Raw genomic sequence first — 125,709 nt, forward strand, 5'->3', positions numbered from 1 at the left:
TACTGTCGCAGATGTTTTTATTTGTTGAGAAAAATAAAAATGTATGTAAGATAGGCTGGAAAAGGAAGTGAAACACAAGGAGAACTAAAGAGTGAAAGAAAGAGAAAGTAGGAAAGAGAGAGCTATAAACAGAGGAAGAAAGAGTTAGAGAGAGAAGCAAAGAAAGAACGAAAGAGAGTGATAAACAGGGGAGAAATAGTAACAGATAAAGAGGTAGAGAAGGAGATCGAAAGAGAGAGAGTAATAGTGCAACAATGATAGATAGAGCGATAAACAGGGGAAGAAAGAGTAATATAGAGAGAAACGGAGAGAATCAGAGGAAAAACGAAAGAGATACAGTAAGAGAGAGAGAAAAGAAAAGATAAACAAGGAACGAAAGAATCAGAGAGAGAGAAAGAGGAGAAAAGCAGAGACACAACGAAAGAGATAGAGCAAGAGTGAAAGGAAGAAAGAAAGAGAGCGATAAACATTGGAGAAAAGTGAGAAAGGGGTGTAGAAGCAGAGGACAGAGAGAGAGAGAAATTAGGAGGTAAAGAAACGGATGAAGAAACAAGGAAGACAGGAAAAGAAGATTCAGAGAGAGAGAGGGGGGGGGGAAGAAACGGAAGGAATTCTAGAAGCCATGACTACCGAAAGGAAGCAGAGTTCTCCTGAAAATATTTCCTCCACCCCCAACAAAATTCTGTGGCAACGCCCCTGTTGGAATTTAGACGGAATGAACTTTGTCGGATCAAGACGAGACGGAGTGCGACTACGAGTAAACACCAAGCTGAGCAATTTGCATCGTTTATTATATTTCAAAAATTCATGTATTTAATATTCGTAACGTTTTTAAATGTATGGTGGTTATTATAGGTTTGCACCAGAAATCTACTAGTTTTTATAGTTTTAAATTTAGTGGGAGCTAACGCAGGAGGACGCTATCCCTTCAGTTGAGAAAATTTCCATAAAGCATCCCCAGGTAGAATAATTTGCATGGACATACCCCCGCCCACTAGCGCACCCAAGATTTTTTTTTTCCTGAGAGAGTTGGAATTATAAAAGTGGATATTACAAACCTACGCTCTGTTGGGGACTGGATACCCTGTAAAATATTTTGTAATTGTGATTTTAACCTTCCTTGTTAGACAAATATACGTAGTAATCGGGGATCATTTTAAAGAGGGCTGGAATTTACCACTCTAGTTTTTACCGAGTTTTTTTGCTGATTTCATTTGAAAATTATGATTTTCTAAATTTTTTGGAGGGGCTGTAGCCCCATCACATCCTCCTCCTGGGTACGCTAGTGCCATCACCTCCATTGATCCCTCCCAGTATCATCCGCACATATCTCCAAACTCAACCAAACATCCCCCAAAACCTAGGAATATTCATATCAAGCACTGCTACTTGATACGTAGGATACATTCTTCTCTTCATATTATATGGCCCTGTATGAAAGAAATAAAATATTAATTATACGGTTAATTTTTAGGTATAAATCTATCCATCGTATTTAGCGTCCATGAAAATGTAGGAAACGACACATTGCATACCACGACGGCAGTTAAAAAATATTTAAAAAATCTATCCTCCATTTTGAATCTTACGGTATATTATTGAAATCTCCTTAAATGACATTATATTATGACATAGATCTTCACAGATGGCACCAGTTCAACAGAGTTTGAATTTTCTTGCATAAAAATTATGTAAATAAGTTTATTTGTAAAAATCTGTCGACAAAATTACGGGTTGAACAGTTTATAGCTCTGGATCATGGCGTGGAATTTTATTTATCCTCCTTCTAGAATCAAGTTCAAAACATAAGTTATTTTTTGTAAGATGATATGTTTTCGCTACAAGGTACCCTTTTCCATTAAACACAATGGAAACAAAATGATCGTGACAAAAACATTCAATTGATTCAAAATTTCTCAAACACTATTACACTTGTTGATTGATTTAGTTTATTTTACATCGCGTTTTGTGCCTCTTGGCTAATTTGCAAAAATTGGGATGAGTGATGAAATGATGAATGGACATTCAAACAACCAAGCCCGAACGGGATTGGAACCCGGGACCCTTGGCGTCGCAGCGCCATGTGCTAACCACTAAGTCATAGGGTCCGGCTACTCTTGTTAATTGTGACGATGAAAAATCAATGGAGATGAATGGTGATACGATAAAATGGAAGGAACAATCACGAACACATATGGACAACACAACACAAACCCACAGAGGATAATACTGACTGTGAGTCAAGACGCCAAAATCTAGTTAATCTGCAAAATGCAGTCCAGGGTGTACCACGTGGGTGGAACTGGGGTGTACATTTGGGTGTTTACAAATGCTCACTCTTTACACCCCTGGAGACGATATAGACACACTCAGAATACGAGTGGTGTAGGTCCGGTAGATATATTTGGTTTCAAGTCAACTGGTTCAGTGGTTCTGCAAAGTGCTGACATCTAGAGCCAAACAGTTCAACTATGTACTTATTTGTACTCAAGGTTATTATAATTATATATTTATTAGTCCATTGAAACAATATCATTATGACGAACACGTTCGAAACCTATTTAGCATTTAATTTTTAGACCCGACCAGAAACTTTACTTCTCGCACACCTCTACATGGACGGTCACGCGAACAACAAAGTATGAAGTTAAGAGTCAATCATTATCAAATGGATAGTAATGATGCCTTCCTTATTTAAAGGTATCCGTTTATCATCGATTGGTTGTTAATCAAGGTCAAGATAAAACATATTTCAATGCTATGTGCATAACAAGTTCTTATCTTTTTTTTTAAATGTCGTATGGAAGGAGAATAGCTGCGTCGTGTGTGCAATTTCGTCGTAAGTAGGTAAATCTGATTTTCATATTCTCGAAACCCTGAATGGATACAAAGATAATGTTTTATAGCATACTATCGGTGAATTTCCTTCCACAAAAACGAATATAAAACTCCATTGGTTATGAAATTTGAATTTCGTTATCGTTCTTCATTTTCATATAGGCCTACTTACATGTCGTTGATACTGCTGGATTAGTCTTTCCCGAAACACTGAAAGGTATCCAAAATCCATTGTACTTCACACAGTCGTCAGATCTCGTGCATGTGATAATTTTTAATGAGTTTCAAAGCTTTACCATTAACGAACACTCATTAATTAACGCGAACAGTGTAACCCTGCCGTCACTGCAATTAAAAACTAGTGGTATAATCACAGGTATAATCGTAATGCTCAAAAGATGGCACTATGGTCAAAGTTGTGGTCCAGCCAAAGAATATAGAACATTCACAAGAGTGGCAAAGCAGTGTCCGCCTGAAATGAATTGAACATCCCAGTCAAAGCATAATAAAAGTGCATGTAAATTGCTGCGGAAATCCTCGCCAATAAAAAAACAAGTGTACTAAGTACAAGGAGGACTAAGTGAGATGAGTGTCCGTAACGGCAAAAATAATGGTAAGCAAATTGTCCACCGCTATTTTCATTACTTCTTTATTCTACATCCTGTGTTGTTTTAAGGAATGAAACGAGCCGCATTCGGCGAGCCAGACAACTGCAAGATGTATCTGAGAGGAAACACGCGACTACCAACTTCCAGCTTAAGATCATCTTAGCAGAATCCTCGCACGACAAAAAAGTCACGCGCGGTCTGTGGATGAAACTAGTCAATGCAACAACTAGCATACAAGCTACAAAGGGGAAAATTACGGAGAAAAAATATATTTAGGAAAGATTTATTTTGTTTATTTACATTTTACTTTGGATTACCGCTAAGCAGTTTTTCCCATATCTATGTATGTACTGTACATACACTTACATTTTTTAGAACATTATTATTAAAAGATACTATCAACAATTTTTTTTACTAAATAGTTAAGCCACATTTCCTAAAAAAAGATAACAATATATATCCAACTGTAAGGTTAGGTTCACAAATCAAAGATTCCAAACACTGAGGAAAAGGAATTTCACAGTTTATAAGAGTTTTATAGAATGTCTCTCTTTCTTGTGTGTATCTATTACACTCAAATATGATATGGTGTATATCTTCCTTGTTGCCACATGTACAGTTTGGGTTTTGTACAATCCGGATCTTTTGTAAATGACTTTTAGTAGTTGTATGTCCTGACCTAATACGATTTAGTAATACTATCACATTCCGTGAACCTTGAACTTTTGTAAACCAAGGCCTCATTCTATTGAAATTAGCTATCCTCTGATAAAAGCTGCCTGCATTTTGAAATTCACCTTTGCACCATTCCTTCCAGTTTTCCTTCAACTTTTTCTTCACCCTCGGTAGAAGGTCTGTGTACCAGGTTTTCAGCTCCAGTACAAGTTGAATTACCCTAGCTTGTTTTGCATACAAATCTGCCATATCATTTCCTAAATTTTGACAATGTGCTTTAACCCAGGTTAAATGAATTATCTTTCCCCTGCTCCTTAAATTTTGTAAAGTTTTTACACAGTTTATAATGTATTTAAATAAAAAATCATAATTGGACTGAATTGAATATAATACACTTTTGGAATCCGTTAATATTAATATATTTTTTTCTTCCAATTTATATGTATAAATTAGTGCTTGCATAAGCTTCAGCTGTAAAAATGGAAAAATCTTCCGGTAAATGTATAATAATTGATTCCTTCTTCTGTACATCATAAACAGCACATCCTACATTTTGACTACTTTTTGAACCGTCTGTATATATAAAGTAATAATCTTTCCATCTTTCCATGTAATCATATTTTGTATATTGTTCAGGAAAATAAATATTTCTATATTCACAAACGGGAAATCTAGAGTATATATGGGTTTACTCCTTACTTTCAATAATTTTTGATGATCCTCATAGCACTCACTCATTATATAATTGCACCCATCCTATATCTTCGCAGTTATTAATTTTGCCTGTATCATATAATTAAACCAAGTCGAATAGAATGTCGTTAAACGGATGATTAACTTCTGACATTGTTTTTAACAGATATGTAATAAACATTTCTCTTTTCCTATAACTTAAGTTCCATTCGCATGCTTCCATGTATACAGCAACATTGGGAGTACTCGTCATCAGTCCTAGACACTTTCGAAGAACTTTCCTCTGCATTACTTCCAAAGGTCGAAATACACGTTCCGAAACTGTATTAAAGACAGTAGTGCATATTGGCCGTTTCAAAGTCATACTTGGTACGAGTGTTTTTGTAGCCTCTTTTTTATCAATTGAAAATCAGTTTTTGACATATTTTGACAAATTTTTGTCGATGTTTTAGCGTTTAGCGATGTTTTTGTAAAATTTCCTATTTTTTTTTTTTCCCACTCATACTTGGTACGAGCACACACAAGCATAGGTTCTATTTATACTTTTTTTTACGTATAGATGTACATGATGAATCCGCAAACAGATTTTTCCTAAGTCTTACCGTTTCCAAGATAACCCCACTTCCGGTCGCTATTTTGGATTTCCGATCATAGCTTCTATTCATACTTTTTCTCATGTATAGGTGTACCTGATGAATCACCAAACAGATTTTTTCTAAGTCTTACCGTTTCCAAGATAACCCCACTTCCGGTCGCCATTTTGGATTTCCGAACATAGGTTCTATTCATATTTTACTTACATATAAGCGTACATGACGAATCCGCAAACAGATTTTTTCTAAGTCTTACCGTTTCAAAGATAACCCCACTTCCGGTCGCCATTTTGGATTTCCGAGCATAGGTTTTATTCATATTTTACTTACATATAGGCGTACATGACGAATCCGCAAACAGATTTTTCCTAAGTCTCACCGTTTCCAAGATAACTAGTAGTGCAGTTTAGAGAGTTCACGGACCGAAAATGGGGCTCGGTGGGGCTCGGTGGGGCTCGCCAAACCTCAAAAACTCATTTTCTCTCCACGTTCCGCGCCTTATTTATTGCGCTGACGATGTTTCACAGCGTAGAAAACAGCACCAAAACATCAAAAACTCACTTTGATTATTTGGAGCTCACCAAAACCTCAAAAACTTATTTTTATTAATTGAGGTTCACCAAACCTCAAAAACTCTCATTTTCTCTCTATGTTCAGCGCTTTTATTTATTGCGCTGACACAGCGTGATGAGTAAATAATGCAGTCTCTTATTCTTGAAGGATGAACGCACCTTATCGTAATTTTCCAAGTCCCGGTCAAATGTTTATATATCGTGACCTTTGTAAACCTCTCGGAACGATGTGATCTCTCTGCCACACACACACACACACCTCTCATTATTTCTGTATTGTGACGTGTTTATTTTGGTATGGGAGGATAGAGGATACCGAGACTCGATCGACACACTAAACCCAACCTCTCTACGGGTACTCTACGTCACCAAAAAAAGGTTAAAGGTTCCAAATAACAATAGTTAAGAGTTTCGCCAATCTAGTAAAGTGGATTGGTTGAAATCTCCAAGGCGTATTTTTGCATTTTTTTTAAATATGAACACGTTAAAACTGAACTGTCTTGGATTTTTGAGTTTTGTATTCGCCCCTGAGAAAATTCTATATAAAATAACATACCTGAAAATTATATTCGCAGTAGATTGATTTTTTTTGAGTTTTGTAATCACCTCAAGAAATTCTATATAAAATAACATACCTGAAAATTGTATTTACAGTAGATTGAATTCTTGAGTTTTTGTATTCGCACACAAGAAATTATATATAAATAACATACCCGAAATTCTATTTACAGTAGATTGAATTTTTGAGTTTTGTAATCACTCCAAGAAATTCTATATAAAATAACATACCTGAAAATTGTATCGCTAGACACTTTTTGATTTCTGTGATTTTTTGGAGAAAGCATAATGGCATCCACCACCAGTTTCAATCGAAAAAATGATAAAACTGAATGTGTTACTTGCGAAAAATTAATATCTAAAACTAATATTAGCAAGCACAGGGCAAGATGTAGCGAAACAGGCTCGAGAATTAATCGTTTGTTACCTTCTAAGTCTTGTGCTCGATGTGGAAAGATGATCAGCATTGCAAATTTAAGTAAACACCTCAAAATTTGCAAACCATCGATCGAACAAGGAACATTGAAAAGGAAAATCGATAATCCAGAAACGGAAGCTTCCACTTCCAAACAAGTTAAATTATCGGATGAACGCAAACCGATTAGATCTGCATTCAACGACCAACTCCAGGATTTCTCTTTTACTTCGGAACCAGGCCGTGACATCCTTAGTTTCTTGCATGAAACGAAAACATCTGTACTAAATATTCTAAAACATAAACTTGAAAATAATTCCATAAAAGTATACGTTGTTCTGTTTTCTGAATACGAGAAAGTTGATGGCACAACGAGTATTTTTTATCATCGTACAAAAAACCAGACACTTTATTTTGCTGACGTCGAAAATTTGGACAACTTTTATTATAAAGTTTCCAAAGAGCTGGTTAAGAAACACGACGATTTCGAGGCTAAAGGGTCGGGATGGGCTCTGTGTGGAAGTCCTCACACGTTAACCGTTTACGTGAACCGATTCTCGCCTCTTCGCGTATCCAGCTATGTTCCTCTTCCACCGAACATTCAACACAAGAGGGCTGTGTTAAATATACAGAACAGCGATAACAAGTGTTTCCTTTGGTGTATATTGGCTGCACTGCATTCTGTTTATTGGTCAAATAATCCAGAACGGGTTTCTCATTACAAGCAATACGAGTCCGAGTTTGAAAGTGTAATGTCTGGCATCGAATACCCGGTGACATTGTCGGATATAACAAAGTTCGAAAATCGTGCCGGAAAACGCATCGCTATTAATGTATATTCCTTCACGTCAGATAAATATCTCGTGCATCCCGTCAGGATAAGCGATATCGACGATGACGATGCTCGTGTGATTAATCTTCTTCTTATTTCAAACGAGGATGTTCATCACTACACGCTAATTTGTTCAATGTCTCGATTACTAGGAAGCCAAACAACCAAGCATGAACATTGCATCGAAGTTTGCCCGAGATGCCTAACCACGTTCGACGATCGAAAACAACTCAATTATCGAAATTACACCGGACGTCAAATTGCTATCGAGAAACTTGCCGAACATAAAATTTATTGCGGCAACAACAGACCGGCTAGAATGTTGATGCCCGAAACGAACGAAGTCGAAGAATTCAAAATGCACAAAGCATTGTTGGAACATCCGGCCATCATTGTTGCTGATTTCGAGGCGTTCCTCAAACCACTCTCCTACTGCGAACCGGATCCTGAAATTTCCTCCACAACGCCGTACCAGCTTCATCAACCAAACAGTTTCGGCTATGTTGTTGTGCGACGTGATAAAATAAATGAAGCATATATATACCGCGGGCCAAATGTAATCGAACACTTCCTGGAAAAAATGGTGGAGGAGGTTGAGGTAATTGGTAGCGTACTGCTTACATCAAAACCGATGGCACCTTTAACTGAAAATGAACTTCAAGATTACAATTCCACTGAGGTGTGTCCGGTATGTGATCAAAGTTTCACTGATGAGAACAAAAAAATATTCCACCACGATCATTTCAGCGGAAACTACATAGGTGGAATTTGCAATACGTGCAATCTTAAAATCCAGAAACCTAAATTCATCCCCATATTCTTTCACAACGGAAGCGGATATGATTTTCACCACCTGGTGAGACATCTTGGCTACGATCCGAAACGTATAGGTGTCTTGGCCGAGAATGAAGAACGCTACATTAGTCTCAGCAAGCAAGTGTCGATTCCGGGAACGAAAAATACAATCGAGATGCGCTTCCTGGATTCGTATAGATTTCTCTCTGCAAGTCTGGATGCTTTAGCGAACAAACTCACCGACGATCAATTCAAAATAACTAGAGCTAGTTTTCCCAACGTAGACATAGAACTCGTTAGACGTAAAGGGATTTATCCTTACGAATACGTCAGTGATGATTCTAAATTTAACGACGACGTTCTCCCACCTCCAAGGGAATTTTACAGCAGACTCAGAGAGAAAGGAATCACGGACGAAGAATACCAACACGCGCAACTCATGTGGGAGAAATTAGAATGTAGGACACTCGGAGACTACCACGATGCCTACTTAAAATTAGACGTCACGATACTCGCGGATGTTTTTCAGGCGTTCAGGAAAACGGCAACGAATATTTACAAATTAGATCCAGCGTATTTCTACAGTCTACCGGGATTAGCGTGGTCGGCAATGTTATTCCAGACAAAGGTCAAGCTGGAACTGATATCGGATGTTGACATGTTGCTATTTATCGAAAGAGGGATACGAGGTGGAATGGTGCAATGCGTACAGAGACATGCAAAAGCTAATAACGTACACATGAAAGAAGATTACGATTCAAATCGAGCATCGAATTACATCTTCTACGGCGACGTTAATAATCTCTACGGACATGCCATGGTTCAAAAACTTCCTTACGGGGGATTCGAATGGTTAGATCCCACTTCGATAGACATTATTCATTTCGACGATAGCGAGTGTGGTTTCTTCGCAGAGGTAGATCTCCAATTCTCCGACCACCTGCACGACACGTTTTCGGATTTGCCTCCGACTCCCGAAATCAAATGTCCACCCGACTCGGTTCAAGACAAGCTTTTGTTAACATTGGACCCTAAACAGAGATACGTCGTCCACTACAAGAATCTCCGGTTTTTGATTGGGAAGGGTGTTCAGATAGTAAATGTTAGAAGAATACTAAAGTTTAAACATTCTACGTGGTTAAGACCTTACATAGAAACTAACACGCAACATAGAACAGCTGCCACTTCCGATTTAGACAAGGACTTCTTTAAATTAATGAACAATGCGGTGTACGGAAAGACCATGGAGAATGTTAGAAAGCACGTAGACGTGAAATTAATTTCCGATAAGAATAAATGTCGGAAGTGGATAGCCGATCCTAGATTCAAGTCGAGAAAAATTTACAACGAGAATTTGGCACTTTTCAATCTAGATATAAAATTGATGAAATTCAGAAAACCAATTTACGTTGGCGCAACGGTTCTCGACTTGTCGAAACTTTACATGTTCGAATTTCATTACGACGTGATGAAACCCTTCTACAATGATAAGATATCACTTTTGTACACGGACACCGACAGCTTCATTTACAGCATACAAACACCTAACCTATACGAAGACATAAAAAATCCTTCCATGCTTGAGTATTTCGATACTTCTGCGTATCCTCAACCCAACAGATTTGGGATTCCATCTCGTAACAAAAAAGTCCTAGGTAAACTGAAAGATGAATGTAACGGTGATATTATTGTCGAGTTCGCGGGTTTGCGTTCGAAGATGTATGCCATGAGAACAGAGAGTAGCGTCACGAAGAAAGCAAAAGGTGTGGGCAAGAATACGGTGGAGAACAAACTCACCTTCCACGATTACATCGATTGCCTTTACTCACAATCGACGATACTAAGTATAGAACAAAGAATCCAAAGTGTAGACCACGTGATTACAACAAACGAAGTTAGGAAAGTAGCATTAGATCCGCACGACGATAAAAGATGTATTTTGTCTTGTGGAATCCACACGTTGCCTTGGGGGCACTATCGTTTTGAAATTAGTAAAAATTGTAGGCAATGCAAATGAAAAAAAAAATAAACTTAAATAACTATAACTAAAATAAAAAAAACTTTGACTGTCTCAAATTATCACATACACAATAAAGAACTAGCAAGGACAATGAATCTCTTTGGTTTCCGAAAGCAAACAATGGAGACTGTACACCGTAAGGTAGATCATGAATTTCTACCTTCCATGTTAACTAAACTCAACGACCTGTTGATCAATCAATTTTCGGAACGCTCCTCTTCTTGCTGGAACAGTGACGATTTCGGATTCGCGACGATCGACGTGACGAGGAAACCCAACGACGGAAAATACAGAAACAAAATCAACGACTTTCAAAACGTTGCAACGTTGTGAGTCGGAGGCAAATCCGAAAACGTGTCGTGCAGGTGGTCGGAGAATTGGAGATCTACCTCTGCGAAGAAACCACACTCGCTATCGTCGAAATGAATAATGTCTATCGAAGTGGGATCTAACCATTCGAATCCCCCGTAAGGAAGTTTTTGAACCATGGCATGTCCGTAGAGATTATTAACGTCGCCGTAGAAGATGTAATTCGATGCTCGATTTGAATCGTAATCTTCTTTCATGTGTACGTTATTAGCTTTTGCATGTCTCTGTACGCATTGCACCATTCCACCTCGTATCTCTCTTTCGATAAATAGCAACATGTCAACATCCGATATCAGTTCCAGCTTGACCTTTGTCTGGAATAACATTGCCGACCACGCTAATCCCGGTAGACTGTAGAAATACGCTGGATCTAATTTGTAAATATTCGTTGCCGTTTTCCTGAACGCCTGAAAAACATCCGCGAGTATCGTGACGTCTAATTTTAAGTAGGCATCGTGGTAGTCTCCGAGTGTCCTACATTCTAATTTCTCCCACATGAGTTGCGCGTGTTGGTATTCTTCGTCCGTGATTCCTTTCTCTCTGAGTCTGCTGTAAAATTCCCTTGGAGGTGGGAGAACGTCGTCGTTAAATTTAGAATCATCACTGACGTATTCGTAAGGATAAATCCCTTTACGTCTAACGAGTTCTATGTCTACGTTGGGAAAACTAGCTCTAGTTATTTTGAATTGATCGTCGGTGAGTTTGTTCGCTAAAGCATCCAGACTTGCAGAGAGAAATCTATACGAATCCAGGAAGCGCATCTCGATTGTATTTTTCGTTCCCGGAATCGACACTTGCTTGCTGAGACTAATGTAGCGTTCTTCATTCTCGGCCAAGACACCTATACGTTTCGGATCGTAGCCAAGATGTCTCACCAGGTGGTGAAAATCATATCCGCTTCCGTTGTGAAAGAATATGGGGATGAATTTAGGTTTCTGGATTTTAAGATTGCACGTATTGCAAATTCCACCTATGTAGTTTCCGCTGAAATGATCGTGGTGGAATATTTTTTTGTTCTCATCAGTGAAACTTTGATCACATACCGGACACACCTCAGTGGAATTGTAATCTTGAAGTTCATTTTCAGTTAAAGGTGCCATCGGTTTTGATGTAAGCAGTACGCTACCAATTACCTCAACCTCCTCCACCATTTTTTCCAGGAAGTGTTCGATTACATTTGGCCCGCGGTATATATATGCTTCATTTATTTTATCACGTCGCACAACAACATAGCCGAAACTGTTTGGTTGATGAAGCTGGTACGGCGTTGTGGAGGAAATTTCAGGATCCGGTTCGCAGTAGGAGAGTGGTTTGAGGAACGCCTCGAAATCAGCAACAATGATGGCCGGATGTTCCAACAATGCTTTGTGCATTTTGAATTCTTCGACTTCGTTCGTTTCGGGCATCAACATTCTAGCCGGTCTGTTGTTGCCGCAATAAATTTTATGTTCGGCAAGTTTCTCGATAGCAATTTGACGTCCGGTGTAATTTCGATAATTGAGTTGTTTTCGATCGTCGAACGTGGTTAGGCATCTCGGGCAAACTTCGATGCAATGTTCATGCTTGGTTGTTTGGCTTCCTAGTAATCGAGACATTGAACAAATTAGCGTGTAGTGATGAACATCCTCGTTTGAAATAAGAAGAAGATTAATCACACGAGCATCGTCATCGTCGATATCGCTTATCCTGACGGGATGCACGAGATATTTATCTGACGTGAAGGAATATACATTAATAGCGATGCGTTTTCCGGCACGATTTTCGAACTTTGTTATATCCGACAATGTCACCGGGTATTCGATGCCAGACATTACACTTTCAAACTCGGACTCGTATTGCTTGTAATGAGAAACCCGTTCTGGATTATTTGACCAATAAACAGAATGCAGTGCAGCCAATATACACCAAAGGAAACACTTGTTATCGCTGTTCTGTATATTTAACACAGCCCTCTTGTGTTGAATGTTCGGTGGAAGAGGAACATAGCTGGATGCGCGAAGAGGCGAGAATCGGTTCACGTAAACGGTTAACGTGTGAGGACTTCCACACAGAGCCCATCCCGACCCTTTAGCCTCGAAATCGTCGTGTTTCTTAACCAGCTCTTTGGAAACTTTATAATAAAAGTTGTCCAAATTTTCGACGTCAGCAAAATAAAGTGTCTGGTTTTTTGTACGATGATAAAAAATACTCGTTGTGCCATCAACTTTCTCGTATTCAGAAAACAGAACAACGTATACTTTTATGGAATTATTTTCAAGTTTATTTTTTAGAATATTTAGTACAGATGTTTTCGTTTCATGCAAGAAACTAAGGATGTCACGGCCTGGTTCCGAAGTAAAAGAGAAATCCTGGAGTTGGTCGTTGAATGCAGATCTAATCGGTTTGCGTTCATCCGATAATTTAACTTGTTTGGAAGTGGAAGCTTCCGTTTCTGGATTATCGATTTTCCTTTTCAATGTTCCTTGTTCGATCGATGGTTTGCAAATTTTGAGGTGTTTACTTAAATTTGCAATGCTGATCATCTTTCCACATCGAGCACAAGACTTAGAAGGTAACAAACGATTAATTCTCGAGCCTGTTTCGCTACATCTTGCCCTGTGCTTGCTAATATTAGTTTTAGATATTAATTTTTCGCAAGTAACACATTCAGTTTTATCATTTTTTCGATTGAAACTGGTGGTGGATGCCATTATGCTTTCTCCAAAAAATCACAGAAATCAAAAAGTGTCTAGCGATACAATTTTCAGGTATGTTATTTTATATAGAATTTCTTGGAGTGATTACAAAACTCAAAAATTCAATCTACTGTAAATAGAATTTCGGGTATGTTATTTATATATAATTTCTTGTGTGCGAATACAAAAACTCAAGAATTCAATCTACTGTAAATACAATTTTCAGGTATGTTATTTTATATAGAATTTCTTGAGGTGATTACAAAACTCAAAAAAAATCAATCTACTGCGAATATAATTTTCAGGTATGTTATTTTATATAGAATTTTCTCAGGGGCGAATACAAAACTCAAAAATCCAAGACAGTTCAGTTTTAACGTGTTCATATTTAAAAAAAATGCAAAAATACGCCTTGGAGATTTCAACCAATCCACTTTACTAGATTGGCGAAACTCTTAACTATTGTTATTTGGAACCTTTAACCTTTTTTTGGTGACGTAGAGTACCCGTAGAGAGGTTGGGTTTAGTGTGTCGATCGAGTCTCGGTATCCTCTATCCTCCCATACCAAAATAAACACGTCACAATACAGAAATAATGAGAGGTGTGTGTGTGTGTGTGGCAGAGAGATCACATCGTTCCGAGAGGTTTACAAAGGTCACGATATATAAACATTTGACCGGGACTTGGAAAATTACGATAAGGTGCGTTCATCCTTCAAGAATAAGAGACTGCATTATTTACTCATCACGCTGTGTCAGCGCAATAAATAAAAGCGCTGAACATAGAGAGAAAATGAGAGTTTTTGAGGTTTGGTGAACCTCAATTAATAAAAATAAGTTTTTGAGGTTTTGGTGAGCTCCAAATAATCAAAGTGAGTTTTTGATGTTTTGGTGCTGTTTTCTACGCTGTGAAACATCGTCAGCGCAATAAATAAGGCGCGGAACGTGGAGAGAAAATGAGTTTTTGAGGTTTGGCGAGCCCCACCGAGCCCCACCGAGCCCCATTTTCGGTCCGTGAACTCTCTAAACTGCACTACTAGTTATCTTGGAAACGGTGAGACTTAGGAAAAATCTGTTTGCGGATTCGTCATGTACGCCTATATGTAAGTAAAATATGAATAAAACCTATGCTCGGAAATCCAAAATGGCGACCGGAAGTGGGGTTATCTTTGAAACGGTAAGACTTAGAAAAAATCTGTTTGCGGATTCGTCATGTACGCTTATATGTAAGTAAAATATGAATAGAACCTATGTTCGGAAATCCAAAATGGCGACCGGAAGTGGGGTTATCTTGGAAACGGTAAGACTTAGAAAAAATCTGTTTGGTGATTCATCAGGTACACCTATACATGAGAAAAAGTATGAATAGAAGCTATGATCGGAAATCCAAAATAGCGACCGGAAGTGGGGTTATCTTGGAAACGGTAAGACTTAGGAAAAATCTGTTTGCGGATTCATCATGTACATCTATACGTAAAAAAAGTATAAATAGAACCTATGCTTGTGTGTGCTCGTACCAAGTATGAGTGGGAAAAAAAAAATAGGAAATTTTACAAAAACATCGCTAAACGCTAAAACATCGACAAAAATTTGTCAAAATATGTCAAAAACTGATTTTCAATTGATAAAAAAGAGGCTACAAAAACACTCGTACCAAGTATGACTTTGAAACGGCCAATATGCACTACTAAAGACTATAATCCCGTATTCTATTGTTGGTTTGTAATAGTTTTTTGTAAAAATTCATCATGGTACTAGGATGACTTCCCCATTTTGTTGTAGCCATAGAACGAAATATATTGTAAATTACTTCTGCCTTTTTCACTAATATTTTTACATGAGGTTTCCATGTTAATTTACTATCAAATATAACTCTTAAATATTTTACTGAATTTTCTATGGGAATGTGTAACTTTTTTGTGTATTGATTCACATTTATCGGAGCTCCTTTTTTACTAAATATAATCAGCTTTGATTTTTCTGACGATATATTCATAGACCTATTCTCAAGAAATTTCTTTGTCTCTATTATTTTCGCTTCCATGTTGGTGACTCCTTTATCTACTTGCTTGACACTCTCATATATACATAAATCATCTGCATATTGTATAAATCCAAATGGCTCAGGACATATTCTTTGAACATCCATTAAATATATATTAAAAAGTAAAGGACTTAAAGGGCTTCACTGTGGAAGTCCCCTTGTTATCCATCTAGGACCCTCAACTTTATTGTGAAAGTAAAAATATAAACAACGATTTTTTAATAGATTCCAAATTATTTTTAGATGATTATAAGGTATTTTCAGATTTTGTAGAATGTTTAATAATTTATTTATATTTACATTATCATATGCCCCTTTAATATCTAAAAAAGCAGCAATAAGACTACTTTTCCTTTTCATTGTATCATAAATTTTTGATGATACGTAACATTGCCAAGGCATGTGTACGCCCCATACCCTTCCTAAATCCTACTTGAAGCCTTGAAAATAATCCCTGTCCCTCTATATGCCAACTTATTCTTTTTAGAATTAATTTTTCAAAAAATTTTCCCAGTACTGAAGACAAAGCTATCGGTCTATAAGATTCTCATTTATGTGTACTTTTGCCAGGTTTCAATATTGGTAAAATCATTTGAGTGTACCACGATTGCGGTACATTTTCTGAATTCATTATATAATTGTAGATGTTACAAAGATATATTATACCACATTCCGGTAAATTTTGAATCATCGAGTATGTTATTCCATCTTTTCCTGGAGTTGTGTTCTTGGCTCTAATTATTATGTCTCTTATTTCATCGATCATAATGTTGGTGTATAATCCTTGTGAATGTCTATCTTGAGGACTGAAAGAGAAAATTTCATCAGGGGCATCTGCAGGTTCGTGTTTATTATTACATGTTACCTTCATAATAAATTCATCTTTCCAGGTTTCTTTGAGTGGTATTAATCGAGGAGTATGTGGTTTGCGGATTGATTTAAATTTATCCCACACGGTACTGACACTCTCTTTGTTATTTATGTCTTCACAATACTTTGCCCACGATTGTCTTTTTGCACTGATATAACATTTCTTGGCCTGAGCTATTGCTTTGTTATAATTAATCCAAGTTTCCTGATTTGCTATTGATTTATAAACTTTAGTAGCTTCAATTCTCTGTATTTTAAAATTTTGGCAATCTTTATTCCACCAGTGTACTATTGGATACTTTTTTACAACTTCCTCTTTTGCCCTTGTACATGATCTGTCCATAACAATGCTAACAGAATCTACAAAATAATCATATGTACTCTTATCAATATTATTTAAATCTGAATTTTTAAATAAGATTGTAAGTAATTTAGAATATTTATTCCAATCAGCTTCGTTAACTTTCCATTTTCTGAGCGGAATAGTGAAAGATCTCACTGAATTAGTATCAGTATAAAAGAAACATGGATAATGGTCACTGGTTCTTTGATCACTGTCTGTTTCCCACTGAAATTGACCACATATATCATCTGACATTAACGTTAAATCTATAGCTGTTGGCCGAGTACCTAATCTTCCTATATACGTAGCAGACCCGTCATTAATTACAGTAAAGTTGTACAAATCTACTAACAGTTTCCCCAACTTATCTTCATCCTGATCTCCCCATATTGTGTGATGGCAATTGAAATCCCCTGCTATAATAAAAGGCTTTTCTATGCATTGAAACATTTTCGATAATGTATTTGTCGTTAATTTCTGTGACTCTGCACCTGTAGGAATATATATAGATATAATACTAACTTTTTGATTCATAAAAGCAATTTTAATTCCTACGACTTCAATTTTGTATGTGTCGTATATAGACAATGTATGATCAAAAGATATAGGTTCAAATGGAATGCTTTCATGAATCATAATTGCAACTCCTTTACTATCATCTTTAATCTTTTCATAAATTATGTGATAATGATTTACTTTAAAATAATTTATGTTTGATGGGTTCACAGAGATTTCCGATAAACGTAAAAGTTCAGGTCTATATTCATCTATTAATTTCACCAGATTTTGCTTTCTTGCTTTCAGTGATCTTACATTCCAGTGTACCCCCACGAATGTTTTCCATTATTTTTTTCCACACCCTAAGGTGTCTCTCCAAAAATTTCCAAATCCTCAATAATTTTTTGCACCTGGCCATTTATTTGTGAGCATTCTGTTAGTATTTCTTTTATGCTTAATAAGTCAGAATTTTTAGTTAATGTCGCCATAAGTTTCGCCATTAATTGTAACAAATTATACATAAGATCCTTCTGAGATGTTATGTGAGGAAAGTACACAATTTTTTTCTGTTCTTCATTGTTGTAGATTCCGATGTTCACCTCCTGCATGCTTCTATTTGTACTATCCACATCTTCCTCATTATTCCTTGTCTTAATTACAGTTAATTAGGTGGCCGCGGTGGCTCAGTCGGTAACGCGTCTGACTACCATGCTAAAGGTCCCGGGTTCGATCCCCGGCCGGTTCAAATCCGGGAACTTTTCTAACGATGGAAGCGGCCCCGGCGCCTACCCAGCGTCGAATAACATGGGTACCTGGGGGAAACCCTGGGGAGTAAAGGCGGTCAGGGGCGTGATGCTGATCACATCACCCCCACTCATGACCGGATCAAGAAAGTGTGGGGCGTTACCCCCACACCCCCTATACGCCTTCATGGCGTGGTGCTAAGCACAGGGGAACACTTTACTTTTTTTTTACTTTACTTAATTACAGTTCCTGTAGACTTTCCATTTAATTGTTTTTGATTACTTTGTAATTTCTTTAGAGAACCTTTACTTGATTCTCCTTGAGAATTTCCATTATAATTCTTTGTTTGTGAATAGGAATTTAGTCTGAAATTTTTTCCAAATTTATTTTCAAATTTGGAATAGTCTCTATGATCTTCTGGAGGAACTCTTTTCCATGAAACATTTTCCCAGTATGTATCTGATTTTCTTTCACCCCAATCACTTAAGGCTTCAAATCTATTTTGTATTGTTATGCTATTTCCTACAACACCAGTCTTTCTTGTGTTAATTTCACTTACTTGACTTTTGTTTATATGGTTTTTTATTTGATCAGCATATGAGTTGCCTTGAACAACATAATTGCTTGGAACATTACCTGTTATTACTTTCTCTCTTGCTTCTTGCCGGGATAAATTATGATATGCCATAACTCTCATGATTTCTCTTTCCATTTCCCATTTTACACATGACTTATCAGTAGCAACATGTTCTCCTCCGCAATTTAAACACTTCGGAGTTTCATTACAATTTTCATGTTCCTCTCTTCCACATCTAGCACACTTAGCTTTATCCTTGCATATGGCTGCTGAATGTGCGAATCTGTAACATTTCTTACATTGCATCACATTTCTAACTTTAGGAGTAACATCGAAAATGTGACTAACCACTCTAATCTGTTTAGGCATTTCTTGAGATCTAAACGTGATTGGTATTAGCTTAGTAGGAACAAAATAATATGAACCATCATATTTTTGAATTCTCTTTTTCATTCTTTCCACTGATATTACTGTCGGGTCTTCAATACTTTCCTTAATTTCCTCCTCTTCAAATTCAGTGGGCACACCATATATCAATCCTTCCTTCATCAATAAGGATTCTGGGATGAACACATCAATATTATTTTCTTTATGAAAATGCATATTTTTCATGAAATTGTTAGCTTCATTCCTGGTGTAAAAATAAATCTTTGCTCTATATAAACCACTTGGTTGGATATATCTGACCCTTATATCTTTCTTTCGCAATTCATTTCCTATTTTCATAGAGTTAAATTTCTTTTCTGCACCTTATGTACTAGTCATTATTACCAAATATGGCCCATTATGTGTATCGTAATACATTTTACACTTGTCTACATTAATTTCTCTTCGACCTTCTCCAAACGTGTTTACTTTATCTCTATTATCTAACCTGTCCACCCTTACCGCTTTTGCTGGAACTTGATCATCTTCAGAAGATCTGACTCTTTTAGCTTGTTTTCTAGATGTTTCTTCTATAATGTTATCTTCTATAACAATTTCATTGTCTTCTATCAAGTTCGTTATAATTTCTACTTGATTATTAAGTTCCATATAACCTATGGCATCCGCCATGACGTTAACAAGAACTGCCTTACGCAAATCACATTAATGAGTATATTTCCTTTTACTAGAGTTTTAACTTCAACTTAAATAAGTATATGGGTTTAACTCAATTCCAGTCACAAAATTCTCTCTTTATAAACAGAACTCACTGAATTAACAACTATTAATATTACCACAATATTACACAAACAGCTCAGTTTCCATCAACCACAGGCTATCCTTCATTTAGGAAAGAATGAAAAAAGTAGCTACTATTCTCGGAAAGGGGGTAAATATGGTATATCATCTTTAGTCATACGATTAATTGTATTTAAGTAATTAAAATCAATTTTGAGTTTATTTTCATATTCAGCTTCATAATATTCCGAGTTCTATCAAAATATTCGTTCTAAAAAGAAAAAAATGTTACCACATTAGTGCCCGGTTCGCTCAACCATCTTTAAAACGTTCTTAACGAGTTGATAGTTAACGCATCACTAAAATCTTAGCAGCCTGTTAAACTTTTAATGTTCGCTCAAGCGATTTTATAGGCCCGTTAACTAACGACATGTTAGAGACGTTTTGCTTTGATGCCTTACTATTCTCATACTTTGATACGAGAAATGCAACGTTTTCATTGGCTGCACCGTGGACAGTAGACTGTGCGTAAGCGGATTTGGGCTTTTTGTATGAAATCCCAGGAACAAAAATAAATAAAGTAATGTGTAACACAAATATATGTTTAAGAAATGAATGTTAGTTAGGTATTTACGTCCGCACACCGAAAATATTATGTATTAGGATTAACAGTTACATTGTAACTTCGTAAGTTAGATTTAAATGCCTACCGACTGCCAATACAAGATCATAAATATATAAATAAAAATTACTGTTATAGGTTAGGGTAATCTGTTTGAAGTTTTATAAATTTAATTATATTAAAATGGCATTGCAAAAGAGGCCTAAAGGTGGAAATGAACGTGTGTTTGCTATAATAATTTTCCTCAACAAAAGAGAACATTTCACGAAATGTACACCATGCATAACTTAACTTACTATGCCATGGCAATTAAATAATATGTAAATATTGCAAGTCACTTCTATTGGCATTTGCAAACAAGAAATCTACTGTTTCCAAATAATCACTGACAAAAAATGAAGGCACGTAAAATGTTTAACCAGTATGATTACCGTTCATGCATATGTACAAGGGAGGTTTCTGAATCGTTGTGTTTTTGTCTCGTACAAATATTTTTCAAAGAAAAAATATATATAATACAATACGATATTTAATATTTGATTTATCATAAATGGTAAAAAGGACAAGTACACTGTTAGACAGTATCCTCACCACTTGTACGAACGTACCGTGCAAAGAATAATTTCCGAATGCGTGGTAGTGTGTTTTACAAATATGCATACTTTTACAATGTCCATGCACGAAACTACATTACCAGAAACAGCTTAGGATTAAGCTTTTTTCTTAATGAAACGTACATGTGTACTACGGTATTTTACATTATGTTTGGTTATTCATTATGTGATGAAATTGTAGTAATTCAGAAAATGTACCTTGTACATGGAACGGTTGATTAATATGATATTTTATTTGACATTTGATTTATCGTAACTGGTAAAAAAAAACAAGTGCACTGTTAGACAGTACCATTACCACTTGTATTGTACGTATGTACAAGGAAAAATTTCCGAATGGATGGTAGTGTGTTTTTCAAACAAATATGGATACTCTTACAATTTCCATGCACGAAACGACAACACCTTTGACCTGCTTAGGACCTGAAGCTTTTTTCCTTAATGAAACATATATGTGTAGTACGGTTCTTTACAATATGTTTGGTTATTCATTATGTGATGAAATTGTAGTCATTCAGAAAATGTACCTTGTACATGGAACGGTTGATTAATATGATATTTTACATTTAATTTATCATAACTGGTAAAAAATATAACGAGTGCACTCAGACAATATCATTACCACTCGTACGTATGTACAAGGAATAATTTCCGAATGGATGGTAGTGTGTTTTATGTCAAAATGTCACAATGTCGATGCACGAAACTATATACCTGAAACTGCTTAGGATCTCAAGCTTTTTTTCTTAATGAAACAACATATGTAAGCTATATTACGCGATGTGATGGTAGTCGTTCGTAAATGTACCTTGTACATGTAACGGTTGATTTTTTTTCTATTTTTAAGTGCTCTTTCAGTTTGTTATGAATACGATTTAATTTCCATTTGCACCGTTATATGTCAGCCCATTTTCAATATACTGCATAATAATTGTTTTGATTATGTGATTATATTAAGACTCACGTTATATTAAACAACATGTTTTATTATACAGTACTTACGTACAGCTACGAGCTAAATAAGTAAATAGGTTAGGCAGGGTTTCTTTATTTCTGTACTTGGTTAGGTTAGGCAGGTCAGGTTTGGTGCTTTTAGGGCCGGTTGCACCATCTCCGCTTAACGTCTTATCCCCCACTTAACACCATTTTGCGGTTGTTCAATGTCCGCCTAACGTTACCTAGCACTTAAAGTCCCGTGTAACGTAAGTGGCGGTCGGAGTTCCGCCTAACGCGTTAAGTGCCAGGTAAACATGGAAAAGCAGTACACTGTGCAGCCAACAGATACGTGCAGCACCTAGTATAATCTGTGTTTACACTTTTATAGTTGATAAAATGGCAAAGTCTCGATCAGCTGTTGCAAATTGCGAAAGTTTGCTCCATGTTTTGCATTACCAAATAACAGAAAAAAAAGGCGGATTTGTTAATTATCCCAGGAACGGCAATAAATAAAGCAACGTTTGTAAATATATGTGTAGAAATGAATATTAGATGGTCATTTTCGTGTGTGTTCCGAAAATGTTGTATATTGATATTAGCATTAGCAGTTTCACTGTAATTTCGTATGAAGGATTTGAGTGCATGCGGGTACAGAAAATAAAGTAATGCGTTTGATGCTTGCAAAATTGTATTAAAATGCCGTTCCAAATAAATGAATGTGTGTTTGCTGTAACAATTTTTTTCAACCAAACGCAATACACGAAATGTACACCATGCATCAGTTGCTTTTTCGCAATCCTGGTAATTTGTAATCTTTAAGATTAAAACACGTGTAATATTATTAGAGTCACTTCCGTCGCCATTGGTGTGAATGTAACATTGCAAATAAACAAGTAATGTGTTGTTTCCGAATAACAACTGGCAAAGAATGCACGTATAATATTTAGCAGTAGCTACTCTTACCGTCCAGTTCATACATATGTACGTACAAGGAACAATTTCCGAATGGTGGTGTGTTTTTTACAAACACCTTGCAAGAAACTACATACCTAGTAGTACATAAGACGTAATACCAATCTTTTAAGAAACGTATACATTGTATATGTGTGATTTTGTATGTTAACTTCCAAAATTGGCAAAAAAAAGTTTACTGTTAACAAGCATCCTTACGATGTTGACATGCATGTACAAGGAACAATTTCCTACTGATTTTGTACCTAACCTAACCTACCCTACCCTAATATTCATGGGAGAGCATAAGACGTAAATGCCAAAGTTTTTTTTCGGTATTTACTACTTAGAGGAAACGTTTTATGCGAAGTGACATATTTTTAATTACATAGTGCGAGATTTTGTACTTTAACTTTAAAACTGGCAAAGAATAATAATAATAGAGACAGGTACAGCAGTATCTTTACGGCGTTGATACGTATATACAAGGAACAATTTCCGAATGGTGTTACGTTTCGTAGATACAAAGAAAATGCACCATTGTAATAAACCTTGCACGAATCTACATGCCTGAAGATGCATAAAACGTGCACTCAAGTTTTTTCTGTTTTTTTTTTAATTTTCATATGCAATACACATGATCTTGTATTTGATTTTTCAAAATAACTGGCCTAAAAAGACGAGCGGCTAGGGGCAGCATTAGCACCTTGGGAAATACATGCTAACAACACCAAACCTGGCCTGCCTAACCTATCCACGTAGGCATATAATAACATAAATAAGCATGTAAATAGGTTTGGCAAATTATAATTTGTTTATTTAAGCTATTATATACATACGTGGATAGGTTAGGCAGGCCATGTTTGGTGTTGTTAGCATGTATTACCCAAGGTGCTAATACTGTCCCTATCCGCTCGTCTAAAAAGGACCACATCTTGTACGTATGTACAATGTATATTTTCCTGGTGAATATTACTGTTTTTTTGTAAAGAAATATATACGTTCTTGCATTGCACTAGCATATAAAGCTGCATTATACATAAAGAAGAAACCTATAAGATGGTCAACGTTGATAATACTAATACTCGCTATTCGCTAAAGAAGGGGTTACGGATTGATAAATTATTAACAGAAACGAATGATAAATTAGTAATAGCAGAATAGAAGATTGCTCTTCTCATTCCGTATATTTACACAAACTCAGATATGTCAGCCTTGCACTAAAAATTGAATAAATGTAACTAGCATTTGTTACGACTTCGTAAAATTTTGGTCACTGTTCAGTAGTGTTTAATATTTTTAAAAAAGTGACCGTATGTCTTACTGAAAGATAAGACGAGGAATATTCTTTTTTGCATTATGTTAATTGGAGTACGTGAAAAAAAAATTGAAAATTTTGTAAGCTTCCCACTACTTCGAAAGATTACGGGTTATATTGTATCATATAACATACATTTGATATTATATGAGAGACGACACATGCATTACCTACTTCTATCAGCTGTTTCATTTTATTGCAATAAATATTTAGTTTTTTAAAACATATTTCAGTTGAAAAAGCATGCATTTGGAATTGACAAGCAGATATTAGCACGTCATAAACAAACAAAACACAATCGAAAACACAACTTTCTCCAGTTTCTGTTGCCAGGTCGTACGGCAAGCAGGAGAAAGTTCCACCTTACAAGGCCGAGGATAAAAATGCTTGGTGCAACCCACCGCCGCCTAAATCTCCCGCCTGTCGTTATCCAGCACTTTGTAAAGTGGCAGATTAAGTGGCGATGGTGCAACCGGCCCTTAGCATCTCCAGTTTGCTACAGCTGTCCCTAGCCGCTTGTGATTCAGAATATAGAATGATGAACATTTGTGTCAAGCATTCTCGTCACTGCAAAATCATTTTTTTCCATTATGTTAATTGGAGTAGGTGGATAATAATTTGAAAAGTTCGAAAGAACAATTCCCTACTACTTTGAAAGATTGCAAGTTACGTTGTGTAATGTCACAAATTTATTTTGCACTAAAGGAGAGTACAGGACGTGTATTATCTATTTCTAGGACAGTTGCTTCATTTTAATTTTATCTCTTACGTTTTCTGACATTTTTCAGTTTAAAAAACAACATAAAATTTGAATGGTAGTTATAAGCAGACATAAGCATAAACACAATAAACCACGACTTTCTCCAGTTTCTATGTGATCCACTGGAAAACGGCGTGGACGACGACACCGAATATTTTGGTGAATAACTTCACCTTATACAAATTGAAATATGCAAAAGGAGGTTACATTATTTTAAAAAGTCATGCGATATTTTGTGTTTATGGTTACAGTGCATTAAAGGTGGAAGCCCAATATGCATTTTAAAAACACCACGTTCGTATAATTAACTATAAGCATATATTTTTGGCTCGACAGGCAAAATTAATAAAATTTGAATAATGTGTGATGATCACGATGCCATTATTGACAAAACTTTAAAAAGTATATTGATACAATATTTCTCATTTAACTTACATGTGATTTCTGATTTGCAGTACGAATTTATAATATGAAATACGAAATGGGAAAATTATTTTTGCTGTAGAAAGACATGGTATGGAAATAATGTGTTCAAATCGGCTTGGGATAACATTTCAACACAACAGCTGGCATACGCAATTTCTCCATCTTATTTCCGACACAACACAACGCGCTGTTAAGCACTTTAATGAAGCAAAAGAGTGCCTTTAGATTTAACGACGACATTAGAGGTCTGTTAGCCTTAACGAAGGTTGGAGAAATGCCTCAATGTGCTAATGTAGCGTTAACTTGATTTAACGCTTCTTTAAAATTTAACGCGCGTTGAGCGAACCGGGCATAGGTCTCATTATGGATATATACTTAGTATTAATTAAAGTAGGTTGTATTGTTCAAATCGTGTGTCGAAGTCACGCTCTTCGTTCTTTGAAGCAGACGAGATATTCAGTGAACGTGGTCGTCATATAAAACAATGAATTTTTCTCACTTCAAACTAATATTTCAACATTTTCAAAGATCATTTATTTATCTTGAATACAAATAATGTTGTCAGACATTGTATAACCACTTGAAGTCGTCTGGTCCTCCGAACGGGGCTTATGTTGGTTTTAAGCAGGCATTGTTCTCTGCTAATTGATGTCTTTATTTCAATTCATTGTCATCACACTGTGTAATTCAGACCGAATGAAAATGGTGGTGAACAATTCGCCTACTGTTTCTTTCGCCTTTGGGGTACCACCAGTGATGTGCGTCTACGCGTAAACAACGATTTTCTACATTCTAAGTGTAGACTATGTAAACTATGTAATCTACGTAATCAACGTAGACAACATGGCGCTCGGCGTTCTCCGTACAAGTAGTGTTGCCCACGAGACGAGACTTTGACCTGTCTCGTCTCGTGGAAATGCTGTCTCGTCTCGAAAATATTCGTTTGTCTCATGACACATGGTCAATCTCGTCTCGTCTCGAATTTTTAAAAGCCTGTCCCGTCTCGTCCCGTGGGCAACACTACGTGCAAGGCACGCGCATAGTTCTAGAAGCAGCAACAAGCATCAGCAGGTGGAAATAGAAAGCGTGAAGTATTCCACTGTCCAGAAATAGTGTTGTAAGTATTTATTTACGTTCAAACAATTCATTAGGTAATAACTGAACTGCAAAATAAACTTGCCGCGACATACCCAAAAAATGCGATGTCCGTAGAATGACAAGATTTGTTTTCTTTCTATTTCCACCATTTCACACGTGAAAAAATCTGTTTTAAAGACACATGCACTTTCCTAAACAATAATAAGACAAAAATATATTTTTAGTCTTCCCTTTCGTCAGTGTAAAAAAATAATGTCAGTTTTCACTATGGCTGTCATTTGTTTTTCTTCCGGTAGTCCCTTTTCCCCTCGTTTGTGAAAATTCGATAACTTTGATTACGTCGGATGGTCTTAAGTTGGTTATAGGCCCAGATTATAGACATGTTTGACGGAAAAAAAAATACTTTATTTCAAAGACCAATGGGATTTCTTTCTTCCCTGTTGTTTGCTTTGTCTACGGTAGACTATGTTTACTATAAGCCAATGTAATCTTCGTGTAGATTACGCGTAGACAGCGCATGTAGACGTAAACCTAGTTTACGGCACATCACTTGGGTACCACTTGGGATCCTTCCGAATAGGACACTGCCTCCTTAGGTCCGGCGGCGTTACCAGAGAGAGTGTGTGAGTGGCTGGTAATATCACGTAATGTATACGATATGCGTTCACCACTCACATAAATCCGCGAAAATATGAATCAACTCCATCAGGCACGTATCCAGGAATTCCTTTCGGGGGGGGCTCAACACCATTTTTTAAAGGGTATAGTAAGAACCTCAGAATTGCATAATTTAGACCAGTGGTGGCAATTGGGTTCCAAAACGGAAGGGGGGGGGGTGGAGGGCGTTGAAGGAAAGTTTACTTTCTCTTGGTAGACAAGGCTTAACATTAAGAGGCCATAATGTTGAGGCAAAAAAATGGGGAGTAAATCGTCGCCACTGTAAGGCTGTCATTTTAATCAGAACGTGAAATCGGAACATTTTTTACCACTGACTCCTCTGTTTCCATTTATTAACATTGTGTGCCGGAACCATCTCAGTATGTGTGTTTGTCCATTTCTTCTCATCAGGCATAAAAACATCTATGGTGTCTTTGAGTGTTTTTACGAAGCTGTTACACATGCACGGGATGGACAATCCACTCGACAACGCGAGATTCAAATTGTGGGCTGCGAACTAGACGCAGACAGCTCTCGAATATGTCTCTCTGATTCGAGCCTGAATACCACTAACGTGTCTTGTCCTTCTATGTTTACAGCTCTTACAAAAGCCGAAACCCACCAAATTGTTCAGATTCAGGCCTTAGCACTCACAAGTGTTCAAAAATGCCTGTCACAGCTTCCGCTGTCTTGTCATACATCTGCACGAAACAAAGGAAATCTTCTTGAATACGACTGGATCACGAAACAATTAATGCACAGTGAAGACCCTTCCGTTCCCAACACATCTAATATTTTGTCTCCCAGTATGATCAAATGCTTACTCATTTATCTCCAGTGACGTGCCCAAGGGAGGGTCGGTGAGGTCATAACCCCATTTGACCCAGTATTCCTTATTTTTTTTTAAACATAAAAGAAGAACGTCAAAGACAGGAAAATATGACAAAATCAGGACTGACCACCAAAAATACTAGGTATGCGTAACCCCTCTCCCTTCCGAAAATCCTGGGCACGCCACTCTTTATCTCGCCACATTTTTAAAAATCAACTCACCAGAAGTTTTTATCATTCCGTATTGGAGATTAAAGTAAGATGCGTTCTTCCTGCAGGTTTGGATATGATCCTTTAGGGTGCTGTCGTCTGCCTGCCTTCACACCTAACCTTAACAAGACCCTAATTTTCCATCCTTGTGACTTGGATTTTCAAGACTTAGGAAGGTTTCAGACCGAAGGACATGCGATACATGTCGATTGGAATGGGCCAATCAACAGCAACGTTTCACACCGTAGCGACACCAAAGGCCGCACAAACCTAATTTTGACTTGTGAAATCCTCAGGCGACACGGTGTGAAATCTCCCTTAGTAGGCCACTGTCATTGTCACCTCGATGTATAGATCGACCACAAGGATAAACACCTTGGGACGAGAAGTCCCCATGCAGCTTTCCCTTCTTCCCTCCACCTCGGGCCATAAGGAAGCATGATCCACTCTCCCCCTCCCCTCCTCGCGGGGGTACGGTGCACAGGAGTCGCGGGTCTGCGCAAGTTGTTTTGCTCGTGGTTCCACTATAGTAGCTCTTGTTGACCACAGAAGAAAAAAATTCCCCTCAACCGGTGGGAATAGTCCTCAGTTTTCTTCTCTCTCCTATATTTTCTGTGCTTGTTCACTATACAGGCAACACCTTATGATTTGATATACACAGGATATGTACTATGTAGACATTTTAACGAAAAATCGGTTGAAGTCAAGGATGGCTAGGTGGCTCAGTTGGTAGAGCCCTGATTCGGGTTCTGGTAGAGCCTGCAATTTCCGCCTAAAATGTCTACATATGCAACATGTTCTTGCTTTCTCTTCTCGACATTCATAAACATTTCGGATGTCTCTTTATGGTAGTTAAGTGTTTGAATGTGTTTCGAATCCAGTAAGCTTAAACAAAGTATTTTTATATACTATGAAATTCTCGGACTGCATATACGAAATTTAGTTCTGGCAAAACTAAATCATCACTCAAAACTTTGATTTTCAGTTGATCTATGCAGCTTATTTCTTTTTTAATAAACCACTCCAATATCTGGTACTGCTGAAATATTCACGAGAGAGAAAGAGAGAGAGAGAGAGAGAGAGGGGGGGGGGTCCTTGATCTCTTCGGCCCTTGACCAGAACTAGCACTACACTAAGGCCCCGGAAGTTCTGCTGTTGTCAATGTCTTAATTTTCGAATCACTATATAAAGCAACCAGAGGACGCTTACTGATCAGTAATTGACTGTATGAATTGTCACACTTACCTCTGAAATCTCATTAACCGATTCTTTGTACAGATCAACCGAAAAATCGAATCCGCGTATTTATATCCTCATTATATTCTAGAACGTTCCGCAGATAAAACGATTCGTTAATATTGCCAGTAGTTGACTCCTTCTCTCATTCAAGAACGTACCCTCTGCCGCCTTCCAGAGATTAGAAATTACAACAAATCGCCCTACGTGTGGCGCAGCTTCCAAATGATGATAAGTCTCTACATAGTGTGCTGCGACAACACCGAAAGCGCAAGAAAAGCTTACGTGCAATATTATCAACAACAGGGTTATAGAACATTCTCAGTCTTGTCTCGATAATTGTCTATCTCCTTAAATCATCGTCACATTATTCCAAAAGCCAAAAATCTAATTTTATCTAGTGTAAAATAAAAAAATACCCCACCTTGGATACGTGCTATTAACAATAATAGGGTTATAGAACACTCTCCGTCTTGTCTCGATAATTATTTCTCTCAGATTTATAAATTTATTATCTTCACATTATTCAAGACGCCAAAAATCTAATTTTATCTAGTATAAATTGAAAAATTTCCTGAGAGGGGGTGGGCTCGAGCCACCTCATCCCCACCTTCGATACGTGCTATTAACAATAACAGGGGTATAAAACATTCTCCGTCTTGCCTCGATAATTATTTCTCTCCTTAAATTATTGTCACATTATTTTATTTCACACCACAATAAACAAAAAAACCTCATTTTATCTAGTGTAAACCTAAAACTTTCGGGGGGGGCTCGAGCCCCCTAAGCCCCCCCTCTGGATACGTGCCTGAACTCCATTACTTCAATCTTCAATATGTCGCTTGTAATGAACATCTTCATTACAATCACGGTGTGTAAAATATAAAATATAACTTCTCTAATTCACAATTTATATTCTGTGTTATGCTTTCGTAAATTATAATCTGTGGTTAATTACGCGGGATTATTCAGCAAACCGAATTGTGTACGATTTTTCTTTCGAATTGTAAATGATGGGTGATATATGTGAGGATGCACGACAACGAGTTAACGCCAGTTTCCTCCAGCATTGTTCTGGAAAATCTGTCTGTATTTTGGGGACTGTTTCTAAGGTTAATCCCAATGGAACTTCTTTCGAAATTACGTCTTCAGACAATCAGAGCGTTATTGTCAACCTGCAAGAACCACTAGGTGAACCCTTATCTGGGGTTGTTGAAGTTCATGGAGTTGCCCAAGGGAAATCTGTGATGTGCCAGAAGTACTTGATATTCACACCGGATTATGCTGAAAATTTTGATCTAGCATTGTACAATGAAGCTGTAACTTTATTGAACACTGTTCCTAACCCTTGGAAAGTTATTTGAGATCCTACTAGAACTGCCCAACTTAGCCTAGACTGTTTCTCTGTATTCTAGGGAAAGAAAAGCTTGTGGATCCAGAAAAACTTTCAAATGGTGCAGGATTGTGCGATGCATTTGGTCAGATTAATGTGTCCGTTTATACATCATATAAAGGTATAGATCGTGTCCATGAAGTCTGTTAATGGTGTTGAACGAAGGTTTTTTGCTTTTTTTCTGTGTGAAAGTAAGTGGTTCTACCGAATCAAGATACATATAGATGTAGAGTGTTTTGTATCACATCAGTGCCTGCAAATGAAATGTAATGGTCATTATGTTCTCTTTTGAGTTGCCATTTAAGATTGTCAAGCGAAACAAAAATAATTAACTATCTGAATTTATTGTCTGTTAATACAAAGAAAAATTATGCAGCCCTGAAATAAATGTCTTAATTAGAATTGTTGCATGTTTTATGGTAAAAAAAAAAGTTACTACTATACAGTATCTACTTTTCTTCTGACATTTTTCATGACATATTTCTTACTGGAATGATGAAACTAGCATTTGAGCTATTTTCACCAGGTTTGTAACTGTGCATCCATGTTCTTTAGTTGTTGGCATGTATCCAGCTTATGTGGTGTGCATTTAATTTTGTGCTTTGGACAAATACTTTTTTCCTGCATACCATGGAGTTGGAAAATACTGCAAGGTATTCCAACATGGACTTCTGCTGCTAGTATGTCACTTGACGTAAATATGAATAGGTATTACATTCCAAAATGCATTCGAGTTCATGTTAGGCAGGTCAAGTTTAGTTTAGTGCTGTTAACATGTGATTTCTGGTATTCTCACCACCTGGTGAAAGTAGTCACGGCCATTTCGGGGCTTGTGATCGATCATGCCCCCTCGAAAATTTCACCTTTTGTCTTCCCAATATGCAGATTTTGATGTTTTAAGGGACCTGAAAGTGATTTTAACATGCGGAAACCACAAATAAGCAAGATATTTATCCTCGAAATGTGACCACAGCACGTCCAATTCTTCGCATTTTTGTCATACACGCATGAAATGAACGGCGGATATCGAAGACAATGCGTAATTACCATCACCATGAGAAAAAAGTGTAATTTTTTCTAAAATAACGTCTGCTCCACTTGACATATTTCTTGTTCTCGGCAATGTACACACAGGTTCTGTTGAAGAAATCATAAATTTGAAATTTCGTAGAACAACGTGACAACATTTGGTACCACACTTTCCACTCGCTACTTTCACTTCAACAATATTTATACTAAGAGAACCAAGCCTAACAGGCCTAAACTAACAACGTAGGCATTCCTCGTGCGTGACTTCATAAATCATACCTTGTAAAATCGCTAATTATTCACTTACAACGCATATCCACGTGCTAAGAACAACAAGAAATGGGTAACAGTAGTATAAGCCGGAGACGGATTTCTTAAAATTTACAGGAGAAAAGACGAGAAAGTACTTACGGAATTGCGTTCTTGAGGACTTTCTGAAACCGGGGAAATTGTTTTTTAGAATCGTGCAACGTATTTTGCCTGTGAATAAGGTATTTTTTGTCAATCATGCATCTCCGTTGTACGATAGCTCGTGCCGCCATTACCGTCTACTACGTGAATCAAATGTTCCGTGCATTCGGTTATGTAACCCCCTCACAGTGTAGCAACCACGCGGAAGTTTGACAAGATGACGTGTGAGCAGTTTTTTTTTTTTCCAATGTAAGGTAAGACTCTAGTTTACGTCCTTTTCCTAAGGAATACGTGTCATATATCGTTGGAAAGCTTATTTTATAAGGAATTCAACAACGTAAATCCCAAAGCGAGCAAAAATTTCCTGAAGGAGTAAATCGAGAAAAACCGATGTTGTCCGGATATGCGCAATTGAACGTAATGGGGAATTATTTAGATGATGAAGCACATATTTAGGGGTGAAATGAGTGCTAATGGAACCTAACCTAACCTCGTAGGCATACCTCGACCCCGTGAATGGATAGTGGGGCTATCGTGAACAGAAAGTGTAAAAAGAAAAATGTACTTACCCGAAGAGAAGCCGGGTGCTGCACCACGATCGCGCACCGCGAACGCAAAGAAGCAATCACCATGCAGATAAGGACGTAAAGTAGAGTCTAGCCTCATTTTTCGCTTAAAAACCTTTTGTGAATAGTTTGTGCGGCATTTATCGGTTCATAAGTTTGAAAACACTGCACATCAGCTGACGATACTGCATATCAGCTGACGATAGACAACGTGAGTCAAAATTTGCCCGCCGAATTAGCAACGACCAATAAATGATTATAATGTTAAAAATAACGCTTTTTTAATGGGAAAAAAAAGTGATCCCCAGCTTGAAAAATCTTCCGCTATGCATATGAGGTAAGTAGCAATGATTTTTATTTGAAAACAAACGAGTTTAATGTGTCTCCGGCTTATACTACTGTTACCAAGAAATGTTCATATGAATAACAATCTTTCCAATCCACTAAAAAAATTCAAATTTCTCACGGGGGTACGGAGGGTCACCATCACCACCATTTCTTTATGTAGCATGAAGTTTTGCAAAAAAAAAAAAAATCCACTGCAACTGAACAAGCTTTCTCGCATCGTTTTTCGAACAAAATTTTAACTATGCTTGCCTAACCTAACCTTGCTGGAAATGGTTCTTGGGGCTATTTGTCAATGGTTTGTGGGGCTACCCGTGACGTGATTAAGAGGCCAAATTTAGTTAGTATACCAAATATTAACGTAATTAGAGACATTCTCTATATTCTTCTTTCATACTGCATTTTCCGTTGACAAGCGGCTGTAAGTATTGTAGACTATAGATCGTTTCAGTTCTTATGGCACACGTTCTACAAGCTGGCAAGGGAAGTGGGGAGTGGGGAAGCGACCAATGCAGCAACCTGTAGAACAAGGTGCACATATTATTTATTCCCTCCACGTTGTGTCTCGGCAGCACTGCTGTTGTCTAGTTGGTCTGCAGCGTATTACCCACTCCCACTTCCCTTGACAGCTTGTAGAGCACCCACCATAAGAAATGAAAAGCCTATAGTGAGAATTAATGTAGAAGAAAATTGGAACCATAGTAGAATGCATTTAGGGACTTTATTTTAATCCTAAAAGAACCAAACCTGGCCTACATAACTACGAAAACATACATTGAACCAAGTCTTAAGTAATCGCTAAAACTCCACAGTATGTGTTAACAGAAGTAAATCGAAATTGAACCATGTTAAAATTGCATTCGTATCATGATAAAAATTCAATAAAACAAAAGGAACTTGGGCCAAAATTATTGCCAAAGATAGGAAATGAAAAAGAACTAGTTTATTTTTGCACTCTACTAAAAATATTATTTTAAATGAAAGCACAATATTTACCATTCATATACAAAAAGGGACACATTAAATTTTGCATGAAACAAAGTAAAAAATGCAAGAAATTTAATGTATCCCTTTTTATATACAAGGTGTACAACTTTGCTTCCGCCGTTTTCCGACAGGTGGCAACAACAGGAAGTAGCGGTCGAAAGAAGCAGATCGCAGACGTCACGCAGTTAGCTTGGACCTCTGTCAAGATAACCCCATTCAAACATTAGTCGAGTGGTGTGTGCATCGTGAAGTTGTTCGCGATTGAAAATGTCAGTGTACGAGCCAAATTCTCGCCATTTGCGGGAGGTTCTACTTTTTTGTTTCAATATGAAGAAAACTGCCTGCGGCTGAGGCTCATCGAATGCTCTCCACTACGTATGGTGAGGACGCTATAAGTGAGAGAACCTGTCGTGAGTGGTTTCAACGCTTCAAGAACGTTGACTTTAATGTCGAAGACCGGCATAGTGGTGGAAGACAGAAAGTTTTCGAAGATGCAGAATTGGAGACATTGCTGAGTGAAGACTCGCGTCAAACTCAAGAAGAATTGGCACGATCATTGAGAGTGACACAGCAAGCCATTTCAAAACGTCTGAAAGTGATTTTGCAGCATGACAACGCACGACCCCACGTTGCCAAAGTGGTGAAAACGTACTTGGAAACATTAAGATGGGACGTCCTACCCCACCCGCCTTATTCTCCAGACATCGCTCCCTCTGATTTTCACCTGTTTAGATCAATGGCTCATGAACTGGCTGACCAACACTTCCGATCTTATGAAGAAGTCAAAAAGTGGATCGATTCGTGGATCGCCTCCAAAGATGAACAATTTTTTAGACGCAGCATTCGTACGCTGCCCGAAAGATGGGAGAATGTAGTGGCCAGCGATGGACAATACTGTGAATAATGCCTGGGTAAGCAATGTTTTTCATTACAGCATCATATTTTTGGGGAAAAACGGTGGAAGCAAAGTTGTACACCTTGTATGAATGGTGTATATTCTGCAAATATTGCAAATATTTGAAAGTGTAGTAGATAAAACAATCTTACATTTCCAAATTTCATCCTTATAGAATCTATATTGAAAATATACTTGTCTTAAAATTTGAGAATATGTTAGAAGCCCTCTAGTGCTGATTATTCACGTTGTTAATTCCAGAATAAAAATATGTTTTTAGGATGCTCGTGTACTCATGTCAATAGTCTTTTTAACCTGCCTGTGAAGTGGCCATTGTCAAACTTTCACTTCCACTGGTAAATTTGTGGTAACTGTTCCGAATGCTTAATGATTTTTTTTTCAATGATTCATGGAAAGATTAAGTATCACAGAATTGTAGAAATCATTGTTACAGTAAAAGTGAACCTTGTTGAAAGTAATTACCACTGGAGTTCTGAACAGAGTGCAATATATCGTGGGGGGGACTTAAAAAGTTTTGGTAAAACTGTCAAAGCCGGGAATCTGATTTCTTCAAATTTACAGGAGAAAGTACTTACGGAATTGAGTTTCTGTGTAATTTCAGAAGGTCGTAGAAGTGTTTTCTCGCATTTTTCAATGTATTTGGCTGCTAATTCATGTATTTTTCCTATAATAATGTCCGTCCGATGCACGAAAGCTGTTGCTTGCATTTCCATCCATGTACTTGAACCAGTTGTTGCGAACATCTGGTGATGTAATCCCTGGTAAGTGTTTCCAAACACACAGTTTTTCACTATATTGCCCAACCTAAAGCAAACTAACCTAATCTTACCATGATGGTGCATTGGTCTATCGTGAATGGTTTTTGGGGCTATGTGGGAATGGTTTTCAGGGCTATGCGGGAATTTTCTGTTAAGAAGGTTGAAACACTGCTTTGCCATTTGAAACACAGCGCTAGTCGAGATTTGCCCGCTATTTTTCGTGTTCAGGAAGCGAGAAAAGAACGAGCAATAATTACTCTATATGTCGACAATAGATACTACTTTCGTTAAAAAAAAAAACGAAATCCCTTGTTAAACAATCTTTCGCAATGCAGAATAAGTAAGTACGAATGTCAACAATTACAGAATAAACGAGTTACAGCCGATTCCCGGCTTTGACAGTTTTACCAAAGTTTCTTATGCACGTATTCGTGGTTCCCATCAGCGAGGCATTCACCATTCATAGAAGAAAGAAGTAGTATCGCAGAATAGTGGAAGTAAATTTGAAGCTTTCCGAAAATAATTAGCACTGTTTGGAGTTCCTAAAAGTTATATTTATCGTTGAAAAGAAGATGTAAAACGTACCTTACAAAAACATCATCCCTTCCCACCAATAAGGCATTCTACAGACTATTGCTGGCATGTGCCTCGAAGGGGTATTGAGCTTTAAACCAGAACCAACATGATATGTTGAAAGTATTTAGGGAAATTATTGTAATGCTAACAGACCTAAACCTGGCAAGCCTAGCTTAACTATGAAAGCATTTAGGGACTTTATTTGAATTTTATTAGTCCTAATGCAAAACCTGACATGTCTAATGTAACTACGGAACCCCTTCACACCACACACGTGACTTAGGTGGCAGCAGCATTCTGTAACCAAGGCGACAGTAAACAAATGGCTAGTGGCAAGAAAAGTATCATAGGAGAATATGGAAGGAAAAAAGTTCTACATCAAACATGCAGTAAGTAATATCTAAAACTTCAAAGTATGTGCTAACAGACATAAATAGCAATCGAACCATGATGAAATATTAGTTAGACATTCGGAACTTGAGCCAAATATTATTGATGTGGTATGCATGTGTAAGGATGTTGTGTGTTTTTACTTGTTGGAGAATTTCTATAGGCAAGTTTCACATATATAGCATGCAGTGATGCCATGTTCATGACCAGACTTGTAAACAAAGAGTAGGAAACATGTATTAAATTTTAAATTTGCAGAACTTAGTTTTGGTGTAAATTACACATTTGTTTCAGTCGTGTGTAAAAACAATGTCGTGCTGTCTGGAAATAGCAACACCACTACTTCATATGTACAAACACTTAGGGCAATCGATAGAAACGGGTGAAAAGATGAATTTATGTGGTGTTGATCTATCCCTTAAAAAGTAAGCATTAGTCCAAAGGATGGCATGCCAGATATGTACAATTTTCTTGTCCATTCCACTTGCTAATGCTTTTATTTTTTTATTCCTATGACTACTATTCTTAAAATACTGTAATATATATATCACATTCATTATAATAAGTACATTTGTTTCAATTCTTTGCCTTATGAAATAAGAGTTATTAGCTCTTCCACATATAAAAGTGGCATAGTGGTAATGTCATCTTGTAATCAAGGGATCCCAGGTTCGATATCCGGTAGAGGCACAAGACACATTGGTTCGGATCCCATTTTAAACTGTAGGTTTACTCCAGTGGATTTAAAACAATTCAGGGATGTAAGGGGTGATTTTCCACGTAGTACACCCAACTGTCAACCTCACTTCCACGTTAGTACACCCTGGACTGCGTTTTGCAGACGAACGACGATCTGGCGACTGGCACACTGGCCAGTATAATTTTGTGTGTGTTGTCCTCTTTTTTGTCCTTGTGTGTGCTGAGTGCCCCTTTACAGCCTCAGCTTTTAACGAAAGTCAGAACATTTTAAGATTTTACTTATGCAACGTTAGAGTTGTTCTTTGTAAAGATAAGGGGCTGGACCCCATATAATGTGACGGGTGCAAAATAGCCTAAGTGCTGACGCACCCAAAATTTTAAAATCAAATCAAATTAAAACAATTCAATATAAAAAATGGAATCCTTTGAACACGTTAATGTGACCCACTTCCACTCAAATGTACAAAGAAATACATGATAATTGTAGTTACCTGATACAAAATGCCCCCCTGTTTTTTTGTTTTTTTTTCCCCGTCGTAGTCGTTGTCAACGTAGCCATCCTTGCCACCGCAAGCATCTTCTTGTCATCAATTCTTGAATCCTGGTGTATCCAGTTTTGATAATTGTTGTTATGCAAAGAAGCATTTATTCATTTTCAGATAATTAAATGACAAGCAGGAGTTTCCTATTGGAGTAACCGATCATTGCACAGTGAACCATTGCGTTTAAATCTCCCCGTACTCCACTGTTAGGTCATGTTTGTTTACAAAGCAGGCTCACAATTATGGCAGCTCCATCCCATAATATGCATTTTGATGTCGGTGAAACACACCTACAGTTTTTTTTCTTTTCCAGAAGGCAAGGCACCACTGGTCTTCACTTGTGCATGCATGAAGCGGAGCCTCCATCTTTAATATGACAAAATGGCATTTTGAAGCTCACTTGCAGCATTGGGATAAAATGGTTGATACCTTTCGTAAATTTAAGCTGTATACAGTCTGCCTCTTTTTTCATCGAAATTTTAAGATTTTAATTTGCCACGGCACTTCTTTTGTGGGAATAGTAACCCAGACAATGAGTAGGTGTTCCTATAAGTATCATTGTATTCTGTGTGATTCTTTGAGAGTACTGGAACCAGGGTTGGCACGATCAAAATGTGGGATTTTTTTTTCAGAAAATGTTTTAAATTATTGCTTTAAATGCTTGTGATGTTCTACAATTATGTAATTTGTTTGGAAAACTTGTAAAGAAAAGGCTTAGCAGAGCTTATAATACTAAAAATAATGAATGTAGTACAAGCCAGTGGGTTTTTTCAGGCTATTTTTCTCAAATCATGCTAGAAATGTACTTTTAACAAATAAAAATATTATATATCCAAGAAACAAAAAAGAAAGTCAGCAATTTTTAGATAAATCGTTTGCATTGGTTGATGCAGCATACTTGAACAAAGCTTATACATTTGAAATGTGGGAGCACTTTGGTTATCAGTCACTTCCTTATGTGGGGGAAACCATAGTCATAGTTTCAACTATGATGATCAATTGATACAAGAAATTTTTGCATGTTTAAGCATTATAAGGAAAAATTGAGTACATTTTATTAAAATGTCATTAATTGTGACATAATTAAATCGGAACACACTTTAAATGATTTTTCTCATTTCTCATCCTAATGGGTTGCTTGCCTATACAGTAAAATGTTATTTATGTCTGGGTAGGAGCTCTATACCCACATAAGTCATACATCTTCATAATTACCACAATGCCAGTTTTTTGCATGACACTTACAGGAGTATTATGTACTTGCACTACAATTTGACAATAAAATTATCAAAATATGGTGCATGATTTAGGAGGAACTTGAGTTAGGGTGGATGGGCAGGGGGGGATAAATCATCTATTTAGTGGCCATGATAACTGCTGTAAATTTAGAATCACTTAGATAAAATTATATCTGCAGCTAAAAACTTGAGCAAAATTAGACAATTAATGTCAAGATGGTGGAATCTAGAATACATTTTCAGAGTATAAGGACGTAAACTGAGTCATTTAGGGTGAATTCACACCGAAGACACATGTTGCTTGGAAGCGAATCCTCAGTAATCAATGCAACCTTTCGAACCAAAAAGACACGGCAAGATGCACGTGCCGAATGTTGCTTACGTGTGTCTCGGACTGTGCTGTGTTCTCAATACCGTGCATTGTGTCGCTTGTTTGTTGTTTGCGTATGCACAGTGAATAGTTCACTCCGAGCTACATTTAGACTCTAGAAGAGAGCCCAACCGGAGGCCTTACAACGTGTTTGAAGCTCAAATTTGTTGATATAATAATGTATCCATATGTATAATGTTTTAAGATTTAAACACAATGTTCTTTTCGTTTTATCAAGTTTTTTGATGCGGTTATCTGCTGTAATTTGCCTTCAACTTCGTGTAAAGAGGCCGTGTTTCGCCAATTACGATGTGACTGCTTTTATTTGAAAAAGCCAGCATATGGAGGCATTTTAGTCCAAAATAGATCAGTCAACATGGTAAAGTACTCTAGTATTGTTCTCAACTGCTCGGCTGCGACCCAATATCGTGCCCTCGCATCAACTATACTGAGCTGCGAAACGTTGTGCTGAAAGTGGTTGACAACTATCGAAATCCCAATATCATATTTTTTAATTCAGGTACTCACGTTTCCACGAAGCTGTTTTAATGAAATCATATTTGAGTTGTGAGTTTTTGTTAAGTCCATTTTAGGCGCAAATATACTTATCAGGACTCGACCTACAGTTTAAAGTGGGACCCACACAACTATGTGCCTCCATCAGCTATCGAACCCGGCGAGGTAACCACTTCATCTTCCATATTGTTTATATTTGTCAACAATCCTTCAAACGTAATCAAACTATTATTATTTTTTATGATTATGCTTGAACGTATCAATATTTAATTTCATAGGTACATGTTAATTCATGCATAAAATCTTAAATACTGTAAAGATTTACGAGCAAAATTCTTGGGCTAAGGGTATTGACCTTAAAAAAAATACCGGAACATGGTTTCACGAAGGTTGAGAACCATTTCTCTCTAGTGCTTAGGTATTCACTTTATTCAGGCTGGAAAATCTAGCGTATACAGTTTGAGGTCAGTGCATATTATTTCTCAGTCTTCTCATGCACAACATGCCTCTCCCGAGTTTCTATAACTTGCACAAATTTTACAATGCGATATAGATGTAACAATGTCTCTTCTTACGTTTTTTTTGGGTAACTAATAAACTGATTAATGCAATTATATTGGTACTATCATGCAAACTGAGTAAAGAAACACCGTGTCACTTGCGGCGTGTTGCGTGCATCTTGTCTCTTCGGTGTGAAACTCTAGTGTCGCTTCTGTGTGAATTCTCCCTTAGAGATTTCATTGTCTGCAATTTTGCAGTAAAGCTTTTAAAATAATATTTCACAGCGTAGGAGAGGAGTGGTGGTAAAATCACAAATGTTATATTTATGATAACTGCCATAAATGCAAAGCTACTTAGTTGGAATTTTTATACTTGCAAGATAACTTGAAGGATTGGTCTCACATTGTATTTGAGAAAAATTGGTCATCGCGTTTAAAGATAGTAGACAACAGACCAGTTTAACATGTGTTGCGAGAACTTTAAATTATGCTTTTATTTTACTAGGTTATATTTTCATAGATTAAGACAGATGTGTCTCAGCAATGTTACAGCATCACTTGAGTTTTAAAAGTTTTTAATAAAAACTGTAATATACTGTGTGCTCTTAAGCTATAGTTTGACAAATGTTTTGAAATATAGTACATGTTGGGGGAGCATTTGGGACAAAATTGAAGGTCACCAATGTTTTGACCATGGAAATTGCCATTTTCATAGCAGCCAGATATTTAGGAGGATGTATTTTAACGTATTCCATTTGGACGAAATCAACCATTTAAATATGGCAAACTTACAATTTGACATGGTTAATAAACGGAAGAGGTATTTATGCTTGTAACATCCACAAAAATAATGGAAAAAATCAACAGTGATAAACTGTGAACAAATTGTATTGAAGCAGATTCAAAACATTATGTTGCATAGCATTTTTGGATAATTTAATGGTCTATGGCATATGAAATAAATGAGTTTGTAGCTGTAGCATAATTTGTTTCATAAACTGAAGTTCAGAATGAAATATTCACTAATAGTATTTACAAAGATTTCCTGCATTCGTAAAAAACATACTTTAACATGCTTAAATTTCAGTATCATGCAGGGGGAAGAAAGTAACAAACCTACTTGATAAAATTAGAAGTCTCACTGTAAAAAAAGTTGTTGTTTTTCTTCTGGGAAGAATGGTTCCGGCACTATTGAAGTTGATTTGGTAGGTTACTGTGTTGCTTGTTAATGTGTTCATCATAACAACTACTCAAAATTGTATTATGTTCATAAACTATGATGCATCCAACTATACACACATAAATATGCACTTCTCTTGTATGTTTCATTGACTGATTGATTGGGTTTATTTTATTTCTCTTTTCTGCCACATTTGGCTAATCGCGAAGATTAGAGTGAGTGATGATATGACGAAATTGATGAAGGTACATACAAGGTAACCAAAAAAGTTCTTGCCATTCTAGAGCAGTGATAAACAAAGAGCAATACAGTGGACGGTACGTACCTTTAGGTTTCGAAGTAATCTCCATCAGCATTCAACACCTTTTGCCAACGTTCCTGCAGCTGCACAATACCCTGGTGATAAAACTTGGCGGGCTTGGATGCAAAGAAGTCTGTGAGTGCGTTTCGCAGGTCTCCCTCATTTGCGAAGGATCTCCCATGGAGGTGGTTGTGGAGGGAATGAAACAGGTGGTAATCTGTTGGTGCAAGGTTCGGTGAATATGGTAGATGGCACAGTGTCTCCCAGCCAAGTTGCTGAAGGGTCTCCCGAGTCCTCTGTGCCACATGTGGCTTATCATTGTCGTGCAGGAACAGCACACCCTTGTGATTCACCAATGCCGGCTCCTTCTGCCGCAATGCACGGTGCACCCTTTGCAACTGCTGAGAGTAGAGTTCAGCAGTGATGGTCTGACCAGGTGGAAGCTCGTAATGCACCACTTGCCGACAATTCCACCATACAGAGAGCATAACCTTTCGTGGGTGCAGAGGTGGTCTTGAGGAGTGAGGAACAGGGTCACGTGGCGACAACCAATGTCTGGTACGCTTGGGAGTGTCATAGAGGACCCACTTTTCGTCACCAGTGAGCAAGCGATCAAATATGGGTGTGTTCAGGTGCCGAGTGAGCAAGGACAAACAGGCTGTCACTCGTTGTTCCTTCTTGTCTGTGGACAATGTGTGGGGTACCCACTTGCTTAACTTGTATGACTTCCCTATCCCATGCAGGTGCAGTCTGACTGTGTCAGTGGAAACATGGAACCTTTCTGCAAGTTCATCACACGTTAGACCACTGTCCTCCTCGATGGCTGCTTTCAGGGCCTCGTCATCCAACACACGTGGTTGTCCACTGCGAGGTTCATCCAAAAAGCTCACATCTCCCAAACGGAATTTCTGGAACCAATGCCTGGCAGTGTGTTCGTTCACGTCATTCTCCCCAAATGCCTGGCATATGCGGCGACTTGATGCTGCAGCTAACAGGCCCACTTTAAAGTCATACAACAAACACACGCAAACAATCTGCTACGATACCTCCATTTCTCTTCGACACTGGACGAGCTACGACTGCTGTGTGTGCGCAACGTGCCTGTATTACTGACAGTCGATGGTCAGACTAACTCCCAATTGCTTGGCAGGCACGTGCTTCATTTCGTTTCATCTCTGTGAGCGGATGATTAATGGGACGTCATAAACGGCAAGAACTTTTTTGGTTACCTTGTACAAAGGATACCCATGCCCAGACTGGGATTTGGACCCAGGACCTCTAGCATTGTAGGCATTTCTCTTGTTAGAATAAATTGTTATTAGTCCTCACCTACAATAAGGTGCCAATATGGAGTTCATTTGTTTACTGGCAGAAAAGAAAATCACTGGTTATAACATATTTTGTACACCAAAGTACGAGCCTCCTCAGGGAATGCAAACCTGAAAACTGATCACAAAGCAACGACATTAACTATTACACCCTCCGGAAGAATAGAATCAAACTGTTAGAAAAATATTTTAGAAGAGAATATGTTAACAGAAATGTTAAATAGCTTTTGATTGTCAATTATTCCCTGTCTCAGTTATCTCTGAAACATGGTCGTGCATAGCATCAGAGAAGGGGAGGAAATCGAATGGGCAGAGCGAAGCAGTGCACGCTGTTGCGAAGGCTGGTAACTGCAGTCGCTTTTCCCCTCTTCACGCAATCCATTTCCGTCTCCCGTGTTCATTGGTGGAGCCGTCTCACGGCACTACTTGCGCAGAGACTTGTTTTCGTTCGCTTGCTCAAGAGATGTCTGGGACAGGGTATAAAGTAATACAAATTGAATGTTACAATATATTACTACTTAGGGAAAAATGTATTTCATTTTTAAAATATATATTTTTAAACATAACCTGAAAAAACCCGAAAAAGAGCATGAGGGATGCCATTTCTGTAGCAATGGAACGTTGGATCCCTGAGCACTGTCCTTTTGTGTATAACTGCTCTGCAGCATAAATTTCAACAGCAGTTTAACATTGGGAGACGTGAAACAACAAAATATGAAGAGGGGTTTTCGAACAAGACAGAGCAACTGCACATGCTGCTTAAGAAATTATGTCAACGTTACTTAATGTGTTCACAGCAGAATCATCTTACATTTTGGAGACATGGCATGGCCTCTAAGATCACCCGTTCTAACTGCCTGCAATTTCTTTGGGGATATCTCAAGAGGCAGGTGTTTGAATAAATATCCGTAACTTGGACACCCTGAAAAAAATAATTAGGGAGGAAGTCCAACCAATTCCACCCACAATGCTGGTGTCTGTAATTTTGATTGTTGACTCCGTGAGAGTACAACACAGAATGGTGGCTATCTACCTGATGTGATTTTCAACAAATAAGATGAAGTGAACTGTGTTGTGTCATTGTGTTACTGTGTTATAAATGGCATTATGTTATCTATCAATTACCAATGTGTTGCTTTTCATTAGCTGTATTGTGTTAATATAGGAAATATATTAAAATTGTAGTTATACGTATATTGCCGGACCATGTGTAAGCAAGTTACTTCTTGTTTCTCAAGTGATGCGACACCACACAGTTTAAAAGTAAAGACATTAAAAAAAAGGAAATTCTCATATTTCTTTAATAGTTATGACTGTTTAATCTTTAGCGGACGAGTGGCAAGTATGTTTACCAGCATGTGTATTCTGCAAAGGACAAGTGCTAAACATGTTCTCCACCACCACATGGTACCAATTAGAACATCAGTCCGGCAGCTAAGGGTTAAACACTACTTCTTGATATATTTTATTTTCACATGTAATAATGAAAAAAAAAAAAATGTTCACAACATGCGACAATTAGGGTTCCAGCAGAGAACTGATTGGATTTTGAATAATGTACCTGTAGAATAATTGTATTAGGGTGGATCAAATAATGAAAACAGAACGGGGGCCACAGAATGAAATCAACAAGGTTTATTTCAAAAGTAATCTCCAAAGTTACCCAAGCACTTGTCCCACTGTTTCACCTAGCAATGAATAACAACAGGTCAAGCCGTTTGGCCTTGAACAATACTGCTGTCCGACTGCCTACGCATATCACATGCTCATGCGCGACTATCTAGGGCAAGTCCATTATGCAGTAGAGGTTTCCTTTCTTACCTCCTGCTCTACCTCTACACATGGTTGTCGCCACATACATAAATACGAGGCACATGTAAAAAAAAAAAAATAATAAAAAAAAAGGCTGATAATTTTTTCTTCGGACTGGCAACACTGACAAAGCTGCCCATGCACGGAAGAATGCTTTTAGTATTCTGTACCTGTAACAGAGGTATATTTCTCAGTGTGGAGGTGTGTACGTGCAGGAAGTTGAAATGGCTGTTTTAATAGAAAATCCCGCCAAATGCGAGGTGAGGTTGGTGATTAGATTTCTCAATGCAAAAGGACTGAGTGCAGCTGACATTCATCGGGAATTGTGTGCCTTTTACGGACCAACAGTAATGAGTGAAGGAAAGGTAAGACAATTGTGTTGTGCTTTTCGGGAAGGACGTTCAAATGTTCACGACGACGAGCAGAGCGGCAGGCCTAGTGTTCAGACGGACGGCCTTGTGCAATGTGTTGATGAGAAAGTGCGATCCAATCACCGTTTCACTAGTGATGGGCACCATCGACTAATTTCCACCATCGACTAATTAGTCGTTAGTCGAAACAAAATATCGACTAATTAGTCGAAAAAATTAGTCGACTACTTTTTCAACTAATATTAGTCGAATTAGTCGTTCGACTAATATTAGTCGAATTAGTCGTTTGGCTAATATTAGTCGAATTAGTCGTTCGACTAATATTAGTCGAAAAAGTAGTCGACTAATTTTTTCCACTAATATTAGTCGTTTGACTAATATTAGTCGAATTAGTCTTTCGACTAATATTAGTCGAATTAGTCTTTCGACTAATATTAGTCGAATCAGTCGTTAACGACAAATATTAGTCAAAGTGGAACTATATATTTTTCTTATTATTTTCAAATTCCTCCACTCTTGTGCTGAGCTGAGCCAGGCTAAATTGGACTGTTTATAAACGAATGTTTATACACACACACACACACACACACACACATATATATATATATGTGTGTGTGTGTGTGTGTGTGTGTGTGTAGGCGCACAGAGAATAGACCCGGGATCTCTTCATTACAAGGTCACGCATGAGAACATTGAGAACAGTCTCTGTGGCCCGAAACGTTGAGTTGTGTACTCACGATGTCAGTCACCATCAAGGTTCCGGCTTCAAATAAAGACGTAAAGAAGACATAGGCAGGCCCATAGACGGGAATTATCATGTGTCTTGGGTGAGGGGGGGGGGGACAAATCCTAATTGGAACAAAGAAAAGATGCGAAATGTTGTTTGTTGGAGTGTCAGATGTGACCGATAACTTTACTATAGTAGTATTACAGTTAGACATACAATTATAGAGATGCTACATTAAAATCTAAAGTAACGGAACAAATCAATCTCACTGATAGATACCTCGCATACGTCGTACAGCTTCATGTTTGATGTTTACATATATTCTTAGAAGTATTCTAATAGTATTCTAATAGTACTGTATTCCTTAACAGTGTTTTCAAATTTCCTTTAATCAACAGTGGAGGCGAGTTCTTGCTCCCATACTATCCAACACATACTGGTCGAAATTTTTAAAGGGGTGTGACCATTATGTGAAGCTTTTAAAAATATAGTTCTGATCAGTTAAAAATTATTTATTACGATGTAAACTGCCTTTGGTGCAATATTAGGATGAATGAAATACTAGCGAATAAGTTGAAATTGAATAGTCTAAAACGACAAACATAATTTATTTGTGACAGTAAGCCTTTTTTCGGTATGAAACAAAAAAGTAAGACATTAGTTGTTATTGATTTGTGCATTATAGTCGAAATATTACACCTGAGAAAATTTACCAGAGTATTGCGAAACTGTGTCGAAAGATCATGCGCCGCTATAATTGGTTTCGTTCTCTAACGCACCAATGCGACGATTACGAGATGAGAGATTATAAACCATTTTTTTGACTGAAAAAGCAGGGTGCGACGGTTAGTTAGAAGAAACTCGGGACAGGGATTAAAAAGATTTGACTGTCCCAAAAAATGTGGATGTCTGGTAGACTTGCATCAATTGTTATAAAACTACCTGGGTACAATTACCAAATATGGCAGACTGGAGCCTGCCTCTCTCCGCGAACAACCCATTCATTTATGCAAGGACGAAATAAAATTAATTCGTCAATTAGTTTGATAGGTTTTATATAGCATCACATTAAAACATTTCATAATTCGAAGGGGTAAATGCCCTCATCGCCCCTTGATTACGCGGATCTACATGGCTTTCTTTGTGAGTTTCGATTCACTAATTTCTTAATCGTCACTCATCATCGTCGTCGTGTTTACTCAAAAGTGGTAGAAAAGCGACTCTAAATAAAAATTCGAATACTATAAGAGGCTTCAATACACCCTTCTCAAGTAATGAGTTGCTGTTTTAAGTCCACTTTATGCACACTAAGGCTAATCGGGACTGAACCTACAGTTTAAAGTGGGATCTGAACCACTTGTGCCTCCACCGGGTATCGAACCCGGGACCTCTTGATTACAAGGCAATGACGCTACCACTGCGCCATGTGGGAGGTCCTCTCTCAAGTAATGATTACTTTCCGGTTCGAAAATAAGGTTTACAACTTAGAAGCAATTAGTAAAATGCCTATTTTGTGTAGTGAAACAGCAATAATGAAACAACTTGAAAGAACGTTACTCATACCTGATGATTATTTGTTACAAGTTTCTGCAGTAAATAATCCTATGTCTTTCGTTATAATTTTCCAAATTTTTAGTCGCTTTTCTGTCTCTTTATGCTAATCAGGACAAAGAGAGAATAAATGGTGATTAAAGAAAATTAATGAGTAGAAACTTACAAAGGAACACTCCCATGAAAGGATTCGAACCCGGAGTCGTGATTGGCGGATAATGTGAATGGCCACTCAGCACAAAGTGAAGATCAACATACAAGGTTGTATTATAGCGAGTGCAGCAAGTTTGAGATTGTACTTTACAGCGTAAAGTTTAGTATTTGCCCCAAGAACATAATTAGTGTTCATTTTTATTAAAACTAATTTTCCCTTGCCTTGCGTGAGAACTGGTTGATTTTAAACTATATTCTTAAGTTTGACATTAGTTTTAAGTTTAAGAATATTTTCATTACGGTACAAGTTTTTTAAGATAAGATCTCTAGTTCACATGAAGGCCATACATTGAGATTTAAATATTGCGATATCTTTCTTGCACCACTAATGATACCTAGGGATGGTTAGGTCTTTGAATTCCAAGAAATTCTCCAAGTCCTGAATGCGTATCTCTTGAGAAAAGACACCATTGTAAACAACAAATAGCCACATGAATGACTACAGCAGGGGCACCTTTCGCTTTCAATTTGGCATGCTGTGAGGCGGTACCGGAATTTTCCAGTCACTCACCTTTCCAAGAAATTAAATACACCTAGGCCATTCTCCCTCGCATCACTTCTTAGCGATAAGCCCTCTCTACTTCAGTGGTCTACGCTTCGTCTGGAAACGGAATCAGAATCAGTTGTGTTCGATTTCCACTGATATTAGTCGGAAATAAAGTCGATTTCGACTGAAATTAATCGTGTGACTATTTCGACTAATATTAAATGTGAGAAAATTTACTAATGTTGCGAAGTACTTACTTAAAAAAATAATTCTCTGCGTCCAAAGATCATGTGTCGCTCTAACTGGTTTCGTGATCTGATGCGTCAATGCGTTAATGCGACGATTGCGAGATGAAATATTATGCTTTCATAGTGTTAAGCCTTGTCAATCAAGATAGAATCCTCCCCCTCCCCTCAAGTTTTGGCACCCAATCCCATCTATGTTTGAGGGTCTCCCCGATGGTGCAGTGGTAGCGTCTTTGCCTTGTAATCAAGGTTCAATACCCGGTTGAGGCACAAGTGGTTCCGATTCCACTGTAAACTGTAGGTCCAGTCCCGATTAGCCTTTCTGTGCATAAAGTGGGCATAAAACATCAATCAATCAATCAATCAAAACCATCTATGTTTGACTATCAATTAACCAATCATGATAATTAGATGTATAGAAAATGATATATTTTTAAATTAAGTATGTGATAGCAATGATACTTATAATCAAGAGCATGTCTGAACTCCACGAACTCTCCCTCAGAGTGCCCAGACATAAAACACGGAGCAAGGAAACTTTCCACACTGCAACGCCCAGACTCTCGCTCATACAACGTTCAATATTCCAAAGGCTACCGAAACAATTCAACAACATCTCAAACCAAGTAGATATATTCACTGCATATTCGTCTTTTATCACCAACTTGACAAACATTGTACATAAGTAATGCATTGTGTAAATAATCTGTTTACCTTGGTACTGTCTTGTCTTGTTTATTATTTATATTTTGTTTATTTTCTTTTCTTTATTATAATTTTTTAATTTTTTGGTCTTGTTTAGTGTTTAATGTGTTCGTTTTAACACCAGTGTACTTTTTACTGTTGTTTCTTTCCGGTTTAAAATGGCTTCTGCTGTACTGGAAATTTCAATAAATAATTAAATGAAAAAAAAGACATTTTTTCATCGTGAATGCAGTTCGAAGAAAGTCGGGACGGGGATTTAAAACAAGGACACTCTGGGCTGAATCCGGGCGTCTGATAGATATGCATCAATTAAACCTTTAAAGGTTATAATACTAAAATTATAAAATAACCAAATATTGTAGACTGCAGAGTCCTGGAGCCTATCTCGCTTCGCGAACAACCCATTCATTTATGTAAGAATAAAATCGAATTTCTTGCAAAATCTGAAAAATCGTCAATGTTATTTTCGTAGGTTTTACAGCTTCATATTAAAACATTTCATAGTTGGAGGGGGTAAATGACCCCATTGCCCCACCCCTTGAGTATTAGGCTGGACATGGATGTTTTTTGATCAATTCGTCCTCATCGTCGTCGTTACCCAAAGTGACATACATCCTCTATCTTTCTTTATTATTATCCTCATTTTACATCGCTTTTATGCCTCTTTAGGCTAATCGGGATGATGAGAATGAATTGTGATTACAGGAAATGGATGAGTGGAAACTTACAAGAAACACCCATGTCCACCACAGGATTCGAACCCGGAGCCGTAAAAGGCGTGAATGTGAATGAACCACCCTGCGCGCTCTGCCACCGATGTTGCTGGCAAATTTGTACCCCATAAGGGGCAGAAAGGTAAATTAACATCTAGCGACTGCAGCAAGTTTGAGATCGTTCTGGACAGCGTATATTTTAGTATTTGCCCCACGAACATAATTAATGTTTATTTTTAATTAAATTAATTTTACCTTACCTTGCATCAGAGCTGGTGGATTGTAAACTCTCTTCTTATATTCGACCGGTTTTTTAAGTTTAAGAATATTTCCATTCCAGTAAAATGCATTTATCATAAACCCTCTAATCCATCTGAAGGTCAGAAATGGATAGTTTTGCTTTTAAAATGTTGCGGTGTCTTTCTTGCACCAACAATGTGCACTGGCCTGTGAATACCAAGAAACTCTCCGAACTATGAATGTGTATCCCTTCAGAGAAAACAAAAATAGCGACATGAATGACGGTAGGCATCGCCCCCTGGAGGTAGGGGGGGATAGAGCTACAGCAGGGTCAGCTTTCCCTTTGCATACCAGCTCTGTCGCGGCATCAAGGGATAAAAGATTCCAGTCACTGACCTTTCCAAGAAATACCTACCTGCTTTGCTTCCCTTCTTGACAATAAGCCCTCTGCTCAAGTAGTCGATTGTTCGTCTGGAAATGAGACATGTTCGGTCATTTCGACTAATATTAGTCGGAATGTTCCCGACTGAAATCAGTCGAAATGTTTCCGACTAATATTAGTCGAAATGTTTCCGACTAATATTAGTCGGAATGTTTCCGACTAATATTAGTCGAACGACTAATCCGACTAATATTAGTCGAACGACTAATTCGACTAATATTAGTCGAAAGACTAATTCGACTAATATTAGTCGAACGACTAATTCGACTAATATTAGTCGAACGACTAATTCGACTAATATTAGTCGAACGACTAATTCGACTAATATTAGTCGAACGACTATTCGACTAATATTAGTCGAACGACTAATTCGACTAATATTAGTCGAACGACTAATTCGACTAATATTAGTCGACTAATTTTTTCAGTAGACTAATTTTCATTAGTCGATAATTTTTTCGATGGTTTTAATAATCGACTAATCGACTAATATTAGTCGACTAATGCCCATCACTACGTTTCACCATTACTGATCTAGGCAAGGAGTTTCCTGAAGTGTCTGATAAAACATTGCACCGAATTGTAATGGACAATCTGGGTTATCACAAACTGTGGGCGAGGTGGGTACCAAAAATGTTGACAAGCACTCACAAAGATGAAAGAATGAAATCAGCATGTGATTTTTTGGCCCGCTTGGAGAAATTTTCTCGCTTGATTTTATTCTCTGTAATAACTAATCAGCCCATTTTTTTTACATGCCCCTCATATAACAAATACCGTATTTACTCATGTATAATGCGCACTTTTTTCCAAAATTTTTGCCACCAAAAACTGTGGTGCGTATTATGCACGGAATAATTCAGACCGCCAACATGAAACCGTACAGGGTCATTCCATAATTTTGGGACACTTGCACTGATTTTTCATGTTTACGGAACCCTATCATGTTATATATCGTTGTAAAGCTTGAATCCTGCAGTTTCTGAATATGGAAACAGTATTCCATTCAAGATAATGACACTAATGTGAAATGCGGTTGAAATAAGTTGATCACATGAAGAAACGTTCTGATTTTTATGGTACTTCCGATGAAACAAAACAAGGAAAAATATAATAAAAATTAAAATGTATTACTGGCCAAATAATGACATACATGGAGTGTGTAAATTCCTTAATGGAAGATATTACGTCGTTCGGAAAGTAAGTTCCATCATGCCATAAAATGAAAAATATAAATAGTAATATCATGATCTTTATAGGGGTGAGAATATATACATGGTACAACATTCACACATAATCGCTATAAGAATTCAAGCACGCATCACAGCGAGATACCAAGTTCGTTATACCCCTATCATAGAACGTTTCCGCCTGAATGGAGAACCACTGGGAAACAACTCCAACAACTCTTCCCCCTCCTCACTATACCGTTTCAAAAACTAATGCACTTCCCATTGTTTCCTTTTTGGCATTTTCGGAGAGCTGGTGAGGGACCCAACGGTTACACAATTTGCGAAATTTCAAATTTACTATTACAATTTCATACAGCACAGTTCTGGAGATTTGTGGAAACTCTAATGACAGCTCAGACAAAGTGAATCGTCTGTTCTCCCTAATCTGCTCTTCCACTAAACGAACCAAATTGGGATTCACAACAGACGGTCGACCACTTCGTTCTTCATCATGAACACTAACCCGTCCACCTCGAAACCGTCTCACCCATCTTCTTACTATTGAAGCACTCATTATTCCTTCTCCATACACCTCACAAATCTGACGGTGGATATCCGTAGCTGGAACATTACGTGCATCCAGAAAACGGATCACGGACCGCACCTCACACGTGGCGGGAGTTTGGATTGTCCGAAACACAACAACAACGCACTACGCACTACTCTCCTGACCAACTTGCCTCAGACTGACGTCTGGACTTCATCAAGGTTGTGGCTACACAAGGCGCATGCGCATTCACACTGCCCCGCTTGCAGCGCCACGGTATTCATCAGTGGAACTTACTTTCCGAACGACGTAATATCTTGTGCTGCTAACTGCTATTTGGAAGGTCCTGAATGTGCCTCATATAAATGTTACATTGGTCAAGGAAAGAAAATATATATATTTTGAAAAAAAAGGAATGAGCAATTGAATACGTATGACGTCATTCACTCTTGATCAGCATAGCAACAGATTTACAACCTACAACTAAGAAAGCCATTTGTTGAAACTGGATTGTACTGCGCATTATATACGAGATATAATTTTTTGTCACTTTTACCCATCCAAAAGCAGAGTGCGCATTATACACGCACGCGCACTATACACGCGTAAATACGGTACATCCACTGTTCAGTTTTATTTTGATCCACCCTCATGAATAGAAGCAGCATGTAGTAAACTACTGCATATACACCATCATGGATAATGTGTTAAATTGACAACAAACTCCCTAATCAGGGTACTTCAAATTTTTTTCATTTGTATTATTTTTCTGTACTACTGTTTGAATTTAAGGACAAAAATTTTCATATGAATGGCTCCTCTATAAAGTGATATTAAACTGCTGTCAAGGCACCATGGGAAGAGGTTTTGATTTGACTGATTTTTGTTATTTAGCGTCACTTTTGACTAATCACATGGATGAGGATGATGCTCACAAAGAACACCTATACCCATGCCGGAATTTGAACCCAGGACCTCTAGCATCCAGAGCATGCTCTCTTAACCACTCTGCCACTGAGGTCGGCATGGGAAACAGGTGTGGAAGGAGAAACATTAGAGGTTAGGAAAAGCAAAGGCTGATGGTAGAGGTGGGGGACAATACCACTTCCTCATTTGAAGTTCTTTGGGAAATTCTAAACAGATTCAACTTTCCAGAAATTGTTATGCTAGCATGGTAAGAAATGAAGCAGTTAAAAAAATGTCTATAAAGTAATTCAACTGCCAAGTCAAGTTTCAATATTGGTTGCTTGTTTTCCTGTTTGCACACCTTTGCACAACTTATATGTAGAGGCATGCATATTTCGTTATTGACGAAAACATGAAATGTGAAATAACACATAGTAATGTTAATTTTTCATGTTTCTGAAAGGTGTGAGGTGCATTTTCCTACCCTGTTTTATCATGAAATTATGCAAAATGAACTGCAAGATGTGAAATAGTCTCTTAAACACGAAATTTAGAATTTATTTACAGACGCAACACTTTCTCGTTTGAATTATCCTGCGAGTTATGCAATTCACAGAAAATGGATTAATTCTGCTGTAAATATTTGAGAAGAAAAAAATGGACCTCTTTATACAGGAATAAACGTAATACTCTGGTAACTACATAAATGTGTTATTAGAAGGAATATGTTTATTTTGTGTAATATGTATGTAATAAACTGTGATATTTCCGTAATACAAAGATGTCCACATTTTTCTTTTATAATTATGCATTCAATAACTTGCATTAAGTTTGCTTTATGATGCATCCTTAACAGAATTTGTGGGCAAGTTCTTTCATTTTGTCAAGATCCTTGATTAAGCTTGCAGTGTCAGTTTTGCTGGTAAGAAACCAACAATCACTCAGTCTTGAATGTTTATGAGTAAACAACTGCATTGTTAACAATCGGCAGCTTTTGGTCAAAGAGAATGTTGCTTTTCTATTCTTAGAAGCAGCAAGTCTTGGTACTGAAATCTGAAGGCAAACTTCTATTGTTGTGTTTGGTAAAAATTATGTACTGTGTTATAGTGTGTCGCTCTTTTCTTTCTTTTGCTGTGATAGAGAAAGGAAAATAAGTTAGTTGGATACGATAAGTGCAGTTGGCACAGCACGCGAAAGTTTTTTTTGCAAGAAAAAGGAATATCAAATGTCTTAAGTGATTCACGTGCGAGCAGGAGTTCGCAGAGAAAGTGAACAGTGCATGTTGTAAAGTTAATCTCAGCGTGGAGGAATCACGAGTGTACGGTGTGCAAAAAAGTGACAAGTTTCGAGTCATATTGCATGATGGCAGTCGAAGTATGTGGCCGTTTCGTCCGTGACTGAATTGCATTCGCACAGCGGTTTACATTCCTTTCTGTGTCCTGTGAAAGGAAGTTCCAAATGAACTCCCAAGTGGTGAATGCTACCTCGATGGAACTGAAATTTTTCCTTTGTATGTATGGAGTAGACCTCCTGACCTGTCCAGTGGAGTGGCTACAATCATAAGTACTGCACATCATTTAGCCTCACTGGGCACTTCTATGGTAAAAATCTTGACCTCGTCTAGTTCCTTCGAGCTGCTTGATGTCAAAGAAACTGAACCTAAATCTTTGTCGCATTAGGAATTGTATATTAACAAGATTATGCCATGCGGATAAATCCTAGCTACACAGTTTATGATTTGTTCTCAGAGGTAACAATCTCTGAATTTCAAATATTTATGCAAATTTATAAAAATGAGCAATTGTTAATTTCTTGTGTAAGTCACGTGATAATTCACCGTTCTTTGTTTTAAACGGTGATTATTCAAACTTGTTATCTATTCTGTAATGAAGAAGGTAAAGTCGAGGCCAAGAGTTATTTCTTTTGTAAGGATCCTTGAGTGTCTTTTATCAGAGTACTGAATAGCTTGTTCATGTTAGCAAAGAATAATTTTGTGTGCTCTTGTTTATTTTCATTACAATGAATATAACTGTTCAAAATCTTTATCCATGTCTTTGTAGTTGTGCTTTATTTCATTTAATGATGGTTTGTGTTTCAGATGGCTGATACTTTGATCCAAGGAAAGTGTGTGGATGTTTCATTATAGAAGAACGGTCATCTGCTCTCCAGGCATCATTATAAATAAGTTCAGTTTTTAAATCAAATTTAGGATTATATTGGTAATTTTATAAGCAAAATGTCATTTTATATGCCACTTCGATTTTTCACCACTATAACACCGAAATGTTATTTTATTTACGGCTTTTGAACCCGAAATTTACTGTTTTTGTACCGAAATTTTGCTTTTTTATTTCCCAAAAATATGTGCCTCTACTTATATTTGTATCATGCCATGAGTGAACACGCAGCTTACATGTACAAAGATTTATTACATACTTCACTATACAGTTTTAAACACAATATCAGTCCACTGAACATTGGAAGAGAGCTTACCACAGTAAAATTTCAAACATTCAAAATTATAATTAATGAAGATTAATACATCAAATACCAATTAACATTCATTATAAATTTCATTGGACATGTTAATTCATTGTTAGCATGTTTACTAAAAATTTTCACATGCACACAAGAGAGATTATATATTCAACTACACACAAACTTTTCTACACTTCCTTCGATTTAGACTAAACCATTCACACACACACACAATTATATGTTATACAAGATGTCAGCTTGAAGCACGTTTCATGTCACTTCTTGCCACAGAGATCAGAATGAAGTTTTGCCTTTACTGGGCTGTTATCTTTATTTTCTCTTCTCATCATGGAAGAATTTGATCTGGCAGTCAACTGACGTACGCAGCAACTTGAATCCAAGGATATGAATGTTCTGCAAATAAAAATGCACAATAAATACTCAACACTGTAATACAGGGTGATCGCTGCAAGACAAATGTACAAATTTGAAACACTGAGTAAAAAGAACCTTATACTTTGAGAAAGGAAGGAAGGAAATAAAGTTAGCTGACAGTAATTGCAGACATATGGGATGACTTTTCTTGTTTACGTAAGCAAGCGATAATGAAACAGGATAGGGTAAGAAGTCCCATGTTGGCTATTACTAAAAGAGATATAGCAATGCTGCTACTTTTCACAGCCAACTGGCACAGTCTACATGCTGTCAATACTTCCTTTCGGCAAAGCTAGGCTACTTATCAGATAAATGAAACAAAGGGGGCAGGGGGGTTGAAGTTCTGTTTTGCAGACCTGTCAACTTCAGACTATCCCAAAATAAGAGTTCAGTATTGGACTTTATGGGATTTTACTGTGCGTTCATTTCGATCTTCCGCCGAGATATCGGGAGAAGCGTGGCGGGCGACGCTGACAGAGATGCCGACATTTGCAATCTGTAATGCCCGCTTATTTTTATGGACATACGCAGACATTTATAAATATTGTAAAACGAGCACTAACCTGTTCTAACTAAGTTCTTCTGCAGGAAGTTCTGCCCTTATATACACAAATAAATACGCTTTAGAAGCGATGTTAAGAGCCACAGATAATAAAACATTTTAATCATAGTTTTGACCAGTAACGTCCTGCTTAAGTTTATATCCTTGAAAGAGTTTTGTGTCGACGGGGATCGTTTGGAGGTTTCGAATGTGCAACACTGTATCAAGATTACGCTGCAGACGAAACTGTTAAATGTCAATGGTTTTCGTGAGCTTCCTTGCAATACGAAATCTCCGAGCTCAAGTTCTTTGTTCCTTCGCGACTAGTTGAAGACAAGAGCTGTGAATATAGGGGCGAGCTGATGTAAACCAAGAGCGTGTTAATTTCGTACTGTGCGCAAGAGTGTTATTCTTGGTTACTTGCCGTTACTTGTTTGTGTTATTGCAGTGTGTATGTGTGTTGTGTCAGTGAGACGATTGGAATGCCAGCCGCAAGGTTCACGTTAGAACAAAGATTTTTTATGTATGACACTTACGTGAAAACAGACTCGTGTCGAGACGTGTGTAGGCAATTTGTACAGAAATTCCCAGGTGTTTCACCTCCACATAGAGATACGGTTAGACATCTTGTCCTTAAATTACGAGAAACTGGATCGTTAAAGCAAAACTCGATGAAATTGGTGCAGCGTTAGAACGTTCTCGAAACAAACCTCTACGCCGTGTTTCACAGGAGATGGGCATGTCAAAATCATCAGCACATACAGTCACTAAGCTACTAAAATTAAAACCGTACTCTTATAACACAGGTTAGTGTTCGTTTTGTACTATTTATATAAATGTCTGCATATGTCCATAAAAATAAGCGGGCATTACAGGCCGCAAACGTCGGCATCTCCGTCAGCGCCGCCCGCCACGCTTCTCCCAATCTCTCGGCTGAAGATCGAAATGAACGCATGGTACTTTTGAGACCTCTACCCGCAAAATAGTGTGTTTTGTGAGAAAGGAAAGCTTTTAACATATGAAGAGAAAACAATGAATATACACTAAATATAGAGAATGTAATAAGACGACGGAGTTACATTACATTATAATTTTATTATTTTTTATAATTTATCATTTTCTATATTTTCTTTCAATTGTTTTAATCCAGATTAGATTACAAATATGTATTTGTTTTTGCATTTTCTGCAATTTGAGGGACTAAATATATTAGCCTTCTGACTGTTATTGCCTGCTACAAATACATGGTAGGAAGACGTCATGATGTAGAGAAAGTTCATGCCAGTTTGTCAATTGGGTTCTGTGGATGTCAATTTGTTTGCTGTCTGTCTGTGTGTGTAATTACAGGGTGATTCAGAATTCCCTCTGAGGTTTCAAACTTTTATAGTACAAGAACTGTAACACATACAGCAAAAAGGTGCATATCAGTGCATAAAGAATCTCTCCAAGTTTGGTATGTAGAGTCCAGCACAGATATTTCTGTCGTGCGATGCGCGACAGAACTAAAGAAGCAGTGTTAATAATGGAGCAGATAGAAAAATCGCTGCAGTGCGCCGATGCACAGCTGTTACGTACAACAAGGAAATTAGAGAATTCAGGTCTATCTAACGTTGAGTGAGTTTTAAACGTCATGCATTATACCAGGACTAGAATTAATATATACTAACAAATGGCTTTGTATGTAGCTACATACATATGGACTAAGAATTCGAAAAATATGAACTAACACATACGTAAAATTACCAAAAATGCTGCAAAGAAGACTTCTTCATACGATTCCTTATTTGAGTGATTTCAAACAAAATAAAAAAAATATTATTTTTCATTGCATTAATGCACTGGTGGCGTTCTAACTGTTCACTCCCAAAACCCGTATACACTGGTACGGAACTGCAACGGCAGATAACAACATGTCAACGCGTTAAACCGCGACAATTGGACCACAACACTCCTCCTCAAGCAGTATTATTATTTCCTCTCTGTGATCGGCGAAAGTCGGTTGCCTTTGTTCTACATTTACAAACGATGCCGGCTTCCACAACAATAACAAGTACATATACTGCCACTAGACAATAAGCTGCGCGGCTTTTTCTTTTGCTATGAACCAGGGCTGGCGCTAGTCATTTTGCCTCCCTGGGCGGTGACGGTAGATGCCGCTCCATTTCGAACCCCCCGCCAGTACGCAGAAACGGGAAATTGAAAATCAATATATTCCTAAGTAAAACATCAAAATATAAAATAAATAATGAGACTTCTTATGCTATTTCAATACTATTAAGCGCAAAAGAATATCTCGCTCGACCACAGTTTTCAATAAGCTTATTTCTTTCTTCTCTTCAAATTTTGCTGCCCTGGCCGGTGGCACGGTTCGCCCTCCCCTTCCGCCGGCCCTGCTATGAATTTGGTCACCCATCAAAGCATGGCAATTTTAACACAGAAAACAATATGCATCGCATTAAGCAGCAAAAATGACAGCCTCCTCTTCCTCCACCTAAATCCCATCTTTCGCAGCAAACGTAGCAAACTCTCTTGACTTCCCGCAAAATGTATGTCTGCCTGTAATTTGACATGCAATTTTTTCATTGTCGGCACTTCATTTTCACGCAGAGCGTAGTCGTATATGCGCCTACGGATAACGTTTTCATCGAAAGCGTCCACTGACGATTTGGTCGCTGGTCTTTGTCGTTCTTTCCCGGGAGTGTGGAATGATGTGGAGGGGTCTTCTGACATCTCAAGAGATTGTCTTTCGTTCATGATAGCCCTGATTGTTCGTTCAGGAACTCCAGTCGCAGCCGCTGCTCTCTTGCCAAAATGCTGTATTGGGATGCTAACACCTTCACTGGCTTCTTCCTTCATGACGTCATGCACGTTGCTTAGAATTTCCCGAGCTTGGCTATGCAAGGTTTTTGATTTCAACTTTGACAGAACTGGAGGCATTATGGAATTTAACGTTCATTAACAAACACACACTTTCACATACACACACGCAATAAACGCACACAATGTCAAACCGGTAAAATACTTAGTATGAAATAAAAATATGGTGCTTCCAATCCAACAAAACTCACCGTCATTTTACCTGCCTTTCCCCTTCCGTGACAGAAATAGTGCTTCATTATTACAGTTGGCAACACTAGTTACTAGCTAGCCAATGAACATGCACTGCATAAAAGAAGCAACCACTACGCCGTGCTATATTGCCACATTACCGTCCCTGCTGAACGGTGTGAACTGCATGCTGGAGCGCTATTCAATTATTTTCAATGATGTTTGTGCAAGTGTGTCCAGGAATGGAATAACAATATGGCAACAATAGCGAAGGTTTTCGAGCAGGGTAGAACACGTGATACTAAGAGAGAGGGAGACGAAACGAAAATTTGTATCTACGCAACGGCAAATTTGTGTGTGTTGTACTCTACCTTACAGGTGCTAGATATGTGCACCCCTGGTGACACGGCAGACGACAATCCTGAAATCAAGTTCCTGACACGTCGCAACATATCACAGGCAGCCAGTATCCTTGAACTTGTTATACCAAGCACGAATTGTCTTGTCTGTAGGTGCTTCTGTTCGATATTTCGTATGAAAATCTCTGATGTACCATCAAAACCGACTCACATTTAGTGCATTATAAGATGCAGAACACTTTGTGTTCACCAGTGCATGCCTTGTTTGCATTAACTGTTATACTGCCACATAGCGGCTAAATCTACAATTACGTGACGGGGCCTATTAGGTGTGCAAACTTTGATAGATTCTTATGCACCTTTTGCTGCATGTGTTGCAGTTCTTGTACTATAAACATTTGAAATCCTTGAGGGAATTATGAATCACCCTGTATATTACTAATATTTAGTGTGTGTTAGTTTTGGAATGTTCACTCTGTTATTAAACTAACTTTTGTTTTGGTGTATAGTAGAGCAGACATCCAACGTGCAGTGGAACCTTCTGCGGTATGCTGCATACACCTTCACTGTTATGCTTTGTTTGAGGTCAAATTTTTGGTGCTGCTTGTAGTGGTTTACACATTCAAAATCACTTTTTTCTCAGTCCCTTTTCGGAAGAGGTGCATAATTTTTGGAAGGAAAGGGTCTTGTGTACAACACTATGCATGTACCATTTTGAACCCTCCCATCCTGGCATAGCCTCTCCATGGGGGATGACCAAATTTCATTTTTAAAAAATCCATTTGTTCCTCTTGTTCTAGCTAACAGAGAAAATTTGTTCTCTAGTAGTACGTGTTTGTAACCTGGTCTGTACTGAACAAAACCAGGCAAGATTCATAACACTATAATTAGTAGATGCAAAATAATATATTGCTTTTTGAAGAGTTTTTAATTTTATTTTTCATGCGACGTTTCATCCTGGTTTCCCAGAAGTTTCTCAAGTCAAGATAACCACATACATAACACACAACTTTACACGACTAGTCACTCTACAGTTCTAAGGAATGTCCTTCTTTCTTCCCAGGGAAACTGTTTTTTTCTCCACCTTGCCGTACCTCCCTGACTGGGTAGAGTAGCCATGTAAAGTTGTGCGAGTGGTTATCTTGGCTTGAGAAATTTCTGGAAAACCAGGACAAAACATTGCATGAAAAATAAAATAAAAACCACCTAAAATAAACATATATTATTTTGCATATATAAAAAGTGATTATGCAAAACTTTAAGAAGAACCTAACTACAATTTAGTAGTTTCTGATATATTAAATTTCTTCCTAGAAAGAAAGGAATTTCATAAATCTCACTTTTAGGGTTAATGGAATCTTCACTCTGATAATAATATATATACAGTACTCTTATTAGGCTATTGTATGGAATTAGATATATATGTATATATGATAACTTCAAGGTTCATAATGACTTTTTTAAAAAAATATTTCCAGTAGGGCTGAGCCGATACTTTGAACCAACATTCATACTGATGCCGGTAGTCTTACTGATTCTCACCTACACCAATACCAATGCTTGAAAATTGTAACAATTTACCATTAGCAGATGGAGCCTCATCCACAAGTCTAAGCTCTCCAAATGGGAACTTTTCAACAACTCACTTTTGAAATTTGCTGCAATGTACAAAAAAAAATCGCAGCTCTAGAACTAATTGTTGTAGAGAGATGAAATCATTTTTTTTAAGGAATAATAGAGCTTTTAGTGGAGGTGAAATTTATAGTGTACCTCCCAATAATGAAAGTTAAAGGAAGAAGTTGAAGTTCGGAATTTAACAATGAAATTGGTATTTGACACACCCCTGTGGGCACCACAATAGACCAAAGTGAATGAAAAATGCAGTACGTAGCAGTGGTACATTCCTACAACCATGCAGTTTCATTGAAAACAGGGTGATATGTCTTGCGGGGTAAAAATAATAACAACGTATAAGAGCAGCAGTGTTGCCAGCTTATGGAAAACAAATCTGGAATTGGCCCTAATTTGCAGCCAAGCATGACAAAAGACCACTCTTTAAGGACATGTAATGACAGTCACCCAATTTTGGGAAGAAAAAAAATGAAATTATGCAACATTTTCAAAAGTTGTCATTTGACCTTACCCTCCTGACTCGTTTTGGTTTGATTTGGTGTTTTAAGTCCACTTTATGCACAGTAAGGCTAATCGGGACTGGACCTACAGTTTAAAGTGGGACCCGAACCACTATGTGCCTCTACCGGGTATCGAACCCGGGACCCCTTGATTACAAGGCGATTACGCTACCACTGCGCCATCGGGGAGGCCCCCTCCTGACTCGTAATTGTCACGTGTTGTTAAAATGTTTTGTTCTCATTATTACATGTAAATGTGAAATACGAGGCTTGTCCGGAAAGTAAAGATACAAACCAAAAATAAGATATAAAAGAAATGTATTGCTTGCAACTAAAGTTACACTTGATACACTGATACAGAGGCTATGTCTCCACATAAGTGCCACCATTGTCCAAACATTTGTTCAGATGCGGAACAAGTATTTGTATCCCTGAATCGTAGAAATCTGCTGCGTGCATCTGGAACCAAGTTGTAACTTCTTCCCTGACGTCATCGGCACAGGAACAGGTGGTAATCGCTGGGTGCAAGGTCGGCATTGTATGGCGGATGGTGAAGGAGCTCTCGTTAAAACTGTGCAAGCAGATCCTTGGTGACATTCGCTGCATAGGGGTGGGCGTTTTCATGAATGAAGCAGATTCCACTTGACAACATGCCTCTCTGTTTTGAATTGCACATCGAAGATGTTTCACAGTCTGGCAGTAGGTTTCAGCATTAATCTTTCTTCCAGGCAGCATGCATTCCATCAGCAGGATGCCGTGGCGATCCCAGTAAACGGTTCCCATCAGCTTGCAGGTTGAAATTGACGTTTTGAATTTTTTGGCTTTTGGAGAATGGGTATGGTGCCACTGCAGTGACTGCTGCACGTCGACCTTCTCCGAAGGCATGGCACCATTTCGCCACATTTTGACGATTCATTACGTTCCCGTACACAGTCACAATTTCTCGGTGGATATCCGATGGATGCTTTCCTTGTGCCTGCAAAAACCTGATCACGTCGCGCACTTCGCACGATTCGGTATCGCCGCTGCCATTTTCAACACGTGTTCCTCTCACAAGACTCAGTGCAGCACCGACTACTCACTCCTAATCCTCGTCGTATGGATCACGGTTACTGCCAGTGTTACCAACTTTGGTACACATTTTCCCCCTAACGTGCAAATGTGTTTGTATCTTTACTTTCCGGACAAGCCTCGTATATCAGCAATAAGCGATGGTGGAAGAGTTATAGCCCATTTTGTAAGATCTATCCCATAATACTCTGGGAAAACAAAGAAATTTTCAATTTCGAGCTTAACAATACTAACATTGGATATATTGTTTTGTAATTCAAGTATGTCATACCTTCATTTGTGTAAAAATCAATAACTTCATATGTATACAAATGAACAAAAAAAGACAACTGAAATATTATGTGCAGTTTTGAAGAAATGGAACATAAATTTGCTGCCATGTGGTGCCCAGCAAAATACTGCCCAGCCATCTGTAGGACAGTACACACAGTGGTAGTAACTTATCAGCCATCTGCTAAAGGTTAAAAGTTGTTAAAATATTGACTGACATTAATGGGTGAGTAATCCACTCCAATTATAAGCACCAATTTACCAGTTTTGCTTCAAAATATTTAAGAATTACATCAGGATACCAAAATACCTGTTAGTAATCACAATATACGGTTTTCACACAATCTTATAAATAATAATAAGCCCTTGCACAACAGGCCTTGAGGGTAAAGGCCTACCTACCAACAGCCAACCTCACTCCCACATGCCTCCGCAGAGATGAGCGATCATCCGATCAGTTACGAGGTAACGTGTGGTCAGCATGAAGAACCCCCAGTTATTGATGTAGGTTTTCCATGACCAGGTTATGCTACTCATTCATGGCTCCCCAATTTCCTCATGATGACGGGTGGCCACCAGTCCCATACCCTGGTTGAAATCTCAAGAGAAAAGTTGTTATACTTCCTCCCAGGAGACACGAACCAGTGTGTGTCCCAGAGCAAGAGTTCATGACTTAGATCAAATGGCAAAACAACACCAATAAATAAATAAATGCCTTTTATAAAATGACAATTACTTACTTAGCTATTGTATCCTTGGATTTTAACTTCCTTTCAATCTTTCTTTTTTGGCTTCTTTGGATTCCGGCTTCGAGACTTGGCCTTACACAGTGGACAAATTGGTGCATTGCGATGTATCTGCTGGTGGCACGACAGGCATGATTTCATTGGAGGTGGCTGTTGCCTTTTTAAAAAATGTGAAAAAATTAATGTTTGAGAAGAATGATACTAGGTTCAGCACAGTGCATGTTAATATAGAAATACAGTAGAACCCCAATTTGACATTTTCTTGCATTATGTATTCAATTTTGATGGTCCCAACATAGCAAAATGTCATGCAATTTTTCTCGATTTTGCATTTTCCTGTATTTTTAAGTTTGGTCCCCTGAAAAACATAAAATTGAGGTTCCACTGTGTTCAACTAACGAAACTTATAAAATATTAACACAACAAAAAAGTATACATGTTGGTGAATCCCTTCTTTTCTACAAACTAATGGAACATACAACAGTTGCCTATTAGTAGGGACATTGAATTTTTGTGAAATGCGAAATGTGAAGAAACATTGCCTAAACACTCATCTGACAAAAGTTGTAATAATGCATTCATTATTTCAAAACCTCACTGCTGCTCACTCAATGGTCGGAATTAGTTGAAAATTTGCATTTGTCTTAAGAAACAAGCAAACTTGCTAGAAAATATACAATTTTATGAAATTTTGAAAATTCTAGGGCTAAAGACAAAATTTTAAGAAAAAAGTGTGAAACAAGATTTTGAACATGAGCAATACTTTGAAAATAGAAGAAAATTGCTACAGTGATAGCTTAATACAGGAAAACCTCGTTAATACGATATTGGTTAATACGAAGTACCCTTTAATCCGAAGTTCTTCCCATTCCCCAGCCGATAAGATAGGATTTATAATGTATTTCAGTATGGATAAATCGAAATACGGATAATTTTTAATACGAAGTTGTTTACAAGACCCTTCCGCAAAACTGGTTTCGCTTAATTCGAAGTAGACACCTGCGTAAAGTCGACAAGAGAAGATCAAATGTGGAAAGAGCTTGGACGTTATTTTAACTTGACCTTGACATGTTTCCTTGTCCTAAGAGCTGCTGACAACTCGAGGGAAGCAGCCCGAAATGCCCTTGGACATTGAAATTCTTTGTCAATGTGCATGGGAGGTCAAGCTCTTTCCCCGCTGAATGCACCACCTTGGAAATATTCACCAGTGCCAGATGAAAAATGCAAGATAAGATCGCACGAATGTTCCAAAATACAAGACGCGTGGCGCCTGGAAGTCTCACCAATCTGTCTAGCTCTGAGCTCGCTCCTGTGAGCGAGCAACTTTTGGCCTGGTAGCAAACAACTTCCGGTAACCACTTTCATTAAAAGCGTGTTCTTTGTGCCCTGTAGAACTGCATAAAAAAAGGGAAACTGTTACAGATAATCAAAGCCGCATAGGACAACTAAAGATCGTCAACCCGCTTAATGCGTTGTCATCTAGGTTTCCCGCAAAAGTTGACATCGATCTTACGTATGTTGCAACTCCAGTTTCCCGCTTCATACGTTTCCCAACTGTGCAGTTCATAAAATTTGCCAAAACAGTGTTTTGTTGTCTGAGTGACAACAAACGGAGAGGGGGGGGGGTCCGTTGCTAATTGTTTCGGCCACGATATTCTTGCTAATTCTTGCTATTCTTGGCGTCTAAAAAAAAGCAAACAGTTCTGAAAACCTTCTTTAAAACGAACAAAAACCGCATGATAAGTAAAAGAAAAGTGACCCCCTTCCTTCTCCTACAACAGCTCATTATTCGCCACTGGTGTGCATGGTAATGTGATTTTTCACACTGCTGATAAAAGTTCGGTCTTCGACAACTGCGTTATCTTTAAAATGCCGATGATTTCCCTTCTGCCACCTGCTGCTCTAACTTCCAGCCGGTCTCATTGTGTTTACGCTGCAGCTGGCGCCAGTGTTTAGTCGAGCGTCTGGAAAGTTCTCGCTTGCCGATAACTGCAATGACTCATCCAATGCGAAGGAATAAGCTTCATTGTTTTGAATCTCGCAAAGTCATATAATCCCCGCTTTTCTTCAGAACCATTAGCGTGCTGCTGTTAAAAGAAAGAAAAAAAAAAAAAAAAAAAAAAGCAATGCTCAATGTAGGAATACGAGAGGAAAAGTTTTGGCGGAGCGAGTGTTTGACGTCCAGACTACTCCTGAAACCTACAATAAATTGTCGATTAATCTGAAAATACGCAAGTTTCGTAAAACTTGTTTTTAGTTCATTTTATACTGCTGAACTAAGCGGGACTAAATATACAGTTTAAAGTGGGATCCAAACCAGAGTGATTATCGAGTGCGGCACTGTTTAATGTGTCCTAGGATACACATTGGGTGCAAACATCGCAAGTTGTGTGTTTACTTTTTCAGAGTTGATTACAATGCAAGTTGAGGAAGAGTTTGGACTGCTCCCTGAAAAAGGGGAGGGGGGCGAATATGAAGTTAACTGAAGCAAAGAATATGTGACTTTTTTTTACGATGTGTTTTAGACAGCCCAACCAGAATGAAATTTACAGGCACGATTTTTTCGTTTTGTTTTGTGCCAGGGAAAGGTTGTGTTCTCTCCCAAGAGAATCTTCTCTTACCAGTTAATCCTGTAACGGACGATGTTCTAGTACATAAAATCCAATATTCATTCTGTTCGATTATCTCCCGTCTCTTGCTCGCGTGTGACTACTGTCAAGATTCATTTCTTGCAATAAACGAGATTGTTTTCTTTTCGGTAGGTCTCCGTGCAAACGGTTTCTTTTGAACTAAAATTGTAAGAATTTCGTGGAAGAGCAACAACTTTGCACAATTAAAAGAAAATACAGTTTTTTATAAGACTTTTTGCCACAACATGCATCCCGTGCATAACCGGTTGTATAACTAGGCAGGATAAATGGTGTTAACCGACTCCTTGTAATCTTTGTGTCCGCGTTAAACTCCGTGTTCTCATTTTGTGTAACATTTTTTACACTTCCTTTAAAACGTACAATATTATTATATAGTACATATAAAGCTTATTTTCTGAGCTACCACCAAGTATAAAATATCCTTTGTGGGGCTAATTTATACTCTACTTTATTTACACCTGAAAACAGGTGCCATCTTGAAAAGTTTGGATAACTCGAAGTCGTTTAATACGAAGTTGACATTTTTTGGTCCCTTGAACTTCGTATTAACGAGGTTTTCCTGTATATGTATATTAACAAGGCCAAAATTCATAATTGAGAAAGGTGGAAAAACAAAACTACACTTTGTTAAACCCCCTTCACTGTGGCAAGTGAAGACTGGGAATACTGAGTTCCTACAGTGGCACCAAAGTTTTGTTCAACACCAGAAGAACGGGGCCCATCATTTCGACGGATGACCCCTATTTTTATTGTAATTTTGACCATGTTAATTTTACTCCACAGCTTCCATGTTCTGTGACTATTAACAAATATTAATGCTCTACACTTGTGTAAAAAGTTAAAATTTTATCTCGCATGTGAAGGCTACTACGTTGGATTACTACTATAAGTACGATCATCAGTCATTTTGACAGGTACATATTTTAGGTAGATACATCTGTTAGCAATAGCATATTCTAGTGTGGGTGAACCTTAGTTCATCTTTGCTCAATGTTGTTAGTCTAACAGATGTATTTTTCAAGTTGAATGTTAGTTCAGATTGGCCAACGAATTATCTACAGTAAAATATTGGCAACCTTTATTTGGTTACTCTATTTGGCTCAGTGCAGTGTCCAATATGTTGCCCGAACGTGGCTTACTGGATCGTGATGTAGCAACCTCATTATCTCCATGATTTGTCAGATGTCGAATCTGAGGGAGAGGACAATATTTATGAATATGATGAGTAGGGAATGGATTTCTAGGTCCATACCGATTTTCTTTTTCTTGCTTCATCCTAGACGTATGCTATTTACATATCTTTGCATTTCATGTACACAGGACCCCTCTACTGAAATTCTATAGGACCTAAAAATGACTAAATGAATTATAAATGCCTAAAAGCTCTATTTTGACTTTAAAAATGCCTTTTAAACAATTCGCTAAACTTCAAAAATAACTTTTATTAAGAACAAGCCACAAATGTTTGAGACCCTTGAATCTTGAACAAATTCTAGCAGCAAAAGAAGCAATGTAACAGCAAAGGGTGTCAACGTCTGTGCAAATTTCCACATTCTTGCATCACGAAATTGGAAAAACGTGGAGTGAACTGACTGGATGGGCATTTTCCATTGTTAAACGCTGTACATCCCAGACAATTAAAGGGACCATAGGTGTAGCATACCAAACAAAAATGCAGCCTGTTTTGGGACAGAATCCTAGCTACAAGATCATTCAGTTGTTAAAACAGGGCCGGCATTATTCCCAACAGTGGAAGAGCGTGGGAAGATTCCAAGAACATGGAATTGGTTCTTTTGAGTGCCTGCTGAGACGAGTAGGAAAGGCAAACCTGCAAGTGAACAATCACGTCGCCTATTTCCCCCATTGACACAACAGTTAGGTTAAAGGGAAGGGTTTGCGCCGGAAACTACAACTGCCCTAGTGTAGAGGAGAGACCACTGTGAACCTGCCTGCGGTTTAAGTTTTGAGGTTCAGTTTTTTGAGCACACATTAAGCACAGATGAACTAATCGGGGACTTGACCTACAGTTAAAAAGTGGGATCCGAACCAGTATGTGCCTCAACGGATATTGAACCTACAACCTCTTCGTTACAACTCGACGACGTTACCACTACACCTCGGGGTGAACCAAATCTGCCTTGGGAATTAGGAACAGTTGCATTTATGAAGTTTGCACCAATAACTTCCTGCAGAGAAGGTTTTCCACAGACATTGAAAGTTAATGGGATTGTTACAATCCAGAAGTGAGAGTGACTGTACAAGCGCCCACTCACGGACAACTGGAAGAACTTCACCACGGAGAACATTGAAAAACATATGGTGGTGCAGTAGTTCAAACTACGATCAAGTTTTTACATTGGACAAATTGTATATTTTTATAATCAAAGAATAGTATTCATTGCACTAAAAATAGTAGCTTTTGTAAACAAATTGAAGCTAAAACCAGTTATTTCATAAAATTATTATTAATGAATAATTATGCCTATTAATTTATTATAAGCACCTAAAAAGTCCTAAAATGGAGTTTATAAAGTCATAAATCCTTCTATTTTAGCACCTAAAAATCCATTCCCTAATGATGACTGCAGAGTAGATTATGACAATGCCGGGATAAATGTTCATTTCTTCGGCCCGGGACTTTATGTCCTATAAAACTAAAATATGTATTTAATTATTTTGTAAAAAATTAAAAATATGTCAGAAAATTGCAGAAATATTCCCAGTAAAACCAAAAATATGCACAACAGTACATTCGAATTTCTCATTATGTGGGAAGTCAGTATCTTCCAGGGAAGATCGCCGAGGGTAGGGGTAAAAAAGTGCTCCCCTGTGCATAGCACCATGCCATGAAGGCGTATAGGGGGTGTGGGGGTAACACCCCACGCTTTCTTGATCCGGTCGTGAGCAGGGGTGATGTGATCAGCATCATGCCCCTGACTGCCTTTACCCCCCAGGGTTTCCCCCAGGTACCCATGTTATTCGACACTCGGTGGGCACCGGGGCCGCTTCCATCATTAGAAAAGTTACCGGATTTGAACCAGCCGGGGATCGAACCCGGGACCTTTAGCATGGTAGTCAGACGCGTTACCGACTGAGCCACCGCGAGGGTAGGGGTGAGATATTAAATGAAGTCAGAATTCCTTTGACCGAAGAATGTTGAAAATATAGTGAGGTTCACTGAAATTATCCCAAGTTTCATTTCTATAATGTCAGATTTACACCTTTGTGGAAACTAAAGCATAATTGGCAGCTCGCTCTCATTTGGTAAATCTAGGTAATGAATACATTAACACAACATTTTTAAGACAGATTTTAACTATGTAGAATCTGAAAATCAGCCTACAAAATTTTTGTCAGAACATGTTACACTTAATATTATTTCTGTTCCACAATGCACATATCTTGTGGCAGCAATCAATACAACAACATCATTTTGGGGAATATTAAGTATATAGCATTTGAAAAACAGTCTACAAAATTTTTGGCACAACAAGTTATACTAAATATGTTTCCATTCCACAATGCACTTACAATCTTTTAAGTTCTTGTCCATGGTATTTTATCCAGTCGCACTGTTACACAGTGATTCGTGCCTGGCTCAAACGACAAGTGATCTTGAAACTCCCATATTTGATTGCAGATAGAGTAGAGTTTTGTAATGTACGGAATGTTATTTTTAATTTTCACTGATTGTTGTGAGAAGCGAAAAAATTATAAAGAAATGAGAACAATTGAAACGTGTTTACTCCCTGTCCAGTAGTTCTCGTGCCTGCACAACAATGACGGAGAATGTTTTCCCTCAATAATGTTCACACGACTATAAATTGTTGGTGGGATAAAAAAAAGTGGGAGAGGGGGTTATTATTTTTCGAGACTGCATCTGCTTTTAATTTCCTCGTCCATAATTTCCTTATTTTGCCATGGATAATATAAACTATCAGTTGCGCTAAAGTTATGAAGAATAAATTATAAAATAACCGATTATTTGCAAGACAATTACGAAATTATACAGAAATGTGTCTTATTACGAGAAAGTTGGATATATGTTGTAAAAATGTGAAATTGGTAGGGGCATGCATATTTCGTTTTTGACGAAAAAACGAAATTTGAAAAAACACATTGTAGTGTTAATTTTTCATGTTTTTGAAAGGTGTGAGGTGCATTTTGTGACCATATTTTGTCACGAAATAATGCGAAATGAACTGCAAAAAGCGAAATTAACTCTTAAACACGAAATTCAGGGTTTATTCACCGACGCGACACCTTCAGAGGTCTGAATTATCCTGAGAGTTATGCAATTTCCGGAAAATTTATTAATTCTGCTGTTAATATTGGAGAAGCAAAAATGGACTCCTTTACACAGAAATAAACTATACTCTGATAACTACATAAATGTGCTATTAGAAGTGAAATGTTAATTCTGTGGAATACGTGTAGTTTTTAAATCAAATTTAGGATTATTTTCACAATTTTAAAACCAATATGTCTTTTTATATACCACTTTTCATCCATTTTTTCACCGCTATAACACCGATATTTTATTTTATTTACCGCTTTTGAACCCGAAATTGACTAAGTTTTTGTACCGAAATTTTGCCTTTTTATTTACCAAAAATATGTGCCTCTAGAAATTGGTAATATATGTCAAAAACATGCCTTATCAAGTTTGTCTATTTCTGCTGATTTTCATCAGATACGTAAAGATCTCGCCCCATTATTCAATCCGATTATAAAGTCCCAGGCCCTATTCATTACATATGACTTACTAACTTAGCTACAATTATTCTTTAGATTAAGATGTACAAGATAATGACAATACATGTGAGTGTCTACATATTAAAGTTTCCTCTTTTATTAATTTTCTTTATTTTACTTCGCTTCTGTGCCACTTTTGGCTAATTGCGAAGATGGGGATGAGTTATGATATGATGAAATTGATGTATGCACACTCACAAACATCCATGCCCAGGCCGGGATTCGAACCCGGGACTCCTGGCATTGTAGCGCGATGTGCTAACCACCATGAGGCTGGCATTTTCCCATTTCCAAGTGAATGTTCGTGTATTTCTATTTTTTGTGATTGAATGACATAATTATATTTTTCAAATGTTCCCACCAATGAAAAAGGCATATGTAATCTAAATGGTAAGGAAAAATGTTTCTACAAATACAAAAACTCAAAAGTACATGAAATATACAAACACACCAAGATGTCGACAGGTGATTTATTTTACGTATTTATGTACAGGGTTATCGTAAATGATTGTTGGGGTTACAAACAAGCACTGTATTTTACGTAATAAAGATAGCATGCAATTTTTTGCAAAATGTTAGAAAACTCACCAAGTTTTTATGACAAAGTCACAAATGTTCCATGTGCTCGCCTCGCGATATATGCTGCAGATATCTAAGCGATAGTCCATATCCTGCCACACTCGGGATAGCATATCACATGTAACACTGTTGATGGAAATCATTATGCTTGTTTTCAGTTCCTCAATGTTAGTGGGTAATGGAGAATAGTCAACAGTATCTTTTACATATCCCCAGAGAAAAAAAAATTGCAAGGAGAAAGGTCAGGGGAACGAGGCAGCCATGATAAAATGTTTTCATCCTCATCATTCCCGCACCCAATCCAACGTTGTGGTAATTTTCTGTTGAGCAATGATTACATTTCACAGTGGAAGTGAAGTGGGGCTCCATCCAATTGCATGATGAAGGTGTTAGAATCTTCTTCCACTTGAGGAAATAGCCACTCATTCAACATATCAAGGAATGTCAATCCCATAACAGTTTTCTCCATGAAGAAGAATGGACCATACACCTTTTCTCGTGACACAGCACAAAAAACATTCACTTTAGGCGAGTCCCGAACCAACTCAACAAACTGATGAGGATTTTCCGTTCCCCATATGTGCACATTGTGTGTTTACTTTTCCACTTAGGTGGAATGTTACCTCGTCAGTGGAAACGAATTCTCGATGAAATTTTCATCGTCAGCCATGAGATTTTGCATATCGCTGGCAAACGTTTCCTGTACATGACGGTCATTACGTGTTAGCTTTTGATGCAGACTTAGGTGGAGTTTAGCCGTTTTCGTAAAACACTCCATAATGTTGTCTTCGGAATGTTTAGTTCCTTGGATCCAGCAGGAATGAATTTCTTCGGGCTCCATAGATAGGTTTCACGAACTCGCTCCACATCATGTTCCGACACTGATGGTAGACTACTGCTTTTGCCTTTGCAAATGCAACCTTTTTGTTTGAACTGTGCATACCACCTTCTAATCAAATTGTCTGAAGGTAAATCTTTCAGATATCGTGCAGAAAAATGTTGTTACACAACTGTAATGGACCTTGTTGCGTGATATTCAAGGACACAGAATGCCTTCTCACTAGTAATATCTGACATTTTGAAAAACTGCGGCAGCAGAATTGGGAAACAGAGGTCTATGAAACAAATAAGGAACAAAACTTGTTGAGTTTCTCAACAATATTGTGCATTTGTGTGGACCGTGTCATTCGCCCAGATCGATTACAACAATGAGGAAACCCCGACAATCATTTATGAAAACCCAGTATATATTTAATTATAATTTTAACAATGTTAACTCCACGTCTTCCATGAATTAACTGAATATGAACAACATGGCCCTTTTACCCAGACAATTTGTTCCTTTGTGTCCATCTATTAGCCACTGTAGGAGCCAGAATTTGTAACAAATGGTTATAATGATGTGAAAATAAAAGAAATCGAGAAACACAAAGAGTTTTTTTCATGGTCAGAATAAAAGCAGTGAAAAATATGACTTGGAAAAACTGTACCGTCAAAATTACGGGTTTGTCCTAATAGGTAGCTAGGAAACCACCGTCCACCTAGTGTTAATTATTGTGTTATATTACTTTACTCCTTTTTAATAGCACCTACAACTTTAGTTGGCAAGGAAATATGCAGGGTGATTCAGTTCAGCACCATGGGACAACTCTGTTATTAGTGCATAAAACTCTTTTATTTAGTCTGATTTCATGAATAGATTTAATGTACCATGGGTAGTGGGATATATATTTCACTTTTCATTTATTTCTAGATTATTTTCAATGGCAAATTTCCACTAGAAATGAAAAACTTACCTAAAAGTTGGAGCTGGTCCAGGTGCAGGCATAGAACGATCATGCTTTCCACCACTTTGCACTAACTGAAGTGGAGGCTGGGGTGGAGCGAGGAATGCAGATGTTGATCCATGTGCAAGAGCCATGCTTGTCAGTGCACGATGATCTGTTTCATTGTGCCACTCTGGCTTATGCCTGTCAAAATAACTGTAATGGACAAAACAAAATGGAACATATTTTAGCCAGTGAACAAATATTTTAACTAGAATCATAACAAAAATTTTTGAGCAGAGTATTTGAAGATGACCTTTATACCCATAACAAAGTAACATACATTGAAGAACTAGAATCTCTATGGCATTTATAAAAGCTGGCTTCTGCTGACCTCGTGGATGGACAACTAAGTAGCAGACTTTCATCACAATCTGCCAATAGTGACAAGCAATAATACAAATCAGGATGGATAAAAATCATAATTTTAATTTAAAAATAATTTTTGTTGATTTTTTATTTAAATTGGATTTTTTAAAAGAAAACACGCTTAAATTTGCTTGCATGGTTTTTGACACCATGCACATAGATATATGTTTTCTATAGAAAGGCTTCTTCTAGTAAATGTCCCTTAAAATATTTGAACAGCTTGATTAAAACAAATAAAAAATATACATAAACATATATTTTTTCGTTTCTCATACTGTAACTACTATGGAAATGTTTGTTGAGTTTATTAATGAAACTAATAATAATTTCATTAACTTTTCTTTTAGTGAAAATAAAACATTCTGGATATTCTATAATTGAAAGTTAAAATATTAACTTACATTTTTTTATAGTCTTTGTACCTGAATTTTGGAATTCTTTTAAATTATAGTTCGAAAAATATCAGATGCCATGTTTTTTTACAGTTTAATGATATTGACACTATTTATGGTTTAACATGATTAGTATTTTGTATTTTTCATCTTTCTCTCTTTCCTTCTCTCCCACACAAAATTAATGAATTTTAAATCAAGAGAAATCCTGTTTACATTTCCTTTTGTATAAGCTTCACACCATCAGTACATATACAGGGTGTCCATAAATTCTCACCCCACCCTGGGTATTGTGCTATAAATAGGAAGAAATGGTGAAACACGTATTCCATGATGTTCAGGAGGAAACATTCCCTACCTGGGCCCCCCACAAAGGGGTATGCTGGGGTCGACTCAATTTTATCAAATAGCAAGGGGGGGGGGTCGAAGAATATGTCGTTTGAAAGGTCTTATCGTAACAATAATAATACAGCAAATCCGGGGCTTCTACGTAGTTCCAATTGACAATGGGGTGAAATCAAATGTGGAACATGACGAGCATTGGACAGGACTCAACTCCTAGACAACAGTGGGAGCTGGAAAAATGTTCCTACACTGTAGCATGATTCGGAAATATCCTAGCAGTGTCTACAAATATGTACACCCCCCTCCCCCAAGAGATGGCAAACGTCCGTACACAAAACTGCATATCATCGTGCCCCCTGAGATTGCTACCAGGAGCACACGGACAGACATGCACAATCACAACTCAAGGCAAATGGAGGAGGAGGCTTGTAGTTACATGTACAATGTCAACTGAAGGCAAATTGGGGGGGGGAGGGGGTTTACAAGATGTTACAACACGTACACCACTAAAAGTCAAATTGAGCTTACCTACTATTTACAGATGATGTTCGAAATGAGCCCCATTCACTTCTTGGCAGTAGAACAGACTAGTATGAAATGCACGTCACACTTTTCAAAACGTGTCTGCTGAAATGTCTCTACAGGCTGCTATTATTGTTTGTTGCAGATCAGCAAGACTACTAGGTTCTGTTTTGTACACAACAGATTTAAGGTGTCCTCAAAGGAAAAAATCGTTCAGAGACAAATCAGGCAATCTCGCAGGCCATTTGATGGTACCAAGAAGGCCTATCCACCTATTGGGATAATGTTCGTTCAAAAAACTCACGTATGTCCCGGTTGAGTGTGCAGGACATCCATCTTGCTGAAAAACGATATTGTCCGCATCAAATTCAGGCACACCGTTGACATCGACTGAGTTTTCTACAAGGTCCGTTTCCAAGGGATCCACTGTGTCACGTAGAATTTGCAGGTACAGATTACAGTTTAAATTGCCATTAAGAAATAGGGGTCCAATTGTGGTTTGCGTATGGCCTTCCCTCACAACATCAGGACTAACATCTGCCCATACTCGAACATTGTGTTTATTAACACAGCCATTTAGGAAAAAAAATTTCGTCACTAAAACAGATGTTGTGTAAGAAGTTCTCGTTGTTAGCAATCCTGTTGCACATAATTTCGCAAAACTCAATTTGTCTATCGAAATCATCATCTCCTAGTTCTTACTTTATCTGCATTTTGTAAGGATGAAATTTGTGTAATTTTAACACCTTACTGGTGGAATGTTACTTGCTTCTTCTATTTGTCTGAGAGACATTTCCGTGTTTACAGTCACGCATCCTATAACTTCCAACACTGTTGCCTCATCGATGCGAGGTCACCCTGGATGCAGTCTGTCATTGACGTTTTGCGTATCACGGAATTTTTTCAAAAGGTCTGAAACATACTTATGGTCAATACTATGGCATTGGGGATACTGTCGTATACCGATTGAACTTATACGCCAGACCTGGTTATTAAGTGTTGTTTGTTATCAGTCTGTGTATTGCTCCTGTCATGTATGTCTCAAAGTCATAGCCGTTCTTCGTGACGAGACTTCTTTCATTTATACCGATATGTAAGTTATTGTACTTATTCTGATATTGTGTTGGTGAATTATACACTTTTGTTTGTGTTGGATCTTCAGTCTTATTCTTAACTCCATTTCCTGGATTGCCGAAGAACATAACGAACCCGAAACTTAACAGATACAATTCGTGAAATCGTCTAGCAGTGGCATGGTAGTTTCTGCCACATTCACCGAAAATAAAGATAATTTCTACCTTGTCTGCACCAGAATGCACCCTTCCGGCACCATTCATTTTTCTCGTCATTGCAAATACTTTAACCAGCAATACACACACATAAACAGACCCACGGTAACAGAAGATACAGGAAACACGTTAGTAGAACACAGTGTGCACGACACTACAACTCTTCTATGTCCAGTATCTCAAAGTGCACTTCGAACTTTTGCGGTCCGGTCCATTTGCTTACGAGAACACAAGCAGAATGGTCCCATTGAATATTCATCGCGACAGTAACACTGATTACTTGGTCTGGTTCGATACTCCGTCTGCATTCTCCTTCAAACAAGAGAATGGGGCTCATTTCGAACATCTTCTGTAAATACTAGGTAAGCTCATATTCCACATTTGATTTCATGGTCAATTGGAGCTACGTAGAGGCCCCGGATTTGCTGTATTGTTGTTGTTATGATAAGACCTTTCAAACGACATATTCTTAGACCTCCCTTGCTCCCAGCCTACCCCCTTGTGGGAATGGTTGGCCTCAAAATGTTTCCCCCTGAACATCATGGAATAAGTGTTTCACCATTTCTTCCCATTTACACAAAAATATAAAAGCCAAGTTCCTTACTAAAAACAAAGTAAAGCATATTGAAGAGTCAAGATCAATATGCTACTGATAAAAGCCGAGATTGGAAAGTGATACTGAGCATAAAGACAGACGAGGGAACATGACGACACACATCGCTACTGACTGTAGATCCAGCTCACAAGAGCCTCATTACCCTGCAAACATGCAGTTTCTGGTGTGTGCTACATGGAAGGAAGATTGGCATTTGGGTGCCTTTTACAGAAAGTCACCCAACTTGTAATTAAAGTTTGGTTTATTTTACTTTACTTAGTTCTGCCACTATTGGCTAAATGCAAATATGAGAATGAGTGATGATTTAATGAAACTGATGAATGGACACTCAAATAACACTCATGCCCAGGCAGGATTCAAACCTGGACCATTGGCATCATAGCATGCTGTGCTAATCACTCTCCCATGAAGACACTCTAAAAATGGGGTATACACTATAGCACTATAGCCAGTTCATATGTGTCTACTATACAAAACCAATATATGTTAATTACACCTTTATATACATAACAATAACAAAACTGCACAATTATGGACTCAGTTTCAGGTTATTTAAAGAAACTTATGATCACTACAATTATCAATTTTACCAACAAAACACTAGGTATGTCAATATTAGCCGGTACCGCTCCATATTCTACCCACTTTATCCACAGAAAGGTAAATCAGAACTGTTTAAACTCTCAGTTTAAAAATTAAACCAAGAATATCCTGTTTGTACAGGATGTACAGAACTTTTTGCACAGACAGGCTAATTAGGACTGGACCTACAATGTAAGGTGGGATCCGATTCACCGAGAACATCCTGAATAGAAGGTAACAGCTAAGAACGCACCATTTCTGACCGTGATAGTACATAAAATGGGCTTACAAAAAAAAAAGTCTCAAAGTGCAGAATACTTACTCGACTGGAATCAAGTCAGATTCCTCTTCATGAAGTTCGGGTAGTCTATCCAGTCCTAAATAGTCACGGCGCATTCTATCAATGTCCATTTTTAAGGGACGATATTCATCATGCAAGCGTCTTGCAGCATCCAACGATCTGTTGCGAGATTCTTCTGCCTGTTTAATAACATTTTCCATCTGGAAAAGAGACATTGCAAAATATATATATATATATATATATATATATATATGGTTAGCATTAATAATAAAAATCAAAAACAAATCATCAACATTCAAACAAGTCTTCTAAGGTTACCAGCCAGGTTAAATCGGCGTTAGCATCCAATGTTTTGAGAGCATATATTAATCTCATCATGCTTCTCCTTGAAGATCGCAGTCATGTATGCTCTCGAAACGTGGGGACACTAACGTGATTTTAACTTGGCTGGTATCCCAAGAACACTTGTTCAAATCATGTTGGCAGGAAAGATGCAAATTCCTAAACCACCAACAATAAGAATAAAAATTAAAATATGCAAATACAATCTTAACATAAAACACTAAGTAGTAGCTACTTACTACTAAAACATCTCATGTGGAAACCAATCATTTCATATGATTCACGATATATACAACAGCGCATGTCGTGATTGAATCGGTACTTTTCTTATTAGAGTAATTCAGCCTAGTTTGTTTTTTCGACTTCAATTTTTCAACACTGAAACATGGTACGAAATGCTTGAAACAGATTTGTGTATTGATTTGCGGTCACTAAATGACATTTATTTAAAAATGAAAGTGAGTTTTGCAGATGCACAGTGTTGGTTATGAACTGAAAATTCAAAGGGTATCCTAAAGGAGAAATTACTTCAGTTTCCTGCAGTACAAAATATGAATTTAAACTTTCTGAAGTGAAGTTATTTTAAAAAAAATATTTATAAATTGCAAAGAAGAAAGGCCAACAAGTGAAAATATGGACTGAAAATTTATTATGTCAATAAACCCGAGAAGGGTGGCATTGGATTACCATGGCCCAGCACGAAATGTTTTCTGTTTGTCGATTCAGATCTAATAATTTTTCTTGTATGTATGCATTGCTTGCATTGTAGAATGATTTCTCTTGTAGTCTAGTTATTACAAGCATAAAAATAGAGTTTTTCGTTGTCACATTTCAGAACACACGCTCCCTTCATCAGACATTTATTTTTAGTTTGATTAAAGATACAGTTATAACAATGGTTATTTTTTTTAAAGAAAAAAGAATCAGTTATACAATGAATGTTGTCAATGTTAAAATGTTGTAATGTAGCAACTTCAACTGTGAAAACAAGCAGTCTGTGTTTTTATGTTTGTAAGAACCGTACGTAAACTTCAAGAGAAATGATTCCGATCTGTTTCCCTCCCTTCTCCTCCCCCTGTATTACAGCACACAAAATGCACATCAAACACATGAAGCAAGTTACTGAATTATTAGTAGATATTACTTGTAATTATTATTATACGTAGGCAAGAGCATATTTTAGTCCTTCAGATGTGTTCACTGGGACTCATTGATCAATTAGATGATTTTCCCGGAGATTGCCAGGTTCTCCTGATTTTCCTAGTGTGTGATAACTAAAGCCCGGATTTTTATGTAATATCAACCCCTAAAATATGTACATAAATATGTAATAAAAATGTCTGAAATATGTAAAAAATATGTAAATTCGTAATGAAATATGTACTATAAATATTTATTCCAAACGTTACTTCCTATTTTTGTTACATTTTTTCCTCACAAAGGGATATGTTTATTTCAAAAAGACTTACAAAAATTGAAGTTACAATATTACAATGCTTACATTAAGTATTTTTTATGTTCTTATATGCAAAAATATTAACCACAATTTGAATATATTCAATATTTAATATACAATGTCACCAGGTACCATTCAAAATGTCCAGTAGTAAATTTTCGTTGCCCAAATTTTTCACTCAAAAAGCACTTACAAAAATACAGGTTACCTTTGATCTTGGGGCAGTCACTGTATTTAATTATTTAACTTACAATATGTTACCAGGTACATTTCCAAATGTTCAGAAGTAAATGTTTGTCGCCGATCAGATAATATGTTCTTGTACGCAGAGAAACTTCTCTCCACGTCACAAGAAGTAACCGTAGCGTACTTCAGGAGGTGAATGTGGTCGGGAAAAATATCATTGGGAGGGTTAACTGTTTCACCATTGAGAATGCGGCTCACTGTAAATAAGCTGACGTAACCTGGGTTTCTTTCAGTCACTGCATCAAATTTTCTTCGAGCTTTCTCTCCCACATCTCCTCCAACAGCAGACAGTTTCTTTCTTGCATCCTCATATATATCCATGGCTTCCAGGAGAGGAAGCCCAACAGTTTCAAGTTTTTTTATGCTTGCATCAATCCAACCAAAATTGCTGTTTATGTATGCCATATCGCAAGCAAGTTTGGTGTCCTTGAAGAGATTTTGAGCAGTGTGTACCGATACAGCTGAGCCCGCCGAAAATGAGTCAAGCACAGATTTCACTTCTTCAAAATGTTCGTTGTAAAACTTACTTGCCCGGATCCAAGTGCCCCATCTAGTAAGAATAGGTTCCGGAGGAAGTGGTACACCTGGCAATTGTTCCTTGTAAACTTGCACACGTTGTGGTGCCTTCAGAAACACCTTTTTCGTGGAAGAAATAAGTTGGTTGACTTCCGGGAAATTGCCTCTCACCTCCTCAGCAATGCGTTGGAGAGCATGTGCCAAGCAAGTAAAGTGGATCAAGTTAGGATAAAACACTTTAAATGCCGTAGCAGCTTTTAACATGTATGACGCACTGTCTGTGAACATGAGAAGAACTCTCTCTTCTTGTACGCCATCCGGATACAACAATTTAAGACTGTCATTCACAAATCGTGCTATGGTGGAATGATTAGTACGCTCTAGAACTTTGCATGTAATGAGATGTGGTGTAGATGGAGAATCAGCAATTAGCGTTCCAACAATGAAATTACTTACATACCGTCCCAAAGCATCAGTTGTTTCGTCGATGGAAATCCACACATAGGAACTGCCTACTTCTGCCCTAATTGATTCTAAAGTTTCTTTGTAGGAATGTGGAAGATATCGCTTTCGAAGGGTTGACTCGTCAGGAAGTTTACGGCCACAATATTTTTCCAGAAAATCCCGGAACTTCGGTACTTGAATTTTATACCACGGGATGTTTGCTGCAATCATTGCCTTGCACATTTCCTTGTAAAACACACTGAATGAAGAATCCTCTTGCATCTGGGTTAGTAAAACTTGCTTCTTTTCACTCCGTAGTTGTTTGTTTTTCACATGAAGTGAAGTGCGAACATGTTGATCTAATTGAGACTTCATAGTGAACCCAACTTTTTTATCGCACACTCGACAAAAAATAACTTTACCATCCGTAGTAAATGCATCATCGACTGCTATCCAAGATCGCAACTTTTGAGATAACAAGGAGGTAGGCGGAGCCATTCCAGCTTTCTACAGCTAAAACACTGTTTAAATACTGAGGCAAGCTCTTCTTAAAACTCCAATGGTTAAAATGAAAAGGCGACGAAATATATATACGAAATTCTACGGTTGAGTTAACAATACTTCATTCAAGATTTGTCGCCGCCGGCTGCAAAAATCAAAACGATCACAACAATGTACGGATGAAAGGTAAGTGCCTCTCAGCGTTGTACTTGCTGCCTTCCATTGTTGGTTCTCTTAGTTCGCTGTGTGTTGCTTGCCGCTCCATGTTACAAACTGGAAACTGAAACACTGTCGAATCTTGATGTAATTGTTACGATGCTGCGAATCAACGAACTGCTATGTACGTACAACGAAGGCAAATCGCACTTTTAAGTTGCTATATTTTTTTAGACCTGGAAATGGGGAGGGGAAGTGAGAAGATACTTTTTTAACTAGTAAGCCAAAAGTTCATTGGATTTTCCTCTTAAGGACTGTTTTATGTAAAAAATATTTCATATCTTAGGAATATGTAACATTTAGTAAAATATGTAAAAATATGTAATATAAAACTTCACTGTGACATCTCTACTGACGTAATTCGTCAATATATTTTAATTCCACGCTTGTACATATAAAGGAAAAAATATGTAATTACATAGAAATCCGGGCTTTAGTGATAACACAGACAATTGGAACTTGAATCTAAATAGCTTCATGTGAAAAAATATATAGCAGTATGTTACTTACAGTGTTAATATCAGCATGTATCTGTCGAAGTTCTTCTACATGTGCCATCTTCTCTTGTAAGAGAAGATCCATTTCATGTTTGTAATCAGTCAGACATTTCTCCTCTTGATCGGTAGATTCAACCTCATGCACGATTCGTAGTTTAATCTTTTCCAGTTGAATGGTTTTTATTCTGAAATAGAAGTAGTTACATGTTTTCTGTCAAAAAGCATTGATTAGTCACAAAAATATCAGAGACAAAACATAGATTGGCTAAATAAAATTCAAGTACAATTCTAGATTTTAGATGATTTTTTCAGATGACAATTGTAATAAAATGTAAATATAAATTTCAAAATTTCTACTAAACATTAACAGATAATTTCTTATACCATCTTAGCATGTATGTGTATACTTTATGAAAGCAGAAGTGAAGGACATGTGCATGAAACTAATTCATTCCATGTGTGAAAGAGTGAAAGATGTTTCTAAAGCTAAAGGAGGTAATATCTCCTACTAAAATGAAAATAACATAGTCTTGAACTTCGATTTAACTGTAATACAAACAAACATTGCAAAAAGAGTTTGTGTATCTGTAGTTTCCCTGTAAAAGAAAAAATACAATGTTCATACTTCAATGTTAGCACTCGTTTATCTCTTCCCAACTAATTTGCACAATACTGTACTATGCATCTCCATTAGCATACAACAAAACAAATAGTTCACAACAAGCACACTTCTATCATAGAGTGTTCTACATTTTATTATCATAATCTTTTACAAGTCAAAGTAAGATAAGGTTGTTGAAATGTAAACGTTCATGATTAATTTATTCATATAATGTTTGTATAATAATAAATCTACTAAAAATATCAGTTTTCAGATACAGCGACTGTGGAAAAGCATCAGGAGTCTGGTTACATATCAACAGGGCTCCTCACTCCAAAAAAAAGCAAATATTGTTAACAAAGCTTATTAATAATAATAATAATAAAATTATTGCCATTAGGCCAAGTACAGCAATAGACAAAGTCAATAGTTAGGATATGCACAATATAGTGTCAAACCAATAATAGGCTATAAAAAGCTTATTAAATTATGTACCAAAACTAAATTATATGCATACTAGACATTCAAAAAACTCATTAATATCATAAAATGGGTACAAAACTAACCAGTTGTACAATTTGTTTTTAAAACCCTGTAACGATTGCAAGTAGAATGGAATTTGGTATGACTGAAGATGACCGGACCCTTCTCCGATTTTCTTCATATTTGGCATACTTACTAATTGAGGCCTGCTAATGACGAATCTGAAGTTAAAATTTGTCGGAAACGTACAGAAATTGCAAAATAATTGCGAACTATTGATGTGTGGTTAGGTTCGGCAAGCATAGTTAAAATTTTGTGTCGTGGTAGTATCAGGATCTAGAAATTGCAAAATAATTGTGAACCATTGACGCTAGCCCCATGAACCATTGACTTGTGGTTAGGTTAGTTTCGGTTAGGTTAGGCAAACATAGTTAGAAATTTGGTGTTGTGGTAGTATCAGGAATATACCGGGTGGTCCATTTATAATGATAGTATGGAATATCGCATGCAGAATGCATCCAATCGAAAAATTGCACAGAATAAAAGTTCGATACTATTGAGGGGGTAAGTCAATGCCGCAAAAATTTTGTCGCCGCCACCCACCCCTTAGGGGGGGAGGGGGTAAATTTGAAATTTCAAATGGAACACCCCATTTGTTTTACATATTTGGATTCCGTGTAGAAAAAGAAGAATTGGAGCGATTTTACAATACCGGGAATTTCTCCATTTTGTTTGAAATTCGGCATACTCAGTAAATTAGGGCTCCTAATCACGAATCTGAAGTTAAAATTTGGCGCTCACGTGTCAAACTTAAGAGGGTCAGTCATCGAAACCGACAATGCAGAATTGCTCATTATTTATCACAAGATTTTCAGTTTCGAATACTTAAAGAACGAAATATATATATTCCTGATATTACTATGACCCTAAAATTTAATGTTTCCTAACCTAACCTAACCACGTGCCAATGGTTCGTGGGGCTAGCGCCAATGGTCCTTGGGGCTAGCCATAATTCAGGAATTTCTATATGTCGGCGACAAATTTTAAGTGCAGATTCGTGATTAGGGGACCCAAATTAGTAAGTATCCGAAATTTCAAACAAACCCTGTATTGTTACATTACACCGAAGAATTTTTTGTTTGAAAAATTTTGTAAAAAAAATTGCAAACTTCGAACATTTATAAACATTTGGTAGTTTCAGATCCATTTTGTTCCCTTTATGTAATAACGGTTTTGGTTTTCCGTTGAGAACATTGCATAAACAAATTTTATTCAAAAAATGTTTGCAAAGAATTTTGCAAAAGAAAATTGTTTGCAATTTATGTTTTTGTGTAACAATAAATAATATTAATTTGTTCCAACTCTCTGGTTTCAAGGAACAATTTCATATGAACAATACTACTCACAACTCCATTCAGGCTCGGGCCATATTGGACACAAATTTTCCTGGTCGATGGATAGGACGTGGAGGACCCTTTTCTTGGCCAGCTCGTTCACCCGATCTCACGTTGCCTGATTTCTACCTTTGGGGACTACTTAAAGAAAAGTGCTACCACGAAGTTCCAACAACGCCAGAAATCATGAGGCAATGAATTATTGATTCGGTACTATTATCGTATGAGGGAAACACCTACGAATCATATATTTCGGACTTCTTTACATTGCTAACGTGTTATTTTCGAATGTGGAACATTTCTTAAGGTGAAATAATGCATTTCTAACTAAGATAATGTCTATTTCTTCTATTTACGAGTACTTACTGTTACTTGTTGTTTCGATTCTGTAACACACATGGCCGTGATAGCGTACTGGTTTAGGGGGCGTTCTGAGAGTGTTTTGTCGATTTATGCAGTGTGGCAATCTCGTTCACTGGAAAATATCTATTTTCGTGCCTGGATTTGAAATTATGCTAACACGTCGCAAACCATTGACGTTAGCCTCACAAACCATTGAAGTTAGCCCCTCAAACCATTGATGTTAGCCCCACAAACCATTGATGTTAGCCCCACAAACCATTGACGTTAGCCACCCCACAAACCATTGACGTTAGCCAGCCCCACAAACCATTGACGTTAGTCCCAAAAACCATTCATGTTAGCCCCAAAAACCATTTTCTATAAGGTTAGGTTAGGTTAGGCAAGCATAGTTAAAAAAAAATAATTAAAAATACTCAACACGTCATGTTCTAGTGAAAACACGGCGAGGCTGAAACACTGGCTACAGGGTTGCATCATCTTAACACACGGAACGTTGCCCTCTCGTGCAGAAAGCAAATGGCGGGAGCAGAAACAGTGTGTCGGACAGAGATTTTCGCAGAAAATAACACACATTCACATTAAAATGGATCAAATCTACATGCAGGAAGTTCCACAACGCTAAAGAAAATGATTTCCGTAAGTACTTTCTCCTGTAAATTTGAAGGAATCCGTTTCCCTCATACGATAATGTTACCATTGATTCTTGTGCCTCTATCACTCCCGACATTTTGGGACGAACAGTGTGGAGCTTCAGACAGTGTGTTTTGAAATGCATTGAAGAGAACGGTCCTCATTTTGAACATTTGCTCCTTTAAACATGTTTGTGTACCTCAAATGATAACCAATTTGTAGTAACATACTTAATTTTGTTGTTAGAATTGTGGAAGTTCGGGGAAGTGTTTTCTCGCATCGTTCATTCAATTTTGCCGGTAAATCATCCATTTTTCGATATAAATGTGTGACCGATGCACGAAAGCTCTTGCATCCATTACTTCCAGGTGGATGTAGCCTGTGTGTGATAACGTAATCCCGGTCAGTGTTTCCAAACACGTGTTTTTGTAACTGAAGAAGGTAAGTTTCCACAAATGGTTTGTGGTGCTATGTGTCAATGGTTCGTAGGGCTATGTGTCACTGGTTCGTGGGGCTATGCGAGAATGGTGTGTGGGGCTACGTAGGTATTTTTTTGGTGGAGTGGGGTGGAAACACTGCATGATGACTACGGTAGTGAAACTGTGACCATCATTTAGCATGTTACTGAAGGGAAAAAGAAACTAACAAATCTTAATTCATACGTCGAAAATAGATTATTTCAGTGAAAGAAAACGAAATGGCACCTTCAAGAATCCTTAGGAATGCAGAATACATAAGCACCAATGTGAAAAAGAAGAAAATAAAGGAATTTCAGGCGTTTCGGGGATACTTAACATTTAATAGAACGAAAAGGGACCAAGAACAGATCCTTGTGGGACTCTAATCTTAACCTGTTTAAAATTAGATTTCTCCTTACCAACACAAACGATCTGTCTACGGTTCTCTAAATAACACTTCATAAGATTGAGACCAGTACTACATGTACCATATTTAGCCAGTTTATTTAGTAATAATGTATGATCTACACAATCAGAAGCCTTACTCAGATCACAAAATGTGGACTGAGCAAAGCCTTTGTTCTCAAAAGCCTTAAAAATATTTTTAACCAGGGCAACTATAGCACCAATTGTTACCTAACATCTTTCACAGCTTCCAACTTCGCAAATATACTTCGTTCCTCCAGTATGTTCATTATGATCTTGGTAACTTATATTCTACGACCACCATTCAGCATTCACAGAGTTGTAATCAAGTAGAGATTGAAGTCTTCAACACAGTGGTCTTCAATATGACTTACACTGTTGTTGGTGTTTCCGGCGGACCGATTATGACTAACGTAGCTGTGACGTGACGTGACACCTTCCGGCTTCCTCTGTGTCAAATTCTGTGTCAAGAATCTATGTTGTCGGTTCTGTAAAGTAAAATATTTGGAATAAGCAAGGTTCATAGGGTTTTTTCAACAGTTCTATACCATACAGTGCATAAAGATGAAGATAAATTCAACGCTACTATCGTTGTTATATGTCTTTTGTGGGGCTCTTCTAGTTATATCGGCTCCAAGTAATAGTACAGGTACGTCTTTGGCTTTTATCCGAGATACATGCGACACGTTTTTAAATAGAAATTTGTGTTAATTTTGATGAATATATTGAAGATAACAGAAAATTAGTGGAAACATTGTTGGATATCATGTTGCTTTTTAAGACTGCTTTTAGCGAATTTCACGTGACCTTGGCTGAGTTGTGCAATCATAGCCCATTTTCTTTTGTCGTTCACATTCACGGACTTATCAAATGCCATTGCAGAATTATCAAAGCTATATACTACGTAATGCAATATACACAACTTTTGTGCTATTCAATTTTGCGAATAAAAAGAAATACTTAGAAACGTGCCGTTTCTGGCATACCTATTGCTTTCATTTTTCCATACCAATGAAATAAATCAAATTGTACACATTGGTCTGGAAATTTCTTTGTAAAAACCTGAAAAATCAGGACATTGGCAACGATTCCAAATGTTTGCGGAAGTTATATAGAAGTATTGAGAAAGTGAGCAAGATTCTTTGAATATTGACCAGGAGGATTCACCTGGTCGATATCCCTAGAGAATCTGTCATTCATCAACAGGAAAGCTTCCAAGACATGTTGGGAATTGTTTAGAATACTGGGAGCAATTGTAGAAGTACATTTGAAGCTTGGAGAACTCATTATTATTTAGTCCCAATATCCGATTGTTTGATTCCCAATTAATCATAATGCATAGTCATGCAAAATAATCTAACACAGTAATTTTTAGTGTTTGATTGTAACTGCGACGTTTCGGTCTAGTTTCCCAGAACTTTCTAAAGCTACACTAAGATATACATACAAAAACACAACCTCACATGGCTAGTCACTACACTTCTAAGGAAAGAATGTGTAATTAAAGGAGTGTAAATGTGCGAGGTTGTGTTTTTGTATGTATATCTTAGTGTAACTTGAGAAAGTTCTGGGAAACTAGAACGAAACGTCTCAGATAAAATCAATACCCCACGAACCATTGACACATAGCCCCACAAACCATTTGCGGAAACATACGTTCTTCAGTTACAAAACACTTTTTTTAATAAAAAATTATAAAAAAAACGTGAATAGACGTTAAAAAATGATCCGCGAAGCAGATAGGTAAGTACAAATGTCAAAAATTGACTAAACTCAGAAGTTATAGGTGTCCGAAGGATAGTAAACGGTACTAGTTTACTATCCTTCGGACACATTTATTTATTTTTACAGAAGAAACTACTTACCGTAATAAGTTCCTGTAGCATTGTCGAACATCGGGAAGGTGTTTTGTGTGATGTGGGAATGTTTCATAGCTGAAATTCATGTTGTTCGTTGAAAATGAATTCTGCGACAAAGATAGCGTTTGGGGCGTGCATGTTCGTATACCATCAAGTTCGTACACCTTCATACACCATCACCTTCATACACCGTCGTGACTATCATGACGTGTCCTGATTGTGTTTTGTTGGTATCCAGTGTTTCGAACTGTCTGCGTTTGCGACGAGAGTTAGAACTGTGAATCGAGGGTTTGGATAATGACATGTGGTGGGTGTGTTGTGAAATTAGTGCCGGGTGTTGAGGATCCGGTGGAGTTTTTGGTTGCACACGGGGTGGTGAAGAGAGGAAAGGAATGTGCAAAGTGTGGGAGCGAATGTAAGCTACTCGTGAGGAAGAATGGGATGTGGGAATATGTATAATGGAAAGGTAAGAAAGAGAATATATGTTTCGGTAAAAATTTGGTGTGTTTTTATGAGGATGTAGAAATTGGAAATAATTGCGAATCATTGGCGCTAGCCCCACGAACCATTGGCGCATGGATAGGTTAGTAGGGCCACGCAAAGGTTTCAATAGTGAAAAAGATAGCCCCACGAACCATTGGCGCTAGCCCCACGAACCATTGGCACGTGGATAGGTTAGTAGGGCCACGCAAAGGTTTCAATAGTGAAAAAGATAGCCCCACGAACCATTGGCACCAGCCCCACGAACCATTGGCGCTATCCCCACAAACCATTGGCACGTGGATAGGTTAGTAGGGCCACGCAAAGGTTTCAATAGTGAAAAAGATAGCCCCACGAACCATTGGCACCAGCCCCACGAACCATTGGCGCTAGCCCCACAAACCGTTGGCACGTGGATAGGTTAGTAGGGCCACGCAAAGGTTTCAATAGTGAAAAAGATAGCCCCACGAACCATTGGCGCTAGCCCCACGAACCATTGGCGCATGGATAGGTTAGTAGGGCCATGCAAAGGTTTCAATAGTTAAAAATATAGCCCCACGAACCATTGGCGCTAGCCCCACAAACCATTGGCACGTGGATAGGTTAGTAGGGCCACGCAAAGGTTTCAATAGTGAAAAAGATAGCCCCACGAACCATTGGCGCTAGCCCCACAAACCATTGGCGCTAGCCCCACGAACCATTGGCACGTGGATAGGTTAGTAGGGCCACACAAAGGTTTCAATAGTTAAAAATTTGTTTCGAAAAAAATATTCGTAGCCCCACACACCATTCTCGGATAGCCCCACGAACCATTGGTGCGTGGATAGGTTAGTTCAGTTAGGTTGGGATACATAGTTAAAATTTGGTGTCAGAACGCGAAAAATAAAGTTAAAAAGAAATAGATCTGATTAAGTTTGTTGACGGGCATTTCTTGGGCTCCGAAGGTTGAAACACTGCATAACAATTGAAAATCGAGAAAAATCAAGGTCGATGCGTCATTCCTACGTGTTATTATTTACGAAGGTGTCCGCGCCATGTTGTGTGTGAGGCAAACGGAAAGGTAGGAGGAAGAAGTAGTCGTAAGGTGAAAAATTGCTCTTACTTTCATCAAAACAACGTCAATACACGTTCAGGAATGTTCCGCGAAGCAGATACGTAAGTTCAAATGTCAAAAATTTGGCAAAAGAGAAGCCGGATGTGCAATTATGTAGGAAGGTGTACTCGCGATATTGTGTCTCAGGCAAGCGAAAAGGCCTACCAGAAAGACGTACTGGTAATGTGAAAAATTGCTCTTTCTTTCATCAAAACAACGTTGATACACCTTCAGGAATGTTCCGCGAAGCAGATAATTAAGTACAAATGTCAAAAATTGACGAAACGAAAAAAAATTGATGTGTCCGAAGTATAGTAAATTTTTACCAATCTTAAAACATTGTACATATGGATACTTTATTATATCAACAAATTAGAGGATCAGATATAATGCCGATTGGGCTCTCTTCTAGAGTCTAAATACAGCTCGTTGGAATGAAGCATTCGCTGCTCATGCGCGAACAAGAAACTGAAGCAACACGATGCACGGTATTGACAAAACTGCACAGTCCGAGAGGCACGTAAACGACACGCGACATGTGTTTCGTGTTGCGTGTCGTGTGTGTCTTCGGTGTGAATTCTCCCTAAAAGTTATACTTTTTTCTATGGTGGTACTGAAAATCATAATTTTGGAACAGGCTTTTTCATAAATAATAGAATTATCTCGGCTCTTAAATAGTAGAATTTATTAATGATAGGATATCATATGCAGTTTTACAGGGTAGGTGGTGTAAAATTATTTTAATAAACATATATGCACCAACGGAAGATAAAGATGATAATACTAAAGATGATTTTTATACAGAGTTAGGACAGATCTTTGATAAATTTTCTCAGTATGATATGAAAATTCTGTTAGGTGACTGTAATGCACAGATTGGCAAAGAAGAGACATTTAAACCCACGATTGGTAAAGAAAATCTTCATGAATTAAGTAATGATAATGGTATAAGATTGATTACTTTTGCAACCTCAAAGAATTTAATTGTGAAAAGTACCACTTTTAAACATAAAGATATCCATAAATATACCTGGTCTTCTCCAGATGGTAAAACTCATAATCAGATAGATCATATTCTCATTGATAAGAGAAGGCATACTAGTATAATTGACGTTCGTACACATAGAGGTGCTGACTGTGCCAGTGACCATTATTTAGTAATTGCTAAATTAAGAGAAAGACTCTCAGTGATAAATCATAAGCAACAAGATCTAAAAGTTCTAAAATTTGATACAGGAAAGTTTACTGATGAAAGAATTAAGAAAGATTACAGAATTAAACTGTCAAATAGATTTGATGTTTTGCAGGATTTAAATGATGATGAAAATATAAATGATGATGAAAATATAAATGAAACAGATGTAAATAAGAATTGGGAGCACATACGTAATGCAATAGAATCAGCAGCTAAAGAAAGTATAGGATACCATAAACCGAGAAAAAGTAAGTCATGGTTTGATAATGAATGTCATAATCTAATAGAAATAAGAAATCAGGCTAGACTTAGGTGGTTAAATAACTCTGATGATACAAATCTAAACAATTATAATAGAATAAAGCGAGAAGTTAACCACACGTTTAGAAGTAAAAAAAGAGATTACTTGAAAAGCAAAATTAACGAAATTGAAACAAACAGCAAAAATAAAAATATCAGTGATTTATATAAAGGTGTAAATGAGTTTAGAAAGGGGTGGCAACCTAAAGTAAATTTGATAAAAGATAAAGACGGTGATTTTCTAGCTGACCCAAGCAATATTCTAAATAGGTGGAAGAACTACTTTAATGACCTTTTAAATGTCCATGTAGGAGATAAATCAGAAGTGAATGAAGTCCACACAGCAGAACCTTTAGTTCCAGAACCTAACTTGACTGAAGTTAAAGATGCTATTAAAAGGCTAAAGAATAACAAAGCACCTGGCATTGATTTAATACCAGCTGAGTTATTTAAATATGGTGGAAATTCATTAATATGTCAAATTCTTAAATTAATTTATTTAATATGGAATAAAGAAGAAATCCCTCAACAGTGGAAAGAATCCATAATTGTTCCTGTGTTTAAAAAAGGTGATAAAATGAACTGCAATAATTACCGTGGAATTTCTCTACTCTCAAAAACATACAAAATATTGTCTAACATTCTTTTAACAAGACTAACCCCATATGCTAATGAAATTATAGGTGATTATCAATGTGGATTTAAACATAACAGATCAAATTTTTCACATCAGACAGACACTTGAAAAAAAGTGGGAATATAATCAAAATGTCCATCAGCTATTCATTGATTTCAAAAAAGCATATGATTCGGTCAAAAGAGATAAATTATATACTAAGAAGCTTGTTAGTATGATAAAAATTTGCACCAGTGGAACAGAAAGTAAAATTTGTGTGGGTATTAATATGTCTGACAAATTTACAATTCATGATGGATTAAAACAAGGAGCTGCATTATCTCCATTGCTCTTTAATTTTGCCTTAGAATATGCTGTTAGGAAGGTAAAAGAAACTAAAGAAGGACTAAAATTAAATGGTGTGACTCAGTTGTTAGCATATGCAGATGATGTAGACATACTGGGGGATGATGTGAATACAATTAAGAATAATGCTAAAATAATTTTCAAAACTGCTAAAGAGATAGGTTTGGAAGTTAACAAAGAGAAAACTAAATATATGCTTACAGTCCGAAACCAAGTGTTAGGCAATAATCAAAATCTAATTATTGATAACAACTCGTTTGAACCAGTTTCCAAATTCAAATACTTAGGAGTAATATTAACAAATGAAAATTATATTAAAGAGGAAATAAAAAGTAGGCTTAATTCAGGAAATGCATGTTACTTCTCTCTTCATAAACTTTTGTCTTCTCGTTTAATATCTAAGAAACTAAAAGTTAAAATATACAAAACAGTAATTTTACCTGTAGTATTATATGGATGTGAAACTTGGTCCCTTAGATTGAAAGAGGAACATAAATTGAGAGTATTTGAAAATAAGATTCTTAGGAAAATCTTTGGACCTAAAAGGGATGAGGAGACAGGTAAGTGGAGAAGGTTACATAATTTAGAACTACATAATTTGTATTCATGTCCAGATATTATTAGAATAATTAAATCAAGAAGACTTAGGTGGGCAGGCCATGTGGCACGAATGGGAGAGGAAAGAAGAGTTTACAGGATTCTTGTTGGGAAACCTGATGGTAAGAGACCTGTAGGAAGGCCAAGAGGAAGATGGAGGGACAACGTTGAGATGGACCTAAGGGAAATCGGTAGGGATGGAAAAGAGTATATAGATCTTGCTCAAGATAGGGAAAGATGGAAGGCCTGTGTTGCTGCAGCCATGAACCTTCTGGTTTAAGAAGGCTAGAGAGTTAGTTAGTTAGTAGAATATGGAAACTGGACTGACTATTAGCAATGCGATTTTTGCCACAGCTTCTAATTAGCCCCGTCTAGTTCGCTGCACTTTTTGACACTCTTTGCACCGAAGTGTCTAGTTGGTTACACGTTGCAACACTGTGTCGTCTAGTTCGTTAATTTGGGGTCAATTAGGGGTAATAAGAAACTTATTTTCTATTTTCATTATTTGTGAAAGCAAAAATTTGAAAAAAATTCACAAGCTAGTCTCATTAATTGTCTATCACTAAAAAAAATCAAGATGATTGTGGTTTAAGATTATTCCATCATTTGTTTATGCTTGTGTGAAACTTTTCCATTGGAAAGTAGCATTTTCACACTAATATTATTTTCTAAAGTAAATACAGATTATACATTCTTGATATTTTTTACGTGATTCTGTGGACAGAAGATAGGACTTTCTGGTCCTATTTTGTTAATTTTCTGTCACAAAAATAGTGTGTGATTATTGTCATGTATCTTATTACCCCAAATATTAAAAGCAAATGGGGTATTAAGATACTGATGTCTATTACCCGTTGGTTTGGGCAATAATCAATAACACTTTGATTTCTCATCATGGCAAGCAGAAGTCATCTCATGAAGATCAAGAAGATAGTGAAACAGATACTATTATGCCAGAACGATACTATGCCATTTACTATGGCATCAGCTGGTATGTGGGACGAGTTACTAAAGTTCAAGAAGACAGCTGCATAATCAAGTTCCTGAAATAATCTTTGGGTACTTTTAATTGGCCTTCTTATGACGACTTGCAAAGTGTACATAAAGACTTTATCTTGTGTGGCCCTTTATCTTTAAACGGAAACGGACCATTACTTTTAAGCCGCTCAGACCTAGTTAGAATCAAAACACTATATGCAGAGAAGAAAAAGAAAATTATAAAGTCACAAATATGATTTTCTTTGTTAATTTACCATAAAACCTATTAGAAATTAGCATTTGAAGATGTCAGTTGCTTTTGCTTTGAAAATATAGAGCTGTATCAAAACTTTTGCCATTACATTTATTTTCTAGCATTTTCTAGTAAAAAGTATTAAAAACATATGTACCAAAATTTTATGGGTAAATAAGATACACATGTTGAGTGTATCTTTTTACTCCAGCCAGTTTAATAGATAGAATGGCCTCCCCCATGGCGCAGTGGTAGCGTCATTACCTTGTAATCGAGGGGTCCCAGGTTCGATACCCGGTGGAGGCACAAGTGGTTCGGATCCCACTTTAAACTGTAGGTCCAGTCCAGATTAGCCTTACTGTGCACAAAGTGGACTTAAAACACCAACTCAAACCAACTTAATAGATAGAATGCATTAAAATACATAGCAGGGGTAATAAGGTGAAAAAAATGTCAATTATTTTATAATTTTTGTGTGCTTGTTTTATTGCACAATTGAGCTCATTGTTTTTCTGCATACATTGGGTTACCAACTATGCAAGGAAAAATTATCAATGCTAGAAATTTAAAATTGTTGGCTACGTTAATTTTTCATGTTTCTTATTCCCCCACTCTCCCCTAGTGTATTTGGTGTCTGCACACTGGATACACCTGCACTGCACAGTGTGTCAAGAAGTGCAGCGAACTAGACAGGGCTATTGAGTCACGTCGGTCAATATGAAGTTTGCTTCATTTGTTTTATGCTGATATTTGTAATAGTCTCATCCTTTGCATGTCTGTGTTACATACATTGTAATAATGATATTTTACAAGTCCTAGACTTACATAGTGAGGTTTCTCATATTTTTTAAATCTTACCAAACCAAAAAACAAATTGTAATGTACTTCTTGTCCAGATAGTAATTGCTCGGTGTCTGTGGCCATATTTGGAACTAACGATGGTATGAGAAATTATTTGCAACATATAACAATGCCACTTCGCATTTACAATACATGTCACATTAGAGTAGACCGGAGAGAATAAGTTGCCACAAAAGTCTAGTTCTGAGTTGCAGACCTCAAGTATATTCCAGCTTGTAAAAATAAACTAGTGTTTAGTTACAGGTATATTAACAAAGTTTGCAAAATTACTGGGGACTCTTAAGACAAAATTTCAAGTTTGTTAGAGTGATAAATTGGGCAAGTGGTAAAGGACTGGCCCAGTTGCCTGAAGATCGCAGGTTTGAATCTCTTTTAGAGAAGATTTTTGTTATTAAGTAGAATTAGTGTATTATCAACATGTATAAGAAACAAAATATGAAAACTATACTTTTGATATATATAATTTCTCATCGATGCCACTGAGGATGTGTTTTTCATGTAGTTTCTCCAATACTATTACTTCTTACACGAGGCAATAGGGTGGACAGAGAGAGATTTTGTGAATATGTTAACCCTTTGTGGCCCAACTGTGAGGTAAAATATGAGTTGATTGGTTTTAAAGAAGCTAGGACAACCCATATATACCTCCTTTACAAATTCCTGGGCACCCTGCTGCATAACAACCAAGGAAAACATCATACTGCTAAGAAAACTTTGGCGTTCACTGTGTGAATTGTGGGCTCAGACATAGATCACAAAGCTTACCAATCATAGAGCTTCACATGCTCAGCTCGCAGTCTTCTTAGGTAGACTGTTGAATCATACATGTCATAGGCCATCCTATCTGTGACCGAATTCTAAATTTCCTCGTTTACAATATGTAGAGTTAACAAGAAGACATTATGTCTCGTAGTTTCGAAAAACACTAATTTAATTGTAACACACTCTTTCAAATAATTTATATGAGTAGCAGATAGAATAGTGCAATATGGTTTCAACACATGGGTAGGGGCATACATTCGATGGATCAAGGCGGAGGGTGTGGTCCGGACATTGTGATACCTGCTTACCATACAAAGGGTCCCCAGTTTGATCCTCCCCTATGGCACTGATTTTTAAAGGATAGAAAGCGAACTAATGTAAGCCTGTGAAAATTTTTATTGCATAGTTGAGAACTTTATTTATTTTTTAATAGAAATTGCAAATAGTTGTGAAACTGCTCAATACAAAACTACTATAATATAGTTGAAACCATAAAATGAGACATGAATAAAATAAATGGAATAATAAAAAATTGTAAATAGTGTGTTATTTAAATGTAGTGTTTGCATAGAAATGGTGTAACTATATTATTTGCTTGTCCATTGTGGGTTTACTGATGGAGCTATGCTATTAAATCCTGCCTCTTAACTCCATACACAGACGCAAACGTTAATGTTGGAATTGTTAGTAGCAATGTGGCAAGCTGTCATAATGTGATGTCTCTTGCGGTTTTCCATTTATATTTCTTCAGTTTCTATTAAAATAATAAATTATTTATGTTGCTTTATACCTTGAAAAATTGTGTAATTTTAGGTGTTGTATTAATGTAGTGCACTCATCCACCATTCCTTATCCACAAACGTTTCTTAAAAATTGAAAGAATGTCATGATTGAACCAAGGTGTGACATCATAATCATATTGTGGAGGCTACGCACTGAGGCAGAGAACACCACACTTCCACGAGCCTTCATGGGTAATGTCTTATTGCAGAGCGATCAAGGAACTAACTTCCTGTGTGTGACTTGTATCTGGGAAAACAGACTTTTCTGTGCATGATTCCTACTTCCCTTTAATACCTAATCTTACATTTTTTGTCGAAAAACATATAAAGTCGTTTAATATTTTTTACAGAAGGGTCATTCCACATCAAATAAATGCAAAAAAAACTAAGATTTTGACACACACCTACTCAGATTTCAATGAAATTTTGTATACACCCTTTATGGTTGAAAGAAACCCCCTAAATGTTTTTTTACTCTATCTCAAACAGTTTTCATTTTACAGCACTTTGAAATGTCATCAAATCAGTGTAGTCTGTCACTCTTTGAGACCCTCGACACAAGATACCTTTGCTTACATTTTATTTCTTTTCTCCTTAACCAATCATCAGATCTCTTTGAATGAGGATTTCAGAAAAAATACATCAGCACTCCAAAAAAAGACTAATAATGGATTTGTAGCCTAATTTTTGTGGTGGGAAAACTAGGTTACGAAAATCTGAATTTTCATCATGTGGGTATGATGGAATCAAAAACTTTTGATGTAAATCATTGCAAAGACGTGCTCTTTCTCTACAAAAAATGAAATTTGTGGTTTTTGCCTAAAATATCAGGGTCAATCCGTACCAAATGGTCCAGCACTGGTTGCTCGACCATTTTTAAAAATTTTCATTTGTTTGTCGTTGTAACCCCTGTACAAGGGTAGTTCAAAACAGGCATTGTTTTTCTAGAACTAGACTTTGTTTGAAAATGGCGGTCATTTTTGTTTCATTATTTGCAACATTATTGGCCTAAGCAGACAGTTGCGATAATTATGATAACTCGGCTAAGAAAAATTATAGAAATCTGTGGTATAAAAAACCCATTGTTTTCAGTACATTTCAGGCTATATTTTATGTTCCATATTTTTTTCACCACATCTAATGCAAATGACTGAAATTTAGGGTCAAAACTGACTGATATTCAATTTTGAAAGGAAATCAATGTATAGGATATTATTTTAGTAGGTAAGCAATGAGATATCAGAGCTATAATTTTTTTCGGAGGAAACATGTACATCCAAAGTTTCAGCAGAATATATTTGACACACAGCCGTACACACCTTTTCTTTGATAATAGCTACTAATGGGCTTATTATGCCATTCGTATGTTGCTATTAATTAATACGTACAATAATTGTAATTCCATGATAGTTGAGGACTAAAAGTGGTAAACGTAAGTGCCAAAAGCGAATGTGTTGGGAAATCGTATCGTTCCGCAATCAGCCTGTAAGAACGTGCACACTAGTGACCTCTTTACACACCCTTTGAACAAACTTAAGCCAAGCGTCAAGCTAAGTTTGCAGCAGGTTTTATGTATCAATCCGTGCAAGAGCTGAGCTCAGAATCTTCCGTGCCAATCTTGCCTCAACCACCGAGCTGCTTACATCGTAGACACTTGAGAAAATCCACAGTATTGCCAACTGCACAACACATCAAAACCCGCATGCATGTCAAGAGGAATGTATTTTTGGTTCTTTTTGTCTCCTGAAACATAAAATTTTAGAAGTGCTTTCTGCACATAAATTATTTAATAAATGTGTCATTACTTAATATAAATATGAAATAGCTTCTAAACATAGAGCATGTGTGTATATTTCGAGCACGCAAAAATGAAAATAAACAAAGATAGGCCCCTCTTGAATTTAATGACAAATTATTGTTTGGTTAGAAAGAAATACATTTATGAAAAACTTGGTTGCTTTATTAGCAATACATCCGTTACTGTAAGACACACACACTTTAAGTTATACCAGCAAAAAAGCATGATTTGTTATTGGTGACAATCAGGTGCATTGTCTGCTGCTATTAGTCTGGTTTCAATTTATGATTCACTTCACTAAACCAGAATTCAAATCTTGGTCTGTCCATTTTTGCTCATAATCAGCCTTTCTTTGCAGGGAACAGTAAATGTGCACCTTCAACAAAGACTTCATTGCCGGCAGTGGGTGAAACAATAAGCCTCCCCTTCTCCTCTTCTTTTCTCATCGGTTTCTTCAGTCCTGGCGGTGTTTTTGTACGGTGGTGTCCTTCAATGTTTGTTTAACCCCGACAGAGTTAAAGCACATCTCGTCTAAATAATAAACATGTTTCTTATCACGGCGATATCTTTTAATACCGCGGAGATTCTTTTGTCGTCCAACAACAAACAATCGTGTCCTCTTTCTAAACTTAAACCGCAAATCATACAGCACCCATGATACAGTTCATGCACACATTGACGGCAAATCACCTCAATGAAATGAAAACCGTTTAAGATAGAGTGAGCCCGACCCTGTGGCCGAGTGGTTAGCACATCGCGCTGCGACGCCAAGGGTCCCGGGTTCGAATACCGGTCGGGTATGGTTGTTTGTGAATGTCCATTTTCATCCATTTCATCACTCATCCCCATCTTCGCAAATTACCCAAGAGGCACAAAACGCGAAGTAAAATAAACTAAATCAATCAATCAATCAATCAAGATAGAGTGAAAAAAATTTAGGTGGTTTCTTTCAACCATAAAGGAAAGGTGTATACCAAATTTCATCGAAATCTGAGTTTTTGGGTATCATGACCCAGAAGCCTAAGTGGGCAAATATAATGCTTGTGAGCATGGCATTATGGCCAAGTCGATATGATAACTTCCCAACATACCAGTGATCCTGGGTTTGCCTCTCATCAAAGGCAGATTTATTTTTTTTTTGCCTTGCAGTACCAACTAGTGTATACCTAGGATGGATTTAATTACACATATCGGCAAGACTGTTATTTTTAATAAAAATGTAATGTTTTTGAGAGTAACTAGCTACTTGATATTAAACCTCTTACAAATATGGAAAGGCATGTGAACAAGACATACAGTTTTTGCTTTGCGTATCACGTATGATCAAGAAGCAGTGGAACGTTAATGTGGAAATTCTTACCAACCATGTCAAAAATTCAAGATTTTATTGAAAAAGAAATATTGGTTGAGTTGTGAATAGAATTTACACAGTATAGATTTCAATTTTTAAAACTAAAAAAATAGTAGCTAAGAACATATTAGGTTATACAAGTCGACCGAATTAGTCCAGATCTTAACATTATAATTGTGTTGTAAAATCTGTAGCTGCATATAAGAATCAGACTGCAACGGCATGGGTTCGAGTCTGCCTGGGTCGGTCTCTAAGTTCTCTACTTGTGTATAGGACCGGTGGCAACCCACCATCGTGAGGAAATTGGGGAGGTACGAGTGAGTAGCGTAACCCAGTCTCGGATGTTTCCTATAATGGCTGAGGGTTTGACGTGCTGACTGGCAGTCGGAAGATAGGCAATGTGTTCTTATTATTATATAAGAATGCCAAAAATAATGTTCTGAAGACTACCATTAGCACATCAAGTTTTGGCCAATCAGTATCGTCTTGATTTACATTTGTATCCATTTGCTGTGTAAACATATAAACATCTGTAGGATTCCAGAAAAAAAATCTCTTTAGATACAGATTAAATTACACGTATTTGCAGGGCTCGAAAAATCCCGGTCACCATGGCGACTAAAAATTTCATCTTGGCGACTGATCTGTAATATTGCTGTTTTTTAAGTTTCAATGTACGAAACTTCGAAGATTCTAAGTTCAAATTGCAGTACAGCGTAAGCTAGCAAGTGATTTTTTTTATCAACATTGTGAACATTCCATAGAATCAGTAACAATTTGTTACTCTTTGTTCCCAACCTCCCACGTCCCGCTTTCTCACATGATTTAGCGATGCTTTGAATAGGATGATGCTCAGCTTCTTATAGATTCATTAATTTGCTTTATTTTACTTCGCTTTTTGTGCCACTTTTGTCTAATTTGAGATTAGATGTGGTGAAAAAAATATGGAACATAAAATATAGCCTGAAATGTACTGAAAACAATGGGTTTTTTATACCACAGATTTCTATAATTTTTCTTAGCCGAGTTATCATAATTATCGCAACTGTCTGCATAGGCCAATAATGTTGCAAATAATGAAACAAAAATGACCGCCATTTTCAAACAAATAATGAATTATGATATGATGAAATTGATAAACAAACACTCAGAAACATCCAAGCCCAGTCCAGGATTCAAAACCGGGACCCCTAGTGTTGTACCGTGATGTGCTAACCACTCCGCCACAGGGGCTGGCTCAGCTTCTTATAGTATCCACAATTGCTAGTAGGTGGTTTCCTGGCACCTGATTTTTCAGAGCTGGCGCCTAGCTCTGAAGAAAATTTTTTGAGCACTCCATATTTGTAGGAACAATGCAAACTTGCATCAACAAACTCGAAATCATCTTTAGTTTAAAATATAGAGGCATGTATTTAAAATCATAGTGATAGTAAAGTAGTTATGATCTGACAGCTCTATATTTGGTCCACAAGTGTGAAAATACTTTGCTAAGAAGGAAAACTCTAAGTTGCTTTTCGAAATTAACAGGTGAAATGGGGAAATCATGGATTAAAAATGCATGTGGTATGCACTTCCCGCATCCCATTTATTCGAGAATGTGTAGTTACAGATTAAAAAGAACCACTGACTCAACACACACATGTTGGTGCCTCATTATACGACGCACGTTTTTAGAAGCGATATCGGGCGGGGCTACTGAGAGCGTGTCCTTGGCGAGCAGCCAATGGCAGGAGTGCAACGTTGTACAGTTAGGAGACTGCGGCGTGCAAGTTAAACGCCGTGTTCTGTATTTTTTCTTGTGCGCAAGAAGCTTACATAAAACTCGCCACTTTAAGGTTAATCATAAGATGGGGCACGACATTTTGAACATGCCCGTCCAAGTCCCATGAATATCCGTCGCCTACAGCCGGAGTTATCGGTTCTCAAACACACACACACACAATGACCCTTTCGTTTTCCATCCGTGTTTCGTCTGCGTTTTTTCGTTGCCAACGTGTTGATCGCGCTGAGTTGTTGTGTCTTGGTAAAGCTATGGGTGTCAAATTCGGCTGAATATACGCAATGACCCTTCATTGTTGTGAGCGTTCACGAACATTGCGAGTTGGTTAAGTCAGTTTGAGTTCAGCGATTTAGTTACAACGGCGGTGTAAGATAATTAATAATTATACTCGTACGCCACGAAGAACAGTTGTGAGAGGATTCAATACAGCCCTTATTGATTGATTGATTCGATTTATTTTACTTCGCTTTTCTGCCACTTTTGGCTAATCGTGGAGATGAGGATGGGTGGTGATATGATGAAATTGATTAAGATAAACTTACAAACACCTATTCCCGGGCCGGGATTCGAACCCGGGACCCCTGGCGGCGTAGCGCGCTGTGAAATACAGTCCTTATGCTCGATAGTTGCGCAAGACTGTGTGTTCTGTGAGTGTTATTTAATATTGTCGCGCCGGCCCCCATGGTGGAGTGGTTAGCATATTGCGCTACGATGCCAGGGGTCCCGGGTTCGAATCCCGGCCTGGACATGGATGTTTATGAATGTCCATTCATCAATTTCATTATATCATCACTCATTCCAATCTTCGCAATTAGCCAACAGTGACAGAAAAGCAAAGTAAAACAGGGTAAAGTATCTACCACAGAAATCGGTGATCCCCAATTCAAATCACCTGGGAAACATGCCAGACAACAGAAACAAGCGATGATGATGACAACCTTGCAGCTCCTCTATAATAAATACCTTCAAACTTCTTTCAGGTACGAGTTTCTCTTATATGCTGCAGTGATATGATATAATCCTGTGTAGAATTCTTCACTATATATTTCATTGTACTCAAATATCACATGCATTCATTATAGCCTATATAAAAGTTGTATATTGGACACAACGAATTTTCTGTGTTCTCCTTCCGCTAGCAGTTAGTTTGACAACAGCGCAAGAGCGCTGGCATCATATTGGCTGAACTCATGTTCCTTCTAAAAGCGTACGCCGTATAGCAACTAAAAAAAAAATTATCTTGACTGCGCTCAAACTCGTATCCTTCAGAATGTGAAGCCATAACACTAACCACTCACCTACAGCTTCTTTGAAGGTGTTTGTGTACTTATCACGTAAGTTTTTTAATTGTTTCATCGCTGGCGACCCATATTTCTTCTTGCTTATTTTCTTTCAGATGTAGTTGTTTTTCCACATCGTTACATTTTTTTACTTTCTGCCACCCATGGAGATCCTTATGGAATACATTATTGGGACGCAACTCCCAGAAAAGAGAATATCTTAGTTTCAAAGATCTTGAAGTGGGAATGGTGTGTTCATTCACACATTTGACCTTAACATTTTTCATATTTGAAGTTTTGCTTGCAACTCCACCATCAACCGAGCATTTTCTTTCTTGACACATAGTACAAAGACTTCCATATGCACACAGAGTATTGACAAATATAAGAACAAATATCATTATTAGGACACATTAACAAGTGCACACACGAATAAAAATGTTATGCTGTGTAGGTATTGTCAAGAATAATCATGATCTATTTTCAGTTCCTGATGATAAGTGCTCAGAGTATACTGACTGTGCAAATTGCACCAAGAATGAATGTGTCTTTCTTCAAGAAGGAAAAAATGCAACATGCATTTCCAACGATACTGGACGTGACCATGAACATGCCATCCACACTGAGGATCAGTGTCCAAATGCAGGTAATCCACCTATGTATATTTCTTTTCTTGTGTTAGGCTCATTGCATGCAAATTGAAATAAAGTAGATAAACCGATGGACAAAGTTAGAGAGTGACTTTATTTTCCTCCAAATCTTGACGAGGTGTGAAGATCAGGGTGCCTAGCAAAATGATATATCTAAAATTCTTGACCTTTCTTTCCTTTTATTTGACCTTTTTTTCTTTTTTCTTACCATTTATTTAATCGCCCTCTACTTAGGTATCAGAAATTAAGGAAAATATATTTTTATTCAATAAAGAAAGCCTTCCACAAGGCTGGTTAAGATGAAAACTGAAGCTTTACTTTAACAAGAGATTTAGACTTGCTTTAATTAAATGCATGTAAAAATTAATGCTTCAGACTTCATACTGGATGGGGAGTTGCCACATTACTTTCATATTTTTACAAAACTTCATCCATTCAGGAATGTAATTCTTGAGAATTATTAGTATTACAAGAATGTAATTCTCAAGAAACAATGTCAACAAATCTTAACTCAATACAATTTTAGATTTCCAAATATTCAATTTTATCAAATTCCAATAGAGATATATGCTGATATAACAATGTAAATTCTTTATACTGTAAAAAGATAGCAAAAATTATTGACCCAGCTGTTGATTTCTTGACTTTTTAAACTGGTAGACACCCTCGAAGATGCATGTGGCTACCACATGACCCTTTGAATGAGCAGTGATGGTCAGTGGAGAAGTTGCTTTTGTACAGAAAGTCATGTGGGAGGGGGCCAGGACATTTCTACTTTCTTCCAATCTCTGTGTAGTGAGCAAGCATTTAGAATTAACCTTTGGCCACAGTTTGTTGAATATTCACATAGCCACTGCATATATTTTTTTAAAAAAATGAAAGTTTATCTTTTCTTTTTTTTCTGTACTTTTAATTAACTAGTCTTCACTTCATAAGCACATTTTGATGTTTTTTTCCGGATCTATCAATGATGTATTCCAGTAGTTAACACATTAAAAAAAAAGTCAAAAGATGTATGGTAAAAATTCATATGCAACATCACACTGAATGTAAACGATTGGTTGAGTTACTGTCAGCAATGTCCTGCTTTGAAAGGTAAATGAAACTACGTGAGCGATACAGGACTTTTTTCTTACTCCTGCACATTACCTTATTTCCCCTACCTCACATAAGTCGTCAGGTAAATGAAACTTGTTCTTTCATTGAGGTTTGCAGATTAAATGGGAGTTTTTTACTCATGTGTTGAACTTTATCATTTCCACCCAGAGCACTCGTAAATCAGCATCACTGTCATTCATTTTCCATTTTCTTTGTGGATGGTCCCCGTGCCTTCCAGAATTCACCAGCATGCATCAGACTGATGAACCAGAAATGACGTCAATTTCGGTGAAATCTGGAAAGTTTCTTACTGCAAGAAATAAATACTAGATAAAAAAAAAGTGCTCCCCTGTGCATAGCACCATGCCATGAAGGTGTATAGGTGGTGTGAGGTTAACGCCCCACACTTTCTTGATCCAGTCGAGAGTGGGGTGATACTAGATAATAATACTAGAATATATGTACGAAAGCAAATTTTGGTTCATGCATATTTGAAAAACAATGATATTGACAAAATCTTAAAGGATATTTTGTGAATATCAAATCTTAAAACACAACGATTTCTCATTTCACATGCTCCCTACAAATTTCATTGTCATTCCTTGCAAAAAAGCGCATATGGAGGCTTTGCTACGTGTTACAGCAGAACATGGACACATGGTTTGATTATCAGCATATTGCATTTAATTTTGCTTGCAAGTGAAGTAACTTAAGATGTCAACAGTGTATGGCTGAATCCAGTTTGTCCTCAATACGACAAAATAAACATGATATTCCATACTATTGCCTACAGAGCATTATCATATAACAGAACAAGTTTCTAAGCAGGTGACACCATTCTCGTGCATCAGCCACACCAGCTCTGCTGTCTGGTGCAAAGTGATGATTGTTTAACGTGCTGGAAACTGATGAATTCTGAACACCAAAGGATGCACCATTGGATTCTGGAAAGCACCTTCCATCAGGTTTTCATGAAGAGACATCCCCTTAAAGAATCAAAGTTCTTATTAATAATGTATTTTTTTTTCAAGATAACTTACACATTCAGTTATCAAAGATTTAAGTATGCATGAAGATTTCACTAAAGGAAACAATGGAGTTATTACATGAAAGTAATATAAAATATGATTTGCACTTAGCAATTTCAGTTAAATTAGCAAAAGTATGTGCATGTGAACCATTGCTCCATGAAGTAGTGTGTGTGTGTGTGCGTGCAATGAAATCTTTTAACCAGTTCAATGATTATAACATGCTGAAGTGATACTTTGGTGGCTGAATACACCAGGTGGTAGACTAACAAACTGTCCAGGAGAGATTCTCGGTTCAAATCCAGACTTGGACATAATGCATGTATGCTCATCAGATTAATTAAATCGTTCATCATCATCATCATTGCAGTTATCCCAAAGAGGAAGAAAAGCGATGTAACAAAATAAGTAGGAAATCTTTTCCATTGCCAATGACATTGAATTTTTTGTATTGTTTTCTATTTCTTGCTTTAATTACTGCATAATTTTTAATGTACTTAATGTATAAAGTTATATTTATTAACTCATATTACTATGTTTGTTATTGTTACCTTGAATTATTTTACATGTGAATGCTAATTCTCTTACTCTTGTATGCAGAATTGAAGGCCAATTGTTCAGACTATTCAGACTGTCTTACCTGCACAAAAAACAGTTGTGTATTTGTTGTCCCAAGTGGTGAAACAGGTGTGAAATCATGCAGTGCAAATGGCACTTCAGATGAGTTTCAAGCTGCATATGACACACCACAGGAATGTCCAGGTAATGAAGTTACTTGTGTAAATTATAGATACTTACGTAAACATAAAAGTCTTAAATTTCTTGTGGTAGCATAATTATGCTTTGTTTCCATGTTAGAGAGAGACTAAATATCGTGACAAAGGCAGTCTTTGTTTACGTAAAGAAAACTTTTCTTCTTTACGTAAAAAAGGACTGCCATGGTCAGCATATTTAGTTTAATGAACAAAGTTGCATGTAAATTTTACATATTGCTTTCTTTTTCTTAACATTTATTTAATCGCCCCCCCCCCCTCCCCCCAACTTAGGTATGGTTGGAACGACTTACTTTAATGAAATGCATGAAAAAATTAATGCTTCAGACTTCATCACATTACTTCAATATTTTTACAAAACTTCATGCATTCAAGAATGTTATTCTTAAGAAACAATGTGAACAAATCTTAATCACAACTCAATACAATTTTAGATTTCCAAATATTCAATTTTATCAAATTCCAGTAGAGGGGTATGCTGATATAACAATGTAAATTCTCTATACTCTAAAAAAAAAGCAAAAATTATTGGTCCAAATGTTGATTTCTTGAAATTTTAAACTGGTAGACACCCTCGAAGATGCATGTGGCTACCACATAACCCTTTGAATGGGCAGTGATGGTCAGTGGAGAAGTTGCTTTTGTACAGAAAGTCATGTCGGAGGGGGCCAGGATATTTCTACTTCCTTCCAATCTCTGTGTAGTGAGCAAGCATTTAGAATTAACTTTTGGCCACAGTTTGTTGAATATTCTCATAGCCACTGTATATATTTTTTAAAAAATGAAAAAAGTTGTACTTTTAAGTAACTAGTCTTCACTTCCTCAGCCCATTTTGGATGTCTTTCTGGATCTATCAATGATGAATCCCTGTAGTTAACACGTTCAAAAAAAGTGAAAAGAAGTATGGTAAAATTCATACGCAACATCACACACACAATGTAAACAAATGGTTGAGTTACTGTCAGTAATGTCCTGCTTTGAAAGGTAAATGAAACTACGTGAGCGATACTCCTGAACTTTACCCTCATTTCCCGTACTTCACATAAGACATCAGGTAAATGAAACTTGCTCTTTCATTGAAGTTTGCAGAATAGATGGGAGTTTTTTACTCATGTGTTGAACTTTATCATTTCCACCCAGAGCACTCGTAAATCAGCATCGCTGTCATTCATTTTCCATTTTCTTTGTTGATGGTCCCCGTGCCTTCCAGAATTCACCAGCATGCATCGGACTGATGAACCAGAAATGACGTCAATTTCGGTGAAATCTGAAAAGCTTCTTACTGCAAGAAATAAATACTAGATAATGATATTGACAAAATCTTAAAGGATTATTTGTGAATATCAAATCTTCACACACAGCAATTTCTCATTTTACATGCTCCCTACAAATTTCATTGTCATTCTTTTCAAAAAAGCTCGATAATTGGATATGAAGGCTTTGCCACATGTTGCAGCAGAACATGGACACATGGTTTGATTATTAGCATATTGCATTTCATTTTGCTTGCAAGTGAAGTAACTTAAGATGTCAACAGTGTATGGCTGAATCCAGTTTGTCCTCAATACGACAAAATCAACATGATATTCCATACTATTGCCTACAGAGCGTTATCATATAACAGAACAAGTTTCAAAGCATCATCATCATCATTGCAGTTATCCCAAAGAGGAAGAAAAGCGATGTAACAAAATAAGTAAGAAATTTTTCCATTGCCAGTGACGTTGAATTTTTTGTATTCTCTATTTCTTGCGTTAATTACTGCATAATTATTTATTAACTCATATTACTATGTTTGTTATTGTTACCTTGAATTATTTTACATGTGAATGGTAATTTTCTTACCCTTGTATGCAGAATCGAAGGCCAATTGTTCAGACTATTCAGACTGTCTTAACTGCACAAAAAATGGTTGTGTGTTTGTGATCCCAAGTGGTGAAACAGGTGTGAAATCGTGCGGTACAAATGGCACTACAGATGAGTTTCAAGCCGCATTTAACACACCACAGGAATGTCCAGGTAATTGAAGTTACTTGTGTAAATTATAAATACTTATGTAAACATAAAAGTCTTAAATTTCTTGTGGTAGCACAATTAAGCTTTGTTTCCATGTTAGAAAGACACTAAATATCCTGACAAAGGCAATATCCTGACAAAGGCAGTCTTTGTTTACGTATAGAAAACTTTTCTTCTTTACGTAAATAATGACTGCCATGGTCAGCATATTTAGTTTAATGAACAAAGTTGCATGTAAATTTTACATATTGCTTTTTTGCATGTACAATTTCTATTCAAAGTTTGTGTTCCTACCATCATGACACATGTGCCACGAACATCACAAGATAAAAATAGTATGCACTATTCAGTTCCTCATGATGCACAATAATGTGTAAATATGCTTGCTGGACATTAAATCATTTCAAATCTTGTGCAACAGTAGGCATTTTTCCCATTGTTGCAGCACTGAATTTTAGGAATTGATTTCCATTATTCACAAGTCACCATCAGGGCTGATCAAGTTATGGCAAGGAAGACTCGGCCGAAGTTCCAATTGCCTTACCGTCTCTTGACGAGTCCTGATGATATGACTGATATGAAGTCGAAAGCTTGGACAGACTTTTCAACTTTTCAAGAGTCTTTTATTGTGCTGTTTATTTGTTTTGTGTGGTTTTTAACGAGAATGTTGCCAGAACGTAACAAGAAGTTTTTTTAATGCCAAGGATGTACAATAAAATATTAATTGTACAGGTTACAAGTTACTACATTTGTAGTTATTATTGATAAATCATTTTTGCAGGAAAAGAACCACCAAAGTTGACCACACCACCTCCAACTACATCAGCACCACCTGCAACAACAACAACAGGTGAGTTGGCTCTATTCATAAGTGCGTGTTAGGTTTTGTACTGAGTAATACTATTAAAATTGCTTTTATTCTTGTGGCAATGTTTTTCAGTCATGCAAGGGTTTTTATCTTTGTATTGTAAACTTGGAAAAGCAGGAGAAAATCAAGAAGAAGAAAGCACTTTAATGTAGGGTGACCAGGCTAAAGGTATCCATAAATATATACAGATATTTTAGTTATTTAAAATGGTAATTGTGTACGGAAAGATCTAAAGTACAGCACATTTAACCTTACACTCAAAATCAAATATCACAATATAAAAGAAGAACATTAACAAATAAAATACAAGATATTTGATAAAGACAAGAAAGATATAAAAATGTGAACAGTAGTATAAAATAATCTTATATTAAAAGTCAAGGAACAAAAAAATCCAAACAAAATATATATACATTATTATTTCCATGAAACTTACCTGTAAATGTTCTACTAATTTCAGTGGCCTCTGCCACTTGGGAACTCGTTGCTTCACTACTGGGTTGACTTCCGGTTCCTGTTGTTTCCTCGCTAGGAGCACTGTTGTAACCTGTTTGTCTGCTGCATGTAATAGGCTCAAGTTGTTGCAATAGTGGGAGTTGCACGCATTACATTGGCAGATCTATCAACGAAGGTATACAACAGAGCACTTAACCGATGCAAAGAATCCCAACCCACTATCGGACTAGCAAAGTACCTCAAGTTTAACAAACACAGGATCCAAAAAAGGTTTTTTTTTGTTCCCCCTAACATGAATACATATACATTGTTATATTGGTAACATTATATTGATTATTAAGTATAAACGATTTCTTCCTATTATATTTATGCATTATGTGTTTATGAATATCTCAGCCACTATAAGGTTTATTGAAATATACTTTACATTATTATCCAAAGTAACTCGTCAAGTTTTTATTAATGTTAATTAAGTTCAATGTGGACATCTTTTGTGTCCGTAGATGTGAAAATGATAAGTAATCTGCTCTCACGAAGTGCAGTGCTGCCAACTTATATGGGCCTGTGGGGCTTGAGCCCATCCAATAATAAGGGAGGATAAGGGTTTACAAGGAGGTTGAGGATTGCTAGGACTCAAAACCGGCATGCAAAAAAGCATGAAAAATGCAATATAGACACAAAAATTTATAAACATTTTTAAATGTAAAAGCCCACATTTTCTGGCCAAGAAACAAAAAGTAATTTAAAGGCAAATCCTCATCCTGCTTATGATGTATATTATTGCATAAAATTAAAAAAAAAAACAAAAAAAAACAGAGTTCAGCCACTCAAGTGTTTTTCAAAACTTGGTACCACTGACTAAATGCTTTCCAGCATCTGAGGTGTTACTAGAGCAACAAATATCCTGCTGTGTGTAGTATGAATGGGTGGGAGATATATAACACCCAGCACCACATGGCAGCAATTACCATACTATTTGTAGGTTTTTTCCCCCAGAAAAAAAAACTTGGTAGTGGTATTGAAAACGTGTTATATGATTGATATCTACTTTTCAATCACTGTTTCCTGCTGATAAGTTTTATTTTTACAAGTAACAATAATAAAAATTAAAAGAAAATTGTTCACAATGTACTTGTTTATTGCAAATACAATTTCTTGTCTAAATGTTGTATTTGAAAATGAATGTCATAGAATTTTGCACTAAGTTACTTATTATTTTAGAAATTTTGGCCATTTTATAAATATGGTACACCATTTGCTTCCTATATCAGATTATTTTATGAAGCATCGGTTACTCTTTATTTTTATTCTGATTATTTCAAAATTATTATTATTACCTGTATTCATATTTAATTGTATTTTTTTAATATTAAAAAGAGAAGATAGTTAATAAAATATTTGTTTGTTTCAGAACCAGCAACATCTACAACTGAGCATAACACTACTCCTCCCACTACTTCTGTTACAACCACGCAGGCTCCAACTACTACTACCAAGACAACAAGTACCAGCACAACTACCACGACAGCTAAGTCAACTGAAGCCCCCACTGAGGAACCAAGTACAAACAGAAGATTTGATGGCCCAAGTTTCATTGGTATGTCCTTCCAATTTTGTAGTTTGTTAAAACGTGCCTAGAATCAAAATTTCAAGCAATATTTTCATCTGAAAGCGATTGAATTGAGTCAATAATAACAGATGGTCTATCTACAATTATAGCAAGAATATTTCGTGAAGCACCTGAAGGGGTTCTTTCACTTCCCAAATTTTGTGTAGCCATGTGCTCTGAATAGATTTTGCATGCTGGCCCAGTGGTCACCAGTGGCAGTTTCTGAATATCTGACCTGGTTTATCGCAAAAATTCTCATTTATTGTATATATTTATATATTAATTACATATAATAAAAATAAAACACCAATACAGGCATGCAAGTAAAACAAATCCAAAGTCTGACAACTTCAAATTTTCAGGCACTTTTTATATGTAAAGAGTTGCTTTACCAGTAAACCAGATAACATAGGAGGATATGCCATTGGTGGTCAGTCACCTTCCATTCTCTCTTCTGAATCCCAGCCTGGGCATGGGTGTTCTTTGTGAATGTCTTTTTCATTATCATCACTCATCCTCCCATCATGATTAGTCAAAAGTGACAGGAAGTTATGTAAAATAATAGAAAATGCTGTTCATTTAAACATTGTTATAAAACAAGAGTACATGAATTATATGTTATGTCCACAAAAATATGACACAGAATTTTGCACTGAATTAGTTTACCTTTACAAATATTGTACCAGTAAAATTATTGGAGTCTTATTTGTGCTCTTCTGATTAATTTTATTACTTAATTTCCACAATCTAGTGATAAGTTTCAATGATTATTATTTTTGACCACAGTAGAGGTCATGATGGTTGCAGTAAACGCGGTTTAAAATTACTTACGTGAAATTTTGAAAATTTTGCACGATTTAATGGTTATATCCTATTAATTTCGAAGATCCGCTGTCTTCATTCACAAAAGGGTACGGCGTTTAAAGTGCTTTAAATGCCGTACCTTTTTGTGAATGAAGACAGTGGATCTTCGAAATTAATAGGATTTAACCATTAAATGGTGCAATGCGGAAGTGCAAAATTTTCAAAATTTCAAGTAAGTAACACAGTAGAGGTGTTTGTGTTCAGGATCTGGTGCAGGTCACATCCCATCTCATCTCCATCGGCTGTGGTAAGTGAAATGTTGAGGGTGAATGCTTTCTGTGCCATCCTCTCCAGCTTCTCAATATAGAAGAAGTGACAACATAAGCTGCTGTCACTAGAACTAATTGCTAAGAACTCTAAACCTTGTGCTCCTAACCTGACAGTTCCGCTTAATTCTAATAATGCATATGTGGTTAGGATGGGAGCAATTAATTTTTGTGACTGTTGGCAGCTGGATGTGACCTGCACCAGACTTTTTTGTGTTAATGCCTGTGAACTACAATGGCCTTTTACTTAAATATGTGTTTTTCATAGGTGGCATCGTGCTCTGCCTTGGTGTTATGGCGATTGGTTTTGTCGCTTGGAAGTTCTACAAGGCTAGAACCGAAAGGAATTATCATACCTTGTAAGTAGAGGGGACTTAAAAGTATTTGCTGGGACTTCAAATTGGAATTTGGACTCTGTACAATCTGAAATGTAGGGGGGGAAATGTAAGAAATATCCTAGACAATGTAAAGTTAACTATTCTACTGGTAAATTATCTTTTTGCATACGAAAAAATGAAACCTCAATCTTAGTTGGAATTTTGTTTACGCAGATGAAAATTCATTGAAGGGAAATATATTGAAACTATTAGGGGTAGGGGGGAGTTTGTTTCTTCTAAATCTTTCAGCGTTCGTCTAGGATACATTGTGTAATCTAATTGCATAAAGTGTGATTGTATTTATCAAGTTAACCTCATTGAGGAAGGTTGTGATAAAAGAATTTCAAAATGAGAATACTTAAAATAATTACTTTGTATAGTTTGTTTCAAAAGCTCACTGAAAACCACTTGTGTACACACTCCAACAGCTTCAGTTAAAAAGTTCACATGTTGCAATTGTTTTCATATTTCTATAGACATTTTTGACTATGAAGTTGAATGTATATCACATTGAGAGAGTTTCTGTTTTTTTACACAATGTGGCCACAAAAATATTAGCAATACCAACAGAGAATATTTGGCTGTAGAGAAGTAACCAGTTTAAGAAAAATAAGTTGAGATTAAAGTGTTATTTTAATGTACAACTATGTAGAAATGTTTTGTTTTGATTAAACATAGCATATAGGTATATGAAAAGCAAATAATCTGATATTTTCCATATTATACACATAAGCAGGAGTAGCATAAACAAGTTGTATATTGATTTTAAACAAAGTTCAGAGGTTTAGTTTCTATGTGTTTCATTTTTTTCCCTTTATGAGAAATAAGATATATAAATTTAATTTTCATTTGTGATAGTGTCATCTGAAACAAACTTCTGCTCTGGTGGAAATTTGATGATGTATTCGGTGCCATTGCTCGTGGTGCATCTTATTACAGGTAACATGTAGGAACTAACACTGGTTAGTTGTAGTAAAATGTTTCAAGTGCTGATGCCCTGTGCATTTGTACATTGGGGTCAAAAAAGAGAAACTGTTGTGAAAATTAACAACGAAGGTAGTTTTGTTTAAAAAACTTGACATATATATCTCCAGTTGGTACATGTTACAATTTGGTATGCACGTTAACCACTTTCATTTTTGAGCACACGAGTGTATATGCATTGAGAATCGCCCGTCAAGCATTGCACTTGCCTAGCAGATATTAGGTAAACTTATGTACTTGAGGTTGTGTTAGTGTCCCTTCACATCAGATAACTTAACAGAATGAGTGAAGTTACTGGGGATTTATGTATTACCCATAAACTGCATGAACAATTGTCAAGAAGTCCATGTGATCAGTTTTAGACTTTTTTTTTCCCATAGTTTACACTCTGCGAAGAGAAAGATATAATTTTCTTTACTCTTGATTTTACAAAAATAATTTTTCCCAATATTTTGTTGTGTTGATATTTTCGGAGATCTCTCTCCAAATATTAGAGTTGCCATCCATTTGTCTATTAGACGATACTGATATTTGAGATGTAAAATTTGATTCTCAGAGGTTGGTGCTATTTTTTTACACTGAAGAATGCAAGACAGTTTTCTGGTGGATGGTGTCAGTTGTATAGTCATAACTCCAAGAAAGGAGTGGGGGGAGGGGGGTCCAGTGCAAAACTGAATACTTGACGGTAATACATACCTGAGACAGTTCTCTCTTTGGTACGGGAATTTCGTATTGTATTGACATTTTTTTTTCAGAGCAGTGCTAATAAAAAAGACATTTGTTTTGCCATGACAGTAATGTTTTGTTTTGTGTTAACCTCTGTTTAAACTGGTGAAAAGCTTTGTTCCTTTGGTCAATTGTTGTTTATGGAGAAGTGCTCTTATCTAGTTCAATTGCTGTCCATCGTGAAAAATAACTTCCTTTGCAAAAGAAATGAGGAAGTCTATTGTATATATGTACATGAGGGTATTAATGTGTAGTAAAAATGAACCTCAGGCTTTTTGTGCAAGGATTTATTCAGAGGTGGAATTTTTGGGTAGAAATGCCTCTTTTTTTCTTTTTTAATATAGTAAACCTACATTTATCCTTAACCTTAAAAACTGAATCTCCTGTCCACATCATTTTTATTTTCTATGTGATATTACATGGTAGGAGTTACGAGAGGTCTTGTTGTTCATGAGTGATAATATAAATAACCAAAGAAGAAACAGTTTAGTCCTAATTGAGTTGCTTTTTGAAGTGTGAATAAGCATATATGTTTTGATTGTCTGTATAGTTTGAACACTTAGAAGCATAGTTTTATCACTTGTAGAATCTATTTTTTATGTTGTACTCAAAGGAATAAGTACTCTTGTTTTTGAAAACTCATGCTTCTAAAATTACTTGTCAAGAACTGTTTTTCTTGTATTTTTGTTTGTGTTGTAAAGTGCAGGTTGTGTTGTGATGGACAGTTCTTTGTAAAAGAAGATTTATTTTCACATATATATATATCACCCAGGAGCTCGTGTGAAAAAACTCATACGTGATATGATTGTGATTTCACTGTGTCAAATGCTTTCACTCAGAAAAAAAATATTTAACTTAAAAAAAGAATCCATCCACTATTGTAAGTCTTGTTTGAGATGTATTTGAATTGTCATGTAATATTAACATTCCAGATAAAAGAGAAAAAATATGTTTATAAACCATCCTGTTAATGGTGTTTTGGGTTGACAAAAAAAGTTGGTATAATGGAATCTTTCAAGATCTGGATATTTAGAATAATTATTACAGTGAATGTGTTTGATGAATAAATAAATGTTTTTTCTCTTGAAGGCCCATGATTTTATTTGTTGCAGAATTCTAATTCGAAAGGAAAATTTCTTGCATAAATACCACATTAATCATTGTGGTTACATCTTTAAAGGGATAGACGTTGAGTATTGAAGGCATTCAGGGGGAAGTACAGAGAGAATGTATAGAATATATTGAAAAGCAAATCTAGTCAATGGACTAGGATTCAAACCTGGGACCTTAGCCTTGTCAGCCAGTGTATGAAAAACTTAAAAAGTACGAATTTAAATATTATGTTTGCTTGTGTTTGTATGGGAACAAAGTACTTTCTTCGTAAGATTTCCAGAACATGCTGAAAAGTGTAGTTTAACCTTTAGTGGATGCCTGGGATACGTGTGTTTCGACGGAATGTATTGCACTCCGGGTGGGCTGCGATATATGTCTTTCCAGCAGCATGTGCAAGCAATTAACCTTTATATGGCAGAACCTCGTGTGAGGGTAAACTCATTGAATATGGGACTTTATCAAGCATGTGCTTTTCAAAGTTGCCTTCAAGTACAAAAAAATCATAGCTTGAGAACTAATTATCGTAGAGAGATGAAATCAGATTTGTTTTCTTTTTTTGTAAACAGCTTCAAGCGGAGGTAAAATTTATACATTGTACCTCCCAATAATTAGTATTAAAGGAAGAAGAAAGACAAAAAATTGAATTTAAAAATAAACATGGCATTCAGCTTGGCCTCCCTTGCTCCCCACAATAGACTGAAGTAAATTTAAAAAAAGTTAGTATGTAGCAGTGGGACATTCCTACAACCATGCAAAGTTTAGTTGAAAACCGGCTGGTATTTATTGGCTAAAAAGATAGCTGTATTGGGTTGAAGCATAAGTTCGTAGCATTTTTTTCACCGTGGCAAAAGTATTTTTATTTGAGATGAACAAAATACTTAAATTGATCAGTAATATATTTTCCTACATTGTCCATGACTGTCTACCAATGCTGGGGCAGTTTTTCAATTCAACGCCTGGAGAAATCATCTGATTCTGGGTTAAAAGCATTGTCAAGCCAAGTTTGAAGAGAATTTTAGTCACCATAGGAGCTTCCTTGAAGATTGATGGATTAAGAGCTGAAAAGGTAGCAATCAGAGGGTGCAAGATTGGGGGGAGCAAGGAGGATGTGGAATAACTACCCAGCCAAGCTCCTGGATAGCAGTTTTTGTCATGTTAGCGGAGTGTGGGTGTGTATTATTGTGTCTCAGCATTTGATGCTGTCTTCCTGGGCTATTCGCTGATTTGGTTGTTTTCATTTAAAGCATGTGGTATCCTGAACTTTATCCATGGAATGCAAATGTCGCACAATGGTTGATTGGTCACAGTTCATCACATTTCTTAATTCTGGAGTATACATACTGGTGTGGATCCTTATGGATTAACCTTTACTTCCCCGATGATACCATATGGTATCATGGTTCTGATTACGAAATGGATGTGCTTTTTGGACCATCATACTCTTATGTTTGGGTGGAAACTCTGACACAGGTCTGGAGCAAGCCTGGAAAATTCACATTGATGACCAACCTCCCCCCTCCCACCCCCCTCTGCTACATATCCATGCCACATTTCCGAACAGAGTTTCACATTTTGGCTCATTATTCAACTTGTATGGCATCCAGGAACATGAAACATGTTTCATTCTCTTTGGAAACGTCCATTCTTTGAAAAGAATACTAATGTTTGTGCCTTCTCCCCAAAATAGCAGGAGAAGAGGAGGCAAACTCCAGATTTTTGTTTTTTTCCCATTGAAATTTCAGGGTCACGCTCCCAAACCCCCCTTCCGCGGTTCGGCATTCTGAATTGTACACGGTTGCATCCTCTGATGTTGTAGCTGCAAAACAAAACTTATCCGAAGTAGATTCCTCCCATAGTGCCCAGGTTATAACAATTTTCTGAGCAATATGCTAATTACCTATTTTTCGTAAAAAAACAGTGTTTCACATTTTGGCTTATTATTCAACTTGTATGGCACCGAGGAACATGAAGCATGTTTCATTCTCTTTGGAAACGTCCATTCTTTGAAAAGAATACTAATGTTTGTGCCTTCTCCCCAAAATAGCAGGAGAAGAGGAGGCAAACTCCAGATTTTTGTTTTTTTCGCATTGAAATTTGAGGGTCACGCTCCCAAACCCCCCTTCCTCGGTTCGGCATTCTGAATTGTACATGGTTGCATGCTCTGATGTTTTAGCTGCAAAACAAAACTTATCCAAAGTAGATTGCTCCCATAGTCCCCGAGTTATAACAATTTTCCTCCAAAGAGTGTTCGAATTTAAAATTCCCGCCGAGAAACCCGGGCAAGAACGGAGCTACTTTCGTAAACTTGCTCGGGAGTCTAAAGATTTAAGCATTTAGACTGTTTTTATTAAAGCCTGAATCTTCCTGAAGGTGGAGAAACGCTTAGAAGAATATGTCTGAAATGTCCCCCCTCCCCTTTTACTGGACACTTATTGTTCTTTAGCCCATAAATAACAGTATTTCTTCAAATCTAAAATTCAATGCGTATTTACAAGCACAGCAGTGCCACTCCAATTGATGTACATTAATCAAAAAACAAACTCCTAACACCTCAGTGTTGCCATACCAAACACAAATGCTATGAACTTGTGCACCAACCCAATATAAGTGTGGCAGTGTTGCCATAATGGAACAATTTCTGGAATTTCACGTCTAGCGTCAGTCCTATGGATGCTAGATGGACCAAATTTGGATGGAAGCATGACAAAAGATCACTCTCTGAGAATATGTAATGCTCGTGCCCAAAGTAGAAAAAAAAAGAAGGAAATTTTGTGTTATTTCAGAACATTCTGAACTTTGGCCCTTCGCCTTCCTGTTTCTGCATTTGTGATTTTTTTTATGATTGTGCGTTTGGCTGGCCAGTTCCTCGAAAGATATCAATACAGTAGTGTACGGCAGTGTCATGTTCCAATTAACAAAGACTCGATGCTCAGAATAAAACAATAATGCTTGAAAAAACAATAAATATCCTGAGTTTCAAATATAACTCACGTGGTGAGTCTATGGGTGAGTTGCACATGGCTGGTGCACATAATAATAATTAAAAATAACAATTTTTCATATAAGCAAGAAACATATTGCTTTCAACGTTTTCTTGTAATAAAACAACATTGCCCCAGGGAATTTTTTTTTCTGTTGTGGCAGACAACATAGCATATTAATGCGCCATTTCTTCAAAACTGCAAATGAGTCATTCCATGCGAAATCAACACAGCCCCCAACCTGACCATCTCAGATTTTCATGAAATGTGGGGAGTTGAAATTATGCATGGAATTTAGTAACTATGAAAATTTTTAGTCTCGTGCATCTTGTAATTGTTAAATTATTCAAGGTCAAAGTTACCAGAAATTGCCCTTTTTGAGCCTGCTTATATGTACTAAATGTGCTGTAACTCTGCCACTATTTTGCCTAGGAAGCTCAAATATAGCTGATTGTACAGGGAATTGAACAAGCTTTCCAGTGATATATAACAAGCTCAGCTTTCAATAAAAATATAATTTTGTCTCGTGACCTTGACCTTTGACCTTGAATATCTCAAAACATGTCATCACCAAAAATCATGAAAAAAATATATTTGGTCCCTCATGCCATACTATAAAACATATCAAACAATCATTCTGGGACTGCAATGGGATCAGAAGATACAAAATAATATGTTTAACTATGTGACTGATAATATCCTCATTACATGAACTATGACGAGTCAAATGTCCCTTAACACCCCCTACAAAATGTAAAGGAGTTATCCAGCTTATGAAAGAAATAGGTTAGGCTCAGGGAGATCTCTAGCTGTGTGTGTGTCAAGCGTAGGACTGGCATATTGTTGACCGCCGTATTGAATTCAACGCAAAATTTCACATAGAACATTTGGCAATGTAGCAGGTACAACATCATCGCAAGCAGCAACTAATCCTTCTCTCAGATGGTCAATATCAGGGACTTTTAGTGCATGCACCATTCTCTTCAAATGTTTCTGAAGGTAAAAGTCCTCCTAAGATGTTAGATCTGCGGAATGTGCCCATCAATCTACCTAGAAATTTACCATGAAGAAATTGCCACAATGTCCACACAGTGTGGTCACACTCTGTACTGTTTAAAAATTCTGGAAAAGTGCTATATTCCGTAAGCAAGGATGAAAAACCTGTTCACTTAACACATCCAAGAAGCCCTCACCATTTAAAGTTCCGTTGTTGAATATGGACCAACCATTCCCGTCCTCCATACACTATACCACATCATTAGCTTACCAGCAATAACCATTCGGCTGGGATCTGTCTACTGTAGATTATCAAAATCACAGGTATTGCATATAATTTTTATTAACTTTACCGTGAACATAAAAATTAGCCTCGTCACTGAAGAATTTTTCATTCCAAAGGAAGCGTCACGTAATTGTTTGAGAAACTTTTCGCAATATTCTCCACTATTCAAGTATTTGGTGAATGTTGCTGATTAAAATCATATGCAATGGTGCATATACTTCTTTCTCTCCCAAGATGTCAGCATGATCTCGACAAGTTCCTAACACGTTAGGAGCATTCTTAATACTTTCTCAAAAATGAGAAAATGGTTACAAGCATGCAGTAATAACTTTTTGCTGGTTAAATATACTTTGGAAAAACCTAGACCGTTTTATTTCTCATGAAGTCTAGCCTGATTTGTATATCACTTCACACCGTTTCCTTTGAAATTTTTGCGTTGAATTCAATATGGCGGTCATCAATGTGCCGGACTTGCGCTTGACACACATAGCTAGGGATCTCCCTCTGCCTAACCTATTTCTTTTATAACCAGGATAACTCCTTTACATTTTGTAGGACTTTTGACTCGTCATAGTTCATGTAATGAGGCTTTTATCAGTCACATAGTTACACATATTATTTTGTATCTTCTGATCCCATTGCAGTCCCAGAATGATTTTTTGATATGTTTTAGAGTATGGCATGAGGGATCAAATATATTTTTTTCATGATTTTTTGGTGATGACATGTTTTGAGATATTCAAGGTCAAAGGTCAAGGTCATGTGACAAAATTATATTTTTATTGAAAGCTGAGCTTGTTATATATCACTGGAAAGCTTGTTCAATTCCCTGTACAATCAGCTTTATTTGAGCTTCCTAGGCAAAATAGTGGCCGAGTTACAGTACATTTAGTATAGTTTAGCGGGCTCAAAAAGGGCAATTTCTGCTAACTTTGACCTTGAATAATTTAACAATTACAAGATGCACGACACTAAAAATTTTCATAGTTACTAAGTTCCATGCATAGTTTTAACTCTCCAAATTTCATGAAAATCGGAGATGGTCAGGTTGGAAATTGCACATATCTGTGTTGATTTGGCATGGAATGACTCAAATGCTATTTCAGTTCTGTCTCTTTTGTTCATTGATATACATGTAATGGGGGTGGCATACTGGAATAACAAAACAATATATCCATTGTTACTATTAATAACATTCACAATTTCCCCCCACAGTGTTATGGAATAGATCATATGAAATGGGGTGTAGCTTTTCAGCCACAACATTTGGCCTTTATATTTTTACTTTTACTATATAATAATGAGAACAAATAACATGTCACAACATGCGACAATTAAGCATCCAGCAGGAAACTCCGCATTAAGCATCCAGCAGGAAACTCCGCATTTTCAAAATTTCCCAAAAATTAGTTGTTTTTTTCCTGTAAATTTTGACCGTCCAGCATCCATAAGGCTAACATTACAAGCGAAATTCTTTAATTTTTTCCTGTAATCTGGATACTCCCCAAGAGGTATCCGCCTATTTTCAACAAAACTTTGCATGATTGTAGGAGTGTACCACTGCTACATACCTTAAATCGCCTAGCTTACATCGCCGATAGAGTACTTACACTTCAGGAGAAATAAGAAGGCAGATGGTGTTTACTGTTGACTACAGATGGATGAATAATAATAGAAGGAGAAGGGTAAGTGGCTGAGGGTGGTATACGTACCTCCGTTTCCTGGCTGTGGCACTGGCAGCTACTCTCAATGATGATCAAATATATTTGTAACTAAAAAGGAGTGCTGCTACAGGGCACTCTTCACTTATATAGCAGCCAGTTCTGCTGTACTTTGCAACCTCTGTTTCCTGTGGAATTCTCCTATGCAAGTCTGAGCATTGCAGGAGACTGAGGAAGTACACCAGGAATCATATGTTTTGCACCCACATCCCTAGCCATCTACAATACATTTTTCATTCACTTCGGTCTATTGTGGTGGCCATAGGTGTGTGCAGAATACCTTTTTATTATTATTATTAGGGGGTTCAGTGTGGAAATTATGCCTCAGCTGAAAGCTCCTGCTCCAGCCATCCAGAAGGCAATACACAGAAGGATAAATATATCCCAGCCATCTGCTAAACGTTATTGATGTCACAATAATACTAAATTTCTCCTGACCAAGATTTTACAAGATCAACGTGAAAGAAACTGATAAGCTGTTGTTATCAATCATGCCAATGCATGGTTACTTCCTGTTTCAGGAAGTGGAGAAGGAAAGGAAGTAAGACTTCCTCTTTCTTAAGTCTTGATTTGTGTTAACAACATTGTTTTCTGAGAGCCAGCATGAAATATGCCTGTGGCCCAGCATTAACTTTTAAACATGATAATAATAGTAAAAATATTTGCAATATTGAATGTTATAAGTGGATTAGTGGATTGTGATTACTTTGTTATGGAAATTGTTGGAGATGAAAAAGTTGCAAAAGAAATAGCTGTGGAGATTGGTCTTCAGTTGCACTGGAAGGTATGACAAACTTTAATAACTTGTAATATGCTAATTTGGAAGGAGGGAAAAGGGCAGAACAGAAAAAATTTACGTGAATATTGTGGAGACAAATTATTTGATACAAATAATAAAGGAGACCATCCTTTGACTTTCAGATGTTTAATGGAAAATCGCTTTTTTTATATACATAATATGTACACATAGTCTGTGGTGCTGTTAAATGCTCCACAGACCCTATGGTGCACAAGGGAGAGGAAATGAAATGAAACTCCCAAATAGTTTCATACCACATTTATTAAGTATTTATATTTTTGTTATTTCTATGTTGTCTTTTTTTGACATTTTCAGCTAATTTGGACTCGGGATGAGTGATGATTGCATGAAATTGACGAATGAGACAAAAAGAGAAACACCCATCCCCAGGCTAGGATTTGAATCCGAAAACTTTTGTTTACCCTCCATGGTGGAGTGGTTAGCACACCATGCTATGATTCCAGAGATCCTGGGTTCGAATCCCAGCCTGGTTATGTGTGTTCTTGGTGAACATTACTCATCCTAATATTCGCGATTAGCCAAAGAAGTGGCAAAAAGGTTAAAAAAAACCAAATCAAAAGCAAGAACTTTGGTGGCAATGTCACCGACTGAATACTATTTTGTCATAACTCCACTTTTTGTCAGAAATGAGATGATGACACACTTGTGTTCCATACATGTTAATGCATCACGTTTCGAAGCGATGTATCTTCTGACGTCAGATGATTCCACGCAGGTAAAACAGCGACAGTGAAATATCAGGCGAGGCCAGGTCAGCTTGGTAGGTCAGAGGTAGAGCGATGGTACACTATGCCAGAGACTCGGGTTCGAGTCCTGGTTGAGCCTGCATTTTTCGCTGAAAGTTTCTACATAACTTTTTTCATTCTTTTTTATTGCCAAACTTGTACTACTTTCTGAATGTGCCTTGTAAAATTGGACCCCCCCATCAATTTTTTTTAAGTCTGCTATATAACTGCTAGTAAAAATATGTTTCCTTGGAAATATATGAATTCCAACTTAAATATCGGATGTGATTAAATCATCTTCACGTGATTATTTGATTCTTTGTTCCAAAATTATAATTTCATATTTAAAGACACGGCTAGATGTTCGTTGTAAATTACAATATTTTGATAAGCTAATTGACTTAATTATAACTAACAATGCGTGCAGTTATTTCCAGATCAAGAATTTTATCTTCTTCAGTCTGTAAACAACATTTCCAGGGAGAAAAGGTCACTAGACATTGAAGAGGATAACCGGGTAAGTGCTTTTGCAAGTTGCATTTTTCAGATATAAAATTATTGATTTTGAAAAGAAAAAGTAACAGGAGAGTAAATCTGGAAAATTCACATAAGGTCTATATTTCAAACCTATTTAAAAATGTAAAAATCGTGAGCATCATTGAAACAAATTTTTAAAACGGATAGCAAATGATGAGGATGAGTGATGATAGATGAAATTCAAGAAACACCCATGTTCAGGCTGGGACTTGAACTTGGAAATTTCCATGTCGAGATCGAAAGCTAATCACGTAACCTCAGCCACGAAATGCTTCTGGAGTCAACATTTCTGGTCTATATCTTTTTTTATGTATCTTCAGAGTTGAAGATACATCCTCATTATATATATCTTAGAGTTGAAACATTATACAGAGAAATCTTTTTGCTGCAATGAAATGTATTTATCACATCACTTTTTGTTTCTATGTTTTTTCCTTTTATGCTTTATACCAGTTCACAGAATGTTGGAGAAATAAGAGATGCGTATAGTGGTACAGCATTTATTCAAATTAGGGCTGAGAAGTACCAGTGCCAATGTCATCAGTATTAGAAAGTGTTGTTTCAAATGTAATCATGATATTTTTTTCAGATTGTGGGTATCTTTCAGGAATTGGTTAAAAATAAAAAATCTAATTGTAATGTGATTAAGCCTTGTTTCCATATTAAAAACACTGTTGCTGACCAAGGCAGTTTATTAAAATACAAAAAAACACTTAACAGGTAACGTTTCAACCCTGTATCAGGGTCTTCCTCAGAGGAAGAACTAAACTAAAATGATGAAATATACTACACACAGAAAGATTACATACACATAGCAGGGGGTTACTAGCCACACAACAACAAATCAAGTTGACAGTCCTTATCTA

At 37.0% G+C, this 125,709-nt stretch overlaps 3 protein-coding genes across 4 annotated transcripts; 2 read left to right on the top strand and 1 right to left on the bottom strand.

The window, feature by feature from the left end:
• The first annotated feature begins 30,555 nt into the window (after positions 1 to 30,555).
• Positions 30,556 to 30,906, top strand: RPA3 (Replication protein A3). The gene has a single exon (XM_083124367.1). It carries the CDS (start codon positions 30,556 to 30,558, stop codon positions 30,904 to 30,906), a length of 351 nt encoding a protein of 116 aa, XP_082980493.1.
• A 25,221-nt stretch (positions 30,907 to 56,127) lies between these two features.
• On the bottom strand, positions 56,128 to 87,941 carry LOC145989380 (zinc finger C4H2 domain-containing protein). Its single transcript, XM_083124724.1, has 6 exons — positions 87,809 to 87,941; positions 83,257 to 83,428; positions 79,047 to 79,225; positions 74,580 to 74,765; positions 64,793 to 64,955; positions 56,128 to 56,610 (listed from the first exon to the last, which is right to left on the bottom strand). Exons 1-5 carry the CDS (start codon positions 87,865 to 87,867, stop codon positions 64,826 to 64,828), a joined length of 726 nt encoding a protein of 241 aa, XP_082980850.1. The 5' UTR covers positions 87,868 to 87,941; the 3' UTR covers positions 56,128 to 56,610; positions 64,793 to 64,825.
• A 62-nt stretch (positions 87,942 to 88,003) lies between these two features.
• LOC145988734 (uncharacterized) lies at positions 88,004 to 116,752 on the top strand. Of its 2 annotated transcripts, none has more exons than XM_083123853.1 (7): positions 88,004 to 88,247; positions 104,437 to 104,595; positions 107,326 to 107,487; positions 109,356 to 109,517; positions 110,296 to 110,358; positions 112,247 to 112,435; positions 113,846 to 116,752. In XM_083123853.1, the coding sequence occupies exons 1-7, from the start codon at positions 88,163 to 88,165 to the stop codon at positions 113,938 to 113,940; spliced, it is 915 nt and encodes a 304-aa protein (XP_082979979.1). In that variant the 5' UTR covers positions 88,004 to 88,162; the 3' UTR covers positions 113,941 to 116,752. The 2 variants fall into 2 exon arrangements, with proteins under 2 accessions (XP_082979979.1, XP_082979978.1); XM_083123852.1 differs by having other exon boundaries at positions 88,005 to 88,247; positions 110,296 to 110,364; positions 112,250 to 112,435.
• Positions 116,753 to 125,709: the final 8,957 nt, after the last annotated feature.

The sequence above is a fragment of the Lepisma saccharinum genome, chromosome 6 (assembly GCF_977018435.1).
Source record: "Lepisma saccharinum chromosome 6, izLepSacc3.1, whole genome shotgun sequence".
NCBI classification, from domain to species: Eukaryota; Metazoa; Arthropoda; class Insecta; order Zygentoma; family Lepismatidae; genus Lepisma; species Lepisma saccharinum.

Coding starts and splice junctions, on each gene's coding strand:
- LOC145988734 (XM_083123852.1), top strand. CDS start 88,163: ATGAAGATAAATTCAACGCTACTATCGTTGTTATATGTCTTTTGTGGG. Junction 107,488..109,355: donor CACACCACAGGAATGTCCAG/GTAATGAAGTTA, acceptor CCTTGTATGCAG/AATCGAAGGCCAATTGTTCA. Junction 110,365..112,249: donor ACCTGCAACAACAACAACAG/GTGAGTTGGCTC, acceptor TGTTTGTTTCAG/AACCAGCAACATCTACAACT.
- LOC145989380 (XM_083124724.1), bottom strand. CDS start 87,867: ATGAACATACTGGAGGAACGAAGTATATTTGCGAAGTTGGAAGCTGTG. Junction 79,226..83,256: donor TACATGCTGATATTAACACT/GTAAGTAACATA, acceptor TCTCTTTTCCAG/ATGGAAAATGTTATTAAACA. Junction 64,956..74,579: donor GGACCAGCTCCAACTTTTAG/GTAAGTTTTTCA, acceptor TTTTTTAAAAAG/GCAACAGCCACCTCCAATGA.
- RPA3 (XM_083124367.1), top strand. CDS start 30,556: ATGGGTGATATATGTGAGGATGCACGACAACGAGTTAACGCCAGTTTC.